Here is a 142,971-nt window from a genome sequence, read left to right on the forward strand (position 1 = left end):
CCCTTCCTGCCTGTCCTTCCTGATTGTTAAATAACCTGGTATGTTTAATTCCCAGTCATGGTCAACCTGCAGCCATGTTTCTGTAATGGCCACAAGATCATACCCATATGTCATTATTTGTGCCGTTAACTCATTCATTTTGTTACGAATGCTACGTGCATTCAGATAAAGAACTTTCAAATATTCAATATTCAGGAAAGATAGGCGAAAAGGAGGTGGGGTAGCATTGCTGGTTAAAGAGGGGATTAACACAATTGTAAGGAAAGATATTAGCTCTGATGACGTGGAATCTGTATGGGTAGAACTGAGAAATACCGAAGGGTAGAACTGAGAAATACCGAAGGGTAGAACTGAGAAATACTGAAGGGCAGAAAACATTCATGGGAGTGGTTTATAGACCCCCAAACAGTAATGCAGAGGTTGGGGATGGCATCAAAAGGGAAATTAGAGAAGTGTGCAATAAGGGCACAGCAGCCATCATGGGTGACTTTAATCTACATATAGATTGGGCTAACCAAATTAGTAACAATACTGTGGAGGAGCAATTCCTGGAGTGTATACGGGATGGTTTCCTGGACCAATATGTCGAGGAACCAACTAGAGATCAGGCCATCTTAGACTGGGTATTATGCAATGAGAAAGGATTAATTAGCAATCTTGTTGTGCAAGGCCGCTTGGGTCGGAGCGATCATAATATGATCAAATTCTTCATTAAGATGGAGAGGGAAGTAGTTGACTCAGAGACTAAGGTCCTGAATTTAAATAAAGGGAACTATGATGGTATGAGATGCGAGTTGGGTAGGATTGATTGGGTAATGTCACTCAAAGGGTTGACGGTGGATAGGCAATGGCAAACATTCAAAGATCACATGGATGAACTACAGAATTTGTTTATCCCAGTTTGGCATAAAAATAAATCAAAAAAGGTGACTCAACTGTGGCTAACAAGGGAAATTAGGGATAACATAAGATCCAAAGAGAGGGCATATAAATTGGCCAAAAAAAGCAGCAAACCTGAGGTTTGGGAGCAGTTTAGGATTCAGCAAAGGAGGACAAAGGGATTAATTAAGAGGGGGAAAATAGATTATGAAAGTAAGCTTGCAGGGAACATAAAAACTGACTGTAAAAGCTTTTCTGGATATGGGAAGAGAAAAAGATTGGTGAAGTCAAGCGTAGGTCCCTTGCAGTCAGATTCAGGGGAATTTATAATGGGGAACAAAGAAATGGCAGACCAATTAAATACATATTTTGGTTCTGTCTTCACAAAGGAGGACACAAATAACCTTCCAGAGATGTCGGGGAACATAGGGACTAATGAGGGGGAGGAACTGAAAGAAATCGGTATTTCTAGGGAAATGGTGTTGGGGAAGTTGACGGGATTGAAGGCCGATAAATCCCAAGGGCCTGATAATCTACATCCTAGGGTACTTAAGGAAGTGGCCCTGGAGATAGTGGATGCATTGCTGGTCATCTTCCAGAACTCGATAGACTCTGGAACAGTACCCATGGATTGGAGGGTAGCTAATGTTACCCCACTATTCAGAAAAGGTGGTCGAGAAAAAGCGGGGAATTATAGACCGGTAAGCCTGACATCGGTAGTGGGGAAAATGCTAGAGTCCATTATAAAAGATGTAATAGCAGAGCACTTGGAAAGCAGTGACAGGATCGGACAAAGTCAACATGGATTTACAAAAGGTAAATCGTGCTTGACTAATCTACTGGAATTTTTTGAGGATGTAACTGGTAAAATAGATAAGGGAGAACCAGTGGATGTGGTGTATTTGGACTTTCAGAAGGCTTTTGATAAGGCCCCGCATAAGAGATTAGCTTGTAAAATTAAGGCACATGGGATTGGGGGCAAGGTATTGACTTGGATAGAGAACTGGTTGGCAGATAGAAAGCAAAGAGTTGGAATAAACGGGTCGTTTTCCGAGTGACAGGCAGTGACTAGTAGGGTACCGCAAGGATCGGTCCGAGGACCCCAGCTGTTCACAATATATATCAATGATCTGGACGAGGGAATTGGATGTAGTATCTCCAAATTTGCAGATGACACAAAGCTGGGTGGGAGGGTATGCTGTGAGGAGGATGTTGTGAAACTCCAGTACGATTTGGACAGGTTGGGTGATTGGGCAGAAACATGGCAAATGCACTATAATGTGGCTAAATGTGAGGTTATCCACTTTGGTGGCAAAAACAGGAAGGCAGATATTATTTGAATGGCAATAGTGGCATAGTGGTTAGCACTGTTGCCTCACAGCGCCAGGGACCCGGGTTCAAATCCAGCTTCGGGTGACTGTCTGTGTGGAGTTTGCACATTCTCCCCATGTTTGCGTGGGTTTACTCCGGGTGCTCCGGTTTCCTCCCACAGTCCAAAAATGTGCGGGTTAGGTTGATTGGCCATGATAAAAATTGACCCTTAGTGTTAGGGGGGATTAAATACGTGGGGTTACGGGGATAGGGCTTGGGTGGGATGGCTGTCGGTGTAGGGACCGGGTGCTAGGGTTTGGATGATCAGCCATGATCTCGTTGAATGGCGGAGCAGGCTCGAAGGGCCGAATGGCCTACTCCTGCTCCTATCTTCTATGTTTCTATGTAATAGATTGGGAGAAGGGGAAGTGCAAAGAGACCTGGGTGTTCTTGTGCACCAGTCGCTGAAGGTAAGCATGCAGGTGCAGCAGGCGGTTAAGAAGGCAAATGGTATGTTGGCCTTCGTAGCAAGAGGGTTCGAGTACAGGAACAAGGATGTCTTGCTGCAGTTGTACAGGGCCTTGGTGAGACCGCACCTTGAGTATTGTGTGCAGGTTTGGTCACCTTATCTGAGGAAGGACGTTCTTGCCATGGAAGGAGTGCAGCGAAGATTCACCAGGCTAATACCTGGGATGGCAGGAATGATGTACGAGGAGAGATTGTGTCGATTGGGCTTGTACTCACTGGAGTTTAGAAGATTGAGAGCGGATCTCATCGAAACCTATAAAATTCTGACAGGCCTGAACAGACTAGATGCAGGAAGGATATTCCCAATGGCCGGGGAGTCCAGAACTAGGGGTCATAGTCTGAGGATAAGGGGTAAGCCATTTAGGACTGAGATGAGGAGGAATTTCTTCAGAGAGTGGTGAACCTGTGGAATTCTGTACCACAGAAGGCAGTGGAGGCCAATTCATTAAATATATTCAAGAAGGAGTTGGATATATTTCTTAAAGCTAAAGGGATCAAGGGATATGGGGAGAAGGCAGGGACAGGGTACTGAATTTGGATGATCAGCCATGATCTCATTGAATGGCGGAGCAGGCTTGAGGGGCCGAATGGCCTACTCCTGCTCCTAGCTCCTATCTTCTATGTTTCTATGTCCCACACTTCTGTTTCTGGTCAGTGTAGCTCAGTCCCACACTGCTTTGTCTGGCCAGTATAGCTCAGTTCCACACTGTTATATCTGGTCAGTATAGCTCAGTATCTGGTCAGCGTAGCTCAGTTCCACACTGCTGTATCTGGTCACTGTAGCTCAGTCCCACACTGCTGTATCTGGTCAGTATAGCTCAGTTCCACACTGTTGTATCTGGCCAGTATAGCTCAGTCCCACACTGCTGTATCTGGTCAGTATAGCTCAGTATCTGGTCAGCGTAGCTCAGTCCCACACTGCTGTATCTGGTCAGTATAGCTCAGTTCCACACTGCTGTATCTGGTCACTGTAGCTCAGTTCCACACTGCTGTATCTGGGCAGTATAGCTCAGTCCCACACTGCTGTATCTGGTCAGTATAGCTCAGTTCCACACTGCTGTATCTGGGCAGTATAGCTCAGTCCCACACTGCTGTATCTCTTTACTAAGTCAGCAGTTAGGTTGGTTTGTTGAAAAATAATGAAATAATCTGATCTGTGGAAGTTGCTGCCATCATTGTGTGATATCATTGCATCACTGATGTCGTACCACACCCTCTCCTCTTCAAAATCCAGCCAATCGTATCTCAATAATGCTGCCTCTATAACTGGCCTTTCTGAGTAATTGCAAACTATTCATTTTGAAACCTGACTATGAATTGTAGCAGCTCATTAATTTTGTCAATCTGATCGAAATGAGCTGCTACAATTCACACTCAGTGCTGACGCATTTCTGTTCCTTTGTGCTTACCCTGCACCCTGAGCTGGGCTTTTAGTTTTAAACATAGATTGGCAAAGCCAGGGATAAGCAAAGAACTGGGATGTTGCTGGAACAAGGAGGTGGGCCAGTCGTGTGCCCTGACACTCCACAGTCCTGTACGTTGGTGCTCCCACACACTGTTCCACAATGCCTCCCCAACAAAGCTTATCCTTGCGGCCATGATAAAGCTCAGGCTTCTGACAGAGAAGTTTATTTTTTAAAAGCATAGTTGCATTTAAGGGGAAAAGAATAGAAGTATATGCTGATAGGGTTAGATGAAGAGGGGTGGGAGGAGGCTCGTGTGAAGCATAAACATCGGCACAGACCAGTTGGGCCAAATGGCCTGTTTCTATTTAATTCTATGTGACTACTTTTCCCCAAACATCTATCCTGTTCTGCTGCCCTCTACTGAAGGCACTAACTTATACAGCCTGCACCAGGTATCACAGCTATTTCATGTGACTCTAAACCGAACCAGGGATAGTCCTGTCTGATCCTGTCCGCACCCAGTGTCCACTCACGGTCATCCTGGTCTGATCCTGTCCCCACCCAGTGTCCACTCAGGGTTACCCTGGTCTGATCCTGCCCCCACCCAGTTTCCACTCACGGTCACCTTGGTCTGATCCTGTCCCCACCCAGTGTCCACTCAAGGGACAGCTGGCACCAGTGTGTTGTGGGGTTGTAAACATTGGTGAGATACGGTTTGCCAATCACTTTTCATGAAGACAGCGAGACTTTAATGACATGGTTAAAAAAAGGAACTTGTATTGTGATTATACAGAGTGGCAGGGCCTGCAACCCTGAGAGGGGACATTACAGCCATGTGTGATCCTGTCCTCTTGCCCAACACCTGGCCAGGTATACTTTACAACTTGGGTAGCAATAAGCAGCTGCCTTTTCATTCCCTCCTTTGCCCAGAGGTACAAAAGCCAATTGTAATCCTCTGAGAGAAATGCCTGATGAAGACGCACTTCTTGGAGGAACAGTGATGCTTTAATTCATTTTGATATGACTTCTGGAGTAACCGAAACAAACGTGAGCCTGTGTTGTCTGCCAACATCCCATAGGCAGGCTGTCAAGTGGGGTCCCTGGGCTGCCAGGGGACAGGAGCACCCAGTTCTTTCTGCTCAGTCCCAATCACATGGAAGAAATAGCCCTGGCAAGGCATCATGGTTATGACTCTGCTTTGCATTGTATGGAATATTGTATTGATTTCTGTAAGAATGAATGACTTGGAAATTACAATACGTGAACAGGCTGTTCGGCCCAACCAGTCCATGGTGGAGTGTATCCTCCACAGAAGCAGTACCCTAATCCCGTCAGTTTCCCATATCGCTGTATCCTCTTTCATTCACCTACCTCTCTAACCTATTCTTAAATGTTGACATAGTCTCTGCTTCAATCACTAATTAACATAACAAAATATGAATTCACAAAAGGCCCTTGGACCCATCAAGCCACATGCCATGTACAGTCTGCCCCACCCATTAATCTCCTGAGGATAGGTTTTCCCCGTGCCCTCAAAGATTAATCAAACTATAGTCCAGAATCCATACCTAACTGCCAGTACACTTCACACCTAATCTCAGCTGCCTTTTGTCTCCACGGGCCTATTGCCATCTCGTCTGGCTTCGAATACCTTTTATTGTCTCTTTGGCTGCAGGGTGACCATGACTGGGAATTAAACATACCAGGTTGTTTAACAATCAGGAAGGACAGGCAGGAAGGGAGAGGAGGTGGGGTGGCTATGTTAATAAAGGAAGGAATCACTATAATACAGAGAAATGATATTGGGTCAAAGGAGCAGGATAGTGAAACAGTTTGGGTGGAGGTAAGGAATAATAAGGGGAAAAAAACACTAGTGGGTGTAGTCTATAGGCCTCCGAACAGTTGCAACTCTGTTGGACGGAGTATTAATCAGGAAATAGTTGAGGCTTGTAATAAGGGAACAGCTATAATTATGAGGGATTTTAATTATCATATTAACTGGACAAATCAAATTGGGCAGAGCAGCCTTGAGGAAGAGTTCATTGAGTGTATTAGGGATGGGTTTCTTGAGCAGTATGTAACTGAACCGACCAGGGGGCAAGCAACCTTAGATTTGGTCCTGTGTAATGAGACAGGATTAATTAAAAATGTCCTAGTAAAGGATCCCCTTGGAATGAGTGACCATAACATGGTTGAGTTCCATATTCAATTAGAGGGTGAGAAGGTTGGATCTCAAACAAGCGTGCTGAGCTTGAATAAAGGAGACTATGAAGGTATGAGAGCGGAATTAATTAGAGTGGACTGGGAAAATAGATTAAAGGGTAAGACGGTACATGACCAGTGGTGTACATTTAAGGAGTTATTTTACAACTTCCAAAAAATATATATTCCACTGAGGAAAAAAGGGTGTAAAAGAAAAGATAGCCATCCGTGGCTAAGTAAAGTAATTAAGGATAGTATCCGACTAAAAACAAGGGCATATAAGGTAGCCAAATCTAGTGGGAGGATGGAAGATTGGGAAGTCTCTAAAAGACAGCAAAAAATAACAAAAAGATTGATTAAGAAAGGGAAGATAGATTATGAAAGTAAATTAGCAAAAAATATAAAAACAGACAGTAAAAGTTTCTATAGTTATATAAAAAGAAAAAGGGTGGCTAAAGTAAATGTTGGTCCCTTAGAGGATGAGACCGGGAAATTAATGGTGGGAAACATGGAGATGGCAAAAACACTGAACAATTATTTTGTATCAGTCTTTACAGTAGAGGACACTAAGAATATCCCAACACTGGACAAACAGGGGGCTCTAGGGGGGGAGGAACTAAATACAATTAAAATCACTAAGGAAGTGGTACTTGGTAAAATAATGGGACTCAAGGCGGATAAATCCCCTGGACCTGATGGCTTGCATCCTAGGGTCTTGAGGGAAGTAGCGGTAGGGATTGTGGATGCATTGGTAATAATTTTCCAAAACTCACTGGACTCAGCAAAGGTCCCGGCAGATTGGAAAACTGCTAATGTAACACCCTTATTTAAAAAGGGTAGTAGGCAGAAGGCTGGAAACTATAGACCTGTTAGCCTAACATCTGTGGTTGGTAAAATGTTAGAGTCCATTATTAAGGAGACAGTAACGGGACATTTGGATAAACATAATTTAATAGGGCAAACTCAGCATGGTTTCATGAAGGGGAAGTCATGTTTAACAAATTTGCTTGAGTTTTTTGAGGAAGTAACATACAGGGTGGATAAAGGGGAACCAGTGGACGTAGTGTATTTAGACTTCCAAAAGGCATTTGACAAGGTGCCACACAAAAGATTATTGCTCAAGATAAAAAATCACGGGATTGGGGGTAATATTCTGGCGTGGGTGGAGGATTGGCTCTCTAACAGAAAGCAGAGAGTTGGGATAAATGGTTCGTTCTCAGATTGGCAACCAGTAACTAGTGGTGTTCCGCAGGGGTCAGTGCTGGGTCCCCAACTCTTTACAATCTATATTAATGATTTGGAGGAGGGGACCGAGTGTAACATATCAAAGTTTGCAGATGATACAAAGATGGGACGGAAAGTAGTGAGTGAGGAGGACATAAAAAACCTGCAAAGGGACATAGACAGGCTAAGTAAGTGGGCAGAGATTTGGCAGATGGAATACAATACTGGAAAGTGTGAGGTTATGCACTTTGGCAGGAAAAATCATAGAGCAAGTTATTATCTTAATGGCAAGAAACTGGAAAGTACTGTAGTACAAAGGGATCTGGGGGTCCTGGTGCACGAAACTCAAAAAGTTAGTATGCAGGTGCAGCAAGTGATTAAGAAGGCCAATGGAATGTTGGCTTTTATTGCTAGGGGGTTGGAATATAAAAACAGGGAGGTATTGCTGCAGTTGTACAAGGTATTGGTGAGGCCGCACCTGGAATACTGCATACAGTTTTGGTGTCCATACTTAAGAAAAGACATACTTGCTCTCGAGTCAGTACAAAGAAGGTTCACTCGGTTAATCCCGGGGATGAGGGGGTGGTCATATGAGGAGAGGTTGAGTAGATTGGGACTCTACTCATTGGAGTTCAGAAGAATGAGAGGCGATCTTATTGAAACATATAAGATTGTGAAGGGGCTTGATCGGGTGGATGCGGTGAGGATGTTCCCAATGATGGGTGAAACTAGAACTAGGGGGCATAATCTTAAAATAAGGGGCTGCTCATTCAAAACTGAGATGAGGAGAAACTTCTTCACTCAGAGGGTGGTAGGTTTGTGGAATTTGCTGCCCCAGAAAGCTGTGGAAGCTACATCATTAAATAAATTTAAAACAGAAATAGATAGTTTCCTAGAAGTAAAGGGAATTAAGGGTTACGGGGAGCGGGCAGGAAATTGGACATGAGTCTAGGCTCGGAATGGTCATGGCCCTGTGGGTAGTGGAGTGGGCCCAGGGGCCGTGTAGCCTTGTTCTGCTCTGACTGTGTTCTAATTCTGTTAGATTTCAGGAGATGGTTTAATTCCTGTTCCTGGCTGGGGTGGAGATCGCCTTTACAGAAGGTAAGTACTGTAGAAAATATAGGGACAGAGTGATCTCCTGGAAGAATTTCGATCGCCTAGATGGGTCGGAGAGGAATTTCCCAGATTTTTTTCTCCCAAATTGGCCATTGGGTCTTTATCTGGTTTTTCGCCTCTCCCGGGAGATCACATGGGTTCGGGTGGATGCAGAGTGATAGAAGATTTGAGGTTAGGATCAGATCAGCCATGATCTTATTGAATGGTGGAGCAGGCTCGAGGGGCCGATTGGCCTACTCCTGCTCCTATTTCTTATGTTCTTATGTTCGATCGCAGCCTTGCCTTCGATCTATTTTCTTTTCTTTCCAGTTTTGAAGAAGGGTTTCGACCCGAAACGTCAACTCAAATTTCTCTCCACAGATGTTGCCTGACCTGCTGAGTTTTTCCAGCATTTTCTGTTGTTATCTCTGAATCAGAAGGTCGTGGATACAAGTCCCACTCCAGAGATTTGAGCACATAATCTAGGCTTACACTTCAGTGCAGTGCTGAGAGAGTGCTGCACTGTCGGAGGTGGTGTCTTTTGGATGATATGTGAAACCGAGGTCCCATCTGCCCTTTCAGGTGGTCATAAACGATCCCAAGGCAGTTTTCGAAGAACTGCAGGGGAGCTCCCTTGGACAATATTTATCCCTCAACCAATACTTATAATATAATCTGTTCATTTATTTCATTGCTGTGTGTGGGACCTTGCTTTGCACAAATTGGCTGTCGCATTTCCTACATTACAACAGTGATCACATATCAAAAGTACTTCATTGGCTGTAAAGTGCTCTGGGGCGCCCTGACTGTGTGAAAGGCGCTATATAAATGCAAGTATTTCTTTTATGAATTTGTGCGGAAAATTCTATCTTGTCTGACTTCTATCTTGAGACTTGTTAGTTTTATACTCCTGGCTTTTAGTCTTGCACTAAAATATCCTCCTTGCGTCTACATTATCCAATTCTCTTGGCATTCAAAGAACTTGGACCATGTTCCCTCTCAATCTTTATCTCTCTAATGAAAACAAGTTCAGTTCTATGAGATTGCAGTCTTAAGACCGCGAGTCATTCTTGTTGCTCTTTTCTGAACTATCGCCAAAGCGTTAATGTCCTTTTTGAAGGTAAAGTGCCAAAACAGTACACAAAACATGAGAGTTTCCGCTTTGGGCGCAATCGGCAATCCGCGCGCAAACTGCGCTCAAAATTGCACCAGTTTTCTGAATTGGTTTTATGGTTCAAGTTCCCGGTCAAACTTATTAGCATAATCACAAACGGAAAATCTTCCATGAACCAGCACAATCGGGCAGTGTTTTAGAATGTCATTGTTTATTTTTACTTGCATTAAAAATATTCTGTGATATTTTGAAGAGTGGTAACCTGGTTTATCACAAAAAAATAAGCATTTTTACTCAGTGTCTGGTTCACCACCTGTGAGTAACGCGATTTTAAATAACTGAAAATGACTAAAAAAAACTATACAGAAGCATTTACTAGTTTCATTGGTGTACAGTGGTCACTTCCTTAGCAAAATAAATATTTTTTAAAAGGTGCTTATTAGTGCTCTTGCGCCTAAAAAAAAGCTTCATTTTAAGAGCCGCCCCAAAGGCCCGCAAACGGGCGCCGTTAGCGGAAACTCGTCAAGGTGATTAATTCAGTCTGGGGGCGTGGCCAGTTTTGTAGGCAGGACCCACTTCCAGTGCGATGGTTTTTAAACCACCATAAAAGAGCGCGGAAACTCGAGTTGCGCTGGACATAGCGTGCTCTTGAAATTCCTCGGACTTTTGCACTGGTTTGGCCAATTTCGGGTGTATTGCACCTGAAAAATCAGCGCAACCTCGCGGAAACTCTACCCCAATATTCTAAATACTGTTCGGTCTCCTGTGGCACGATTTTGAATACATAATTCAACAAGTGGAATTCATTCGCAAAAGGCTGTGGATGCTTTGTCAACTGAAATTTTCAAGACTGATATTGATAGGTTTTTGTTAGGTCGGTATCAAAGGATATGAAGCAAAGGTGGGGAAATGGTGTTGCAGTAGAGATCAGTGGTGATCTAATAGAATGGCTGAGTAGGCGCAAGGGGCTGAATGGCCTACTCCTGTTCCTATGTTTGGAATGCAGTTACGTGGAAAGGCTAGAGAAGCTGGGATTGTTCTTCTTGGAGCAGAGAAGGCTACCAGGAGATTTGTTAGAGGTGATTAAAATCATGAAGGATTTAGATAAAGTAAATAAAGAGAAACTGTTTCCAATGGCTGGAGGGTCGATAACGAGAGGACACAGATTTAAGGTGATTGGCAAAAGAACCAGAGGTGACATGAGGAAAAACTTTTTTTTAACGCAACGAGTGGTTAGGATTTGGAATGCTCTGCCTGATAGGGTGGTGGATACAGATTCAATAGTAGCCTTCAAAAGGGAATTGGATAAATACTTGAAGGAGAAAAAATTGCAGGAATATGGGAAAAGAGCTGGGGAGTGGGACTAACTGGATTGCTCTTCGAAAGAGCCGGCACAGACTCGATGGGCTGAATGGCCTCCTTCTGTGCTGTACGATTCTATGGCACTGCACATGAGCAGTCAAGACCAAGTGCAGTTTTCACATGAAATCGATTTGGCGGGTTTACATAGGCAATTTCCATTAAAAATGGGAACATAGGAATGTATAATGAAAAAGGTCGGCAGGACGTGCATGCAGACGTAAGCTTCTTGATATATTAGAGATGGCCTCCCTAACCATCTACAGTAATTGGAATCACATAATCAGTGATTGCTATATTCCTTCAAAGTCAATTTGTACTGATTTCCACTGATAAATTTCCAGACTTAATTGGGTGGCGAATCGGTTGAAAGAAAATGAGTTCCTCAAAATTTGAGAAGACCCCTAAAATTTCTTTACCAAAATATCAGGTCCAGAGATGCACATGTGTCGCATCTATACGTGCCGCGCTGAGGTCACTGGTGCAATGCGTGTGTATCTTGGGACCTGATTCGCAGTGGGAAATGAAACAAAGGCTGTGCCAGGGGACATCGATCATTGTCACACACTGATTTGACAACGATAACCTTTACACTACTGAAAGTGTCGGTCTTTCATTCCCAGGTAAGTCAGAGCAAGGACAGCAGTGCACTGACGCAGTGACCACACTGGTGGTCCGCTGAAGACCAAGCTCATTAATCAAGGTGGACTAAGGAACATCGGAACAGGAGGAGGCCATTCAGCCCCTCAAGCTTATTCTGCTGTTCAATCAAATCATGGCTGACCTGTATCTTAACTCCATTTCTCGTGAGACTTGTTAGTCTTATACTCATGTCTTCTCAAATATCCTCCTTGCATCTACATTAGCCAATTCTCTTGGCATTCATAGAACCTGGTCCATGTTCCAATACTCTGGTGAGTATTGTACTCTGCAATATTTGCTCACTGTTTATATTTGCAAATAAGATGAGAGATTAATGTTACTCCATGGGGTTGCGCATGTTCATTTTGTGTGTGGGGAGTGAACATCTTGTCGGCAGGTCATGTCCTCACTGGTTCCCTTGACATGAGTGCAGAGACCAGGCACAGGCTGCTGCTCCAAAGTTGATAGATGCAGCAGCTAGGGTTTGCCAACTCTGCTTGGACATATTGCTGTAGGTTTCATCGCATGACCTCCCACATCCGACCACCTCTTCCGCCACCCCACCGCCAACCTCCCGCCATTGGTCGCCTGACCCATCCATCCTTGCAGCGCACGGTCTTCCCCCACCAATTGGAAAGGGAACAGACTCTTCATTACCCAGTTGGATGACTCTTGACTGTCAATACACCTTTCTCCCCCTCTCTCCGCATCGCCAATTCTTTTATAACTAATACGTGTTCAAAGAAAATGGAAAAAAAACATTATTTTTCCAAAGCCCCTATGATTTTTCTCCCAATCTCTTGTCGCTTACAGCAGTGTCCAGGAGATCAATCTTTAATTCCTGGAGACTCCAAGACAATCCAAGAGGCTTGGAAACCCTACCAGCAACGGTGCGAATCCATTCCAGTTGTGCTGCTTGAGCACTGTGATAGTTGGAAGGTCAAGGATCATCCTCCCAACTTTGGTCTTGCCTCCTTGACTTCTCAATGGGCGTAGAGTGACGGGCAGCGGGCCCATGATTGCCTGATACACGCTGAGCACTGCTGAGGCCCAGGGCAGGGATGTCATGCTTTAAAGCAGAAACTGTGAGCCTGGACTGCGGTCATGGGCAGCACTGCCATTCAAATACCTGACGGGGATGTGCTTCTCCACATGAGAGAGAAAGTGTATTAGTGGCCAAATACACACATTTAGGTGGGCAAAGAGCTTTGGCTTCACAAAGAACTTGCTTTCTGCAAAATATGGATGCTGGGGGTCAATTGAAATGATCAAGACTGCGATTGCTGGATTTTTGTTGGTTAAGAGTATTAAGGGATGTGGAGCTAAGGCGGGTAAATAGAGTTGAGGTGCAGATCAGCCGTGATCTAATTAAACTCACGTGTGCTTGCCCATGAATGGGTTGGGCACATTTTAGGCTGCCAGTTCTACCCACTGGGACATGGAAGGACGCGTCACCAAGCAAGTGTCCACCCGCTCCTGCCCCTGATCAGCTGATAAATCAGCGGGGCTAGGGATTGGAAAGTCTAGCACGATGTATCGTACATGCATCAGTATTAGAACCTGATCAGTCTTAAAAAAAAAGCTTTTGTAATGTTGGCCTTTGTCTCATATATAGGCCATGAATTTTGAAGGGGTGGGGGTGGTAGGTTTGATTGGAATTTGGGGGTGTTTGTCTTCTGCGTACGGAAACAAAGGAAATTCTTTGATCTGCCATCGAGAGAGGGCTCAAGTGATGCCAGGAACAAATGTCAACCTTTGGTGGTTTTTCATAAGCAGCTTACAGAAACTTACCAATCCACACACAAATCCTGGGCAAACTAGTTTTTCTGGATTTCACATCTATGCTCCAATCCAGCCCAGAATGAGTCCTCTCTGGGCAGGCTGTAAGTATCATTCGTGGAAAAGGAAAAAATATTGCACTGTGGATCCCATTCCCATTGAATGCGGTTCCACAACCTGCCCACAATTCACCACTTGATTGGTGCTAAACTTGATATTCAATGACATTACCATTGCCGAATCCCCCACCATCAACATCCTAGGGTCACCATTGACCAGAAACTTAACTGGACCAGCCACACACATACTGTGGCAACAAGAGCAGGTCAGAGGCTGGGTATTCTGCAGCGAGTGTCTCACCTCCTGACTCCCCAAAGCCTTTCCACCATCTACAAGGCACAAGTAAGGAGTGTGATGGAATACTTTCCACTTGCCGGGATGAGTGCAGCTCCAACAACTCTCAAGAAGCTCGACACCATTCAGGACAAAGCAGCCCGCTTGATTGGCATTCCCTCCACCACCGGCGTACCGTGGCTGCGGTATCTACAAGATGCACTGCAGCAACTCGCCAAGGCTGCTTCAACAGCACCTCCTAAGCCTTTACTACATAGAAGGACAAAGGCAGCAGGCGCATAGGAACACCACCACCTCCAAGTTCCCCTCCAAGTCACGCACCATCCTGACCTGGAAATATATCGTCGATCCTTCATTGTCGCTGGTTTGTGCATCATCGGGTTGAGCTTGAACCAACATTCGAATGGGTGGTGGGATCATGGGGTACGGCATGGTGGTAGAATATGGTGGTTTTGGTTTTGGTTTTGCAAGAAGTTCAGGCTCAACCATGACTGGACAACATGGGGACAGTTGTGGAACCGAGAGTGGTAATGGAGATGTAACGCTGGGTCTCATCAGCGTAGATATGATTATGGGTAATGTGGCCAAGGGGGCAACATATAGATGAGGAACAAGGTGGAATCTTGGCACACGCTGAGCATCTGAGCACCACAGGTGAAGCTATCGTGCCATTGCAGGAGATGTGCTGGCAAAGTTTGGATAAGTAGGACTGGACCCATGAGGAGCCAGTGTCAGAGTTGGACTACAGAGGAGGGGTAGCAGCAAAGAATGGTATGATCAACCATGTCAAAATCAGAGCATGGGAAGTTTACTCTGCAGACAACCTGATCTGTAACGGCACTTGCAGACACTGTATTAAACGTAGAGAAAGTATCCACTCTACACTGGCATCCTTCACCTTGATGAGCATCCAGGCAGTGGATACACTACTGTTTTGGACTTTCATAATGGGTCATTTGGCTCAGAGTGAAACAGACTAAACGAGCGAGGAAGGACCTGGGTTCACTCCCCAATCTTCAGTGAGGGAGTGCTGCATTGTCAGCTGAAATGTTAAACCGAGGCCCCATCTGCCCTGTCAGGTGGACATAAAAGATCCCATGGCACTATTCGAAGAAGAGCAGGGAAGTTTATAACCAACATTTATCCCTCAACCAGCACTTGAAAACAGCTTATCTGGTGATTATCACATTTCTGGGTGTGGGAGCTGGCTGTGTGCAAAATGGCTGCTGTGTTTCCTACATTACAACAGTGACTACACTTCAAAAGTGCTTCATTGGCTGTAAATCATTTGGGACGTCCTGAGGTCATGAGCCCCATGCATGAGCAGCAGTCAGCTGTGTTAGGGGCCCTGTGGAATCATTCCCCAGCAAGGGTCAGTTGGCTTGCGGGAGAGGTAGACGGGAGCAAATATGCAAAATGGCTTATAAAGAGTGGAGAGATTAGAGAAGCTGGGATTTTTCTCCTTTAGAGTAGAGAAGGTTATGGGGCGACTTAATAGAGGCGTTCAAAATTATGAAGGGTTTTGACAGAATAAATAATGAGAAGCTGTTTCCATTGGCGGGAGGGTCAGTAACCTGAGGACACAGATTTAAGGTAATTGGCAAAAGAACCAGAGGGGAAATGAAGAGTATTTTATTTACTCAGCGAGTTGTTATGATCTGGAATACACTGCCTGAAAGGGTGGTGGAAACAGATTCAATAGTAACTTTGAAAAGGAAATTGGACATAATCTTGAAATGAATAATTTACAGAACTGTGGGGAAAGAGCAGGGGAGTGGAACCAACTGGATAGCTCTTTCAAAAGAGCCAGCACAAGCATGATGGGTCGAATGGCCTCCTTCTGAACATAAAAACATAAGAAGTAGGAGCAGGAGCCTGCTCCTCCATTCAATAAGATCATGGCTGATCATCCACCTCAACTCCACTTTCCCGCCCGATCTCCATATCCCTCGATTCCCCTAGAGCCTAAAAATCTATTGATCTCAGCCTTGAATAAACTCAAAGACTCAGCATTCACAGCCCTCTGGGGCAGAGAATTCCAAAGATTCACAACCCTCTGAGTGAAGAAATTCCTCCTCATCTCAGCCTTAAATAGCCGACCCCTTATCCTGAGACTATGCCCCCTAATTCTAGACTCTGCAGTCAGGGGAAACAATCTCTCAGCATCTATCCTATCAATACCCTTCAGAATCTTGAATCACCTCTCATTCTTCTAAACTCCAGAGAGTATAGGCCCATTCTACACAATCTCTCATCATAGGACAGCCCTGTCATCCCAGGAATCAATCTAGTTAACCTTTGTTGCACCGCCTCCAAGGCAAGTATATCCTTCCTTCGATAAGGAGACCAAAACTGTGCACAGTACTCCAGGTGTGGTCTCACCAAGGCCCTGTACAATTGTAGCAAGACTTCCTTACTCTTATACTCCAACCCCCTTGCAATAAAGGCCAACATGCCATTTGCCTTCCTTATTGCTTGCTGTACCTGCATGCTAGCTTTCTGTGTTTCTTGCACGAGGACACCCAAATCTCTCAGAACACCAACATTTTAAAGTTTCTCACCATTTAAAAAATATTCTGTTTTTCTATTCTTCCTACCAAAGTGAATAACCTCACATTTCCCTACATTATACTCCATCTGTCACCTTACTGCCCACACACTTAGTCTATCTATATCCCTTTGCAGACTCTGTTCTCCTCACAGCTTACTGTCTCACCTAGCTTTGTATCATCAGCAAATTTGGATACATTACACTCGGTTCCTTCATCTAGGTCATTAATATAGATTGTAAATAGCTGAGGCCCCAGCACTGATCCTTGTGGCACCCCACTAGTTACAGTCTGCCAACCTAAAAAAGATCTGTTTATCCCTACTCTGCTTTCTGTCCGTTAACCAATCCTCTATCCATGCTACTATATTACCCCCCAATCCCATGAGCCCTAATCTTGTGTAATAACCTTTTATGTGGAGTGGGCCTTTGGCGTAGCGGTAGCATCCCCGCCGCTGGGCCAGAAGGCGTAGGGTTTCGAACCCCGCTCCGGACAGTCCCGGCAAGTGGAGTCGGAGCTCCGGCTCTAAATTCTGGGTTGACATCCAGCGGGATACTTGCGTCCGTGGGTGTGGGTGCCGTGCCCTGCCCCCCCCCCCCCGTATGGGTTGTGGGAGCCCGTAAAACCTTCCTGCCATAGGACTAACCATCCTAATGGCTGGTACGAAGATGGTTACGGTCACGGAAGGAGCGTTAATCACGGCCAGAAATCCTTCCACCACTTCATACAGTTCCCCAAAGGGAACAGTATGAAGACACGTACGACGATGACCTTTTATGTGGCACCGTATCAAATGCCTTTTGGAAATCCAAATATACTACATCCACTGGTTCCCCTTTATCTACCCTGCTAGTTACATCCTCAAAAAACTCTAATAAATTTGTTAAACATGATTTCCCTTTCCTAAAACCATGTTGACTCTGCCTAATCACGTTATGATTTTCTAAGTGCCCTGATACCACTTCCTTAACAATGGATTCCAACATTTTCCCGACGACTGATGTCAGGTAACTGGCCTGTAGTTCCCGGTTTTCTCTCTCCCTCCTTTTGTGCATAGTGGTGTTACATTTGCGACCTGTGCTGTAAGATTCTACGAAAAAGAAACCATAGAGGATGGACCGAAGAGGAGAGGCTGTGGAGAGTTTGTGCAAAAACAGAGAATGTGAAAAAAAATCAATGACGATCTTAAAAAGACTTGGAAGTGTTGTTGGCCACCTTTAAACATTGCTGTAAGTGCTGTATCTCCATGAACCATGCTTCATACTTCACACAAAGGCCATTGCAGTTGAGAACAGATGTCAGTGTGAAAATAAACCGTGCCAACGATGTGACCACCGTGCAACCTGCGGCATCCACTTCAAATAAAACTTTGAGCGAGTATTTGCGGCTCTAGTTACCTGCTGAGTGTGCAGCACAAAGAGGAATAGTGAAGACGAATGGTCCGCCACAAACTCCCACTGTCAGCTGGCCACAACCATTCTGCCATTACTTGCGAATTATTCTGTCAGCTCTCTCAGGCTATAGTTCGTATTCCCTGGATGCTTGTCGGGTCCCCTATTGCATTTGTAATCTTGTAGTGTTCCCTTGTCTTTTCTATAGTACTATTTTTTTTGTCTGATAACGCTCCTGTAAAGCACCTTAGGGTGATTTGCTACATTAAGGTGCGATATAAATGCAATTTTTTGTTGTATTCCCTCCCCCCACTACCCCTCCCCTCCCCATAAAAAAATCTGCCTGTCCATTGTCGATGGCCCTTAATCCCTTTTAACCTTTGTGCTCATTGCGTCACGTGTCTGTCCTGCATGAGTTGTCATTTTCAGGTCCTTTTTCTCTGAATGCTAACTTTTACAGACGCTCCCTAACTGTTCTGCAGTTCTGAGAATGATCCCATTGGTTGACACTCCCTAAACCACAACTCTTGTGGAATTAAAAACAGAAATTGCTGCAAATTCACCGCATGTTAACGATTGGGGTACAGAACCATTTTATATTTTTATTTTAGATTTTCAGCATATACTTTCCCCCCCTTTATTTCTCGTGCATTTTTCACTGTGTTATCCTTCGCAGATGCCCCTAAGCACATGACTTTTCGTTAGAGTCATCTCTTGGAGACTCTCCCTGAAACAGCTGCGTTTCCTCCAGCGCCGCCTTTTTGCAGATGCTCCCTGAATTAGCCGGGCCGCTGCTGCGTGTCGTTGGGTGCGCGTTGATTTTCACAGACGCTCCCTAAACCAGCAGCGACTGCCCTTTGCGGACGCCCCCTCGCCGGACCGGGCTGCTGTTTGCTCTTAGTTCAAATCAGTCCCGGCGTGCTGCGCGCTGCTAACGGCTACGGACTGTGTGTGAGAGCGAGAGGAAAAAAAACAGAGAGGAGGAAAAAGATGGCCGAGTCTCTGCCGCAGACTCCGAGCAGACACGAGAAAAGCCTGGGACTCCTGACCACCAAGTTCGTGTCCCTGCTGCAGGAGGCCAAGGACGGCGTGCTCGACCTGAAAGTGGTGAGAAATCCAAGGGAAGGAACAGCGAAAGTGGAAGGAGGGAAGGGTCCGATCGGAGGAGGTGGGGTGGTGTGGCGGGTGAAACTCGCCAGTAGAGTGAGTGTGTGGGAAGGAGCCGGGTGAAAGTGACAGGGCCGGCGCGGCTGGTGCAGCTTCAGCAGCATGCGGGAGAGTTTGGAACACGGAGACACTGAGCACCGAAAGGATACACTCGCCGCGTTCCAAATCCGAACCTTGTGTGGGGGAAACTAACACGTGCGCACCTCCTGCTGCAACGCAGCCGGGCCGGGCACTTTCCCCCCCTGCCTGCCTGCAACGGCACTCCACTTGCTGCAACCCCGGGCACTTTCCCCCTGCCTCCAGCGGCACTCCACTTGCTGCAACCCCGGGCACTTTCCCCCTGCCTCCAGCGGCACTCCACTCGCTGCAACCCGGGACACTTGCCCCCTGCCTCCAGCGGCACTCCACTTGCTGCAACCCCGGGCACTTTCCCCCTGCCTCCAGCGGCACTCCACTCGCTGCAACCCGGGACACTTGCCCCCTGCCTCCAGCGGCACTCCACTCGCTGCAACCCGGGACACTTGCCCCCTGCCTCCAGCGGCACTCCACTTGTTGCAACCCCGGGCACTTTCCCCCTGCCTCCAGCGGCACTCCACTCGCTGCAACCCGGGACACTTGCCCCCTGCCTCCAGCGGCACTCCACTCGCTGCAACCCCGGGCACTTGCCCCCTGCCTCCAGCGGCACTCCACTCGCTGCAACCCCGGGCACTTGCCCCCTGCCTCCAGCGGCACTCCACTCGCTGCAATCCCGGGCACTTGCCCCCCTGCCCTTGCCTGCAGCGGCACTCCACTCGCTGCAACACCGGACACTTGCCCCCTGCCTGCAGCGGCACTCCACTCGCTGCAACCCGGGACACTTGCCCCCTGCCTCCAGCGGCACTCCACTCGCTGCAACCCCGGGCGAGCCGGCCCTCCAACCAATCCCTTTAACTCGCCGCTCACTCTCCGCAATCAGCGTGCCTATTTAACGCACACAACAGCCCCGTTTCCTGGTCTATTTTGTATCTCGCACACAAGTTAGTGCAGTGGTTTGTGACAGTCCGGTGTGTGTATTGGAGGGTCGTTAGACGCAGCCCCTCAGTCTGCGGGACCCCTCACCCATCCGGCACTTGGCACCCTAGTTTTTTATTTTAAAAAAGCCATGGGTTATTAGGACTGCAGTTAGGGGGGGTTCTCTTAACTCGCCCCCCCCCCTCCCCCTCCCAAAAAAAAACGGGAATTAGATCTCTACACAGCCTCTGCCGGCACCTCATCACTTGTCATGCCTCTTGGTTGATTTTCCATTCCGCGTTTGCTAAATATTTATGACATCCGTTGATTTTAAAGGCACGGTGTGCAGGCAGGAAGGTTATTTCTTGAAACCCAAAGATCAGGGCAATCCAGTACAAGGTTTTGGAGAAAGTTGAAGTGCCTATTTGCCATGGTCTCTCTCTCTCCCTATTATTTTCAGAGGGGTAAATGATATCTTTTACTGGCTATTTTGCATTAAACTGGAAGAAAAAGGAGCCTGATCCATTCATGTGAATCGGTACATGGTTGCCTGTTGCTAGATTCATTGCTACTGCTGCTGTGCTCATTCACACTCAGACACTGCTTGATTGGCTCGGTAATGCCTGTTTCCAGAGTTGGACAGGTAGACCTTCACTTTGCTGCACGGTTTGGAAAGGCCTGAAACAATGCTGGAGTCTGTTCAACAACAAACACGCACACACAGTTGCCCTGATGGTTCAGTGGATCGTTGCATTGTTCAGTGCCACACACAGTTTGCAAAAGGTCAAGGGTTCAGCCCCTGAACTGTGCTGAGTTACTCTATCTCAGCCAAGACAGAAGTGCTTCTATCACTGCTCAGCGTGTCCTGCGAGAGAGGACACATGTGGAGGCCCAATGAAGATGTTCATACTTAATGCGTCTCTCACACAGTCGAATAGCCTGGTGACTTTCTGGGCTCACAGATAAGGATTACCCCCCTGTGTTATGTTATGGAGGGTGGTTGCTACTGTGGACCTGTATCTCAGGTGGAGTTCAGGAAAGGGGAAAGAAGTGGGGGAACTCCAGATCAAGTGGGGGTCATACCCCGGGTCGAGTTAGGGAGGGGGGTTGTACCCCGGGTTGAGTCCGGGGGGTGGGTCGTACCCCGGGTCGAGTTAGGGAGAGGGGGTCATACCCCGGGTCGAGTTAGGGAGGGGGGTTGTACCCCGGGTTGAGTCCGGGGGGTGGGTTGTACCCCGGGTCGAGTTAGGGAGGGGGGTCGTACCCCGGGTCGAGTCCGGGGGGGGGTCGTACCCCGGGTCGAGTCCGGGGGGGGGGGTCGTACCCCGGGCCGAGTTAGGGAGGGGGGGCCGTACCCCGGGTCGAGTTAGGGAGGGGGGGGTTGTACCCCGGGTCGAGTCAGGAAGGGGGGGGGGGTCGTACCCCGGGTCGAGTCGGGGGGGGGGGGTCGTACCCCAGGTCGAGTCAGGGAGGGGGGTGGGGGTCGTACCCCGGGTCGAGTCAGGGAGGGGGGTGGGGGTCGTACCCCGGGTCGAGTCAGGAAGGGGGGTGGGGGTCGTACCCCGGGTCGAGTCAGGGAGTGGGGGTCGTACCCCGGGTCGAGTTAGGGAGGGGGGGTCGTACCCTGGGTCGAGTCGGGGGGGGGGTCGTACCCCGGGTCGAGTCAGGGAGGGGGATGGGGGTCGTACCCCGGGTCGAGTCAGGGAGTGGGGGTCGTACCCCGGGTCGAGTTAGGGAGGGGGGGTCGTACCCCGGGTCGAGTCAGGGGGGGGGTCGTACCCCGGGTCGAGTCAGGGAGGGGGGTGGGGGTCGTACCCCGGGTCGAGTCAGGGAGGGGGTCGTACCCCGGGTCGAGTTAGGGAGGGGGGGGTCGTACCCCGGGTCGAGTTAGGGAGGGGGGGGGTCGTACCCCGGGTCGAGTTAGGGAGGGGGGGTCGTACCCCGGGTCGAGTTAGGGAGGGGGGGTCGTACCCCGGGTCGAGTTAGGGAGGGGGGGGTCGTACCCCGGGTCGAGTTAGGATGGGGGGGTCGTACCTCGGGTCGAGTCAGGGAGGGGGGGGTCGTACCCAGGGTCGAGTCGGGGAGGGGTGGTCGTACCCCGGGTCGAGTCGGGGAGGGGGGGTCGTACCCCGGGTTGAGTCAGGGAGTGGGGGTCGTACCCCGGGTCGGGTTAGGGAGGGGGGGTCGTACCCCGGGTCGAGTCAGGGGGGGGGGTCGTACCCCGGGTCGAGTCAGGGAGGGGGATGGGGGTCGTACCCCGGGTCGAGTCAGGGAGTGGGGGTCGTACCCCGGGTCGAGTTAGGGAGGGGGGGTCGTACCCCGGGTCGAGTCAGGGGGGGGGGTCGTACCCCGGGTCGAGTCAGGGAGGGGGGTGGGGGTCGTACCCCGGGTCGAGTCAGGGAGGGGGTCGTACCCCGGGTCGAGTTAGGGAGGGGGTCGTACCCCGGGTCGAGGAGGGGAGGGTCGTACCCCGGGTCGAGTTAGGGAGGGGGGGGTCGTACCCCGGGTCGAGTTAGGGAGGGGGGGGGGTCGTACCCCGGGTCGAGTTAGGGAGGGGGGGGGTCGTACCCCGGGTCGAGTTAGGGAGGGGGGGTCGTACCCCGGGTCGAGTTAGGGAGGGGGGGGTCGTACCCCGGGTCGAGTTAGGATGGGGGGGTCGTACCTCGGGTCGAGTCAGGGAGGGGGGGGTCGTACCCAGGGTCGAGTCGGGGAGGGGTGGTCGTACCCCGGGTCGAGTCGGGGAGGGGGGGTCGTACCCCGGGTCGAGTCGGGGAGGGGGGGGTCGTACCCCGGGTCGAGTCGGGGAGGGGGGGGTCGTACCCCGGGTCGAGTCGGGGAGGGGGGGGTCGTACCCCGGGTCGAGTCGGGGAGGGGGGGTCGTACCCCGGGTCGAGTCGGGGAGGGGGGGGTCGTACCCCGGGTCGAGTCGGGGAGGGGGGGGTCGTACCCCGGGTCGAGTCGGGGAGGGGGGGTCGTACCCCGGGTCGAGTCGGGGAGGGGGGGGTCGTACCCCGAGTCGGGGAGGGGGGGGTCGTACCCCGGGTCGAGTCGGGGAGGGGGGGTGGTACCCCGGGTCGAGTCGGAGGGGAGGCCGTATCCCGGGTCGAGTCGGGGAGCGGGGGGGTCGTACCCCGGGTCGAGTTAGGATGGGGGGGTCGTACCCCGGGTCGAGTCGGGGAGAGGGGGTCGTACCCCGGGTCGAGTTAGGGAGTGGGGGCCGTACTCCAGGTCGAGTCAGGGAGTGGGGGCCGTACTCCAGGTCGAGTCAGGGAGGGGGGGGCCGTACCCCGGGTCGAGTCGGGGGGGGGGGGTCGTACCCCGGGTCGAGTTCGGGGGAGGGGCGAAATCGTACCCTGGATATTCAACAGTACTGGTCTGGGGCCCAGGCCTTTTGGCTGGGTTACTTAGTTAAAGGAACTGTCACTGAGCTGGTCCGCTGACATCTATAAACTGGTTCGTGTTGTCCTGACCTTCGGCCTGGGCTCTGCAGTTGGATATTTTGAGAGTTCCAAGTGTTTGCTGCTCTGCCCCACAACCGTTAAACGCTTCAACTCCTGCTCGGTGCTGATCCCAGCTGGGCAGCTGTCAGGGTGATGTTGTTGTCCTCAGCACCCCAGGCTGGGGGTTGGAGGTTGGGGGAATCACCCAGGGTTCCTACTCTTAGGTGCGCATGTCAGCATCAGGCTGGGGCGTGATTCCTCTCATCGTTGAATAGTCTGCCGTTGTTCCCTGTCCAGACTGGGTGAATGACTCATGGCATTTATAATCGGGGAATAATTTGGAGCAGGTCGCGGAAAGATTCTCTACTGTATGTAACCGAGGGCTCAAACTACGCAGCTGCATAGAGTGGCACCACTATTCCCGGCCAGAATGGAGATGATTGGTTAATTCCCCCGTCAATCATGCCTGGAGACCGCACTGCTGTAAGTGACTGGAATTGATTTTACGCACATAATCTGCCTTATGTAACTATCCTCCACTCACTGCATTCTGCTGGACAAATAATCCTGCTGTAGTTGGGAGACATTGTTTGCTGTCGTTTCGGCCATGAGTTCGGAGACTGTAAATTAAATCTACAAGTCCCGCCCCACCTCCAACTCACCTGTGGTGTCAATAATCACTCCAAAACAAAAGTGGGATCTCACTTGCGAGCTAGTGCCCTGCAGCTCGAATTGTTTTATCATATATCCAAAAAGCTCTGCTTGCCGCTCACGGCCTCCCTGTGTTAGCCTTGGAATCGCAGGAGTGTGGTTTACCAAGACTTTGAGATTCCAGCCCGGTATTCTGGGGTATATTGGCTCCGTGTGCCACCCCCAGAGTGCCAGGGAACGGGGGCAGTTCCATTGCATGCGGCTGTGTCTCTGCGTGCTTTGTACTGAACGGTGGAGCATGACAAAGATGTATCCTTGGTCTTCTGCAGTCCTGCTTCCCCCTGTCACCAGCAAGGGAGCTTTGTTCCATTCATGATCTCCCGACAGGAAGTTAAAATGGCCTTGGAGGGTCAAAGGTGAAGGAATGCTTAGGGTGTCATGAATGGAGCTAGCTATTCCACTCCCCTGGAACCCATGACACCCCCTTAATGATCCTTCACCTTTGACCCTTAGAAGCCATTGTAACTTCTGTTAACGTTGCGAACACCCATAATTAAAAGTGAATTATCTGCAGTTTAGAATTTTCGTAATTGCTTCAACACGGCATTTTTCTCCTTGAAGAGGTGGAATTTATTTGAATAAGCTGCTTACTGATGGCCGAACTTCTTGCAATATTCACTTCCCCGGCTTCCCTCCCCTGTAGGTCCTCTTGTGCCCTGGGCCGTGCCCTGGGTGAAGTTGATAGGAAGTCTGGCCTGCTCTCGGGCCTGTTGCTCAGAAGTATGCCAGGGCAGTTTGTTCAGCTTTTGATATTTCCTTTTATTTTTCCCCAGTCTAACTTTGCCCATTTTATCCCCCCTCCCCCCTTGTCTCTTTCCTCCAACTGATGTTTGGGTTAAGGTTCAAAGGGCAGAGATAGCCCACCAATACATCGCCATTTAGCAGCCGCCCTTGACGTGTGAACAATGCGCGTTGTGGACTACATGGCTGCGTAGAGATTTTCAGCGGAGCTCAGTTCTGGTGTAGACTGTTGTATACTCAAGGCTAGGAGTCTGGGCTAGCAGGGGTCGCTGGACAGTGGAGCAGGAACCCTGGCTGAGTTGATCAGTTTTTTTTCCCCTCTCCCTAGCCCAGGGAATCAGATACATCTGCAGCACCCACATTGTCATGTCTTCTCCAACCCCCACCGAAAGGTGGGAACATAGGTACATAGAAGATAGGAGCAGGAGTAGGCCATTCGGCTCCTCGAGCCTTCTCCGCCATTCAATGAGATCATGGCTGATCATCCAAATTCAGAACCCTGTTCCTGCCTTCTCTCCATATCCCTTGATCCCTTTAAAGCCTTAAGAAATATATCTAACTCCTTCTTGAATATATTTAATGAATTGGCCTCCACTGCCTTCTGTGGTAGAGAATTCCACAGGTTCACCACTCTCTGGGTGAAGAAATTCCTCCTCATCTCTGTCCTAAATGGCTTACCCCTTATCGTTAGACTGTGACCCCTGGTTCTGGACTCCCTGACCATCGGGAACATCCTTCCTGCATCTAGTCTGTCTAGTCCTGTTAGAATTTTATAAGTTTCAATGAGATCCCCTCTCATTCTTCTAAACTCCAGCGAGTATAAGCCCAATCGACCCAATCTCTCCTCGTACGTCATTCCTGCCATCCCAGGTATCAGCTTGGTGAATCTTCGCTGCACTCCTTCCATGACAAGAACATCCTTCCTCAGATAAGGCGACCAAAACTGCACACAATACTCAAGATGTGGTCTCACCAAGGCCCTGTACAACTGCAGCAAGACATCCTTGTTCCTGTACTCAAACCCTCTCGCTACGAAGGCCAACATACCATTTGCCTTATTAACCATCTGCTGCACCTGCATGCTTACCTTCAGCGACTGGTGCACAAGGACGCCCAGGTCTCGTTGCACTTCCCCTTCTCCCAATCTATTGCCATTCAGATAATCTGCCTGCCTGTTTTTGACACCAAAGTGGATAACCTCGCATTTATCCACATTATATTGCATCTGCCATGCTTCCGCCCAATCACCCAACCTGTCCAAATCATACTGGAGTTTCTCGGCATCCTCCTCACAGCACACACGCCCACCCAGCTTTGTGTCGTCTGCAAACTTGGAGATATTACATCTAGTTCCCTCGTCTAGATCATTAATATATATTGTGAGTAGCTGGGGTCCAAGGACTGATCCCTGCGGTACCCCACTAGTCACTGCCTGCCACTCGGAAAAAGAGCCGTTAATTCCTACTCTTTGCTTTCTGTCTGCCAACCAGTTCTCTATCCAAGTCAATACCTTGCCCCCAATCCCATGTGCCTTAACTTTAAACGCTAATCTCTTATGCGGGACCTTATCGAAAGCCTTCTGAAAGTCCAAATACACCACATCCACTGGTTCTCCCTTATCTATTTTACCAGTTACATCCTCAAATTTTTTTTATTCAGAGTCAAAGTGACCCCATGAAGTGATTGTCATAAAAACCCACTCGGTTCAATAATGTCCTTTAGGGAAGGAAACCTGTCTTCTTTACCCATTCTGGTCGATATGTGACTCCAGTCTCACACCAACGTGGTTGACTCTTACTTGCCCTCTGAAGTGGCCTAGCAAGCCGCACAGAACTGCTACAAAGAATAAACCCCCTCCCTAACAGCACTGTGGGAGTATCTTCACCACACTGACTGCAGCGGTTCAAGATGGCGGCTCACCACCACCTTCTCGGAGCAACTGGGGCTGGGCGATAAATGCTGGCCTTACCAGTGACACCCATACCCTGAAAATTAATTTCAATAAAAAGTGCCAGGGATTGACAAGCAGTTGGAGTGGGAATGTTTGGTTGCTCCTGTGTTGACTTTAGGTGGCCTGGTCATGGACAAGGCAGAGCGTCAGACTACAAGGTGGGGAGTGGGGGGCTGTCTGCTGTTTCTAAGTTCAGCGTTTTTCCTCACCAGTGTCCCCCCCCCCCCCCCGGTTGATGTGATGAGTCTCATTGGGGTACAGTTGGTGCTGCCTTGGCAGCCTTCCACCATCCCATCCCAGTTGGCCACTCTTCGCTCAGGCGGTGAACGGCAGGGGGCTATTCCACTCTGGAGAAGCGCCATGATTGAGCAGGAGCCTGTCCTTGCCTGTAATCGTCACACTCCAGCCGCTGCCACACCCGAGATCACCCACCTCTGAGCGGGAGCAGGAAACCGAACCGCCACCTTGTGATCCACATGATTCCGTGCCACACTGCATTCTAGGTTTTAGTCACGCCCCATCCCAGAGGCTTGAGCTGTAGGCTGACATTCCTGTGCAGTACTAAGGGAGTGCTGCACTGTCCGGTGCCGTCTTGCGGATGAGCCGTTATTCCGAGGCCCTGTCTACCTGTTCCAGCGGTTCGGGTGGATGTGCGAGATCTCCTGCCACTATTCGGAGATGGGCAGGGTGTCTTGGCTGCCATTCCTCCTTCCAACCAACACTGCCCGCCAAAACAGACCAACAGCTCACTCCTCTCTGTTTGTCTTTACACGCAAAATGGTGGCCATGCTTGCCTGCGTAAGTCACTCCACGAAAAAAAAAAAAAAAAAAATTCCTTGTGTTTAAGTCGTGCTTTGGGATGTTCGCGAGAGATTGCACAAGTGGTTATTTAATACTAGCAGGAGGCTGGTGTTTGGCCAGTCAGAGGTTCGTGCCTCTGCCGATGTGCAGTTCTCCCTGCTCTCATTGGGTGGAAGTTGCCGATTTATATGCATGGTTACCAGATGGAGATCTGCAGTGGCAGCTACTCGTGGCTCACTGGCTGGATTTGGGAGGTGGGTGGGGAGGGGGGGAGATTTCAACACGTGCTAGATCTGGCCTAGTCTGGCTCGGAGAAGAGTGGCAATGGAGGAGTCTGGCCCAGTCCAATGCTGCTGTAGTAGCTGAAGTAGTATGTGCAGATCTTCTGACTCAGCAGATAGATTCGTGTCAAGGTAGAAGAACTAGGAACTTGTAGTTACTTTACAGGAATAATACTCGATGGTAGAGCTGTTCCTGGAATGATCTCTGGGGAAATGCGCTCAGTGATTTGTTGGCGATGTTGTTTTGTGTTTTTTAAGTTTAAAAAAACCCAAAGGTTCAAATTATGAAAGCTGTCCTGAAAGTAAGCTGGCAGGTGGTGACCTTTCACCTGTGGGACCAGAGTTGAGGTCCAGCCCAGTGCTGGGATGACCCTCCTGTCTGTAGGGTGATGGGGTCCTCTCTGAAACGAGGTTGGGCAGTCTGTGTCCAGTTTCAGTGGGCACGGGTACAAAACTGCCCACAGCTGAGCACCAAGCTGGCAGTGTCGTTTGGACTGTCAAGGTGGCTGTTGTGGGAAATGGAATCCGTCTCGTTGTGTTTTCAACCTCTTCCAGCTTCATGCCCCTGAACGGTGACTCCTGATTGGTGGGAAATTGCTGCTCCTTGATTGGTTTAAATGCACCAATCAGGAAGCAGCTTTTTAAATTTCCCACGGTCCAGGGGACGAGAACTAGTCAGTGAAGAACCACAGGGCTGGTCAAAGTTGGGGTGGGTGGGGGTCGCGGGGCCATTGGGCCGTGTACTGGACACCACTGCTGTAGGGGGTGCTCTGCTGAACGGCACCTTGCTGGCAGGGTGCAGGGTGGGCAATGCTAAAACAACCTGCCTACACCACAGGCGCGATGGGCCGAATTGCCGCCTCCTGCACTGTATCATTTCATACACCACACTTGTGCACTGTAGCCGGTGTCACTGCTCCGACTAATGTCCCAATTGGAGTCTGGTTTAATGAGACCTAGCACTCTGCACGTGCCTGCGATTTATCACCGCTGCTCCGTCAGGATGGGCAGCCTCGATTTTGGGTGTGCGCACTGGGACGGTTTCCTAATCTTTTGGGGGGGATGGTCGTTTTCTGTTTGAAACGGCACGGGAACACCACTACTTTTTGTTGTGACTGGTGTCAAATGCAGGTGATGCCAGTCGGAGGAGTGCTCACACCATGTGTGCGTCGGCGGTGGCGCCAGCGGTCTGGGGGGTCACCAGCGGTGGATTCGGACCCAGTGTCCAAATCTCTCTGTCTCTGAGTCAGCTGGCTGCCTATCATTGACCTCGGGCCGTGCACAGACCACGGAATACGGTGAATACTTCGTTCAGAAGAGCTGTTAGAAATTCAGATTTTAAATATCGTTACTTCAAAGCACCATCATCTCGCCAGTTAACTAACTGAATCATCAGTGCTAATTTGCTGCATTTTTGCATGTTAATATCATATTATTGCTAGCAGATCACCTGTGGCATTGCTCGCTGTCAAATAGGCAAAACTGTGACGTCTGATGTGTGATGGGAGATAACAGATGTGTGCCAATGCGCAAGGCTTTTAGTATGTTACAGCACTGGGCTGGATAGGCAGCGTCCTGGGTGTGGGTGGCCATGCCTTGGACTCCTAGTGTACTGTTGTCGGTGGGGAGCTGTGCTTCTGTCACGAGTTGTGCTTCTGTCACAAGCAGCTCTCTGTTCAGCGAAAGATGCCGGGTGACTGAGCTGAAGTTAATTAACTGGATGCCTGAAGGGTGTATTCCATCCTCCCAACGCCCCTCGCCTCAACTGAGCGCAAAAGATTCACCGAACGCTCCGTCGGCACTGAGTGGTGTGCGGTGCTGCATTACCGTAGTGACAGAGATGTGCTGTCGGGACTGGCTGTTCCACAATACGATCCAAGGGTGACGCTATCCCTGGCACGGATTGGCTCGCTTCAACTGCTCGCTCTGCGGTGGGCTATCGGCCCTCTAGCCGCCTCCGGGGTGGAGGTGGAGAGGAGGGGTGTTGCTCCTCGCAGTGATGCCCGTTTGCCCTCGGCCTTTCCTTCTCTCCGTGGCATAACTGGCTGCGCATTGGGATCTATCATTTCCCCCCCCCCACCCCCCTTTCGCGGGAGCGAGTCACGGTGCCTGCCAGTTAATGGCTGTAAGCTGGCGGAGCCCCACCGTGGGTCGTGGACACCCAGCGTTCAGATGTGACGCCGCTTTCCCCTACCCCCCCCACCACGCGGGCCAAATCTCTGCCACTGACCTGTGGGGGCCAGGACGATGCCGACTTTGACCCTTGGTCTGTGCTGAGTTAGCTGATCGCAGTGGGCTAACACCCTTGGTTTTGGGAGTGGTTGGTGTGGGGGTGGGGGGAAGAGAATCAGCTGCGCTCCCAGTCCTTACTGCCAGCGATCCCGATTGGAAGTTGAAACACTCGTGCCCGTTGTCCAAGTGTCCAGTGGCTGGTGCCCTGGCAGGTGAGTGTGATGTTGTGCCCTGGGGTGAGGTGCTGAGGGCACAGACGAGGGAGGTCCCCGGTTCGGATCCTGCCATTGCACTTGGTGCCCCCTGAGCAGGTGAGGGCGGATAATAATGCCTCGGGGTCCAAATGAGGATGCCTCATACAGTTGAATAACCTGGCCGATCTTGGTTCATAAATGAAGGATGGTCATTAGGGCCATTGTGGGAACGATGGCCCGACAGGAGCCGGTGCCATTGGGAATGGAGGTGGGGGTAGAGAGGAGAAAACTGGCAGGAGGGTGGGCGGGGGAATGGGTGGAATGGGCCCAGCGAGCGGATCCGCTGTGTTTTGTAGAAATGTTTTGTTAACCTGCGATCTGACCTCGGACAACTCGCTGGGACGGTATTGGGGGATTCCGGTCGGACAGGTTGTATTCGGGGGGGGGAGCGCTCTGAATTGGTCAAGGGGTATACCCACCCCCGCAATGTGATCCCCCTCCTCCCCGGTACTGGCGCTGTCTTGAGGGCCGCACAGTGCCTCTGATTGCGATACAGCAGGGCCCTCCGCTCTGCGGTTTCTTCTCAGGGGTGGCGGGGGCGACAGTGCGAGGTTTGTATGTGGGGGGGTGGGTGTAGCAGTCTGAGGGTTGTATCTGTGGCTCCAACGTTCCTGATATCCACACGCGTTCAGCAGGAGTTGCTGGGCATCCAGTGGGAACTGGAATCCTGGCTGAGGGCACCCTCTGAACCGCTTGCACTGAGGGCAACCGTAGGCCCCTGATGCTGCCTCTGAGCTACGATCAGCTAATCCAGCACAGACCAGGGGTGGGATCTGGAACCTTGCTGGTCTGGATAAACCCGCCAAGGCTCCATCCCAGAAATCTTAAAAGTAGCAAACTGTTCCACTTGTACAGGCTGTTTAAAAAAAGCATACGGGATCCTTGGCTTTATTAATAGAGTACAACAGCAAGGAAGTTATGCTAAACCTTTAAACAACACTGGTTAGGTCCCAGCTGGAGTATTGTGTTCAAATCTGGGCACCACACTTTAGGAAGGATGTCAAGACCTTAGAGGGGGTGCAGAGGAGGTACCAGGGATGAGGGACTTTAGTTATGTGGAGGGACTGGAGAAGCTGGGGTTGTTCTTCTTGGAGCAGAGAAGGTTAAGGGGAGATTTGATAGAGGTGTTCAAAATTCTGAGAAGTTTTGATAGAGTAAATAAGGAGAAAGAGTTTCCAGCAGCAGGAGGGTCAGTAACCAGAGGACACCGATTTACGATCATTGGCAGAAGAACCAGGGGGGAGATGAGAGTTTTTTCTACGCAGTGAGTTGTTGTGATCAGGAATGCACTGCCTGAAAGGGTGGATGAAGCAGGTTTAGTACTAACTTTCAAATAGGAATTGGATATAAACTGGAAAAGGAAATGTGTAGGACTGTGGGGAAAGAGCCAGGGTAGTGGGAATAATTGGACAGCTCTTTCAAAGAGCCGGCACAGGCACGATGGGCCGAATGGCGGCCTCCTGTGCTGTATGATTCTACAGATTGGTCGGAACTTGGAAAGGTGTGTTGTTGAGGAGTGAGTAATTATTGTGCTGAAACCCGGCGATTCAGTGGTTGAGCCGGGAGTTTCTCGACGAAACGGTGAGTCCGGGCAGGAGGAGGTTATTATTGGAAATCCTGCTGCCTGGGGCAAGGGTTTCCTCACCTGTGGAGAGTGAAGTTAGGGAGTGTCCACAAACCTTCCAAAGCCAGTTGCACTTCTGAAAGTAAAGGAGAGCTGGTCTGCTTTGTGGGACAGTGAGTGACGTGGAATTGAACTATGCAAAACAAAGAAGAAAGACTTGCATTTATATAGCGCCTTTCACCACCTCAGGACGTCCCAAAGCTCTTTACAGCCAATGAAGTACTTTTGAAGTGTAGTTACTGTTGTAATGTAGGAGACGCAGCAGCCAATTTGTGCACAGCAAGCTCCCACGCACAGCAATGTGATAACAACCAGATCACCTGTTTTAAGGCGTTGGTTGAGGGATAAATGTTGGCCAGGACACCGGGGAGAACTCCCCTGCTGTTCTTCAAAATAGTGACAGTGCAATCTTTTACGTCCACCTGAGAGAGCAGCTGGGTCCTCGGTTTAACGTCTCATTCAAAAGACGTCTCCTCTGATAGTGCAGCACTCCCTCAGTATTGTACTGGAGTGTCGGCCTAGATTATGGGCTAAGTTCTCTTGAGTGAGACTTGAACTCGTGCCCACCTGACTACGGTCAGGGGTTTGCAGCATCCTCTGTGTCGAGTTGGCCAATCCCAGCCGAGTTGGCAATGCCGTCACCAGGCAGCGACCAGCATTCACTCTCCTGGTAGCCATCAGTCTGGATGGCGCCTCAGGTGCTGACTACAGCTGCGATCCCTCCGTGGTCAAATTGCTTGCCTTCGACTGCTCCAACCTAGTTCTGGTGCCTGCGGGACCGTACGCCAGACAGTGTCAGGAGAAGAAGGGAGAACATTGGACTTGGGGGAGGGGGGGCAGCGAAGAGCCGAGGCCTAGCTGCTGTCGGACTTTTCCCATCTTCATCGCGGGGCATACCCGTTTCTGAGGACGATTGGGCTCACGTGCGTCTGCCAGTCTGAGGCGTCCAGCTGCCATTTTGCCCCTGTTCCCTGCCCCACCCGTCTCATTGATCAACAGCCCACAAGACACGCCAGATGAAGCGTGTGAATGTGTCAGTGGCTCATTGGACAGTAACACTGAGCGGGCTCACAGTCATTTCACTCCTTCAACGGCCCAGATGTTTATGTCTGGGATTTTCCCCGGTCGGGGGGGTTGGGTGATGTGAGCTCGCTTTCTGCTTTTCGCTGTTTTGTTTTTTGTAAGTTTTTGATGCTTATTTGAGCCTTTTATTTTTAGGCTGTGCTATTTGCAACCGGTGTTTTCCGTCCACAAAACAAACCCATTGGAGCAAATACTTTAAGGTCCGTCAGCGCACTGGCGTGGCTATGTTCAATCTCAGTTCACGGGGGCTGGTGGCTCTTGGTCTTAGAGTCAGGAACATCTCCCAGCAGTCATCGTTTAGTTAGGAAGCTCAAACATGACCTGGCCTTGTTATGAAGGAAAACTGGCAAAGAATTTGAAAAAAGTCAAATTTGCGGAGTATATTTGAATTTTATTTTGGTATATTTTCCTTTCGTGGGTCTTACCATTTTAACCCGACACCCAGAAAGCTTAATAAAAAAAAAAGACCTGCGTTAATATGACAACCTCAGGATGTCCCAAAGTACTTTTGAAGTCACTTGTAATGTAGGAAACAAGGCAACTAATTTGCGCACAGCAAGATCATAAACAGCAGTGTGATAATGACCAGAGAATCTGTTTTAATGATGTTGGTTGAGGGATAAATATTGGCCAGGACACCAGAGAGAACTCCCCTGCTCTTCTTTGAATAGTGCTGTGGGATGTTTTACATCCACCTGAGAAGACAGAAATGTAGGTAATGCAGCAGCCAATTTGTGCACAGCAAAGTACTACAAAGAGCAATGTGATAATGACCAGAGAATCTGTTTTATAGTGATGTTGATTGTTGGATAAATACTGGCCAGGACACCGGGGAGAACTCCCCTGCTCTTCTTCGAACAGTGCAACCCACTGAGCCACGACCGACACTACTCGTTACCTAGCAACCTCTTCTGGGGGTGCAGTGGGAGCCTTGAATCTCAGGCCTGTGGCCCAGCCTGTCCTGGAGCACAGCCGTCTCGAGATCCCATTACACGTGGCCACATTTTACATGGTGTATTTTTTTGGCTCTGCATTTCTCCCCATCTCTTGTGAAGGCCTCCGAGAGCTGGGCTGGGGTTCCCACGGGCACCGGCTGTCCTCCCACACCCCAGCCAAGTGGCCATTCTTGACGTGTGAGTGACGATTGGCAGGCTGCTCACCTACAGAGGGCAGGGATGAGCACCAGGGATGCCCACTAGTCTGGGGGACTGAAGCCAACTGCAGCACTGCCCCTGCTGTCCAGGCTGACACCAATTAACTCTGCCCGGACCAGGAACCTGCCCTGCAACCTTCTTGTCTGCATGGCCACACTGGGCAGCCCATTTACGCACATTTTTGTGAGCTTGGGGTTGATGCAAATGGTTGGTTCAGAGCAGCCGGAGCTTCACTCGGCGTCTAGCCGTACTGCTCCTGATCGGGGTGCTGGCACTGGGGGCCTGAAATGGGAAGTGTTCCAGTCTCTCCAACACCTAACCTCCTTCCTCTTACTGAGCACAGAAATTAAAGGAATGAGCGGACTTCATGACTAAGGTGGAGTCGGGACAAGTAGCAGAATGGATAGCAAGCTGAGTAGTTACTCAGACTGGCGGAAGGTGGGAAGTGGTGTTCCACAAGGATTGGTGTTGGGACCACTGTTGTTCACCATTTACATAAACAATTTGGACTCTGGGGAATCCGAAGTAAAATTTCAAAATTTGCAGATGACACCAAAATGGGGGGGCATAGTTAATAGAGAGGAAGATTGTGACAAAATACAAGAAAGTGTTAACTTGTAGAATGGGCGTGTAATTGGCAAATAAAATTCAATATAGACAAGTGTGAGGTGGTGTATTTTGGTAGGAAGAATAAGGAGGCCACATACTGCTTGGAAAACAAGAGTCTAAATGGGGTAGAGGGGCAAAGGGATCTGGGGGTACAGGTACACTATGCAGGTTACCAAAGCCATAAAAAAAAAGCAAACAAAGCACTGGGGTTCATTTCTAGAGGGATAGAATTGAAAAACAGAGAATTGTTGAACGTATATATAACTTTGGTTGGACCACACTTGGGGTACTATGCACAGTTCTGGTCCCCATATTCTAAAAAGGATACAGAGGCACTGGAGAAAGTAAAATAGATTTACAAGAATGATACCAGAACTACAAGGTTATACCTATCAGGAAGAATTGAACAGGCTGGGGCTCTTTTCTCTAGAAAAGAGAAGACTGAGGGGTGACCTGATGGAGGTCTTTAAAATTATGAAAGGGTATGATAAGGTAGACGTAGAGAAAATTCTTTCACTTGTGGGGGAGCCCAGAACTAGGGGTCATAAATATAAAATAATCACTAAGAAATCCAGTAAAGAATTCAGGAGAAGCTTCTTTACCCAGAGAGTGGTGAGAATGTGGAGCTCGCTACCACATGGAATAGTTGAGGCGAATAGTATAGATGCATTTAAGAGAAAGCTAGATAAACACACGAGGGAGAAAGGAATAGGAGGATCTGTTAATAGGGTTCGATGAGGAGGCTCGTGTGGAGCATAAACACCGGCATGGACCAGTTGGGCATAATGGCCCGTTTCTGGGCTGCACATTCTATGTAATTTTCGTTTTCTTTTCAGGCAGCAGACACTCTGGCCGTGCGACAGAAGAGGCGGATTTACGACATCACCAACGTCTTGGAGGGGATCGGGCTGATTGAGAAGAAATCGAAAAACAGCATTCAGTGGAAGTGAGTGTGTCTGAGAAAGTGAGGGGTGGGGCAAGCATTTAAAAATACAGTCGATCGATATCTTTCTCTGTCTTCCTCTTTCTCTCTAACTTTCTCTTTCATGCTCTTTTTCTCTCTCTTTCTCTCCCTCCCCACCGTGCCGGGCAGCTGTATCGATTCCCCCTGAGTTTATCACACACCTGTTCAGGCCACAAAACTCTCAAATTATTCTTTGTAAAAAGTTGTGTCTGAAGCTGAAAGATTTGTTCGGTGAGACGGGTGATAAACAATCTACAGAAGTGTTTGAGGGCAGGTGCTACTCTTCTGGTCGTGAGTCTGTTTTGTGATGAGTTGAACCGAACAGGTTGTGTAAACTCAGTGTAAGAGTGCTGGATCACACGTCCACCCAGTGGGACTGGGATCGCTGGGGCCCACCCAGTGGGACTGGGATCGCTGGGGCCCACCCAGTGGGACTGGGATCGCTGGGGCCCACCCAGTGGGACTGGGATCGCAAGAACATAAGAAATAGGAGCAGGAGTAGGCCAATCGGCCCCTCGAGCCTGCTCTGCCATTCAATAAGATCATGGCTGATCTGATCCTAACCGCCAATATACTATCACTGAACCATCTCCTGAATCTAACAGAATTAGACACACGAAATAGGAGCAGGATCAGGCTACACGGCCCCTGGGCCCACTCCGCTACCCACAGGGCCATGACCGATCCGAACCTAGACTCATGTCCAAATTCCTGCCCGTTCCCCATAACCCTTTATTCCCTTTACTTCTAGGAAACTGTCTATTTCTGTTTTAAATTTATGTAATGATGTAGGTTCTACAGCTTTTTGGGGCAGCATATTCCATGGACCTACCACCCTCTGAGTGAAGTAGTTCCTCCTCATCTCAGTTTTGAAAGAGCAGCCCCTAATTCTAAGACTATGCCCCCTAGTTCTAGTTTCACCCATCATCGGGAACATCCTCCCCGCATCCACCTGATCCAACCCCTTCACAATCTTATATGTTTCAATAAGATCGCCTCTCATTCTTCTGAACTCCAATGAGTAGAGTCCCAATCTACTCAACCTCTCCTCATATGTCCATCCCCTCATCCCCGGGATTAACCGAGTGAACCTTCTTTGTACTGACTCGAGAGCAAGTATGTCTTTTCTTAAGTATGGACACCAAAACTGTATGCAGTATTCCAGGTGCGGTCTCACCAATACCTTGTACAACTGAAGCAATACCTCCCTATTTTTATATTCTATCCCCCTAGCAATGAAAGCCAACATTCCATTGGCCTTCTTAATCACTTGCTGCACCTGCATACTAACCTTTTGAGTTTCGTGCACCAGGATCCCCAGATCCCTTTGTACTTCAGTACTTTCCAGTTTCTTGCCATTAAGATAATAACTTGCTCTACGATTTTTCCTGCCAAAGTGCATAACCTCACACTTTCCAGTATTGTATTCCATCTGCCAAATCTCTGTCCACTTACTTAGCCTGTCGATGTCCCCTTGCAGGTTTTTTATGTCCTCCTCACTCACTACTTTCCCTCCCATCTTAGTATCATCAGCAAACTTTGATATGTTACACTCGGACCCCTCCTCCAAATCGTTAATATAGATTGTAAAGAGTTGGGGACCCAGCACTGACCCCTGTGGAACACCACTAGTTACTGATTGCCAGTCCGAGAATGAACCATTTATCCCAACTCTCTGCTTTCTGTTAGATAGCCAATCCTCTATCCATGCCAGAATATTACCCCCAATCCCGTGATTTTTTATCTTAAGCAATAATCTTTTGTGTGGCACCTTGTCAAATGCCTTTTGGAAGTCTAAATACACTACGTCCACTGGTTCCCCTTTATCCACCCTATATGTTACTTCCTCAAAGAACTCCAGCAAATTTGTCAAACATGACTTCCCCTTCATAAAACCATGCTGACTTTGTCCTATTAAATTATGATTATCCAAATGTCCTGTTACTGTCTCCTTAATAATGGACTCCAATATTTTACCTACCACAGATGTTAGGCTAACCGGCCTATAGTTTCCAGCCTTCTGTCTACTGCCCTTTTTAAATAAGGGCGTTACATTAGCAGTTTTCCAGTCTGCCGGGACCTTTGCTGATTCCAGGGAGTTTTGGAAAATTATTACCAATGCATCCACAATCCCTACCGCCACTTCCCTCAAGACCCTAGGATGTAAGCCATCAGGTCCAGGTGATTTATCTGCCTTGAGTCCCATTATTTTACTGAGTACCACTTCCTTAGTGATTTTGATCGTGTTTAGCTCCTCCTCCCCTATAGACCCCTGTTTGTCCAGTGTTGGGATATTCTTAGTGTCTTCTACTGTACAGACTGATGTAAAATATGCATTCAGTGTTTTTGCCATCTCCATATTTCTCACCATTAATTTCCCGGTCTCATCCTCTAAGGGACCAACATAAACTCTTACTATCTGTTTTTATATTTTTTGCTAATTTACTTTCATAATCTATCTTCCCTTTCTTAATCAATCTTTTTGTTACTTTTTGCTGTCTTTTAAAGTTTTCCCAATCCTCTATCCTCCCACTAGATTTGGCTACCTTATATGCCCTTGTTTTTAGTCGAATACTATCCTTAATTTCTTTACTTAGCCACGGATGGCTGTCTTTTCTTTTACACCCTTTTCTTCTCAGTGGAATATATATTTTTTGGAAGTTGTAAAATAATTCCTTAAATGTACACCACTGATCATGTATCGTCTTACACTTTAATCTATTTTCTCAATCCACTCTACTCAATTCCGCTCTCATACCTTCATAGTCTCCTTTATTCAAGCTCAGCACGCTTGTTTGAGATCCAACCTTCTCACCCTCTAATTGAATATGGAATTCAACCATGTTATGGTCACTCATTCCAAGAGGATCCTTTACTAGGACATTTTTAATTAATCCTGTCTCGTTACACAGGACCAGATCTAAGGTTGCTTGCCCCCTGGTCGGTTCAGTTACATACTGCTCAAGAAACCCATCCCTAATACACTCGATGAACTCATCCTCAAGGCAGCCCTGCCCAATTTGATTTGTCCAATTAATATGATCGTTAAAATCCCCCATAATTATAGATGTTCCCTTATTACAAGCCTCAACTATTTCCTGATTGATACTCCGTCCAACAGAGTTGCAACTGTTCGGAGGCCTATAGACTACGCCCACTAGTGTTTTTTTCCCCTTATTATTCCTTACCTCCACCCAAACTGTTTCATTCTCCTGATCTTTTGACCCAGTATCATTTCTCTGTATTACAGTGATTCCTTCCTTTATTAACATAGCCACCCCACCTCCCCTTCCTTCCTGCCTGTCCTTCCTGATCGTTAAATAACCTGGTATGTTTAATTCCCAGGCATTGTCACCCTGCAGCCATGTTTCAGTAATGGCCACAAGATCATACCCATATGTAGTTATTTGTGCCATTAACTCGTCTATTTTGTTACGAATGCTACGTGCATTCAGATAGAGAACTTTCAAATATGTTTTGTGACACTTAGTTCCTGCTTTTGCCCTTTTTATTACTTTACCTTTTACTCCATACCTTCTGCCCCTTCCTGACACACTCTGGTTTTTAATTTCCCCACTGCTACCTAAGTCTATGACCTTCTCTGTTGTCATTTTTATTATTTGCTCTCTAGGAACCTTCCCCCCCCCCCCCCCCCCCCCCCCACTAGTTAGTTTAAAGCCCTCTCTACAGCCCTAGTTATATGATCCGCCAGGACTCTAGTCCCAGCACTGGCCAAGTGAAGCCCGTCCCAACGGAACAGCTCCCTCCTGCCCCAGTACTGGTGCCAGTGTCCCAGGAAGCAAAACCCATTTCTCCCACACCAGTCTTTGAGCCACGCATTTAACTCTCTAATTTTATTTGTCCTAGCCAAATTCGCTCGTGGCTCAGGTAATAATCCAGAGATTATTACCCTTGAGGTTCTGTTTTTTAATTTGGCCCCTAGCTGCTCATACTCCTTTAACAGAACCGGCTTCCTAGTCCTATCTACGTCGTTTGTACCAACATGGACCACGACAACTGGATCCACCCCCTCCCACTGCAAGTTTCTTTCCAGCCCAGAGGAGATGTCCTTAACCCTGGCACCGGGTAGGCAACACAGCCTTCGGGACTCTCGCTCTCGGCTGCAGAGAACTCTATCTATCCCCCTAATAATACTATCCCCTACCACTACAACATTTCTATTTACTCCCCCCTCTTGAATGGCCCCCCGTTCCACGGTGCTGTGGCCAGGTTGCTCATCCTCCCTGCAGTCCCTGTTCCTGTCCCCACAGGGAGTAAGAACCTCGAACCTGTTGGTCAAGAGCAAGGGCTGCGGCTCCTCCAGCTCTACCTCCTGGATCCCCATACCTGCCTCACTCGTAGTCACACCGTCCTGTCCCTGACCATGGGCTACATCTGAATTACTTAACTTCATAGGTGTGACCACCTCCTGATACACAGAGTCCAGGTACTTCTCCCCCTCCCTGATGTGTCGCAGTGTCTGAAGCTCAGACTCCAGCTCATCAACACGGAGCTGGAGTTCCTGCAGCAGCAGACACTTGTCACAGACGTAATCACCGTGAGCCTCAATGGGGTTCACCGGCTCCCACATCTCGCAACAGTAACACATCACCTGCTCCATTCTATTTAATTAATTAAATTTTTTATTGTTAGTTATGGACACCCTCTGCCCGATTTTAGATGCTAGTATCCCCTTTAATTAATTGGATTTAAATTAAATCAATCCCTCTAGTTACACCAGTTAAATGGTTTACCAACAGTCACTCTGCACCAGAAAGGCCTTGGTACACCACAGCAACCTTAAAAACTATAAACCACAGTTTTAAAACGAGAGAAATACTCCAACCAATCACCTACCTGTTTTGTGGTGACGTCACACCTTGAATACTTTTTACCTCTCTCCTTGCCTGAGATTGGAGATTGGTGAGGCCTACCTGAGCCTCTGGGGCCTCTTGTAGTCGCTCTGCCGCGCTGCTCCGCCTCCACCTGCTGCCGATGCCGCACGGGGGCCTACCTGAGCCTCTGGGGCCTCTTGTAGTCGCTCTGCCGCGCTGCTCCGCCTCCACCCGCTGCCAATGCCGCACGGAGGCCTACCTGAGCCTTTGGGGCCTCTTGTAGTCGCTCTGCCACGCTGCTCCGCCTCCACCCGCTGCCGATGCCGCACGGAGGCCTACCTGAGCCTCTGGGGCCTCTTGTAGTCGCGCTGCTCCGCCTCCACCTGCTGCCGATGCCGCACTGAGGCCTACCTGAGCCTCTGGGGCCTCTTGTAGTCGCTCTGCCGCGCTGCTCCGCCTCCACCCGCTGCCGATGCCGCACTGAGGCCTACCTGAGCCTCTGGGGCCTCTTGTAGTTGCGCTGCTCCGCCGCCACCCGCTGCCGATCGCTGGGGCCCACCCAGTGGGACTGGGATCGCTGGGGCCCACCCAGTGTGTTGACTTAAAACTGACTTCTGTTTGTTCACCTTGAGTAGTAACGAGTTCAGTCTTCTAGTTATAATCATTTTATTCTTCAACTTCAGCATAGAAAGCACTTTACAAGCAGAGTATATTCACAGATGGAGCACGCAAACCTAGGCATGGGTCCTTTCGTGCTGCTTGAACAAAGGAAAAAGCTTATATTTATACACTTAAAAACACTCTGGCATTGCTGTGGTAAGCATAACCCTTCTAGTCTCTATCCTACCATAACATTTCTAATCTAAACATTCTATTATGAAAATGTCCACGGCTGGTAGGTTGCGAACACTGGCTGTTGCTAAGTGAAATCTGTATCTCTCTCTCTCTCTCTCTCTCTCCAATGATACCAACTACATTTTCTCCCTCTATCGAATGAGCTAAGCATGAACTTTCAGAAGCTGAATTAACAGCATTCCATATGCCAACATGTCCTTTTTTTAAAAAAAACATTTGGGTTAGCAAAGTCTTTTATATCCTTCTTTGTCTTTAATAAGCCTGGCTTCCTCTTAGTGCCCTTGCTATCTCCTTGCCTTTCTTTATATTTTTTTTGACCCTTATCGACTTCCTTACACAGCATAACACAATGACCAGAATCCCTAAAGCTATTATCTGTGCTATCACCAATCCCATCTGGAACAGTCTAGCCCAAGGATGTAGTTCCACACTTGATACTACTTCCCACCATTCATGTCTCTCTATTTGTCTGTACCATTTGCACTGTATGTTTCTGGGATGTCCTAGTTCACTCAATTATGACCTTTAAAGCCAGAGACAGGGGAGGTATCTAGTGTCCTATATGCTCGAATGGCTTCATCCTCCAGAGGCAGTCTCATCTGCAGATAAGTGGCGTTATGATGATGTGCTGGTAACAACGTTTTAGCACGAGTGTTTCTCGTTGGAGTCAAACAAAACTGGTGGTCTAGCATGGGGCATCGGGGTGAACCCACAGTCACATCAGTGGCAGTAGTAGTCACACAATACTGTCCTTTTCCTTTATACACGGTATTAGTTTGGTCTTCGCCCCATTTACTTATTCCAATCTGGCATTGTGGTGATTCTTTGTTGAGGGTGAACCCATAAGCTGGAACAGTCTGTTGATGGACTACGTCACATCTACAGGAAACTTTGGTTTATCCGGAGGTTAACTGTCCGGAATGCTCGAGCCACTGGCAAAAATCAGGAGCCGTTTCATTAGGTTTTTTCTCTTTTTGTTGCTTTTTTTTTCACCAGCCAGGCTCTGCAATGTCTCGCTGAAGCTGTTGCTAAGCTACAGAGACGCTTGCAAGGTACGGCCGACTGTTTAGAAGCTGTTGACAGGGTTTGTTGCCAGATACGGAGCTCAAAATCTCCATATGTTTCAACATTAGCGCTGGTTTGTCCGGCAGTTTTGATGGGACGGCAACAGCTCGGTCCCGTCGGTGCCGGATAGCACAAAGTTTCCTGTACAAACCCACGTTGTCCCTTTCAGAGTACATCACTCCATCTCTGGTGCTATCCAAGTTCCTCCCTTCTTAATCAGATATCTTGGATATTTCTCATCTTGTTTATGGATCGGCCTTAACTCAGAGTCTTCCACCATTCCAATCGATTCTACCCTACACACCTTCCAAGGTTTCGTTTCATTTCCATTTTTCCTTAACAAAGGCAAGACCAATCTAAGGTCCAATATCTTCATTTCTTTCCCCTTCCCCAGAGGCCAAAAACGCCATTCCCATTTGCTGCATCAAATCATAGTCCCATTCATTCCCTGAATTCTTTGAGAAGTTAAACCACCTTCTCATTTTTTTCTCATGAATAAACAGAGGCTCCTCACGTCCCTTTTATTTGGTCCATTCCTTTCTGAATTATGTTCATCACAAACGCCGCACACAGGCCACACATAATACCTCTCGTCTCCTGCATTTCATTGGCCTCATTGTTATTATCTATTAACTGATTAATTCTCTTCTGCACTTTGCTCAATTCTCTCACTAACTCCTTAATAGATAATATGGTGTTCTGTTCCACTAAATCATCTCTCTTCTCCCCCCCCCCCCCCCCCCCCGCCAACCTTGGTTCATTTGGATAAAATGTCTTTCAATTGCTTTCTCATCATGTTCCCACATCCCCTCTAAATCGGCTGGGTTCATCCCAGACAAACCTGCAGTTGCTCCTATACCCATCCATTCCATTAGCCCCCTTGTCCTTCGTTTCTTACCCTCCTTGTGCCTATTTTCCCACCAATCTGACTCTTCTAATCACTTACACTTCTCTCCCTCCTTCTCCACTAAGGCTTGCAACATATCTGTATAATTACAATGACAAGAGTTTATTGGATATGTCCAATTTCAGGCAGTGAGTTCCAGACCCCCACAACCCTCTGGGTGAAGAAATTTCCCCTCTAAACCTTCCACCAATTACTTTAAATCTGTGCCCCCTGGTTTTTGACCCCCCTGCTAAGGGAAATAAGTCCTTTCTATCCACTTTATCTAGGCCCCTCATAATTTTATACACCTCAATAAGTTCTCCCCTCAGCCTCCTCTGTTCCAAGAAAACAAACCCAGCCTGTCCAGTCTTTCCTCATAGCTAAGATTCTCTACTCCCGGCAACATCCTTGTAAATCTCCTCTGTACTCTCTCTAGTGCAATCACATCTTTCTTGTAATGTGGTGACCAGTACTGCACGCAGTACTCTAGCTGAGGCCTAACTAGTGTTTTATACCGTTGAAGCCTAACCTCACCTGCTCTTGTATTCTGTGCCACGGCTAATAAAGGCAAGCATTCCGTATACCTTCGTAACCACCTTATCTACTTGGCCTGCTACCTTCAGAGATCTGTGGACATGCACTCCAAGGTCCCTTTGTTCCTCTACACTACTCGGTGTCCTACCATTTAATGTATATTCCCTTTCCTTGTTAGCCCTCCCTAAATGCATTACCTCACACTTCTCCGGATTGAATTCCATTTGCCACTGTTCTGCCCACCTGACCAATTTATTGATATCTTCCTGCAGTCTACAGCTTCCTTCTTCAGTATCAAACACACAGCCGATTTTAGTATCATCTACAAACTTCTTAATCATACCCCCTATATTCAAGTCTAGATCATTGATATATACCACAAAAAGCAAGGGGCCTAGTACTGAGCCCTGCGGAACCCCACTGGAAACAGCCTTCCAGTCACAAAAACACCCATCAACCATTGCCCTCTGCTTCCTGCCTCTGAACCAGTTTTGAATCCAACTTGACACTTTGCCCTGGATCCCATGGGCTTTTAACTTCGTGACCAGCCTGCCATGTGGAACCTTATCAAAAGCCTTGCTAAAATCCATATACACTACATCAAACGCACTACCCTCACCTACCCTCCTTGTTGCCTCCTCAAAAAGTTCAATCAAGTTTGTCAGACACGACCTTCCCTTAACAATTCCGTGCTGACTATCCTTGATTAATCCATGTCTTTCTAAATGAAGATTTATCCTGTCCTTCAGAATTCTTTCCAATAATTTTCCCACCACCGAGGTCAGGTTGACTGGCCTGTAATTACTCGGTCTATCCCTTTTCTCCCTTTTTAAACAAGGGTACCACATTAGCAGTCCTCTGGCACCACACCTGAAGCCAGAGAGGATTGGAAAATGATGGTCAGGGCCTCTGCTATTTCCTCTTTTGCTTCGCTTAACAGCCTGGGATACATTTCATCCGGGCCTGGGGATTTATCCACTTGTAAAGCTACTAAACCCCTTAATACATCCTCTCTCACTGTTTATTTCATCTAATATTTCACACTCCTCCTCCCTGATAGCAATGTCTGCTTCGCCCCTCCTTTGTGAAAACAGACGCAAAGTTTTCATTAAGAACCCATCATGGAGCGTCCCACTCCTAGCGCGTCTTTGGGAAAGCTGTGTTTCCAGATTCTCGGCCAGTTCAATGTTTGTTTCAACTCACTAATTAGCATTAATTATTAAGGCTCCTTTATGCGGGATCCCTAAGTCCCCTATTTTGCTGCTGATAGGTCCTTGAGTTTGGATCCACTTAAAAGTGAGCTTAGTTACACGGAAAGTATTATTTCCCATACACCGACATCTTATTTGTAACCCATCCCCTTCTGGTACTTTCATCACTGGATCCTTCCGGGCCGACCGGGCTTGTTACACAATTCCATCTTCTCTCCAGTTGTTGTTTTGAGCTGCTTGAAGTCAGCAGTCGTACAATGACTCTCCACATCCTGTTCCTGTTAAAATAAAATCAAATGCAGCTCCATCTAGTTATTTGACCACTTGTTCTTGAACAGTTTACACTGATCTCCATGATTCCACACACATTGTGGTTTCTTCCCTCGTTTCCGAATGGCCAATATAAGGTTTGTTTCTTCCAATTTGTCCATGACTTCATAGGGACCTTCCCAATTAGCCTCCCAGGCTCCCCCTTTTTAAAAAAATTTTAAGCATGACTTGATCCCCAATCAAGTAGTTATTGCAATGGGTGGGGTGGTCGTCCCTGGTGGTGTTGAAATGGGTGGCACCCATTTCTCCGCTGCACGGAGCAGAGTGGACTCTGGAGATTGTTGGAGGCTCTGGAGGAACTGGTTCTGGATCTGGCGAGTAGCAGTGGGGAGTCTGTCGCACTGGTGCCAGTGGTTGTGAGGTAGATGGTTTCCATGGGACCCCTTCTTTAGCTGCTTCTCTGGCCAATTGATCAGCCACATTATTATGGGCGCCTTCGTAGCTAATTCCCTCCTGCTGATGGGCTTTCACTTTACAAACGGCAATTTGCCCCGGTCGCTCACTGGCGATATCCCAAATCATTTGGAGTTCCAAATGATGGCCGAGTGGTTTACCTTCCTCAGTGCAGAAGCCAGATTTTTGCCAGATAGGCAAATACTCTGTGAGGGAATTGCACACAAATGAATTGCCAGCGTATATAGTGACCTTCCCCCATAATGTTCTGGAGAGCTGTAACTACAGCAATAACTTCGGCCTTCTGGGCAGAGTGTTGGGGTGAACAGAACACTTCGGGTGTCCTGTGGAATCCAGCATGCAGCACCTGTATGGTATTGTCCCTGTTCATAAAACCTGGAGCCATCCACGTAAACACTAGTGGAGCCCACCAGTGGTATGGTTTTAATAGGCCCACTAGATTCGACCTCTTCCACTTTACAGGCATGGGGTGCTCCCTCATACTGCAACATATGAGCCGATTGGTAGATGTGGGAGTGTCGGACCGTAATATCTTTACTGCCCAATTCCAAGATCCATCTTCCCCACCGCGCCGAGGGACACTCCTTCCACCTGGCCCTTCACTAATAACGCCACAGGCATTTGAGAGTGTGCAAGATTAACTGATTAAATCCTACCAAATACTCCGTGTGCTTGACTAGCCAGTGGACCCCCACCCCCGGGGATCTGCTTCGTACATTGGCCGTGCGATCTCTCCACAGGGGTGAGTGTACGTGAGAAATATCCTACTGGGATGCACCTTCCTTGCACCTCTTGCATTCTCACGGCAGATATATAATGCTCTGAAACTGCAACTTCCATAATGAAGGGCTGAGTGGGATCCGGGCTCCGCAAGGCTGGAGCTCGTGTGAGTGCCTCTTAAGATTTTTGAATGCTTGATGTGATTCCCAGTTGCAATCCTCTTTACCAGGGTTGCCCTGTGGATGGCGATACTACAGAGCTGCTATCTCACTGAATCCTTCGATAAACTCCCTGCAAAATCCCACAATACCCAGGAATGACTGCAAAGCCGTAACCGCGTGTGGTGGTGATAGTTCTGCTACCAGTCGTATCTTGGCTGGATCTGGAGGTTTTCCTCCTTGTTCAACTTTCCCAAAAAAGTTAGTTTTCTGCGCAAGTGCAGCTTTTCTCGGATTAATTTTAAATCCAGCCTCTTCTTAGAGGCTCAAGACTTCCTCCAAGAGGAGGTAATGCTTCTCCATTGACTGACTGACTGCAACAATAAATCATCAATGTACTGAATTAAATTGTCGGATCGTGAACGTGACTGTAATACAGTAAACATTTTATGGGTCTGCCACACGCTGGTGAAACAAAGTAGGCGAGTTGTGGAATCCCTGGGGTAGCCCTGCCCAAGTGTACTGTTGTCCCCCGGGGTAGCCCTGCCCAAGTGTACTGTTGTCCCCTGGGCTAGCCCTGCCCAAATGTACTGTTGTCCCCCGGGGTAGCCCTGCCCAAATGTACTGTTGTCCCCCGGGGTAGCCCTGCCCAAGTGTACTGTTGTCCCCCGGGGTAGCCCTGCCCAAGTGTACTGTTGTCCCCTGGGGTAGCCCTGCCCAAGTGTACTGTTGTCCCCTGGGGTAGCCCTGCCCAAGTGTACTGTTGTCCCCCGGGGTAGCCCTGCCCAAATGTACTGTTGTCCCCCGGGGTAGCCCTGCCCAAGTGTACTGTTGTCCCCCGGGGTAGCCCTGCCCAAGTGTACTGTTGTCCCCTGGGGTAGCCCTGCCCAAGTGTACTGTTGTCCCCCCGGGGTAGCCCTGCCCAAGTGTACTGTTGTCCCCCGGGGTAGCCCTGCCCAAATGTACTGTTGTCCCCCGGGGTAGCCCTGCCCAAGTGTACTGTTGTCCCCCCGGGGTAGCCCTGCCCAAGTGTACTGTTGTCCCCCCGGGGTAGCCCTGCCCAAGTGTACTGTTGTCCCCCCGGGGTAGCCCTGCCCAAGTGTACTGTTGTCCTCCCGGGGTAGCCCTGCCCAAGTGTACTGCTGTCCCCTGAAGGTGAATGCAAATTTGTACTGACCGTCTGGGTGCACTGGAATGCTCCAGAATCCATTTGAGATATCCAAGGTTGAATAGACGGTGGCAGTGTCCCGTAACTTGGACATCACAGCGTGACTGGCTACTAACGGGGCGGCAGACGGAGTATGTTTAATTAGCGGACGGTAATCGATAGTCATTCTCCACGAGCCATCAGGCTTTGTTGCAGGCCATACGGGGGTATTGTTGTAGTATCCCCTGGCCTAAAAGGGACTTAATGATGTCCCCAGTTGCCTGTTCCGCATCGTTTGGAGACGGGTACTGCTTCTGGGGCGGAGGGTCCTCACCGTCTACTGCTACCACCATATTCGTCACCCTCCCACTATCAAGATTATGCTGTGCCCATACTTGCTGATGTTTCCAAATTATATCTGCCAAACACTGATCGGATGTCTGTATTTGTAGGTGACCATCATAAACCCCTATCCCTTTTACTGTACACACTGAGTGTACGTCATGTAATACAGTTGGCACATGCGTGTCACAGGGTGGATCGGGTCCCTGCCAAATCCTATGGTTTGCAATAATCAGTTTCCCTTTTGCGATCCCGTCTGACCTTAAAATTGACCCTTTGTGTGTGGAGGCCATACCCAGTGATAATTCAAACTTAATGCTGCCAATTTGTAATTGAAAAGGAACGGTCATCTCCGACAAGATGCCTCCTCCTCCTCCCAATAACTGCAGGCAACGCCCGCTAGAGGGGAAATCTTCATGGTGAGTGATGGATGAGGACACCCCCGTGTCCACTAGAAAATGGCCTCAGCAGCCTCTTACCAAGACTGAGACCCAAGGTCTGCCCTCTGCATCGTAGCGGAGCTGACTGACCGCAGCTACTGTAGGCCTGTCCCCGTCACTCCTTTTTAAAAGGATTTGGATTTGTGGTTTTACCCTGATTCTTTTTCTTCCCCCAATCTCTGTAGGACCCAGAATGCTTCCAAGTACACATTCTGTTCGCCCGGAAGAGTTTGAACTGAGACTCTCTGTCCCCCTTTCTGTTAGGGTCCCTGCCCATGAGCTCCTCCTCCCTCAGACCAACGCTGTCCTTTAGTGTGTCCTGACTTGCCACAGTTACCACGGGTGTTTTGTGTACGACACTCCTTGGCAAAGTGTCCCTGTCTTCCACAGTTAAAGCAAGGTCTCCCTCCCTTTACCCCCTTCATTAGTCACAACTGGTGCAGCTTGTTTAGTTTTTGGGATTGTCGGGGTTTTATGCTGGAGTCGGGATTCAGTTTCCCCTGCATCTTAGTTATTGTTTGTGAAGAACCCTGCAGCTGGGCGTGTAATTGGTGCATCTCCAACTGTTGGCTGGCGGCTACCTGTGTTCTGCCTGTACAGCACCGTTCTCATTTTCCAATCTCTCTACTTCTGCCTGTAGAGCCTGAACCTGGCTACTCTGCTTCGTAAATTTCTCATTCAAACTACAGTAGTTATTATTTGCACCATTGCCATTATGCAATTGGCCTTTCTTGCTTATTTTTTTCCATTTACATTCTGATTCTCACACTTCTTTGAAAGGTCCCCCATAAGGGTCATTGGTGTTGCTCTCCTCAAAAGATGCTTCTCTAGTGTGCTTTTTGACATAATTCTCTGCCCACGCATTCCACGATAATATGCCTTTATCATCGCCATCCATTTTTATTTTTACAGCTGTTTTCTGTTCGGCCCTCTCCTTCTTGGACTCGGCCTTTAATGGAGGTGATTAGTCTCCAATCCCCTCTCATACAACAACCTTGTCCTTTCTGTGATGCCTATAAGAGATTGAGGACTATATGATTAGTGCAGCCACTGTCGCGTTAAAACACCATATAACTTTTTATCTGCTACACCCCCATAAAATGTTTACTAATCACATGTATAGGTTCTTTATCCTGTGCCCCGCAGCGTAATTGTCACTGTAAGTTGCCGATGGTGGAGGTAGCCTACTTTCTGTCCCAGAGCTTGTCCAGATCGAGTTCTTGCTGGTCCAGTTCTCACTTCAGTCCGATATCGACGCCTCCCCGGTTATCAGAACAAAAAGCTGCAGGTTCAGACCGTGCCTGAGTAGTAACGAGTTCAGTCTTCTAGTTATAATCATTTTATTCTTCAACTTCAGCATAGAAAGCAATTTACAAGCACAGTATAATCACAGATGGAGCACGCGAACCTTGGCATGGGTCCTTTCGTGCTGCTTGAACAAAGGGAAAAGCTTATATTTATACACTATCTTCTTATCAAACGTGGCGGTGTGGGCGCGGTGGCTCGGGGGAGCAGGGGCCTGGGTGGGTAAATAGCTGATTCCCGTTAACAGTGCAGCAGAGAGCTGCTGCCTTCACTCACACATTGAGAGATGTGAAATAAGCAAACAATTAACTTCTCAATCTAAAAATCTGGATTCAGAAGAACAGCGCATCCCAGGATTACTTGGATGGGGTGGGGTGGTAGGGGGTGAGTTGTGATTGCTGGGTTTCGGGGATGGGGGGGCGTTCCTGTGATTATTGGGCCCTGGTTGCGGGGGGGGGGGGGCGGAGTTCCTGCGATTATTGGGACGGGGGGGGGTTCCTGTGATTATTGCGGGGTGGGGTGTGTGAGTTGCTGTGATTATTGGAGGGGGAGTTCCTGTGATTATTGGGGGGGGGTGGGGGGGTTCCTATGATTATTGGGTGACGGGGGGTGGAGTTGCTGTGATTATTGGGGGGGAAGTTGCTGTGATTATTGGGGGGGGAAGTTGCTGTGATTATTGGGGGGGGTGGGGGGGGTTCCTATGATTATTGGGTGACGGGGGGTGGAGTTGCTGTGATTATTGGGGGGGAAGTTGCTGTGATTATTGGGGGGGAAGTTGCTGTGATTATTGGAAGGGGGAGGTTCCTGTGATTATTGGAAGGGGGAGGTTCCTGTGATTATTGGGAGGGGGGAGTTCCTGTGATTATTGGAAGGGGGAGGTTCCTGTGATTATTGGAAGGGGGAAGTTCCTGTGATTATTGGAAGGGGGAGGTTCCTGTGATTATTGGGAGGGGGGAGTTCCTGTGATTATTGGAAGGGGGAGGTTCCTGTGATTATTGGGAGGGGGGAGTTCCTGTGATTATTGGGGGGGTGGGGTGAGTTGCTGTGATTATTGGGGGGGGGAGTTGCTGTAATTATTGGGGGGGGGTTGCTGTGATTATTGCGGGGGTGGAGTTTGTGATTATTTGGGGGGGTGGAGTTTCTGTGATTATTGGGGGGGAGTTCCTGTGATTATTGTGGGGGGGGGGTTCCTGTGATTATTGGGGGGGGGGTTCCTGTGATTGGGGGGGCGGGGGGAGTTCCTGTGATTATTTGGGGGGGGGGGAGAGTTCCTGTGATTATTGGGGGGGCAGTTCCTGTGCTTATTTGGGGGGGAGTTCCTGTGATTATTGGGGGGGGGGGGGAAGTTGCTGTGATTATTTGGGGGGGGGGGTTCCTGTGATTATTGGGGGGGGGGGGGGTTCCTGTGATTATTGGGGGGGGGGTTCCTGTGATTATTGTGGGGGGCGTTCCTGTGATTATTGTTTTGGGGGGGGGGGGTTCCTGTGATTATTTGGGGGGGATTTCCTGTGATTATTGGGGGGGGGATTTCCTGTGATTATTGGGGGGGGGGTTCCTGTGATTATTGGGGGGGGGGATTTCCTGTTACTGTTGGTGGGTGGGGGGGGGGAGTTCCTGTGATTATTGGGGGGGGGTTTCCTGTGATTATTGGTGTTGTGTCTGGGTATAATAAGACACAGACTGCAGGAGAACGGTACAACAGGTGTTTACTCAACGTGGCTCACACTGGAACTGATCTGTACAGATTACTAATCAGTGCTATATACAGGTGTGGTCACTGCCGGTACTGCAGTATACATGAGCTGTAAAAGATAGTTCCCCCCTTAAAGGTATATACATTACAATTCCTCCCCTTTTAGATTAACAGTACCATAACACTCATTTAACAATTAAATATCAAACTAATTACAATTAACACTTTTAACATGCAACATTAGCTGAAAATAAATAGTCTATTTATATATTCAGTCTCTGGGGAGGCTTCCTGATCCTTTCTGGATAGCACCTTTCCCGAGTGTCTTGCTCTTGGTGCGGAGGCGATTCTGGCCCCCTGCCGTCGGTTGGTTCATCAGCTTCCGATGCTACTGTTTCTGGGGTAGATGCGACCTGTACGTCGGGTTCATCACCTGGTACGTATGGGCGAGGCATGGGGTTGACTTGTTCCTGTGACTCTAGGATCTGGTCAGCATGGCGTCTCACGATGCTCTCCCCAACGTCCACTGTGTACATTAGTGGTCCCTGCCGTGTGCATATCGTTCCTGGCTGCCATTTTTCTGTTCGGTAGTCACGGGCCAAGACTGGTTGCCCTATATTGAAGCTCCTTGTTGGCTTCTCATGGATGTGCTGGAATTGCTTACTCTCAACATATCTTCGTACGTTTGGTCTGAGCAAATCCAGGCAAGATCTTAACCTTCGGTTAAAGAACATCATGGCTGGGGCCTGGTTGGTGACTGCATGTGTCGCATTCCGGTAGGCGAACAGGAAATTGTCCACCTTGTGCTGCAGCGGAATGTTGTCATTGTACATAGCCTTTATTGCCTTCTTAAAGTTTTGTACGAACCTCTCAGCCAATCCATTTGTGGCTGGATGATACGGGGCGGATGTGTAATGCCGTACCCCATTCTTTTTCAAGAACCTCCGGAACTCTTCGGACACAAACTGTGGTCCGTTGTCGGAGCAAATCTGTTCTGGCAAGCCATTCCTGGCAAAAATGGTCCGTAGGACTGCAATAGTTTTCTCTGTGGTGGTAGAGGACATTTTGATGACCTCAGGCCATTTCGAGTGCGCATCCATGGCTATTAAAAACATTGAGTCCATGAATGGACCAGCAAAATCAATATGCACCCGTTGCCATGGAGATGAGGGCCACTCCCATGGGTGTAGAGGGGCCTGTGGTGGTGCATTTTGGACTTTCTGGCATCCTGAGCAGCTCTTGGTCAGGTCCTCGATTTGTTTATCGATTCCCGGCCACCACACATAAGCCCTGGCTAGGCTTTTCATTTTTACCCCTCCCAGATGACCCTCATGAAGCTCATTGAGCACTCTATCCCTTAACTTGGGTGGAATTACCACTCGGGATCCACACATCAAGGTCCCCCGGCACACTGACAGCTGTTCTCTCCTTGTCGAGAATGCTGGCAACAGTGAGTCGCCATGTGCTGGCCACCCCTTCACCGTCCAATCATATACCCGAGACAGTGTCGGGTCATTTCGGGTTTCCTTTTCGATACAAGCGTTAGTTACCGGTAGGTATTCAACTATAGTCGAATGGAATATTTCGACAGGATCCACTGCTGGTGCTTCCTCCGCAATAGGCAGCGGCAGGCGTGATAGCCCATCAGCATTTCCATGCTGTTTCGTGCCCTTATATTCAATCTCATAGTGGTGCGCCCCTAGAAAAAGTGACCATTTTTATAGTCGTTGCGCAGTCATCACCGGAACGCCCTTCTTCGGATTAAAAATGGAGACAAGAGGCTGGTGATCAGTCAGCAAGGTGAATTTCTGCCCGTGCAGATAGTGATTGAACTTTTTCACTCCCCACACTCGGCTGAGGGCCTCCCTGTCAATCTGGGCGTAGTTACGCTCGGCTGAGGTTAGTGATCATGACGCAAAGGCTATTGGCCTCTCTGAGCTGTCCGAGAATTTGTGCGACAGCACCGCTCCAATGCCGTAGGGTGACGCATCACATGCCAACCGAATTGGTAATGCCGGGTTGTAATGGGCCAATACCTCTTTCGATGTGATTAGTGTTTTGCTCTTCTGGAAAGCTCGTCTACATTCGTCATTCCACTTCCATGGCACCCCAGTTTGCAGTAGGGTGTTCAGTGGGTGTAGTATTGTAGACAAATTTGGCAAGAACTTATGGTAGTAGTTTACCAGCCCGAGGAACGACCTCAGTTGTGACACATTTTCCGGTGCTGGAGCCTTGACTACTGCCTCAATCTTCTCTGGGGACTTATGTAACCCCTCTTTATCGATAACGTGGCCACAATACGAGATCTGTTTTCTAAAAAACTCGCATTTGGGGCGGTTAGCTCGGAGCCCATATTCCTGCAATCTAGTGAGCACCTGCTCCAGGTTGGCAAGGTGATCACTGTCATTTTCGCCCGTGACCAGGATGTCGTCCAAATAACACTGGGTCCCTGGGATCCCTTGCAGGACTTGTTCCATTGCCCTCTGCCAAATAGCCGGAGCTGATCCTACCCCGAATACCAGCCGGTTGTATTGGTAGAGACCTTTATGGGTGTTGATTGTGAGGTATTTTTTTGATGCTTCTTCTACCTCCATTTGCAGATACGCCTGGGCCAGATCAATCTTAGTGAAGCGTTTCCCTCCAGATAGCAAGGCGAAAATATCTTCAATCCGCGGAAGTGGATATTGTACGGTGTGAAGGACCGGGTTCACTGTTACCTTAAAGTCCCCACGGATGCGAACCTTCCTTGGTTCCCCAGGCGTGCTGCTCAACGACTTTTTCATCACAGGGACGATGGGTGTAGCCCATTCGCTCCAGTCTACCTTGGACAGTACACCTGAATGTTCCAGACTCTCCAGCTCTGCTTTGACGGCTGGGCGGATCGCATAAGGTCTGGCCTTAAAAAAAAAAAAAAAAAAAAAAAACTTGGGGCTTGCGTTTTCTTCAATTTTAGTAGTCGCTGTCATGCCTTTTAGTGTTCCGAGTCCTTGCTGGAACACTTCTTTTGCATCAGTTAGGATCTTTGACAGTCGCCCAGGTGTGACGTCGTCATCCTTTTTGTCAACCACAGTCAGTGCCTGTATGGAATGCCAATCCAGTTGTATTTTCCGGATCCATTCACGTCCCAGTAATGGTGGTCCTCCATCTTGCAATACATACAGGTCTAGTTTTGGTGTTTCCTCACTGTTATATATAACGGTCACCCTTATTTTTCCTTTGGGGTAGACTTTTTGCCCCGTGTACGTCTTCAAAATAATTTTTGTGTCTCTCAAGGGTATGTGTGAGAATAGCCGCTCGTAGTACCGTCGGTTTATGACTGTTAGGGCTGATCCTGTGTCCAATTCCATCTTTACCTGGACTCCTGCTATCTTGAGAGTGACCCAAATGGTTCGGTGATCCTCCGTTGTGATCACATTATGTAGTTTCAGACAACTCAGTTCCCTGCCTTCGGAGTCGTTATCACTCTTTTGTTCGTCTGAACTATTCTCCGTCATCTTATGTACCTTCTTGTACTTTTCTTTGGTAGGTTTCTTATTGCTGGTTTTCTTTCCCGACCTGCAGACTCGTGCTATGTGTCCTACTTTTCCACACTGTCTGCACACTTTGTCTTTAAACCAGCAATCATTCTGGTCGTGTGTTGTTCTGCCGCAGCGATAGCACTTCTCTGTTCTATATGACATTTCGTTTGTGCCATATTCTTGCGGTCTCTGTTGTATCTCTGCCGCGCCCCGTGCTGCTGTTTCATATGATACCGCAATGCTGAAAGCCTTTTCCAGCGTAAGGTCCTTTTCAGATAAAAGCCGTTTCTGGGTTCCTTCACTTTGAAGCCCACACACAAACTTGTCCCTTAGGTATCTACCAGCCCTGCTCCAAACTGGCAGTGTTACGATAGTTTGCGCAGTTCTGTTAAATAATCAGCATTGCTTTCATCCTTATGCTGGTTCCGTTTGTGAAACTTGAATCTTTCTGCTATCAGCAGCGGTGTGGGGTTTAAATGTTCCTGTAGTATCGTTACTATGTCTTCAAAACTCTTTTCCATTGGCTTCGTTGGGGTTACTAGATTTCGTAATAAACCATACGTCTTTGCACCCATTAAATTTAACAATACCGACGCTTTCTTGTCATCTGACACCTCATTTGCCTTGCAGTATACATCTATTCGTTCGACATATGTAGTCCAATCTTCGACTTCATTGTCAAATGCGGTGATACTGCCACTCTTCGGCATTTTGGGTGTGGTTTAAAATGGCATCTCCCAATGGCTTAAAATGGCGTCTCCCGCGCTTTCCTTCCTCCCCCGCTGCTGCCAACACTGCTCCCGGCGGTTCTCATGGCAAAGGCGGCGCCTCGCGGGTTTCTGCGCGTCTCTCTCTCCCTCTCTTCGACGCTGCTCGGCCCCTGAACACCGGCTGCACCCTGTGCGCTCTGCCCTCTCTCTCTCCCTCGTCAACGCTGCTCGGCCCTTTGCTGTGCCACTCGGTCGGGCTCTAGCCCGCCGCTGTCCGGGAAGGGTCTGCGCACTACCTGTTGCCAGCCCGTTTCGCTGGACCACCTCGACTGTTGCACGCGTGGGCTCGAATCCCATCCTCGTCGCCAATGTTGTGTCTGTGTCTAATAAGACACAGACTGCAGGAGAACGGTACAACAGGTGTTTACTCAACGTGGCTCACACTGGAACTGATCTGTACAGATTACTACTCAGTGCTATATACAGGTGTGGTCACTGCCGGTACTGCAGTATACATGAGCTGTAAAAGATAGTTCCCCCCTTAAAGGTATATACATTAGAATTGGGGGGGGGGGATTTCCTATGATTATTGGGGGGGGGGGGAGTTCTTGTGATTATTGGCGGGGGAGTTCTTGTGATTATTGGTGGGGGAGTTCTTGTGATTATTGCCGGGGGTGTTCTTGTGATTATTGCGGGGAGGGGAGTTCCTGTGATTATTGCAAGGGTGAGTTCCTGTGATTATTGCAAGGGGGAGTTCCTGTGATTATTGGGTTTGGGGGGGGGGGGGGGAGTTCCTGTGATTATTGGGGTGGGGGGAGTTCCTGTGATTATTCGGGGGGGCGGGGGATTTCCTGTGATTATTGGGGGGAGTTCCTGTGATTATTGGGTGGGAGGGTTCCTGTGATTATTGGGAGGGGAGGTCCTGTGATTATTGTGGGGGGAGTTCCTGTGATTATTGGGGGAGGGGGGGGGTAGTTCCTGTGATTATTGTGGGGGAAGTACCTGTGATTATTGGGGGGGGGGATTTCCTGTGATTATTGGGGGGGGGATTTCCTGTGATTATTGGGGGGGGGGATTTCCTGTGATTATTGGGGGGGGGATTTCCTGTGATTATTGGGGGGGGATTTCCTGTGATTATTGGGGGGAGGGGATTTCCTGTGATTATTGGGGGGAGGGGATTTCCTGTGATTATTGGGGGGAGGTGAGTTCCTGTGATTATTGGGGGGGGGGATTTCCTGTGATTATTGGGGGGGCTTTCCTGTGATTATTGGGGGAGGGATTTCCTGTGATTATTTGGGGGGGGGTTTCCTGTGATTATTGGGGGGGCTTTCCTGTGATTATTGGGGGGGGATTTCCTGTGATTATTGGTGGGGGGGGGGGGTCCCTGTGATTATTTGGGGGGCAGTTCCTGTGATTATTAGGGGGGAGTTCCTGTGGTTATTGGGAGGAGTTCCTGTGATTATTGGGGGGGGGTTCCTGTGATTATTGTGGTGGGGGGGGGGGGAGTTGCTCTGATTATTGTGGGGTGACTTCCTGTGATTATTGGGGGGGGACTTCCTGTGATTATTGGGGGGGGGATTTCCTGTGATTATTGGGGGGGGGGATTTCCTGTGATTATTGCGGGGGGAGTTGCTGTGATTATTGGGGTAGTTCCTGTGATTATTGGGGGGGGGGGGTTCCTGTGATTATTGAGGGGGGAGTTCCTGTGATTATTGGGGGGGGATTTCCTGTGATTATTGGGGTGGGAGTTCCCGTGATTATTCGGGGGGGGGGTTTCTATGATTATTGGGAGTGGGGGGGAAGATGCTGTAATTATTTGGGGGGGGGGAGTTCCTGTGATTATTGGGAGGTACTGAGTTCCTGTGATTATTGTGGGGGGGGGGTTCCTGTGATTATTGGTGGGGGAGTTGCTGTGATTATTGGGGTGGGGGGAGGTGAGTTCCTGTGATTATTGGTGGGGGAGTTCCTGTGATTATTGGTGGGGGAGTTGCTGTGATTATTGGGGTGGGGGGAGTTGCTGTGATTATTGGGGGGGAGTTGCTGTGACGATTGGGGGGGAGTTCCTGTGATTATTGGGCGGGGGGAGTTCCTGTGATTATTGGGGGTGTGTGCTGTGATTATGGGGCGGGGGGGAGTTACTGTGATTATTGGGGTGGGTGAGTTCCTGTGATTATTGGGGGGGGGGGGCGGGGGGAGTTCATGTGATTATTTAGGGGTGGGTTCCTGTGATTATTGGGGGGGGGGGGTGGAGTCCCTGTGATTATTGGGGTGCGGGACTTCCTGTGATTATTGTGGGGGTGGATTCCTGTGATTATTGCGGGGGGGGGCAGTTCCTGTGATTATTGCGGGGGGGGTGGGGGAGTTCCTGTGATTATTGGGGGGGGTGGTGGGGGAGTTCCTGTGATTATTGGGGGGGTGGAGTCCCTGTGATTATTGGGGTGCGGGAGTTCCTGTGATTACTCGGGGGAGGGGGGGAGTTCCTGTGATTATTGGGTGGGGGGGGGGGGGGGAGTTCCTGTGATTATTAGGGGGGTGAGTTCCTGTGATTATTGGGGGGGAGGTTTCTGTGATTATTGGGAGGGGGTGGGGTGAGCTCCTGTGATTATTTGGGGGGGGAGTTGCTTTGATTATTTGGGGCGTTGCTGTGATTATTGGGGGGGAGTTTCTGCGATTATTGGGGGAGGGGAGTTCCTGTGATTATTGGGGGTGGAGTTCCTGTGATTATTGGGAGGGGGGAATTCCTGTGATTATTGGGGGGGGGTTTCCTGTGATTATTTTGGGGGGGCGTATTTCCTGTGATTATTGCGGGGTGGGATTTCCTGTGATTATTGGGTCGGGGATTTCCTGTGATTATTGGGGGGCAGTTCCTGTGATTATTGGGGGGGGGATTTCCTGTGATTATTGGTGGGGGAGTTCCTGTAATTATTTGGGGGGGGGGTTCCTGTGATTATTGGGGGGGCAGTTTCCTGTGATTATTGGGGGTGCTTTCCTGTGATTATTGGTGGGGGAGTTCCTGTAATTATTGGAGTGGGGGGGAGTTCCTGTGATTATTGCAGGGGGGGAGTTGCCGTGATTATTGGGGGGTAGTTGCTCTGATTATTGGGGGGGGGGGGGGGAGTTCCTGTGCTTATTCGGGGGGGGCGGGGGAGTCCCTGTGATTATTGGGGGCGGGGTTCCTGTGATTATTGGGGGGGGGTTCCTGTGATTATTGGGGAGTTCCTGTGACTATTGGGGAGTTCCTGTGATTATTCAGGGGGGAGTTCCTGTGATTATTGGGGGGGTGTGCTGTGATTATGGGGCGGGGGGAGTTCCTGTGATTATTGGGGTGGGTGAGTTCCTGTGATTATTGGGGGGGGCGGGGGGAGTTCCTGTGATTATTGGGGTGGAGTTCCTGTGATTATTGGGGGGGGGGGACTTCGTGTGATTATTGGGGGGGGGGGGGAGTTCCTGTGATTATTTGGGGGTGGGTTCCTGTGTGGAGTTTGCACATTCTCCCCGTGTTTGCGTGGGTTTCCTCCGGGTGCTCCGGTTTCCTCCCACAGTCCAAAGATGTGCGGGTTAGGATGATTGGCCAGGATAAAAAATTGGCCCTTAATGTTAGTGGGGATTAAATATGTGGGGTTACGGGGATAGGGCTTGGGTGGGATGGCTGTCGGTGTAGGGACCGGGTGCTAGGGTTTGGATGATCAGCCATGATCTCGTTGAATGGCGGAGCAGGCTCGAAGGGCCGAATGGCCTACTCCTGCTCCTATCTTCTATGTTTCTATTATTGGCGGGGGGGTGGAGTTCCTGTGATTATTGGGGGGGTGGAGTCCTTGTGATTATTGGGGTGCGGGAGTTCCTGTGATTATTCGGGGGGGGGGGGAGTTCCTGTGATTATTGGGGGGGGGAGTTCCTGTGATTATTGGGGGGGGTGGAGTTCCTGTGATTATTCGGGGGGGGAGTTCCTGTGATTATTGGGGGGGTGGGGGGGGAGTTCCTGTGATTATTGGGCGGGGGTGAGTTCCTGTGATTATTGGGCGGGGGGGAGTTCCTGTGATTATTGGCGGGGAGGTTCCTGTGATTGGGTGGGGGGGGGGATTTCCTTTGATTATTGGGGGGGGGGGATTTCCTGTGATTATTGGGGGGGGCATTTCCTGTGATTATTGGGGGGGCATTTCCTGTGATTATTTGGGGGGGGGGGAGAGTTCCTTTGATTATTGGGGGGGGGGGAGTTGCTGTGATTATTGGGGGAGGGGAGTTCCTGTGATGATGGGGGGAGAGTTCCTGTGATTATTTGGGGGGGTTGGGGGGAGTTCCTGTGATTATTGGTGGGGGGGGGGGGGTGGAGTTCCTGTGATTATTTGGGGGGGAGGTTCCTGTGATTATTGGGAGGGGGTGGGGTGAGCTCCTGTGATTATTTGCGGGGGGAGTTGCTTTGATTATTGGGGGGGAGTTCCTTTGATTATTGGGGATGGGGAGTTCCTGTGATTATTGGGGGTGGGTTCCTGTGTGGAGTTTGCACATTCTCCCCATGTTTGCGTGGGTTTACTCCGGGTGCTCCGGTTTCCTCCCACAGTCCAAAAATGTGCGGGTTAGGTTGATTGGCCATGATAAAAATTGACCCTTAGTGTTAGGGGGGATTAAATATGTGGGGTTACGGGGATAGGGCTTGGGTGGGATGGCTGTCGGTGTAGGGACCGGGTGCTAGGGTTTGGATGATCAGCCATGATCTCGTTGAATGGCGGAGCAGGCTCGAAGGGCCGAATGGCCTACTCCTGCTCCTAGTTTCTATGTTTCTATTATTGGTGGGGGGGTGGAGTTCCTGTGATTATTTGGGGGGGTGGAGTCCTTGTGATTATTGGGGTGCGGGAGTTCCTGTGATTATTCGGGGGGGGGGGGAGTTCCTGTGATTATTGGGGGGGGGTGTTCCTGTGATTATTGGGGTGGAGTTCCTGTGATTATTGGGAGGGGGTGGGGTGAGCTCCTGTGATTATTTGGGGGTGGGTTCCTGTGATTATTGGGGGGGGCAGTTCCTGTGATTATTCGGGGGGGAGTTCCTGTGATTATTGGGGGGCGGGGGGGGGGGGGAGTTCCTGTGATTATTGGGCGGGGTGAGTTCCTGTGATTATTGGGCGGGGGTGAGTTCCTGTGATTATTGGGCGGGGGGGAGTTCCTGTGATTATTGGGGTGGAGTTCCTGTGATTATTGGGAGGGGGGAATTCCTGTGATTATTGGGGGGGGTTTCCTGTGATTATTTTGGGGGGGCGTATTTCCTGTGATTATTGCGGGGTGGGATTTCCTGTGATTATTGGGTCGGGGATTTCCTGTGATTATTGGGGGGCAGTTCCTGTGATTATTGGGGGGGGATTTCCTGTGATTATTGGTGGGGGAGTTCCTGTAATTATTGGGGGGGGGTTCCTGTGATTATTGGGGGGGCAGATTCCTGTGATTATTGGGGGTGCTTTCCTGTGATTATTGGTGGGGGAGTTCCTGTAATTATTGGAGTGGGGGGGAGTTCCTGTGATTATTGCAGGGGGGGAGTTGCCGTGATTATTGGGGGGTAGTTGCTCTGATTATTGGGGGGGGGGGGGGGGGAGTTCCTGTGCTTATTCGGGGGGGGGGCGGGGGAGTCCCTGTGATTATTGGGGGCGGGGTTCCTGTGATTATTGGGGGGGGTTCCTGTGATTATTGGGGAGTTCCTGTGATTATTCAGGGGGGAGTTCCTGTGATTATTGGGGGGGGGCGGAGTTCCTGTGATTATTGGGGGTGTGTGCTGTGATTATGGGGCGGGGGGAGTTCCTGTGATTATTGCGGGGGGCGGGGGGAGTTCCTGTGATTATTGGGGTGGAGTTCCTGTGATTATTGCGGGGGGGACTTCGTGTGATTATTGGGGGGGGGGGTTCCTGTGATTATTTGGGGGTGGGTTCCTGTGATTATTGGGGGGGGGGGGGACTTCGTGTGATTATTGGGGGGGGGGGGGAGTTCCTGTGATTATTTGGGGGTGGGTTCCTGTGTGGAGTTTGCACATTCTCCCCGTGTTTGCGTGGGTTTCCTCCGGGTGCTCCGGTTTCCTCCCACAGTCCAAAGATGTGCGGGTTAGGATGATTGGCCAGGATAAAAAATTGGCCCTTAGTGTTAGGGGGGATTAAATATGTGGGGTTACGGGGATAGGGCTTGGGTGGGATGGCTGTCGGTGTAGGGACCGGGTGCTAGGGTTTGGATGATCAGCCATGATCTCGTTGAATGGCGGAGCAGGCTCGAAGGGCCGAATGGCCTACTCCTGCTCCTATCTTCTATGTTTCTATTATTGGCGGGGGAGTGGAGTTCCTGTGATTATTGGGGGGGGTGGAGTCCTTGTGATTATTGGGGTGCGGGAGTTCCTGTGATTATTCGGGGGGTGGCGGCGGGGGGAGTTCCTGTGATTATTGGGGGTGGGGGTGTTCCTGTGATTATTGGGCGGGGGTGAGTTCCTGTGATTATTGGGCGGGGGTGAGTTCCTGTGATTATTGGGCGGGGGGGAGTTCCTGTGATTATTGGGGGGGAGGTTCCTGTGATTGGGTGGGGGGGGGGATTTCCTTTGATTATTGGGGGGGGGATTTCCTGTGATTATTGGGGGGGCATTTCCTGTGATTATTGGGGGGGCATTTCCTGTGATTATTTGAGGGGTGGGGGGGGAGTTCCTTTGATTATTGGGGGGGGGGGGAGTTGCTGTGATTATTGGGGGAGGGGAGTTCCTGTGATGATGGGGGGAGAGTTCCTGTGATTATTTGGGGGGGTTGGGGGGGAGTTCCTGTGATTATTGGGGGGGAGTTCTTGTGATTATTCGGGGGGGAGTTCCTGTGATTATTGGGGGGGAGTTGCTCTGATTATTGTGGGGTGACTTCCTGTGATTATTGGGGGGGGGACTTCCTGTGATTATTGGGGGTAGTTCCTGTGATTTTTTGGGGGGGGGGGGGAGTTTCTGTGATTATTGGGGGGGGGGGGAGTTCCTGTGATTATTGGGAGTGGGGGGGAAGATGCTGTGATTATGGGGGGGGGGAGTTCCTGTGATTATTGGGGGGGGGGAGTTCCTGTGATTATTGGGGGGGGGGAGTTCCTGTGATTATTTGGGGGGGGGGTTCCTGTGATTATTGTGGCGGGGGGGAGTTGCTCTGATTATTGTGGGGTGACTTCCTGTGATTATTGTGGGGGGGACTTCCTGTGATTATTGGGGGGAGTTCCTGTGGTTATTGCGGGGGGGAGTTGCTGTGATTATTGGGGGGGTAGTTCCTGTGATTATTGGGGGTGAGTTCTTGTGATTATTGGGGGGGGCGGGGGGAGTTCCTGTGATTATTGCAGGGGTGGAGTTGCTGTGATTATTGAGGGGGGGAGTTCCTGTGCTTATTCGGGGGGGGAGTTCCTGTGATTATTGGGGGGGGTGGAGTTCCTGTGATTATTGGGGGTGTGTGCTGTGATTATGGGGCGGGGGGAGTTCCTGTGATTATTGGGGTGGAGCTCCTGTGATTATTGGGGGGGGGACTTCGTGTGATTATTGCGGGGGGGGTGGGGGACTTCCTGTGATTATTGGGGGGGGGTGGAGTCCCTGTGATTATTGGGGTGCGGGAGTTCCTGTGATTACTCGGGGGAGGGGGGGAGTTCCTGTGATTATTGGGGGGGGGTAGTTCCTGTGATTATTGGGGGGGGGGCAGTTCCTGTGATTATTGGGGGGGGGGGGAGAGTTCCTGTGATTATTGGGGGGGAGGTTCCTGTGATTATTGGGGGGGGGGGGGAGGGGAGAGTTCCTGTGATTATTGGGGGGGAGGTTCCTGTGATTATTTGGGGGGGGGTGGGGTGAGCTCCTGTGATTATTGTTGGGGGGGAGTCCCTGTGATTATTGGGGTGCGGGAGTTCCTGTGATTACTCGGTTGGGGGGGGTGGGGGGAGTTCCTGTGATTATTTGGGGGGGGGGGGCGGAGTTCCTGTGATTATTGGGGGGGGTGAGTTCCTGTGATTATTGGGAGGGGGTGGGGTGAGCTCCTGTGATTATTTGCGGGGGGAGTTGCTTTGATTATTGGGGATGGGGAGTTCCTGTGATTATTGGGGGTGGAGTTCCTGTGATTATTGGGAGGGGGGAATTCCTGTGATTATTGCGGGGGGTTTCCTGTGATTATTTTGGGGGGGCGTATTTCCTGTGATTATTGCGGGGTGGGATTTCCTGTGATTATTGGGTCGGGGATTTCCTCTGATTATTGGGGGGGAGTTCCTGTGATTATTGGGGGGGGATTTCCTGTGATTATTGGTGCGGGAGTTCCAGTGATTATTGGGGTGGGGGTGTTCCTGTGATTATTGCAGGGGGGGAGTTGCTGTGATTATTGGGGGGGGGAGCGGGGGGGGAAGTTGCTGTGATTATTGTGGGGGGGGGCGGGGGGAGTTCCTGTGCCTATTCGGGGGGGAGTCCCTGTGATTATTGGGGGGGGGTTTCCTGTGATTATTGGGGAGTTCCTGTGATTATTCAGGGGGGAGTTCCTGTGATTATTTGGGGGGGGTGGAGTTCCTGTGATTATTGGGGGTGTGTGCTGTGATTATGGGGCGGGGGGAGTTCCTGTGATTATTGGGGGGCTGCGGGGGGAGTTCCTGTGATTATTGGGGTGGAGTTCCTGTGATTATTGGGGGGGCATTTCCTGTGATTATTGGGGGGGGGGATTTCCTGTGATTATTGGGGGGGGATTTCCTGTGATTATTGGGGGGGGATTTCCTGTGATTATTGGTGGGGGGGGGGGAGTTGCTGTGATTATTTGGGGGGGGGGGGTTTCCTGTGATTATTGGGGGGGATGTTTCTGTGATTATTGGGGGAGGGGAGTTCCTGTGATTATTGGGGGTGGAGTTCCTGTGGTTATTGGGGGGGAGTTCCTGTGATTATTGGGGTGCGGGAGTTCCTGTGATTACTCGGGGGGGGGGGGGGAGTTCCTGTGATTATTGCGGGGGGGGGTGGAGTTCCTGTGATTATTGGGGGGGGTGGTGGAGTCCCTGTGATTATTGGGGTGCGGGAGTTCCTGTGATTACTCGGGGGGGGAGTTCCTGTGATTATTGGGGGGGGGGTTCCTGTGATTATTGGGGGGGAGGTTCCTGTGATTATTGGGAGGGGGTGGGGTGAGCTCCTGTGATTATTTGCAGGGGGGGGTTGCTTTGATTATTTGGGGGGGTTGCTGTGATTATTGGGGGGGAGTTCCTGTGATTATTGGGGGGGTGGAGTTCCTGTGATTATTCGGGGGGGGGAAGTTTCTGTGATTATTGGGGGAGGGGAGTTCCTGTGATTATTGGGGGTCGAGTTCCTGTGATTATTGGGAGGGGGGAATTCCTGTGATTATTGGGGGGGGGGCGTATTTCCTGTGATTATTGCGGGGTGGGATTTCCTGTGATTATTGGGGGGAGGATTTCGTGTGATTATTGGGGGGAGGTGAGTTCCTGTGATTATTGGGGGGGGGGGGATTTCCTGTGATTATTGGGGGGGGGCGGTTTCCTGTGATTATTGGGGGGGCTTTCCTGTGATTATTGGTGGGGGGTGTTCCTGTGATTATTGCAGGGGGGGAGTTGCTGTGATTATTGGGGGTGTGTGCTGTGATTATGGGGCGGGGGGAGTTCCTCTGATTATTGGGGTGGGTGAGTTCCTGTGTTTATTGGGGGGGGCGGGGGGAGTTCCTGTGATTATTGGGGTGGAGTTCCTGTGATTATTGGGGTGGGGGGGGGGGGGGGAGTTCCTGTGATTATTTGGGGGTGGGTTTCTGTGTGGAGTTTGCACATTCTCCCCGTGTTTGCGTGGGTTTCCTCCGGGTGCTCCGGTTTCCTCCCACAGTCCAAAGATGTGCGGGTTAGGTTGATTGGCCAGGATAAAAAATTGGCCCTTAGTGTTAGGGGGGATTAAATATGTGGGGTTACGGGGATAGGGCTTGGGTGGGATGGCTGTCGGTGTAGGGACCGGATGCTAGGGTTTGGATGATCAGCCATGACCTCGTTGAATGGTGGAGCAGGCTCGAAGGGCCGAATGGCCTACTCCTGCTCCTAATTTCTATGTTTCTATTATTGGCGGGGGGGTGGCGTTCCTGTGATTATTTGGGGGGGTGGAGTCCTTGTGATTATTGGGGTGCGGGAGTTCCTGTGATTATTCGGGGGGGGGGGGGGGGGGGAGTTCCTGTGATTATTGGGGGGGGGGTGTTCCTGTGATTATTGGGGTGGAGTTCCTGTGATTATTGGGAGGGGGTGGGGTGAGCTCCTGTGATTATTTGGGGGTGGGTTCCTGTGATTATTGGGGGGGGCAGTTCCTGTGATTATTGGGGGGGTGTGGAGCCCCTGTGATTATTGGGGTGCGTGAGTTCCTGTCATTATTCGGGGGGGAGTTCCTGTGATTATTTGGGGGGGGGGGGGGAAGTTCCTGTGTTTATTGGGCGGGGTGAGTTCCTGTGATTATTGGGCGGTGGTGAGTTCCTGTGATTATTGGGCGGGGGGGAGTTCCTGTGATTATTGGGGGGGGACGTTCCTGTGATTATTGGGGGGGAGTTTCCTGTGATTATTGGGGGGGGAGGTTCCTGTGATTATTGGGAGGGGGTGGGGTGAGCTCCTGTGATTATTTGGGGGGGTTTGCTGTGATTATTGGGGAGTTCCTGCGATTATTGGGGGGGCGGGGGGAGTTTCTGTGATTATTGGGGGAGGGGAGTTCCTGTGATTATTGGGGGTGGAGTTCCTGTGATTATTGGGAGGGGGGAATTCCTGTGATTATTGGGGGGGGGTTCCTGTGATTATTTTGGGGGGGCGTATTTCCTGTGATTATTGCGGGGTGGGATTTCCTGTGATTATTGGGTTGGGGATTTCCTGTGATTATTGGGGCTGGAGTTCCTGTGATTATTTGGGGGGGGGGATTTCCTGTGATTATTGGGGGGGGGATTTCCTGTGATTATTGGGAGGGAATTTCCTGTGATTATTGGGGGGGAATTTCCTGTGATTATTGGAGGTCTTTCCTGTGATTATTGGCGGGGGTTTCCTGTGATTATTGGGGGAGCTTTCCTGTGATTATTGGCGGGGGGGGGGTTTCCTTTTAATTATTGGGGGGGGATTTCCTGTGATTATTGCGGGGGGGGATTTCCTGTGATTATTGGGGGGGGGATTTCCTGTGATTATTGGGGGGGAATTTCCTGTGATTATTGGGGGGGAATTTCCTGTGATTATTGGAGGTCTTTCCTGTGATTATTGGCGGGGGTTTCCTGTGATTATTGGGGGAGCTTTCCTGTGATTATTGGCGGGGGGGGGGTTTCCTTTTAATTATTGGGGGGGGATTTCCTGTGATTATTGGGGGGGGGATTTCCTGTGATTATTGGGGTGGCTTTCCTGTGATTATTGGGGGGGGATTTCCTGTGATTATTTGGGGGGGGGAATTTCCTGTGATTATTGGGGGGGGGAGTTGCTGTGATTATTTGGGGGGGGGGGTTTCCTGTGATTATTGTGGGGGGAGTTCCTGTGATTATTGTGGGGGGGGGGGAGTTCCTTTGATTATTGTGGGGGGGGGGGGGAGTTCCTGTGATTATTGGGGGGGTGTTCTTGTGATTATTGGGGGGGAGTTCTTGTGATTATTCGGGGGGGGTTCCTGTGATTATTTGGGGGGGACTTCCTGTGATTATCCGGGGGTGGGGGAGTTCCTGTGATTATTGGGGGGGGTTCCTGTGATTATTGGGGGCTGGGGGGGGTGTTCCTGTGATTATTGGGGGGGGTGTTCTTGTGATTATTGGGTGGCGGGTGTTGGGGGGGGGTGGAGTTCCTGTGATTATTGCAGGGGGGCGTTCCTGTGATTGGCGGAAGTTCCTGTGATTATTGGGGGGGGTGGAGTCCCTGTGATTATTGGGGTGCGGGAGTTCCTGTGATTATTGAGGGGGGAGTTCCTGTGATGATGGGGGGAGAGTTCCTGTGATTATTGGGGGAGGAAGTTCCTGTGATTATTTGGGGGTGGGAAGTTTCTGTGATTATTGGGGGAGGGGAGTTCCTGTGATTATTGGGAGGGGGTAATTCCTGTGATTATTTTGGGGGGGCGTATTTCCTGTGATTATTGTGGGGTGGGATTTCCTGTGATTATTGGGTAGGGGATTTCCTGTGATTATTTGCGGGGGGGAGTTCCTGTGATTATTGGGGGGGGGTTTCCCTGTGGTTATTGGGGGGGGGATTTCCTGTGATTATTGGGGTGGAGTTCCTGTGATTATTGTGGGGTGGGGGGGGGGGGAGGTTCCTGTGATTATTGGGGGGGAGGTTCCTGTGATTATTGGGAGGGGGTGGGGTGAGCTCCTGTGATTATTTGGGGGGATGTTGCTGTGATTATTGGGGGGGAGGTTCCTTTGATTATTTGGGGGGGGTTTGCTGTGATTATTGGGGAGTTCCTGCGATTATTGGGGGGGGGATTTCCTGTGATTATTGGGGGGGAATTTCCTGTGATTATTGGGGGTCTTTCCTGTGATTATTGGCGGGGGTTTCCTGTGATTATGGGGGGGGGGGTTCCTGTGATTATTGGGGGAGCTTTCCTGTGATTATTGGGGGGGGGGGTTCCTTTTGATTATTGGTGGGGGAGTTCCTGTGATTATTGGGGGGGGGTTTCCTGTGATTATTGGGGGGGGAGTTGATGTGATTATTGCGGGGGGGGGCTTCCTGTGATTATTGTGGGGGGAAAACTCCTGTGATTATTAGGGGGGGGGGAGTTCCTGTGGTTATTGGGAGGAGTTCCTGTGATTATTGGGGGGGGGGATTTCCTGTGGTTATTGGGAGGGGGGAGTTCCTGTGATTATTGGGGGGGTGTTTTTGTGATTATTCGGGGGGGGTTCCTGTGATTATTTGGGGGGGGTTCCTGTGATTATTTGGGGGGGGACTTCCTGTGATTATTGGGGGGGGGGGGAGTTCCTGTGATTATTGGGGGGGTTCCTGTGATTATTGGGGGCTGGGGGGTGTTCCTGTGATTATTGGGGTGGGGGTGTTCTTGTGATTATTGGGTGGCGGGTGTTGCGGGGGGGGGTGGAGTTCCTGTGATTATTGCAGGGGGGAGTTCCTGGGATTAGCGGAAGTTCCTGTGATTATTGGGGGGGGGTGGAGTCCCTGTGATTATTGGGGTGCGGGAGTTCCTGTGATTATTGGGGGGGGGGGGAGTTCCTGTGATGATGGGGGGAAGAGTTCCTGTGATTATTGCGGGGGGGTGAGTTCCTGTGATTACTGGGGTGCGGGGAGTTCCTGTGATTATTGGTGGGGGGACTTCCTGTGATGATGGGGGGAGAGTTCCTGTGATTATTGGGGGAGGAAGTTCCTGTGATTATTTGGGGGTGGGAAGTTTCTGTGATTATTGGGAGGGGGTAATTCCTGTGATTATTTTGGGGGGGGCGTAATTCCTGTGATTATTGCGGGGTGGGATTTCCTGTGATTATTGGGTAGGGGATTTCCTGTGATTATTGGGGGGGAGTTCCTGTGATTTTTGCGGGGGGGGGGATTTCCTGTGATTACTGGGGGGGGATTTCCTGTGATTATTGGGGGGAGGTGAGTTCCTGTGATTATTGGAGGGGGATTTCCTGTGATTATTGGGGGGGGGCTTTCCTGTGATTATTGGGGGGGTGTTCCTGTGATTATTGGGGGGGGGATTTCCTGTGATTATTGGGGGGGGGATTTCCTGTGACTATTGGGGGGAGGTGAGTTCCTGTGATAAATTGGTGGGGGGGGGGATTTCCTGTGATTATTGGGGGGAGGTGAGTTCCTGTGATCATTTGGTGGGGTGGGGGGTGAGTTCCTGTGATTATTTGGGGAGGGTTCTTGTGATTATTGGGTTGCGGGGGGGGGTGGAGTTCCTGTGATTATTGCAGGGGGGAGTTCCTGTGATTAGCGGAAGTTCCTGTGATTATTGGGGTGCGGAAGTTCCTGTGATTATTGGGGTGCGGGAGTTCCTGTGATTATTCGGGGCGGAGTTTCTGTGATTATTGGGGAGGAGTTCCTGTGATTATTGGGGGGGGGTGGTGGGGGGGGGAGTTCCTGTGATTATTATGGGGGGTGTGTTCCTGTGATTATTGGGGGGGGGGTGGAGTTCCTGTGATTATTGGGGGGGGGGGTGTTCCTGTGATTATTGGGGGGGAGGTTGCTGTGATTATTGGGGGGGGGGGCGGTTCCTGTGATTATTGGGGGGGGGGGCGGTTCCTGTGATTATTGGGAGGGGGTGGGGTGAGCTCCTGTGATTATTTGGGGGGGTTGCTGTGATTATTGGGGGGGGAGTTCCTGCGATTATTGGGGGAGAGTTCCTGCGATTATTGGCGGGGGGGGGGTGGGGGGAGTTCCTGTGATTATTGGGGGGGGAAATTTCTGTGATTATTGGGGGGGGTTTCCTGTGATTATTTTCGGGGGGTGGATTTCCTGTGATTATTGTGGTGGTGGGGGGGCGGGGGAGGAGTTGCTGTGATTATTGGGGGGGAAGTTCCTGTGATTATTGTGGGGGGGATTTCCTGTGATTATTGGGGGGGATAGTTCCTGTGATTATTGGGGGGGCTTTCCTGTGATTATTGGGGGGGATTTCCTGTGATTATTGACGGGGGGGGGGTGGGGGAGTTCCTGTGATTATTGGGGGGGGGGATTTCCTGTGATTATTGGGGGGGAGTTGATGTGATTATTGCGGGGGGGGGGCTTCCTGTGATTATTGTGGGGGAAAACTCCTGTGATTATTAGGGGGGGGATTTCCTGTGGTTATTGGGAGGGGGGAGTTCCTGTGATTATTGGGGGTGCAGGTGAGTTCCTGTGATTATTGGGGGCGAGTTCCTGTGATTATTGGCGGGGGGGGGGCTTCCTGTGATTTTTGTGGGGGGGGTGTTCCTGTGATTTTTTGGGGGGAGTTCCTGTGACTCTGGGCCTTGCTGCTCGCTGCCTCGGAGCTGCTCCTTATGTACCGCCACCGCCTCTGGTGCTCCATCGCAGGTCCGCCGCCTCTCCGCTCTCTCGGGGTTGGGGGGGGGGATTTCCTATGATTATTGGGGGGGGTAGTTCCTGTGTTTATTGGGGGGGGTAGATTTCCTGTGATTATTGGGGGGGAGTTGCTGTGATTATTGGCGGGGGGGAGTTCCTGTGATTATTGGGGGGGGGAGTTGCTGTGATTATTGGGTGGGGGGGAAGTTGCTGTGATTATTGGGGGGTGTTCCTGTGATTATTGAGGGGTGCCATTTCCTGTGATTATTGTGGGGGGGGGGGTTTATGTGATTATTGGGGGCTAGTTGCTGTGATTATTTGGGGGGGGTTGATGTGATTATTTGGGGGGGTTGATGTGATTATTTGGGTGGGAGTTGCTGTGATGATTAGGGGGGGGAGTTCCTGTGATGATTAGGTGGGGGGGGGGGGGGAGTGCCTGTGGTAATTGGGGGGGTGGGGGGAGTTCCTGTGATTATTGGGGGGGGGGGAAGTTCCTGTGATTATTGGGGGGGGAGTTCTTGTGATTATTGGGGGGTGTTCCTGTGATTATTGGGAGGGGGTGGGGTGAATTCCTGTGATTATTGGGCTGTGATTATTGGGGGGGGGGGGTGCTGTGATCATTGGGGGGGAGTTCCTGTGATTATTGCGGTGGGGGGGGAGTTCCTGTTATTATTGGGGTTGGGGGAAGTTCCTGTGATTATTGGGGTGGGAGGGAGTTCCTGTGATTATTGGGGGGTGCCATTTCCTGTGATTATTGCAGTGGGGGGGATTCTGTGATTATTGGGGGCTAGTTGCTGTGATTATTTGGGGGGGTTGATGTGATTATTTGGGTGGGAGTTGCTGTGATGATTAGGGGGACGTTCCTGTGATGATTGGGGGGGGTTGGGGTGAGTTCCTGTGATTATTAGGTGGGGGGGGGGGGGGGGGGAGTTCCTGTGGTAATTGGGTGGGGGGGGGGAGGAGTTCCTGTGATTATTGGGGGGGGAGGGGGGAGTTCTTGTGATTATTTGGGGGGAGTTCTTATGATTATTGGGGGGGGGGGGTGAGTTCCTGTGATTATTGGGGGGTGGGAGTTCCTGTGATTATTTGGGTGGTGTGTGAGTTCCTGTGATTATTTGGGTGGTGGAGTTCCTGTGATTTTTCGGGGGGTGAGTGTTCCTGTGATTATTAGGTGGCGGGGGGTGGTGGAGTTCCTGTGGTTATTGGGGTGTGGGGGGAGTTCCTGTGATTATTGGGGCGGGGTGAGTTGTGAATTGTCGAGATTTGCTCAGACCGGGAGCTCTGTTGTCTTATTTGACTTTCCTTCGGTGTGGTACCTCTGTGTTGCCAGGTTATCGCACGCATTTTATGTCACATTAACCATGGCCTCCTCTCTGTGCCGTGGGCTTTGGGCTCACAGAATCACAGAAACCCCACAGTGCAGATAGAGGCCATTTCGGCCCATCGAGCCTGCACCGACACATATCCCACCCGATCCCCGTAACCCCTAGACCAACACATATCCCTCCCTATCCCCGTAACCCCACGTATTTAATCCCCCTAACACTAAGGGTCAATTTATCATAGCCAATCAACCTAACCCACACATCTTTGGACTGTGGGAGGAAACCGGAGCACCCGGAAGAAACCCACGCAAACACGGGGAGAATGTGCAAACTCCACACAGACAGTCACCCGAGGCCGGATTTGAACCCGGGTCCCTGGCGCTGTGAGGCAACAGTGCTAACCACTGGCACAAGTGACACTGGACCGTATTTTGTGAATCCCTACAGGTGCGTATGAGGTGTGTACACTCCCGTCGGGGCCGCACAAGTTCCGGGTTTAGGCAGGCGAAGCGCATGCGCTGAAACCCAGCACTTGCGATTTGTCAAGAATCCTCTTGACGGATTCTCCGCATCCCCAGGAGAAGGGCCTGTGCGGGTGGAGAGTTGCGCTATTTGCCCAACTTCTGCTCGCTGAATGCCTGGGAAATTTTGCTTTTTACCAGCATAAGAGTTTTAAAAAAAATAGAAAAATGAAATTTTAGCACTCATTTATACATTTAAAAACCCTGTCCAATAAGGTAAGTTTATTTTTAGCCCCGTTAAAACATACTTAAAAAAATATATTTTTAATTAAATTTTCGTTTAAAATATTAAATTACTGTAAATGGCATTTTAATGAATTTTAAATATGTATTGTTTTAAAAATTTTATTTCATGTGTTGGTGTATTTTTTAAGTCGTCATCGTATGTGTCTTCACACTGTTCCCTTTGGGGAACTGTATAAAGTGGTGGAAGGGTTTCTGGCCGCGATTAACGCTCCTTCTGTGACCGTAACCATCTTCGTACCAGCCATTGGGGTGGTTAGTCCTATGACGGGAGGGTTTTACGGGCTCCCACACCCATACGAGGGGGGCGCGGCCACCCACACCCACGGACGCAAGTATCCTGCTGGATGTCAACCCAGAATTTAGAGCCGGAGCTCCGACTCCACTTGCCGGGACTGTCTGGAGCGGGGTTCGAAACCCTACGTCTTCTGGCCCAGCGGCGGGGATGCTACCGCTACGCCAAAGGCCCACTCCATTTTTTAAGTGATCCCCATTAACACTTACTGGAGTTTCCGTACGTACGGAACTCCCATGTGTATGAATGGGGAATCCCTTTTATTGGTTGAACCGGCCCACGTGATCCCAGGGGCGTCTACGAACCGCCTGCATCCCTGGGATACGTGGGCCTCTGCTCGCATGTACCCGTAGAGGCCCAGGTTCGTAATTTTCCATACCCCTCGGGCCACCAGGTAAATGCGTAGATTTCTTACAGGTCAGAGGCGTCTGCCCGCGGGAACCAACGATTGCAAATTTTGGGCCATTATCATGGTTACTCTGCCTGTCTCCACCCTTGAGATCCCCGATTGGCCACTTGGTTCACGAAGCGGGAATTTCAGGCTTGCAAAGCACAGATTCCTTCCGACATCCAATCTTCAGGATAACTTGTCAGCTCACTGAGTTTATGAGGTTTCCTCGGGTCTTAGCGCTGGAATGCTAAGATTGTAAAGGACAGCTCTTGCCTCTGCTAGCTTCCCGTGATCCTCAGTGTTGCTGCTCCCTCAGGCTCAATCAGGTGGCTCGGTCAGTTAAGCCTCGAAGCCTGTTTCTTTCCACAGACTGGCCCTGTGCTTTAATTGGTTGGTTGATCTTCGATCCTGAAGGAGGGGAGGCAGCTTCTACTGACAACAGCTGGCCAGCTTATCCAGCTGTGGTTCTTGCAGGCCCCAGTAATCGCAGCTCACCCAGACGCCACTTGACTCACAACATCTGCCTTTCTTGGGTTTAGAGTGTTTGGGTTGGCACGGTGTGAAGGTGACAACATTCAGTCCAATTCAGAGTAGTTGATTTTGCCACAACTGGTGCAGCAGGATGTCCCAGACCCTATCGGAGTCGGGAAGCACACTATACATCCTCCATATTGGTTTGTTGGCTGTCGGCCACGATAGTTCCCAGTTTGTTACTAAACCAGATCCCAAATTGAGGAATAATCCCATCATAGGAACAGGAGTAAGACATTTAGCCCCTCAGGCCTGTTCCGCCATTCAGTGAGACCATGGCTGATCAGCCGAATTCCATATACCCGCCTTTGGCCCATATTCCTTAATACCTTTGGTTAACAAAACATCTATCAATCTCAGATTTAAAATTAACAATTGATCTAGCATCAATTGCCATTTACAGAAGAGAGTTCCAAACATCTACCACCCTTGCGTGGAGCAGTGTTTCCTAACTTCACTCCTGAAAGGTCTGGCTCTAATTTTTAGACTATGCCCCCTTGTCTTAGAATCCCCAACCAGTGGAAATAGTTTCTCTCTATCTACCCTATCTGTTCCCCTTAATATCTTGAACATACTACAATCAAATCTTAACCTTCGGCCAGACAGAGGGCGAACGGGACGGCGAGACAGAGGGCGCTGTCCCCTTCACCCTCTGTCTGGCCATCCCCTTCACCCTCTGTCTGGCCATCCCCTTCGCCCACTGTCTGGCCGTCCCCATCGCCCTCTGTCTGGCCGTCCCCATCGCCCACTGTCTGGCCGTCCCCTTCGCCCTCTGTCTGGCTGTCCCCTTCACCCTCTGTCTGGCTGTCCCCTTCGCCCTCTGTCTGGCCGTCCCCTTCGCCCACTGTCTGGCCGTCCCCATCGCCCACTGTCAGGCCGTCCCCATCGCCCACTGTCTGGCCGTCCCCATCGCCCACTGTCTGGCCGTCCCCATCGCCCACTGTCTGGCCGTCCCCATCGCCCACTGTCTGGCCGTCCCCTTCGCCCTCTGTCTGGCCGTCCCCTTCGCCCTCTGTCTGGCCGTCCCCTTCGCCCTCTGTCTGGCCGTCCCCTTCGCCCTCTGTCTGGCCGTCCCCTTCGCCCTCTGTCTGGCCGTCCCCTTCGCCCCTCTGTCTGGCCGTCCCCTAAATTCCAGGGACTACAACCCTAGTTTGTGTAAAATCTCCTTGTAATTTAACCTTTGGAGTCCGGGTATCATTCTGGTAAGTCTGCGCTGCACTCCCTCCAAGGCCAATATATCCTTCCTAAGTTGTGGACATTATTGGTGAGTTGGCTGGTTCTCAGTCTCCCTTCCCCCCTGTGTGAGCCTCAGTTGCGTCGTTGATGATGTAAATAGGTGCAGGTTCATCGTGACTTTAAAAGGATTTTTTATTATTAACTTTCTCTTTTCCTTCCAGTTTTGTCTCCTCCTCTCGCACAGGCCCCGACACCAGCTGGGGTTTTTTTTAGAAACAGCTGTATTCATTTGGAGGACAACCTGCCCATTTTATTGCTCCCCGTCCAAAGGATGTCGGGGGAATGACCGTCTCTTAACTCCTGGGGAACAGGGGAAGACATGTCTCAGGGGCGGGGTCTGTGTGGGGTGACGCTCCCTAATCTCCCTATTGGCCAGTTGTAGGATGGTGTAGGATTAGCTGCCTCCCGATGGATGTGGCTGACCTCTTGGCCAGTCTTTTCTCTGCCCCTGCCACTTGCTCCCCTTTCCTGAGGGCATTGCCACCTCGCCCAAGTGGCCATTCTCCACGCGGGAGACCAGACTCTGAGTATTCAGCCACAGAGAGCATCGGTGCAGAGCTGGGGTCTCTCCCGATGTTCACACCTGCAGGGGTCATACGTGGTGATTACGAGTCGGAGCCCTGGCCACTTGTGTAGCCCCTCCCCCCAAGGACTGACGCCCAAATGGTAGCTAACTCCACCAGGTTGAAATGCTGCGGCCCACAGCGGGCAGTGTTTCACTCACTGAGCGACGGGGCAAGGGCCCTCCTTTGGTCTGATTCTGCGCTCCCGTCGTTTTGTTTCCAGTCCAGTGCAGGCAGTAATTTGCACCTGGTGTCTTTGTTTTGGGTCACAGAGGGGTGGGCCCAGGATGCAACACGCGGGAGATCGCGGACAAACTCATCGACCTGAAGGCGGAGATCGAGGACCTGGATCGACGAGAGCAGGAGCTGGACCAGCAGCGAGTCTGGGTACAGCAGAGCATTCAGAACGTGACAGACGACATAGAGAACAGCAGATATCCTTTGGCACACCCCTTCGCCCGCCGTCTGGCCGTCCCCTTCGCCCGCCGTCTGGCCGTCCCCCTCGCCCCTCACCTTTCCTTCCCCCTCCATTTTCTTCTAGTTGCTCCCCTCCTCACACTAGGGTAAGATTCCATGGTTCCTACCTGGGACCTTGCCCAAGTGGCCATCCTTCATATGTGATCAGAGGCGGGGAGTCTTGGAGGGCTATTTGGCTGTGTGTGGGCATCAAGCCAGGTGGCATCCTGTTGCTGTCCACCAACGGTCACTCGATAGCATTCAGGAGCATGAGCCCTGGCTGACTTTTCCCCCAGACCAGGGACAAATAATTGTCTTTCTCTTTCTCTCTCTCTCTCTCTCTCTCTCTCTCCACCACCATGCCCCCCCCTCGGACTGTCACCCTGGCTGTTGTATGTTTAAAATCGGAAATGCAGGGCTGACACGTGGCCAGTGGGAGATACTGCAGCCGGTCCCCAATTTACAGCCGGTTTTACTCGGACCTCGCTCCCGGTATGTGGGCGAGGTAATGGAACAGCCGGTTCGAATCAGCCGGTCCTCTTGGTCTTGTGTGTCCTTAACTGTTTTTTACGTTAGCATACGTGACACACGAAGATATGTGCCGATGTTTCAAAGGTAAGAAATGCTGGTCCGTGTCCAGCGGGAACGGTTTCTGGGATCCGGGGGAAAAATCCTGGGAGGCAGGGAAGTGGGTGTGAGACAAATGCAAGGATGGGGGGAGGTTTAATGCAGGGGTACTATTGAACAAATGGTCTCATTGTGCAGGGTCCCCCAATAAATAACCCCCCCCCCCCCCCCGGCCCATCAGTTATTCTCCTCTCTGGGCTGAGTTTCTGTATTTACGATGGGAGGGGCTGCTGGTGCAGGGCCTGTGATTTATTTATCAGTTTATTTATACTTCTTCACACAAAGGCTTGCTGCTCCTGCCCCCTCAAGGCCGGTGTCTCCTGGTGGTACCGAGCACAGTGTGGGAATGATTGGTGATTGACCCGGATTCCTGCCTGTGCGGTGACGTGTTCTTTCTTTCCCTGTGTCCAGGTGATACTCTGTTAGCAATCCAGGCGCCCTCGGGCACACAGCTGGAGGTTCCCATTCCTGAAGGGGTGAGTACTTCACGACATCACACTGTCCCGCTGATGCACCATCAATTACTCAAAAGACTGAGGTTGAGCGAGTAACAATCAGGCTTTTATTAACTAAAGAATGAAGGTCTTGTCTCGAGTGGTCGACCCGTCCAGAATACTAAGGGACTGGGAGGTAGTCACTTATATACCTGGAATAGTGGGAGGAGTCAGCCGAGGCATGTCCAGACCTGTACCTAGTGGAATACACATACAGACACAGACAGGTTATAACAGTGGTTTACCACCCTTTGAAATCGACGCTCAGGCGTTCGAAAGGGCGAGTGGCTTTTATCAGGTGGGCCCTGTCTGGTCTATAAAAGTGCGGTTTGCACTCAGCGCAGACTTGGCAGTTCTTGGTCATGGTCCTGACCTCCTCGATGGAGTAAGGCAGGTTGCGGGCCTTGATGAAGTGGAAGAACCTGGTGACCCCCGGGTGGCAGAGGTCATTGTGGAGGGCCCTCAGCCTATCGATCTGCGCGCTGGTGCAGGTGCCACGCGATAGGGCATCTGGGGGTTCATTGAGCTTCCCAGGCCGGTACAAGATCTCGTAATTGTAGGTGGAAAGTTCGATTCTCCACCTCAAGATCTTGTCATTTTTGATTTTGCCCCTCTGCTTGTTGTTGAACATAAAAGCAACTGAACGCTGGTCAGTGAGCAGGGTAAATTGTTTTCCGGCCAGGTAGTGCCTCCAATGACGCACAGCCTCCACGATAGCCTGGGCCTCCTTCTCGACTGCGGAGTGTCTGGTCTCTGGGCCCTGGAGGGTTCGTGAGAAGAATGCCACAGGTCTCCCCGCCTGATTAAGGGTGGCGGCCAGAGCGAAGTCGGACGCATCGCTTTCCACCTGGAAGGGGATGGATTCGTCCACTGCGTGCATGGTGGCTTTGGCAATGTCTTCCTTGATACGGTGGAAGGCTAAGCGGGCCTCTGCCGTCACGGGAAAAGAGGTGGACTTGATCAGCGGACGGGCTTTGTCTGCATAGTAGGGGACCCACTGAGCGTAGTAGGAAAAAAACCCTAGGCACCCCTTCAGAGCTTTTAGGCAGTGGGGCAGTGGGAGTTCCATAAGGGGACGCATCCGGTCCGGGTCGGGGCCGGTGACCTCGTGTTCCACAACACAGCCAAGGATGGCGAGGCGGTCTGTGCGGAATATGCACTTCTCCTTGTTATATGTCAGGTTCAGGAGTTGGGCGGTGCGGAGGAATTTCTCGAGGTTTGCGTCATGGTCCTGCAAGTCATGGCCGCAGATGGTCACATTTTCTAGGTAAGGGAAAGTGGCCTGCAGCTCGTTTTGATCGACCATCCGGTCCATCTCCCTTTGGAAGACGGAGACCCCGTTAGTAACGCCGAAGGGAACCCTAAGGAAGTGATAGAGGTGGCCGTTTGCCTCAAAAGCAGTATACTGGCGGTCTTCAGGGCTGATGGGGAGCTGGTGGTACGCTGATTTCAGGTCAATGGTCGAAAAGGCGCGGTACTGCGCGATCTGGTTGACCATGTCAGCTATGCGGGGGAGTGGGTAGGCGTCCAGCAGGGTGTAGCGGTTTATTGTTTGGCTGTAGTCGATGACCAGGCGTTGTTTCTCGCCGGTCTTAACGACCACAACCTGGGCTCGCCAGGGGCTGGTGCTGCCCTCAATAATCCCCTCCTTCAGGAGCCGTTCCACTTCGGTTTTGATGAAAACCCTGTCCCCGGCACTGTATCGCCTGCTCTTTGTGGCGATGGGCTTACAGTCGGGGGTGAGGTTAGCAAACAGTGGGGGGGGGGGGTGGGACTCTGAGTGTGGAGAGGTTGCATCTGGTGCGCGGCGGGCAATTTGGAGGCTGCTGGCTGCGGACTGTGAGTGGGGGGAGGGGGCCACCGTACGCCATCGTAACGCTTTTGAGGTGGCACTGGAAATCCAACCCCAGTAGAACGGCAGCGCAGAGGTCGGGCAGGACCAGGAGTTTAAAATTATTGAACACAGTCCCGTCTACTACTAGTGTCACCACGCAGTAGCCGCCGATGTCCGCTGACTGGGACTCGGAGGCCATAGAAATCCGCTGGTGCGCAGGCAGGACTGGGAGAGAGCAACACCGCACCGTGTCGGGGTGGATGAAGCTCTCTGTGCTCCCGGAGTCAAAAAGGCAGTTTATTGCATGGCCGTTTACCTTAACGTCCATTTTGGACCGAGCTAGCTGGTGCGGTCTCGTTTGGTCCAGCGTCACAGAGGCCAGCATAGGGGTCGGTGTGTCGCTGCGAGTATCAGATGGGGGGGGTTGGCGATCTGCTGCGTCCCGGCTGGTGTCCAAGATGGCGGCGTCCATGATTCCCATGTGGCTGGAGTCGTCCAAGATGGCTGCTGCTGCGGTGGCTCGCACATGGCTGGGGAGGCCCAAGATGGCGGCCCGCACGGCCCACACGCGGCGCTGTTGGGGGCCCAAGATGGCGGCTCGCACGGCCCACACGCGGCGCTGCTGGCGTTCGGGGTGGCTTTGGCCTTGCAGACGCTGGCGTAGTGTCCCTTTTTCCTGCAGCCCGAGCAGGTTGCATTCTTCGCCGGGCAGCGCGCTCTGGGGTGTTTGGCCTGGCCACAGAAGTAGCATTTCTGGCCTTGGGATACTGCTGTCTGGCCTTGGGACACTGCTGCGGTAGTTGGGCCATTGTTGGGCTGTGGCTGGGGTGGCACGGTGCTATGGGGCTGTCCTACCGTGTCCCAGGTTGTCGTTCCCCGCGGCGTCCACGGTGCAGAGGAGTAGGCATCCATGCCCCGGAAGGCTGCGTCCAGCGTTAGTGCGATGTCGGAGGCTTTGTCGAGGGTGAGGTCACTCTGCTCCAGCAGTCGCTGTCGGGTGTAGTTGGACCTGTGGCCCGCTACGAAGGCATCCCGGATCAGTTCCTCCGTGTACTTAGTGGGCGTTACCGCCTTACACCCACAGGCCCGGCCAAGCACGGACAGTGCTTGGAGGTATTCCTCAGTCGATTCCCCAGGTTGTTGCTTGCGACTCCCCAGAAGGTGCCTAGCGTATACTTCGTTCACAGGGCGCGTGTACTGGGTCTTGAGGAGCTGGAGGGCGGCTGTGTACGAGGTCGCGTCCCGGATGACAGGACAGACAGTTTGTCCGCATCCGTTTCGACTGCAGTGGAGGCAGTCAGGAATGTCTCGAAGCACGTGAGCCAGTGAGCAAACTTGGTGGAAGCGTCCACTTCCCGACTGTCCAGGTCCAGGCATGCTGGTGTGAGGATCTTCTCCATTATAAAAAATTTAGTTAATAAAATTGATGCGCCATCAATTACTCAAAAGACTGAGGTTGAGCGAGTAACAATCAGGCTTTTATTAACTAAAGAATGAAGGTCTTGTCTCGAGTGGTCGACCCGTCCAGAATACTAAGGGACTGGGAGGTAGTCACTTATATACCTGGAATAGTGGGAGGAGTCAGCCGAGGCATGTCCAGACCTGTACCTAGTGGAATACACATACACATACAGACAGGTATAACAGTGGTTTACCACACCCGCTTCCCTCTCCCTCTTCCCCCTGCACTTTCGGAGCTCTCCTCTCTCAACCACCCCCCCCCCCTCTTTTCCCCCCCCCCTCTTTTCCCCCCTCTTTCTCTTCCCCCCCCCCCCTCTTTCCCCCCCCCTCTTTCCCCCCCCCTCTTTCCCCCCCCCTCTTTCCCCCCCCCTCTTTCCCCCCCTCTTTCCCCCCCCCCTCTTTCCCCCCCCCTCTTTCCCCCCCCCTCTTTCCCCCCCCCTCTTTCCCCCCCCCTCTTTCCCCCCCCCTCTTTCCCCCCCCCTCTTTCCCCCCCCTCTTTCCCCCCCCTCTTTTCTCCCCCCCTCTTCCCCCCCATCTTTTTCCCCCCCCACCCTGCTCTCCCCCTCTCCCTCCCCCCTCTCTCCTCGCGCACTCTCTCTCTCCCCCTCTGTCCCACCCCCTCTCCCCCTCTCTTCCTCCCTCTCTTTCCCCCTCTTCTCCGCCTCTCTCTCTCTCTCTCTCTCTCTCTCTCTCTCTCCTCCCCCGCCCACCCCCCCCCCTTCCCCTTTCCCATGGTTGGTTGCTGATGTGCTGTTTGTGTTACAGGGCCCGAATGGACAGAAGAAATACCAGATCCACCTGAAGAGCACAACCGGTCCCATCAACGTGTTGCTGGTGAACAAGGACACGTCGTCCTCATCCCCGGTGGTGGTGCCGGTGCCCCCGCCCGAAGACCTGATCCAGTTCCCGCCCACGGTGCCCACCACCCCACAGAGGCCCGCCCTAGCCAGCCACCAGGAGGCCGAGGCGCGGTCTCCAGCCCGGCCTGCCTCGCCGTCCACTGCCCCACAGATACCTCCGTTCCGGCCCACAGCGGCAGTGCCTACAGGTGAGTACTGTCCACTGCTGCACGGTGAACTTTATTTCCAGGGGTCAGAGGTCAAACGATAGACGGGGAAAGGGTGGGTGGGAGTGCTAGAGGCTTGATCAGGTGCACTGAGCAGGTCAGTTTTAGTCCAAGTCTGGTGTTCAGCTTTTGCGTCTCAAATGTGCATTCCCACTTACTACCCCGTGCATCGCCGTAACTTCCGAGCACATCGCGATGACTAGCCGTGCCTATCACACATGACACTATGGCTGCCAAGTGACACACTCCTGCATTGGACCATTAGAGTTTTAATTTATTTTGAATTAAATAAACATCTCACCAATGAAATCTGGTGGCTGCAGAAAGCTTGGAGAGAGTGTCAAATGTGATTCACCATTCCAATGATTCAAATGGTGTTCTCCCCCCGCAGTGTCTCTGTCTGTCTCTCACTCACTCGCTCTCTCTGTCTGTCTGTCTCTCACTCGCTCTGACTCTGCCTGTCCCTACCTTGACTTGGGTTTTTCCGACTGGGAGAAACAGGTTTTGGGGAATTCGTTAAAATATAAACTGAACAGGAAGCCTAGTTGTCAGTGGTATGTGTGGAATGAGGGCGGTGGTGCCCTTTGAACTCCCTATGACCTACAGTCCGATATCTGGCAGGTGGTTGGCCCTCCTTCAGGCAGTGACTTGTACAGAAGGCCTGGTCACAGTGCACTGAACGCCATGGGCAGGAGCTGCCAACTGGTATTCCGTTGGGCTTGGAAAGATTTGTTTTGCCGTGACTTCTAATGCTGTTGATTTCCTCTTTTTCTCAGTGCCAAGTGCATCAGTGCCAGAGTCCCACAGCAACACCAGCAGTGTCTTAAGCCTGGAACCCCTCAACCTGGTGCCGACGGCCGGCAGTCAGGCTGTAACCTTGGAAACGCAGCCGCTGGAATCTTCGGCCTCATTGGACAGCAGCATATCTTTATCCAACCCCACTACCTCCTTTGTACCAATCAAATCTGAGTGCTCAGTGGGTGAGTTGGTTTTTACTGCTCTCTGCTCCCGTCTGTTTTGTGAGGGCTGAAGCAGTTGGGAGATTTTGTTTTAACTCTGTTCCGCTGGAACTTGAAGTCATGAGCACATTAGCTAACTTTGCAGATGATACAAAGCTAATGAAGGTGGTCGCTCCAAAGCAGAACAGGATAAGCTACACAGCGCATTTGTTAGCTGATATTGTTAATGGGTTGCCTCTCCACAGGTACTTCCCCCCCTCCCCCATCAAATCTGCCGTAATCACCCCTTCCCAAAAAAAACCACTCTTGACCCCTCCGTCCTTGCAAACTACTGCCCCATCTCACCTTCCTTTCCGCTAAGTCCTTGAACCTGTTGTCGCCTCCCAAATCCGTGCCCATCTTTCCTGGAACTCCATGTTTGAATCCCTCCAATCAGGTTTATCCCACACACCCCACCACCACAGTACTGAAATGGCTCTTATCAAAGTGACTAATGACATCCTTTGTGACGGTGACAAAGGTAAATTATCCCTCCTCGTTCTTCTCAACCTGTCAGCAGCCTTTGATATGGTTGACTACATCCTCCTCCTCCAACGCCTCTCCACTGTTGTCCAGCTGGGTGGGACTGCACTCGCCTGATTCTTTTATCTATCCAGTCGTAGTCAGAGAACGGCTTCTCTTCCCGCTCCCGCACCATTACCTCTGGTGTCCCCCAAGGATCTATCCTTGGCCGTCCTCCTATTTCTCATCAACATGCTGCCCTTCAATTGTCAACAACTCCATTGTTGTACCATGTGACTACAACAACAACTTGTATTTATATAGTGTGGCAGAGCCACCAAGGGACTCTTATATCGATGTACATAATTATCTGTAACAGAATGAATCTGTACCTGTATTTGTTTTACTGCATGTAAATAGCGCGGTCTCTGTAGGATTAAGACCGAACGCGATGACGTCATCATGTGGGTCATGTGACGTTCCCAACGGCGGGAAACGTCATGACGTCAGACTGAGGAGCGTCTTCCCTCAGTCCTCGTGCAACCAGCATTGAGCATAGACCTGTTAGTTCTCCTGCGTTTTGATTACCATTTCTGCAAAACAGTATTAAACTTCGTTTGGTTGACAGACTGACTCGATCTCAGTCCTTTGGTTAGGAATCTAGCAATACCTACAGTGGTGACCCCGAACTTTCGCGAACTATCTTCGCGGAGGAAGCGCAACGCAACGAAATGATGGAAGCGAACGCGGTGGCTTTGAAGCTCCCTCAGTTTTGGGAACAGGCGGCCTCCTGGTTCGTGCAAGCGGAATCTCAGTTTGACCTTCGAAACATCGTGGCGGATGAGACCCGTTACCTCTACGCGTGGTCTCCGCACTCGACGGCTCCACAGCTTTGAGGATCATCAACCTGCTTGAAACCCCCCCCCCCCCCCCCCCAGTCGACGGCAAGTACAGCACGCTAAAAGCGCGGTTAATTCAGGTTTTCGGCCTCACGAAGGCGGAGCGCGTACGCCGCTTACTGACGCTGCCCGGGTTAGGCGACTCCAAGCCGTCGGAGTTAATGTGCCAGATGCTCACACTCCTTGGCTCCGAACCGCAATGTTTCCTCTTTCGAGAATTGTTCTTGAGTCAATTGCCCGAGCAGATACAGGCAGCCCTCGCAAGATCGGATACTACGGATTGCGTAGCGCTTGCTGCCGAAGCAGACACCATTTATGCGGCCACACAGCAATTCTGCGCCGCCACGAGGCGCCCCTCCCTCGAGGACTCCGCCCCGACGCCTCCATCGCCCGGCTTGTGTTTTTACCACGTCCATTTCGGCGCGAGAGCCAGATGCTGCCGGCCTCCCTGCAATTTCACGCCTCAAACAAAGAAAAACCGCCAGCACCAAATACAGGAAAGGAAGACCGAGCCTGAGGGATGTCCCACGGCCACGATGGCGGTTGGCGATTCTGGGAAGCTCCTTTACATTACCAATTCCATCTCGGGCCGACGGTTTTTATGCGACACGGGCGCAGTGTAGCATCCTTCACGCCTCCTTCCTCGACATCCGGACAGGGAGGCGTGGTTTTCCCCTCCAGGCCGCCAACGGCGGTGCCATCCGTACCTTTGGTAAACGGCGGGCCCAGGTGTGTTTTGGCAGACAGCGTTTTCAATGGGACTTTATCACTGCCAAAATCTCGCAAGCCATCCTCGGCGCAGATTTTTTATGCGCCAACAGCCTTTTGGTGGATGTGAGAAATCGTCGACTGATTAACGCGGCCACTTTCAACTCCATCCCTTGCTTCCGCAGTGCAGTTGTGTCACACGCGGTCTCCTGCGCCTAATGAATTCACTCGCCTGCTCGGGGAATTCCCGGAACTAAACAAGCCCACTTTCTCCTCCTCGACCGCCGAACACGGTGTGGAGCATCACATCGCTACGACCGGTCCTCCAGTTTATGCACGGGCTCGACGCTTAGAACCCAGCAAACTCACGGCCGCAAAGGCAGAGTTTGCTGCGATGGAGCGGCTGGGGATTATTCGCCGGTCGAATAGTCCCTGGTCCTCGCCTCTCCATATCATCCCGAAACCCGGTGGCGGATGGCGGCCATGCGGTGACTACCGACGCCTTAATGACATCACAACTCCCGATCGGTATCCAATACCGCATATCCAGGATTTCTCCGCGCATTTGGCGGGAAAGTCAATATTCTCCAAAGTCGACCTCGTACGTGGATACCATCAAGTGCCTGTACACCCCCAAGACATCCCAAAGATGGCGGTCATTACTCCCTTTGGCCTGAGGAAAGCCGGGAAAAGGGCCCGTGGTTTGGACGCCCGAGATGGACTGCGCCTTCAGCGACACAATGACCGCTCTAGCAAATGCAACTATGTTGGCACACCCACTGCCTGGTGCCACCATCGCTCTAGCGACCGACGCTTCTGACTACGCCATAGGCGCCGTGCAACAACAGTGGGTCAGCGGCACGTGGCAGCCACTGGTGTTTTTTAGTCGGCAACTACGACGTAATGAACGCAAATACAGCACGTTCGACAGGGAGTTGTTGGCACTGTTTCTGGCTATCCGCCATTTTTGATTTTTATTAGAGGGACGCCAATTCACCGCGTTCGTGGATCACAAACCACTGACGTTTGCTATGGCCAAGACCGCCGAACCGTGGTTGGCTCGACAGCAGCGACAACTTACCTTTATCTCGGAGTTTACGACCGACATGCAACACGTGGCCGGCAAGGACATCGTGGTGGCTGATTGTCTTTCGTGTGCGACCGTCCAAGCCGTTCAGCTGGGAATAGACTATTCCCACATGGCTGCCGACCAAGCAACTGATCCGGAAACACAGGCGTTCCGCACTGACTCCTCCTGCCTCCAGCCAGTAGATGTGCAATTCCATTCAGCAGGCACCTCCATGCTCTGCGACGTCTCCTTGGGAGATCCCCGCCCGATCGTTCCGACTTCCTGGCGTCGCAAAGTTTTTGATGCCATACACGGACTTTCGCATCCTGGCATGAAGGCGTCGCAAAGATTATTGGCATCTAAATTCGTCTGGAGAGGAATGCATAAGGATGTCCGCGACTGGGCTAGCACCTGCGTCGTTTGTCAAAAATCTGAAGTGCAATGGCATGTAAAAGCCCCCTTGGCCACTTTCGAAGTGCCAGAACGCCGTTTCAACCATGTCCACGTAGACCTCGTTGGGCCACTTCCGCCGTCACAAGGTTTCACACACCTCCTGACCATGGTCGACCGCACTACAAGATGGCCAGAGGCAGTTCCTTTGGCATCTACTACCTCCGCTGATGTCGCCAGGGCTTTTATCTCCTTGTGGGTCGCACGTTTCGGTGTCCCGGCAGATATTTCGTCCGACCGCGGTCCACAGTTTTCGCCCGAACTTTGGAACGCTGTAGCCTTAGGTTTGGGCACCAAGCTCCATCGCACCACAGCTTACCACCCGCAGGCGAACGGGTTGTGCGAACGTTTCCATCGGTTATTAAAGGCATCGCTAAGGGCCAGCCTGCAGGGCACCACATGGGTGGATCGGCTCCCGTGGGTTATGCTTGGTTTGCGCACGGCGCCTAAAGAAGACCTGCGGTCATCTTCTGCGGAGCTGGTGTACGGCCAGCCACTCCGGGTGCCAGGTGATTTCCTGCCATCGCCAACTAAGCCGTGGTCTGCAGCCGACCAACTCAGCACCCACCGGGAAACAGCCGACTCCTTTAAGCCAATTCCAGCGTCGCACCAGAGCCTTCCTTCCTCTCACATACCAACAGAGTTAATGCAGGCTGAGTTTGTCTTCGTTCGCCATGATGCCCATCGCGGTCCACTCAAGCCTCCTTATACGGGCCCCTTCCAAGTACTGGAGGCAGGCGACGAGGTTTTGATTGACATCGGTGGCAAACCCGACTACATTTCAATTGACCGCCTCAAGCCCGCGCACCTGGACCTCGACCGGTCGGTCGAAACTGCACAGCCACCACGTCGTGGTCGACCGCCCGCCGCTACTATGTCCGACCGGATTGCTCCACCTGTCAGCCCATCCACTGCTCGGCAAATTCCTCTCCGGGAATATAGGAGTCGTTCGAACAGGCTTGTCCGACCTCCTCTTCGATTGACTTTCACTGTTAAAGACAATTCTGCGGGGGGGCGCATGTGGCAGAGCCACCAAGGGACTCTTATATCGATGTACATAATTATCTGTAACAGAATGAATCTGTACCTGTATTCATTTTGCTGCATGTAAATAGCGCGGTCTCTGTAGGATTAAGACCGAACGCGATGACGTCATCATGTGGGTCATGTGACGTTCCCAGCGGCGGGAAATGTCATGACGTCAGACTGAGGAGCGTCTTCCCTCAGTCCTCGTGCAGCCAGCATTGAGCATAGACCTGTTAGTTAGTTCTCCTGCGTTTTGATTGCCATTTCTGCAAAACAGTATTAAACTTCGTTTGGTTGACAGACTGACTCGATCTCAGTCCTTTGGTTAGGAATCTAGCAATTCCTACAATAGCAACTTTATTGTAAAATGTCCCACGGCACTTCGCAGGAGCGAGCCACGCAAGGAGATGTTAGGGCAGGTGACCAAAAGCTTGGACAAAGAGGTAGGTTTTAAGGAGCATCTTAAAGGAGGAAGAGGTTTAGGCAGGTAATTCCAGAGATTAGGGCCGAGGCAACAGGAGGCACGGCCACCAAAGGTTGGGCGATTCTAATCAGGGAAGCTCAAGAGAGCAGAATTAGAGGAGCGTAGATATCTCGGGCGTGGGTGGGGGGGGGTTTGTGGGGCTGAAGGAGATTACAGAGGTAGGGAGGGGCGAGGCCATGGACGTATTTGAAAACAAGGATGAAAATTTTTAAATCGAGGTGTTGGGCATTGCTTAACCGTGAGCCAATGTAGGTCAGCGAGCACAGGACTTGGTGCGAGTTCGGACACGAGCAGCCGAGTTTTGGATGACCTCAAGTTTATGGAGGGTAGAACGTGGGAGGCCAGCCAGGAGTGTGTTGGAATAGTCAAGTCTAGAGGTAGCAAAGGCATGGATGAGGGTTTCAGCACAAGGTGAGCTGAGGCAGGGGTGGAGACGGGCAATGTTCCAGAGGTGAAAGTAGGCGGTCTTAGTGATGGGGCAGATACGCGGCCAGAAGCTCAACTCTGGGTCAAACGTGACACCAAGCTTGTTGACTAATCACAGCAATCAATGAGTCAACAACACAGATCTAGATGAGGTGAGGGAAATCCCAGTGGTGGAGAGCTTTGGAAACCGTGGGTCCGAAGTCACATGTTCCTCCCAAGCTTGCTACGCTACCGGGATGGTAGGAGGTGAACTAGAACCTTGGTCTTTTTTCCTTGAGCAATTCCTATGTTTCACTTCACTTGAACACTGATTGACCAGTTTGAACAAATGAGCCTTTCAGATTAGCTCAGGTATTGGTTCTGGTTTCTCGTGGGGGCGCTGCTTCCCTTCCCTTTCTTTATTCCTTCTCCTGCCTGCCTATGTGCCTGGCGCCTATGAAGCGCACGGGGCAGTTTAGTGACTTCCCTCTGCCCGCGGATTGCCCCATTGACACGTGTCCCTTCCGGTTAAACAGTCCATGTCCTCTCTGGTGAAGGTGCCGACTCTCGCTGGGTGCCGCAGGTGTCAGTTAGCGTCTTCATGTGCTGCCCACAGATTGTTGACTGCAGAGGGCATCGCACTCGAGCCAGCTCTTGTTCCCAACTGCCGCGTGTGCTCGTGCGTACACACACGCATTTTCCTCGCCTTTGTTTTTCTGTTGGCACCCGCCATCCTGCGGCCCGGCTCCGGTTCCCTAGGCAACGCCCAGTCATGCGACCATAACTGACCCATCATCATGTTTTGTTACTCCAGCTGACAGACGGTTGGGACTGAGCTTGTCTTGGTGACGGCCTGCTGGCAGCCTGTCATCATGACATTGTCCTCTGAGATGGGGGATGGGAGGCGGGGGGGGTGGCAGTCCCCGTGACGGCCATCTGGCACAGCGTGCAGGCTATCCTGGTAGATCGACCTGGTGCGGGGGAGAGGGCCTGTCCGGGCAGCAGTGCCTGGGTCATAGGTCGCAGTGTATCCGAACCCAAACCACAGGGCAACGTTTCTCTCCCGTGACTCCGGCCCTTTCCCACCCTGTCTGTCTCAGACCCGGAGTCAGACTGCTTGCTGGGTCCAAGTCCGAGTGGGTCGGCTGGAGATCATTGCTGAGACTTCCCTTAGCCTGGCAGACTTTCCGACAGTCTGGTCCACGTCTTTGAATGGGCAGATTGGGTTTCTGAGGAGGAAAGCACCAAGTTTCTCAGTAACAGTGATTATCTGACGGCTCCCACTGGGGAAGGAGAACTCCAACCAAGACTTTATTTAATTTATTATTCGTTCTCAGGATGTGGGCATCGCTGGCAAGGCCGGCATTTATTGCCCATCCTTTGTTGCCCTGAGAAAGTTCTATACAACACTCTGTCTTGCTAGGCCCCTTCAGAGAGGAATTAAGTGTCTCCCACGTCGGTATAGACCTGACCGAGTTGGGATGGCAGGTTTCCTTCCCTAAAGGACATCAGTGAACCAGTTGGGTTTTTTACAACAATCCAACAGCTTCATGGTCACTTTTACTGATCCCAGCTTTTTTATTTCCAGATTTTTTAAAACTAGATTCAAATTCTCAAACTGCCATAGTGAGATCTGAACTCTCATTCTTTGGATTTTTATCCATGCCTTTGTTACCTCGAGACCTGACTATTCCAACGCACTCCTGGCTGACCTCCCACGTTCCACCCTACGTAAACTTGAGGTCATCCAAAACTCGGCTGCCTAACTCACACCAAGTCCCGATCGCCCATCACCCCTGTGCTCGCTGACCTACATTGGCTCCCGGTTAAACAGCGCCTCGATTTCAAAATTCTCATCCTTGTTTTCAAATCCTTCCATGTCCTCGCTCCTCCCTATCTCTGTAATCTCCTTCAGCCCACAACCCCCCCGAGATATCTACGCTCCTCTAATTCTGCCCTCTTGAGCATCCCTGATTATAATCGCTCCATCATTGGTGGCCGTGCCTTTTGTTGCCTAGGCCCTCCGCTCTGGAATTCCCTGCCTAAACCTCTCCGCCTCACTACCTCTCTTTCCTCCTTTTAAGATGCTTCTTAAAACCTACCTCTTTGACCAAGCATTTGGTCACCTGCCCTAATTTATCCTTATGTGGCTCGGTGTCAAATTTTTTGTCTTGTAACACTCCTGTGCAGCGCCTTTGGGTGTTTTACTATGTTAAAGGCTCTATAAAAGGCTCTATATAAATACAAGTTGTTGTTGTTATTAGTGCAGTAATATAACCACGACACTACTTGCTCCCTCCGCCCTCCCGGTGTGAAGGAGCAGTGAGGGCAGGGTTCAGGATGGCTGGCTTTCCTGCCTTTGCTTTGGAAAGGTGAGCCTGAGGTGCGGAGAGGAGGCCAGGGAGGAGGCCGAGGCTTTCTCCAAAGCCTTCCACAGTAGTTTGATGTTGAGTTGTACAAGCAGGAGGTGTGTGCTCTCTATCCCTGGCTTCAGTGGCACTGAACAGCAACACACTTTGCCCTGCAGATAGGCAGCCTGCAGCAAAGCAGTGGGCCTCTCGCTCAGAGTCCAGCAGATGTGCTGAGAGATACAGGAAGGGAGTTGTATCTCCCACTCCAGGAATCTGCGACTCACTCAGCTGAACTGGCCAGGACCAGAACCGTGCCAGGTTCTGCTGAGTTAGCTGCCCTGGGCTGGAGTGGGGGTGGGGTTGCTGCAGGCCCAGGGGGTGCCTGCCCCGATCACCCAGCAGCCCCGCACAGTGTGTGGGAGACACTCTGTCTTTTGGGCTTACAGTCCGAGAGCAAGGCCCGTATAACCAAGTACAGAAAGGAGTCACTGCCTTAATGGGGGATGGGGAGGGTGAAAGAAACTTCTAAATGGTACAGTTTAAATCAACTGATTATATTTGGCAGTTAAGTGTCACAGCCTATTCCAATTCTGTCCTTGATCGTGGGTCACTCATCGTCTTCTCTCTCTCTCTCTCTCTCTCTCTCTCTCGTGCTCTTTCTCAATCTCACTCGTGCTCTCTCTCTGTCTCCTCTTGGTATCTCCTTTCTCACGTGTTCTCTCCCCTTCCCTCTCTCCCCTTCCCTCTCTCCTTTCTCGTGCTCTCTCTCCTCTCCTTCCTTTCTCGTGCTTTCCCTTCTCCTGTCTCGTGCTCTCCTTTCTCGTGCTCACTCCTCCTTCTCTCCTTTCTTGTGCTCTCTTCCTTCTCCTTTCTTGTGCTCTCTCTCATCCTTCTCTGCTTTCCCGTGCTCTCTTTGTCCACCCCCTGAAACCTCCTACACTTACACATTATGTGGTAGAGTTGGCAGCCCTCTCTGTGTTGAGGACATTGGGAATATCAGGCAGATATTGGACTGTGAGGGGCGTCACAGCCAAACCAGATCTGCCCTCACCCAACACCGATGCAGGTGAACTTTGCTGCAGTCAGGAGCCCAGAGTTCCATTGCAATGCCCTCGGTGTCGCCCTTTAGATCAGCCAATCCAGCGCCTGAGCAGGGGGCTATCCCGGCCTGCATGGATCAGCACTGCCCCAGGAGAGCCAGTTACCAACCAAACCATCGGGTAAAGCTCAAAGCTGCCAATCCTGCCGTCAACATCGTGACACGGCCTGTCTCTTTAAAACCCCCGCACTAAGGCGACTAACTCCTGCCTGAGATGCTGGAGGCAGGGCTAGGTGGGAGAGGAAGGGGCATGAAAGACCCACAGCAGGTGCTGAGCTTGTATTTGTGTTAAAGAGCCGTTGCACCCAGCAGGCAGTATGTGGCGGGTGATCGGGCAGCATATGTGGGTCCTGCGCTTGCAGAGCTAATGTTCAACCACTTCCTAATTTGAACAAAGATGCTGCAGTAACAGCAGCAGGTGTTCACTGGGCGAGAGGAGGACCAGAAACACACCATCTCTTCGACAGGTGGGGCGTGACCCTGGTCTGCCCTTCACTGACCCACCCTCCCAAAAAAAGGCAAGATTACCCCTTTATTTTCAGAGTTGCTGAACAGGAAGGATCTTCTCCTGGATTGTTTGGTAATCCGAAGCACTAAGCAGAAGGTGTTCAGCCATTCTGGCTCTGCCAGACTCGATTTTAAACCAGAGACTGCGCCAGGAGCCCCTCTGCAGTGTCCTGCCCGTCCAGTCCAGTGCTGGTTAAAGGGCCAGCCCTCCCCGACTTGCCCCTGTTGCTCTCTGTCTCTCCGCATTTCTTCCTCGCTCCCGCCCCCCCTTCATCGCTCCCGCCCCCCCTTCCTCGCTCCCGCCCCCCCTTCCTCGCTCCCGCCCCACCCCTTCCTCGCTCCCACCCCCCCTTCCTCGCTCCCGCCCCCCCTTCCTCGCTCCCGCCCCCCCTTCCTCGCTCCCGCCCCCCTTCCTCGCTCCCGCCCCCCCTTCCTCGCTCCCGCCCCCCTTCCTCGCTCCCGCCCCCCCTTCCTCGCTCCCGCCCCCCCTTCCTCGCTCCCGCCCCCCCTTCCTCGCTCCCGCCCCCCCTTCCTCGCTCCCGCCCCCCCTTCCTCGCTCCCGCCCCCCCTTCCTCGCTCCCGCCCCCCCTTCCTCGCTCCCGCCCCCCCCTTCCTCGCTCCCGCCCCCCCCCTTCCTCGCTCCCGCCCCCCCCCCCTTCCTCGCTCCCGCCCTCCCCTTCCTCGCTCTCCATGTAACTCTCTATTGTGGTTTTTCCTTCACAGAATTGGAATTTCCTAAAGAATTGACAGAGATGTTTGACCCCACTAAAGGTAGGTGTGACTGAGTGCAGCTTTCACTGTGATTGGGGAGTTGTGCCCCTCCAGATGGGTTCACACTTGCCTTACTGGTTCACTTAGTTCAGCTAGTCCTGGACCTGGGCCCTCGCTGTTCTGGAAGTCTCCCTTTTCATTCAGATGCAGGAAGGCTGTTCCCGATGGCTGGGGAGTCCAGAACCAGGGGTCACAGTCTAAGGATAAGGGGTAAGCCATTTAGGACAGAGATGAGGAATTTCTTCACCCAGAGAGTAGTGAACCTGTGGAATTCTCTACCACAGAAGGCAGTTGAGGCCAATTCATTAAATATATTCAAGAAGGAGTTAGATATATTTCTTCAGACTAAAGGGATCAAGGGATATGGGGAGAAAGCAGGGACAGGGTACTGAATTTGGATGATCAGCCATGATCTCATTAAATGGCGGAGCAGGCTCGAGAGGCCGAATGGCCTACTCCTATCTTGTATGTTCTCCCCTCCTCTCCTGAAGGCATTTATATCACTGCCTGGAATGCAATTTCACAAGCACTGGGTTCCCTCCCACACCTCAGCCGAGTGCCCATTTGTTACATGAGCCTTGTCAGTGGGCTATTTGACTATGGGCGGCGGCAGGGGCGGAGCCTGATTCCTGGTTCTGCCCTCGCAGGGGCCGCTCAACACTCAGTGAGTGGAGCCCAGGCTAATTTCCAGCATCCCTGCCCAGGAATGCCAAGGGCTGTTAAAGCCTAGAGCTACCTCAGCACTGACATTCTGGGGCCTCTTTCCCCCCCCCCCCCCCCCCCTTGTGCAGCCTGGGTTTAAAATACCTTTTTGTTCCGCCTCCTCTCCTCTCCGTTTCAGCTCCGAGTGATTGCAATCAGTTGTCGCCCTCTGCTGTTCAGTCGCACAACTGCAACTTGGCCAGCGGAACTCATGAGTTTGGTTCTGATGAACGAGGAGGCCCTGTGGCCCATTCAAAGTCATCCATCCTGAATACCAACCCCGCCATCTCCCATCACAACATCTGGCTGTCTCTTCAATGACACCAGTCTCCTGGCTCCAGCCGGTCTTGCTGCCCGCTTGTGCCAGCACTTGATCTGTGTGAAGGAATACTTCCGGCCCTTTGTGCTGCACTCGCCCTTTCCAGTCCCAACCCTCCGCACCCTTGTCCCGCTGACCCCCAGCCTGTCTGAAAGCCTCGTTCTGGGTGCTGGGAGAACTGAGGTTCAACGAGTGAATGGCGTCTGCAGTCATGTGACCACCTACAATGTGGTACGGTGAGACGAAGTCTAAAATAAATTGGTTGTCGAACACAGTGTCTCACCTGGAGTGTCCCCTAAAGCCAACCTGGCAACTGGAAGTGGAGTCTCGGGTGGGTCCCATTCACTTTAGACGCACTAAGCCACATTAAACCGCAGTGTGTTGGGCTGCTCCTGCCCGGAGATGGGGAGTCGTTGCCAGTGCTTGGATGGCCAACATCTGCAAGACACATTGAAGGAACAAAGAAAAAACCTTTTTTACTGAGAACCAATGTCATCTTTCTTGTCGATGATTCCCTAGTTACCTTGTTTGTGGGATCTTTCTGTGCACGAATTGGCAGCCACGTTTCCCACATTGCAACAGTGACGACAATTCAGAAGTACTTCATTGGCTGTAAAGCGCTTTAGGATGTCCCGAGGGCGTGAAAGGAGCTATATAAATGCGAGTTCTTTCTTTACACTGGTGAATTAACGGCTTGCAGACTGAGAATTCCCAACTGTGGCCCAAGGCAGCCACCCTGGATTAACATTTCATTCGAGAAGCCGTGTTCACAAGTTCTAAAAACTTAAGACTGCCTTCCATTTATTGTCAATGACTTGTGTTCATTCCCCCTCTACTCCCAATGGATTGTGCCACTGACCTCGTCAATTAAGTCTTGATATCTCCTTCCATTGGCTGCTCAACATATGACCTCATCAAATGGAGCAGTCCATTTCAAGGCAGGGGGTGGGGGCATTATAAAACCTAGTCAATTTTAAACCTAGTCAGTTTTGAAGAAGGGTCAAACCCGAAACGTCAACTCAAATTTCTCTCCACGGATGTTGCCTGACTTGCTGAGTTTTTCCAGCATTTTCTGTTATAGTCAATTTTAAGGTTGAGACCAGGCTTTTTTGTTTTCAGTTTTATTTTCTCCAGATAATTGGGGAGAATTTATGGCACAAGGTTGAGTTGCAGGAGTGGGAACTGTGCCGGCATTAAGTGCTGCTATGCCAGGTACAGCCTGGGGTGGAGGCAGAGTGAAGCCCCCTGCACCAGTGTGACCCTTCCATTTCCCAAGCCAGCCATTCCCATGGCCTCTTGATGTGAAGGCCGATGGTATTGGATCGTGTACAGCTCAGGATCACTGGGAGCCGGGTTCAAACTGTCCCCCATCAGTATGAGGAGAGAGTGAGGCCTTCACCACATGTGTCTGGGCTGGCTGCAAGCAGAGGTGAAAGGTCGCTGCACCAGCTAAGCCAGCCCCTCCCGACTAGACGTGTCACAGCGCTCTGGCTGTACGTCCAGCTGTTGTTTTCTTCAAAGGTTCGCACTCTCCAGCTGTCCTGTTTCGCCTCGTAGTTTCTGTTTGTTTTTCTTTCATGGTGGGGTAATGCGCTTTTGTGTACAGTGGTTTATTAACTGTCAGGTCTAATCTGGAAAGTCCCCGCTGCTAAACTGAGGCTGAGCATGTGTGTTTTTTCCTGTCCAGTTCCAGCCTGCAGCACCCGCCCCCCCCCCCCCCCCCCCCCAAACCCCCGACAGCCTGCTGGTGTTCAGTCAGGTGGCTGTTGGCTCTGTGACACCCAGCTACCCCATTTCAAACCATTCTCATTCCCTTCCAAGGGGGAAGTCTCGTCCTTGGTTCTAAATCTCGCAAATTCCCCCAGCCCAAGCCCAGGTTTCGCGCTTTCCACATGGCGGGGGTGGGGCTACGCTGAGGGATCGTCGCCCTGCTTTTGTTTATATCTCACCTTTCACAATCTCAGGACGTCCCGAAGTGCTTCACAGCCAATGAAGTACTTTTGAAGCATAGTCACTGTTGTAATATAGGAACTGCTGCAGCCGATTTGCGCACCGCAAGATCCAACAAACAGCAATGTGATAATGACCAGGTAATCTGTTTTAATGATGTTGGTTGAGGGATAAACATTGACTAGGAGAACTCCCCTGCTCTACTTCGAAATAGTACCATGGGATCTTTTATGTCTCAGACTGGGCCTCGGTTTAACGTCTCATCCAAAAGACGACACCTCTGACAGTGCAGCACTCCCTCAGTACTGCGCTGGAGCCTCAGCCTGGATTATGTGTTCAGGTCTCTGGCGTGGGACTTGAATCCACAACCCTCTGACTCCGAGGCTATCACTGAGGCAATGCTGGCCTCTAAGGATGTGGTAATGGGAAGTGAGCAATGGCTGTGGAATGTACCCCAGCAAGGTGTCGATGTCTTTTGGGAGAAGCGAGGGGAAGGCCCTCAATAAAAGAGCAAAGGGGGCAGGAAATGGGTGGCGACTGAGGTTGTAGCACCGTTTATTTGAGTTGGGAATGATTGGACAAGGTGGTGGCTCCATCGCATGCGCGATGTAGATGCAGGAACAACTTGTTCTTTCATGCATACTATACAGCACTCTAGTGATAAGTTTCTGGAGCTGGCATAAAGTGGAAAGTGGTGTTGCCTTGTTTCTGTGCTGTAGATTGCATACAATAAATGAATTTGTACCCCTGCAGTACGTTGGGACATGCTTTGTCTTTGTTTTGCAGAATGTATGGATTCCGACCTCATAGATGAGCTGATGTCTTCAGAAGGTGAGACTTTTAGACTGGGGAGTGCTGGACCGAGGGGGGGGAAAAAGAGACTCCCTATGGGGGCAGAGCCCTTTAGAAACTTAGAAACATAGAAACTAGGAGCAGGAGCAGGCCATTCGGCCCCTGGAGCCGGTTCCACCATTTAATGAGATCATGGCTGATCATCCAAATTCAGTACCCTGTCCCTGCCTTCTCCCCATATCCCTTGATCCCTTTAGCCTTATTTAAATATATATTCAAGAAGGAGTTAGATATATTTTTTAAGTTGGCCTCAATTGCCTTCTGTGGTAGAGAATTCCACAGGTTCACCACTCTCTGGGTGAAGAAATTCCTCCTCATCTCTGTCCTAAATGGCTTACCCCTTATCCTTAGACTCTGGCCCCTGGTTCTGGACTCCCTGACCATCGGGAACATCCTTCCTGCATCTAGTCTGTCTAGTCCTGTTAGAATTTTATAAGTTTCAATGAGATCCCCTCTCATTCTTCTAAACTCCAGCGAATACAAGCCCAATCGACCCAATCTCTCTTCATACGTCATGCCTGCCATCCCAGGTATCAGTCTGGTGAATCTTCACTGCACTCCCTCAATGGCAAGAACATCCTTCTTCAGATAAGGTGACCAAAACTGCACACAATACTCAAGATGTGGTCTCACCAAGGCCCTGTACAACTGCAGCAAGACATCCTTGCTCCTGTACTCGGACCCTCTCGCTATGAAGGCCAACATACCATTTGTCTTCTTAACCGCCTGCTGCACCTGCATGCTTACCTTCAGCGGCTGGTGCACAAGGACACCCAGGTCTCCTTGCACTTCCCCCTTTCCCAATCTATTGCTGTTGAGATGATAATCTGTCTTCCTGAGGGAAGGTTGGATCCAACCACGTTTTGGGAGGGGTTGGGGGGATACCCTATGAGGGAAGGTTGGATTGGATCGAACCACTTTTGGGGGCTGGGGGGGCACGATACATAGAAACATAGAAGATAGGAGCAGGAGTAGGCCTTTCGGCCCCTCGAGCCTGCTCCGCCATTCAATGCCATCATGGCTGATACCCTATGAGGGAAGGCTGGATTGGAACCCTGTGTGGGACAGGTGGACAGACCCGTCTACATGACCTCCCTTTTAGAGTGTCGTTGCCCGTGAGGTCTGACGTTGGGTGTAATCTGGGCTGCCTTGTCCTGTAAATGTTTGTGTAACCGCCTCGCCCGCTCTGTTTCCCTCGCAGTTTTTGCTCCGCTGTTGAGGCTCTCTCCGCCGCCAGGAGACCACGACTATTACTTCAACCTCGACGACAGCGAAGGCGTTTGCGACCTGTTTGACGTCCCGATACTTAACCTTTGACCTCTCTCCGGACTTTGTCACCAGGCAGCTGTGTGTAGAACTTTTAAAACTTTTTTTTAACGAAACAAATAAGAGAAAAAAGATTTTTTTTTCTCTTTTTAAAAAAAAAAAATGGCATCTTTTGCAATTCTAAATGGCTCTCCCTGGAGTGAGACGAACTCTTGACATGACTGCAGCAGAATATAATGGGGGAAAAAAACAATGGAAGGGAAAGGTTGTCGATGGGCGGAGCCGGAATGATTGGCGGTTTCAAGTTACTAGCCATTTTCTTCTTTGTCTTCGCGTCCTCAAAAGAGATTGATGGGATCGTTCTTCAGTCCACGGCCAAGCACAACTTTGGTCCCATCTCCTTCATCGGCCTCGCTGCATGCGACCCCTGGAGTCAGCAGCTGGCCGCCGCCGCAGTGGTGGTCCAGTTGCCTGGGTAAGGGAAACGCTGGGGTTTGTGCAAGATATCGGCGTGGAGCCAGGTGCCGAAAGCCAACCTGCTTGGCTCGGGGCAGCCACCTTGGATTAACATTTCATTCAAGAAGCCGCGTTCACAAGTTTTAAAAACCCAAGACTTGCCTTCCATTTATTGTCAAAGACTTGTGTTCCTTCCCCCTCTACTCCCAATGGATTGTGCCACTGACCTCATCAATTAAGTCTTGATATCTCCTTCCATTGGCCGTTCAACATATGACCTCATCAAGTGGAATAGTCCATTTCAAGGCAGTGGGGTGGGAGGGGGGCATTATAAAACTCAGTCAATTTTAAGGTTGAGACAAGGTTTTTTTTTTGTTTTTAGTGGGGTTTTTTCTCCTGCACCTGCTTAGACCCAAAGAACATTGCAGCGAGCTCTCGGGTACAAAGGTCAGAATCCTTGAGTGTAGATCTTGGGTTTCCATTGGCGTTGAGAGAGCTAATTTTCAAGTTGCTTTTTGGGGTTTTCTCGGGCTCCACCGCTAACCATGAGTGAACCTTTCTCCACCCTGAGTGACCTTTTCACCTTGGATGTGTGACTGGCGCTGGTAAGTTTTTTTTTAAAAAGCCCCCTCCTTCTGCCCATTTGTCCTAAAGGAGCAGTCTTGTCTCCTGGTGGGTGTCCCCTCTGTATAAGGGTACCACTGTCTGGCTGCTGCTGTGTCCATCCTGCACAAAATAGGTCATGGGTCACACTGTGACCGGTTGTCATGACAAGTTGCTTTTCCTTGTTGATGTCTTCCAATTTGCAGGTGGGGGGAAATGAGCAGCCCAGTTACTGGTAGGCAAGGTGACCCATGGTATTGGCTACTAAGCAAATAATATCAAAATAGATCCTCTTAAACAAAAACAGAAACACTGCTTTCCTACATCACACACATAAGTCAAGGTCTCCTTGCTAAAGTTCAAACTTGATTCCATTTGTTTAAAAAAAATAAATGTATATTTTAAATGTCTTGATCATCGATGCATTGGGGCAGCCTCGGGGAGATTCCCATCGTCTTTAACCCTTGTAGATTTGTACGCACAGATCAGGGGTGAAGAGGAGCATTGCTTTTTTTAAAGAAGTAATGTGGGGGGTGGGTGGGGGTGGGGGTGAGGTGGAGGTAGAGGCTTTTACTGGGCCTACCTCACAATGGGGGGTGGGACACTTGGAGCCCAACTGTGTGACACTGTTATGATGGGTCCCATCAAAATGGTAGCACACTTACAGAGAGAGCTTAGCTTCCTCATTGCCACATGTTCAGGGGAGGAGAGGGAGCTGTAATGGGAAAAGAAATCGTTAACCTCTCTAATATTGCACCGTGTGGGAAATGGTTTGACAGCTTGTCACTGCCCAACCCCGGCACGCTTCTAACAGCGCTCTTAATGTGTTGTGAAGGAGACCTTGTTCCACTGCTATATTTTTTTTTTTGCTGCTCCCCACCCCCCCCCCCCCCCCCCCCCCGAGATGCGGTTTAACTGAAACATCGATCAAGCTGCGCTGTAGACAGCCTGGCCCCCGTTACTCTGCGCTTGTAAATTCAGTTGCTGCCTTGAAGGGAAACAAACAAGCAAAAACAGGAGTTAGTCGTGGCCGAGCTGGTTTTGCAGATGTGTGAAAAGATTCCGAGCTTTTCTTGTGCAGGGATATATCAGGCGGATCTCTGTTCCTTACTCTAAAACGTTCGGATTCAGTCACTCAGTGTCCAGCCAGGTGGCGGAGGCCGGTAAATGCATCCTGGCGAGGATTTTATTCTAGCTTGGCTGGGTGCCCGATGTGCAGGTGCCCACGATGCAGCGGTCTGCTGCAAAGCCCAGGCAGGCAGAGTGTGTCCGATGCACCGAGCATGCCCACTGCACCCCTGGCAACACACCCCAGTTACCAAGGTCCAGCTCTCTCTCTCTCCACCAGCTCAGCCTGAGATCGGGACCTCCTGGGGCGCGGTGAAGCACTGTACTCTGGCAGGCTGCAGGTACAGCCTGGCACTGGACCCAGTCCCTGCTGCGGTCAGTTCTGTATTCTTCCACACGCTGTTGTTAGCTTGAGCTGAATCCAACAGTAACAAACGTAGCAGTCAAGAGTACACACTGCGCTCTGATCTTTGTGTATGGACACTGGGGACAATCCAGGGTGGTGAACCCACCAACCTGCCCCTGGCAGGAGTGCAGTTCGAGGACAGGGAATCGCTGCTCGTGATGTTAACGGGGATGGAAAATGTGCTGGATTACCCACAGCTTGTAATTGTTACACTGAGGTCCTGATGCCCCTTCGTTGCCTGTTTTCGTACTTTACACTTTAGACTGGCTGGATATTTAGTACAGAACTACCTCCCTGTGATGGGCCGGGTCATCATCTACATTTGAAAACTCACCCACTGCTTTCCCTGCCAGATATCCACCCAGTGTCCCCTTGACTTAACCGACACTGACCACGGGCACTGCCTTCTCCAGGAGTTGCTTATATTGGCTGACCCCTATGGACTAGGTAAATCTAAAATGTTCACCTATCATGACGTCGTGGGCCGTGTCCTGTGGTCAAGTCAGTCACTGGTCCCGTCTCCTCTTGCCGCAGTGTGCCATTGGTGACTGGGGTTTGTTCTGGTTCAACAGGGTCCAGCTCCTTGCGCTCGCAACCCGGTTGCTATCACGATCCGAAGTGATCGCTTGATTTTCCCAGAAGCGGCATTAAGGGTGTTCAGCACACAGTTTGATGTTGGGCTGAGGGACTAAGGATGACCTTGATGGCCCCTGAATGTTCCTGTGCTCCTTCTCAGATTCTCTCTCCCACCAAAGCCACAGCCTCTCCACTGAAACTCTTGTTTTTCTGCGTTATTCGATGATGAACACGGCACATTCCTATAACATCCCCCCCCCCGTCCCCGTTTACCGACGCATTGATCCATTTAAAATCAGTGGGTTCTAGCGCGTGTTAAAAATTGCAGAGTAGAATGTTCTACAAACACAATGTGGGTGATGCGAGGAATGAACAGTCATTTTGGCCTCTAGTTGAAAATCTCGCATTCCACCTCCAGTGCTCCTTCCCTATCCTTTCGTCCTTTCATAGAACCATAGACCACAGAAGGAGGCCATTCGGCCCATCGTGCCTGTGCTGGCTCTTTGAAAGAGCTATCCAATTAGTCCCACTCCCCTGCTCTTTCCCCATAGCCCTGTAATGTTTTCCCTTCACGTATTTATCCAGTTGTATTTTTGAAAGTTATTGAATCTGTTTCCACCACCCTTTCAGGCAACGCATTCCAGATCACAACTCAGAGTAAAACAAATTCTCATCTCCCCTTTGGTTCTTTTGCCAGTTACCTTAAATCTGTGTCCTCTGGTTACCGACCCCCCTGCCAGTGGAAACAGTTTCACCTCATATACTCTATCAAAATCCCTCAATTTTGAACACCTCTATTAAATCTCCCTTATCCTTCTCTGTTCGAAGGAGAACACCCCAGCTTCTCCAGTCTCCCCACATAACTGAAGTCCCTCATCACTGGTACCATTCCAGCAAATCTCTGCATCCTCGCCAAGGCCATAACATCCTTCCTAAAGTGTGGTGCCCAGAAATGTCCACAATGCTCCAGCTGATCTTCCACGTCTCCTCCACTGGTTAAGCTCCTTCCAGGTTAGCTCAGGTTGCTCCTGCTCAGTTTCAACTCCTAAGAGCTGATGTCCACCCAAGACTTGAGCACCGTACCCAGATTGGAGAGACTCTTTGAACCTATCCCTCACATCCCTGGGAGAGACACACGACATCTTTCTTGCCTGTAGCCTCTAACCTCTATCTCTGCCACAACCTTTCTCATTTCTTACTTTCTCCCTCCTCCCTATAATCTCGCTGTGTTGAAATCAAGTCTTGCTGCTCCCTCGCCTGCTCCAATTCAGTCTTTCCCTGCAGTCCAAAACCATGGAGCAGCTTACTTCTGTCAATAATTCCTTCCTCTTCCTCCAACTAATCACTGCCCTTGTTTACCTCATCTCTTTCAATCTTTTGAACCATGCTGCTCTCCTGGCCCTGGGGCCTTGGCCATTCCCCTCCGTTTCTCAATAAAAGGTTATGTTTTTCCCCCCACTCCGAGCTGTAGAGATACAGCAATATTACAGGAAACTCTTTTTTTTAATCCGGCACCAACGGGACTGGCATGGTGCCGGTTTATCAAAAAGTCTGGATTACAGAGAGGTATAGTAAAAGGTACGAGAGCTCCGTACACAGCAACAAATCCAGGCTTCCCTGTTGCTTAGCAACAGGTGCAGGAACTCCGGCCACAAGATCCAAGCATCCCTGTTGCTTAGCAACAGGTGCAGGAACCCAGCCACAAGATCCAGGAACGGCCACTAATATGAATTAAAACTTAACTGAACCTACTCCTGAATTTTTCCGGTTAACAGATTTCCGGTTATTTAGGTGCCGGTAAATCGAGAGTTTCCTGTACTTTTCCAGTTTGGGGTCTGTGATTCACTCGTCGCAATCTGATGCCTGATGTAACCGCAATGCAGATATAGAAACTAAGCATCCTGCAATCATCACAAGACCACCACTATCAGCAGCGCTTCGAAGTGAACTTTAGGAAAACTGCCCAGATCGCAGACCTCTCATTGACCTTATCCCAGATGTTCTGTTTTTTAAAAAAAAAACAGACTCTTAAAGTATCGCAGAATAATGACATCTTGGAAACTGGACTGCCAATTAAATCAGAATAATAACCCGAGACTTGTTCCTTGCAGGAAAGGCCATTTATATCTGAAATGCTACTGGATCCTCACTCACTGGTGGTGCTATTGTATTTGTTTTGAGGGTGCTTACCTTCTAAGGTTTAGAAACAGGATGTGTGGGAGAAAGGCCGTCTTAAGAATTAGGAGTAGGTCATATGGCCCCTCGAGCCTGCTCCGCCATGCAATAATATGGCTGAGCTTCCTTCAGGGAAAGAAAATAATGAGGTAAATAGTTTCTTAGATTTGTTAGTTTTTTTAATTTAAAAAATATATATTTTAAAAGGGATGAGAAAAAAATAACCCCGTTTCATTTGTAGGGTAGTTTGCATCTCTTTGAGGCCTAACAGTGAAGGCTTCACAGGAGATTGATTTGATACAAGGCTGAATTTCACTTGAATGTAAAAGGCTTTACACTATGTCAAACCCAGGCCTTTCCAGCCTGAGGGATATCCTATAAAGGATTAAGAACCGAGGGGGGAAGGTATGTCCAAATCGGCACAAGTTCAACGCCTGCTTTAGGCTTCTGGAGGCCTTGACTTGTCACAGGCCCCCCTCATTGTTCATTGTTTATTGTTTGATTTTTTTTAAATCCCAGTTAAATGAAGCGATGAGGTAAGTGTGTGTGTGTATAAATAAAATGAGGTTGATTGCTCAGCAGCAGAGGGTACTTCCCTGCAAATGAGTGAGTGAGCGAGCGGCATTGCCATCACTCGTTGGCATCATGAGTATAAAGGTCCCACCGGGTTGGGATCCCTCCTTCCTTTTCCCCCCAACCCCCTCCGTCTCGAGAAACATTCCCACCTTTGCCTGGTGCCCACGTCACACATTTTGCATCCACTGCCTGACCGTTTCTGTGAGCTCCCACCGACTAGTGCCCGATCCCGCCTCTTTGCTAAAGATAGTCGGATTGTTTTAATGGTTGCTTCAGTTAGTTAGAGTTTTATGGACAACGTTTGACTATGACTATTTCAGGATGTAAGATAACACTTTTCTTGGTTCTCAAAATAAAAATTATTTTTGTACTTTTTTGTGTGGGGTTGGGTGGGGGAAAGTTTGAAATCTCAACACGCCAGTTATTGTACAATTTACACACAGCCTTTCGTAGACCGACCTTCATCTCAACATAGCACTTTAGAGAAATCAGATGTTTATATTGTATCATAAGACAACAGATGGTCATTCCATTGTAGACAGTGGCTTTGCAAAGGAAGAATTTATATCTTATTTTTCTTCTTGTATTTTAACGGTGCCTGAATCAGTTGAAGAAAGTCACTTGCTGTTTGAAATACTGCAACTTTGTCACGTGTTTGCATACAGTGTGTTCCTCAGCTTAAGGAATTGTAATTGTGCTTATTCCCCCCTCCCCCCCTTATAATTTTTGTTTTAACAAGCTTTTTTATTTTATTGGTTGAGCTTTGTACTCCGATTGGCTGTTTTTGAACCAATGCATGTGTAGCCTCACCAATGCCCCACCTGTCGCAGCTCTTCCTTGTACTGTCGCTCTGTTAACTGCAATGTATTTGGGAATTGTACAGTATCTTAATAAAATTGCTTTTTTTTTCTCAAATTAATGGTTTCTCCCCGCTGTGTAGTTTAATTTTTTTTCCGGATCTCTGGTGACCTGTCATCCCCTGACCCATACCAGGCATTCTGTTTTAAGTGGGCGACGGGGCCTCGTGTGAAATGGGCCTGTTTGTGTTGGGGGCTTCGTGTGAGTGGGACTCATTTGCTGCACGCGCACAGGCTCTCTTTTACCTGAGTCCAGTGTTAATTTAAATAAATCATCGGCTGCACTTCCCCGAAAGTGGATCGATGAGCCCTCTTCCCGCCCCCCGGCCCCTCAAACTACAGGCCGCACCAGGCAACCTGGGCCTTTCATTGCAGTATTGATGTCCCATTGTAGGAGCTGACAATTTACAATCACAGAACCACTCCAATGTCGGCAGTAGATTTGTTCCTGTACAACATATTTTTAAATACAAATACTTCTATTTGTCCTGTCTTCACCCCTCACATTGTTCTATCTTCCAAGGGTCCTGCCATCTACTTTGAAACTGAGGCCTGCGACCTTCAAAATTGAGCTCTGGTTGGAACACAATTTGACGGGCTTGTTTTTCATCTATTTCATCTGACTCGGGGCACATCAGATTTGCGACGTAGTTATTCCTCCGTCGATTTGGTCGCATCAAGTGGTGCTTGGACTAACGCTGTGAAATTGCAGTAACAAGTTTCTTTCACAGTGCAGGGCGGGGGGCTAATCCATTCAATTCAAATACAAACATCTTTTTGTAAATATGCTTGATGGGTAGTACTTTTGCAGTTTGAAACACATAAGAACATAAGAAGTAGGAGCAGGAGTAGGCCATACGGCCCCTCGGGCTTGCTCCGCCATTCAATAGGATCGTGGCTGATCCGAACTTATACTCATGTCCACTTCCCTGCCCTCTCCCCGTAACCCCTTATTCCCTTATCAGCTAGGAAACTGTCTATCTCCGTTTTAAATTTATTTAATGTCGCAGCTTCCACAGCTCTCTGAGGTAGCAAATTCCATAGATTTACTACCCTCCTGAGTGAAGAGGTTTCTCCTCATCTTAGTGTTGAAAGGGCAGCCCCTTATTCAAAGATTATGCCCCCTAGTTCTAGTCTCACCCATCAGTGGAAACATCCTCACCGCATCCACCCGATCAAGCCCCCTCATAATCTTATATGTTTCGATAAGATCACCTCTCATTCTTCTGAATTCCAATGAGTAGAGGCCCAACCTACTCAACCTTTAAATTTCCTATGTCTACATTCTGGGTCATGTGGGGGGTGGGGGGACGCCTGTGGGACTGGTATGTGTGGATGTAAAATTCCATGGCACTTATTTTGAAGAGCAGGGGAGTTGTCCCAGTGTCCTGGGCAACATTTATCCCTCAATCACTGCTAAACAGATTACCTGGTCATTTATTACATTGCTGTCTGTGGGAGCTTGCTGTACACACATTGGCTGCTGATTTTCCTACATTACAACAGTGACTACACTTCAATAGTACTTCATTGGCTGTAAAATGCTTTGGGACATCCTGAGGTGGTGAAAGGTGCTATATAAATGCAAGTTCTTAAAGCAATCTGAATAAAATAAATCTCAGTTCTGTGTAAAGAGCCTCCTAGCTAACTGGTAGATAGGATGCTTCGTTACCATGGTTACACAGTAGGCCTGGATTCTGGATAGCCCTTTAGGCTGTTGAAGGCTGGAGCGAGACAGCCTTGGATCTTTATCCCGTAGCTGACGCAGGGTGGAGTTTGAATTGAGGTCCTGAATGACGCTCACATTTTAGCCTGGGAGCAGAGGCTGCTGTCCAATCCAGCAGGCTGATCACTCTGGCCAGCTCCTTGCATAGTAATAGGGCCATTACTGGGAAGTGCAGAAGTGCAAGGCAGCCCAGTAATGACAGCAACTGGACTCAATGGCTGCCCCATTAACTACCTTTTTTTAAATTTGTTTATGGGATGTGGTGTCGCTGGCAATGCCAGCATTTATTGCCCATCCCTAATTGCCCTTGAGCAGGTGGTGGTGAGCCACCTTCTTGAACCGCTGCAGTCCGTGTGGTGAAGGTACTCCCACAGTGCTGTTAGGGAGGGAGTTCCAGGATTTTGACCCAGCGACGATGAAGGATCGGCGATTTACTTCAAAGTTAGGATGGTGTGTGACTTGGAGGTGTGATGATCCCAAGAGCCTGCTGCCCTTGTCCTTCTAGGTGGAAGAAGTCGTGGGTTTGGGAGGTGCTGCCGAAGAAGCCTTGGCGAGTTGCTGCAGTGCATCTTGTAGATGGTACACACTGCAGCCATGGTACGCTGGTGGTGGAGGGAATTAATGTTTAAGGTGGTGGATGGGGTGCCAATCAAGCGGGCTGCTTTGTTCTGGATGGTGTCGAGCTTCTTGAGTGGTGTTGGAGCTGCACTCATCCAGGCAAGTGGAGAGTATTCCATCACACTCCTTGTGCCTTGTAGATGGTGGAAAGGCTTTGGGGAGTCAGGAGGTGAGACACTCGCCGCAGAATATCTAGCCTCTGACCTGCTCTCGTTGCCACAGTATTTATGTGGCTGGTCCAGTTAAGTTTCTGGTCAATGGTGACCCCCAGGATGTTGATGGTGGGGGATTCGGCGATGGTAATGCCATTGAATGTCATGGGGTGGGGGTTAGACTCTCGCTTGTTGGAGGTAGTCATTGCCTGGCACTTCTGCCACTTATCAGCCCAAGTCTGAACGTCGTCCAGGTCTTGTTGCATGCGGGCATGGACTGCTTCATTATCTGAGGAGTTGTGAATGGCGCTGAACACTGTGCAGTCATCAGCGAACATCCCCATTTCTGACCTTATGTTGGAGAAAAGGTCATTTTTGAAGCAGCTGAAGATGGTTGGGCCTAGGACACTGCCCTGAGGAACTCCTGCAGCGACGTCCTGGGGCTGTGACGATTGACCTTCAACCACCACAACCATCTTCCTTTGTGCTAGGTATGACTCCAGCCAATGGAGCGTTTCCCTCCCCCCCCCGATTCCCATTGACTTCAGTTTTACTAGGGCTCCTTGATGCCCCATTCGGTCAAATGCTGCCTTGATGTCAAGGACAGTCACTATCACCTCACCACTGGAATTCAGCTCCTTTGTCCATGTTTGGACCAAGGCTGTAATGAGTTCTGGAGCCGAGTGGTCCTGGCGGAACCCAAACTGGACATCAGTGAGCAGGTTATTGGTGAATAAGTGGTGGGTGGGAAGCGTTGAAGTGTCATGCGCCAAGGTACGAAGAGAACTCAGTGAGGAGGCAGAACACTAGTTCTGTGGCCAGGCAGAGGAGCAGCACGGCAGTTACTTCCCTTGTTTCGGGCTGACCAAACGGACAAGCAAGTGAATGAAGTAGCTGTGAGGAGCGGCCAGTCTGGCAGGCCAGGCCCACTCTTATAGAGGGCTGCACGGCACCAATTTTTGGCAGTGGTTATGAACCTGGAGTCACGCATGGCTCACTATCAGCATGATCTGTAAGAACTCCCACAAAAACTCCCCTGTCTGCTGGGGGAGGGAGGCCTCAGGTCTAAAGAGGGGAGAATGTGATCGAGGTCTACTGGGGGGAAAACGTGATCCCGCTCCCTGTCTTGATCACGTTCTCCCGCTCATCCGCCCCCTCCTCCCTCAGCTGCTTCTCCCCTCCCCTGCACTCGATGGAGCAGCTGGTCTTTTCCTGCCCGTCATTCTCAGTGAGGTTTGAGGTTCAACTCCCAAGCTCGGTGCTAGGGGGCGCTGCGATCACCCGCCTTATTGCCTCCCCAACACCCACCCCTCCTTAGGGACGGGCAAATTCTCCAGGGTTCCTACTTCTGATCGTAGTCTAATAATGCCCGCCCCTTCCCCTGGAGAGTCCATGTGTCCAGATATCAGGTCAGGTCAGGATTGGGGTAGGCTGTGATACCCTCCATGGTTGAATAGCCTGCCAACACACACTGGTATCCTAAACCATGTAGACAGAGGCTGCTGGCAGTTGTAGAGAGTGAGAGAGAGAAAGAGAACATCAGCAGGGAAGAAAAACCTTTCATAAAATGAGTAAATCAAATTTACCAAAAATGTTTATTCAAACACTGAAACTAGCCGAGATGTTGAATGATTGATTGTGAGCGAACAGTTGATGGGGTTTGTTTAGCTGACGTGTTTTTGTTAAGGCGGGACATGAATTGGACCGAAATAACAACAGAAAATGCTGGAAAAACTCAGGTGGTCAGGCAACATCCGTGGAGAGAAATTTGAGTTGACGTTTCGGGTTGGACCCTTCTTCAAAAATTTCGGATTTCCAACATCTGCAGTATTTTGCTATCGTACATGAATTGGACCGAATGCTTCAGTGTGTGGTGTTTGGAGCATTTGAAGTGAGTCATTGAGGGTGCAATCCATAAACTGGCCACCAGGTGGTGGTGGTGCTCAGTGTGCGGCTCCCTCATTCAGTTCAAGCAAGTCAACCTGGTGCAGGAGCAGGGCCCACCTGGTAGAGGCAGAGACTGGGGTCTGGGCCATGTGTCCTACTGCATCTTGGACCCTTCATCGGGAGACTGATGATTAAACCACCTTAGCTATCTATATTTCACAAGAAAGAAAGATCTTGCATTTATATAACTACAGCCAATGAGGTACTTTTGAAGTGGAGTCCCTGTTGTAACATAGGAAATGCAGCAGCCAGTTTTCACACAGCAAGCTCCCACAAACAGCAATGTGATAATGACCAGATCATGTGTTTTAGTGATGTTGGTTGAGGGATAATATTGGCTGGGACACTGGAGAGAACGCCCCTGCTCTTCTTCAAATAGTGTCATAGGATCTTTAAGTCCACCTGAGAGAGCAGACAGGGCCTTGGTTTAACGCCTCATCTGAAAGACGGCACCTCCGACAATCCAGCACTCCCTCAGCGCTGCACTGGAGTGTCAACCTAGCTTTATGTGCTCAAGTCTCTGGAGTGATTCTATTAACACATAATCATCTGATTCAGAGTCGAGAGTGCTACCCACTGAGCCACATCTGACACCTTATAGCCAATGCATATTCACTTTGAGCCTTTAGACCATAATTTCACCCCTAAGATTGGGATGTTTGTCAGACCAAAATAAGACTAAAGCTTGGTTCAAAGAATTGGATGGCAGTCTTTTTTTAAATTCGTTTTCTGGAGTGTGGGCGGCGCTGGCAAGGCCAGCATTTATTACCCATCCCTAGTTGCCCTCGAGAAGGTGGTGGTGAGCCGCCTTCTTGAACCGCTGCAGTCCGTGTGGTGATGGTACTCCCACAGTGCTGTTAGGGAGGGAGTTCCAGGATTTTGGCCCAGCGACGATGAAGGATCCATGATATACTTCTAAGTCAGGATGGTGTGTGACTTGGAGGGGGTGGTGTACCCATGCGCCTGCTGCCCTTTCCCTTCTAGGTGGAAGAGGTCGCAGGTTTGGGAGGTGCTGCCGAAGCACCCTTGGCGAGTTGCTGCAGTGCATCTTGTAGATGGTACACACGGCAGCCACGGTACGCCGGTGGTGGAGGGAGTGAATATTTAAGGTGGTGGATGGGGTGCCAATCAAGTGGGCTGCTTTGTCCTGGATGGTGTCGAGCTTCGAGTGTTGTTGGAGCTGCACTCATCCAGGCAAGTGAAGAGTATTCCATCACACTCCTTGTGCCTTGTAGATGGTGGAAAGGCTTTGGGGAGTCAGGAGGTGAGACACTCACCGCAGAATACCCAGCCACTGACCTGCTCTTGTTGCCACAGTATTTATGTGGCTGGTCCAGTTAAGTTTCTGGTCAATGGTGATCCCCAGGATGTTGATGGTGGGGGATTCGGCGATGGTAATGTCATTGAATGTCAAGGGGAGGTGTTTAGACTCTTGCTTGTTGGAGATAGTCATTGCCTGGCACTTCTGTGGCGCGAATGTTACCTGCCACTTATCAGCCCAAGCCTGAACGTCGTCCAGGTCTTGTTGCATGCGGGCATGGACTGCTTCATTATCTGAGGAGTTGTGAATGGCGCTGAACACTGTGCAGTCATCAGCGAACATCCCCATTTCTGACCTTATGTTGGAGGGAAGGTCATTGATGAACCAGCTGAAGATGGTTGGGCCTAGGACACTGCCCTGAGGAACTCCTGCAGCGATATCCTGGGGCTGTGATGATTGTCCTTCAACCACCACAACCATCTTCCTTTCTGCTAGCTATGACTCCAGCCAGTGGAGTGTTTTCCCCAATTCCCATTGACTTCAGTTTTATTAGGGCTCCTTGATGCCATACTCGGTCAAATGCTGCCTTGATGTCAAGGGCAGTCACTCTCGCCTCACCTCTGGAATTCAGCTCCGTTGTCCATGTTTGGACCAAGGCTGTAATTAGGTCGGGAGCTGCGTGGTCTTGGCGGAACCCAAACTGGGCATCAGTGAGCAGGATATTGGTGAATAAGTGCCGCTTGATAGCACTGTCGATGACACCTTCTATCACTTTGCTGATGATTGAGAGTAGACTGATGGGGCGGCAATTGGCTGGATTTGATTTGTCCTGCTTTTTGTGGACAGGACATACCTGGGCAGCTTTCCACATTGTCGAATAGATGCCAGTGTTGTAGCTGTACTGGAACAGCTTGGCTAGAGGCACAGCTAGTTCTGGAGCACAAGTCTTCAGCACGATAGCCGGGATGTTGTTGGGGCCCATAGCCTTTGCTGTATCCAGTGCGCTCAGCCGTTTCTTGATATCACGTGGTGTGAATCGAATTGGCTGAAGACTGGCTGGCAACAGGAGTCAAAGTTCGCACGCTAGCCCCCCCCCCCCACTGGGAGTGTGCCACTGCACCATTTAGAGCAGGAGAGCCTTGGGTTCAACAGCTGGCCTGTGCGGAGTTGGTTGATCTCAACCCACAGGCACTGAGGCCAACTGCTGCCCCCTGGCTAAGAAAGGGAAAAGGATCAGTTACAGGCACTAACCCGGATTGCTGTCCAGCGCCCCCCGCTGGAAAGTGTGCACGATGTCAGGTGAGGGTAGGATGCAGCTTGGCCACAAGGCCTTCCCAGGCTGAAGAGCTTGCTGTCTGGTTGAGATACCCTGAGGGCAACTACTGCCCATTGATCAGTGCCCAACAGTCCGAGGGGAGAAAGCTCATAAGGGCAGCTTATTTCAGGAACTCAAGTCTTTTTGACATTAAGGCTTGGTTTTTCCCAATCCCGCCACGACTGGGTTGACTTTGGAAGTCCTCCACCCACTGCTCCCCCCATCTGCTGCCTATAACACCCCACCCTCTCCCCAGACCCCACAACCACTGCCCAGATCCCCCTTCCACTCGCTGCCCTGTCAGCCCCCATTGCCCTGACCCACCCCCATGATCCCAGCCTAGTTTCCCAAGTTGGGGTCATTAGGTATTCATGATGTGCTCCTGGCATAAGTCCTGCCATCAGCCCCAGGAAATTCAATGCGGTGCTGTCAGGGGACTCCCACTGAAGGCCTCGGACGAGACTGACGAGACAGGAGGCCTCAACAAGGCCCACTGCCTCTGTTTGCCATCTATGGAGCCACTCTACCATGCTGCACCTGGCGCTCTTGGGGAGCAGCGGCAACAGGGGAAGATGGGAGGGAAATAGGTCAGATACCTGAGCCTTGCCAGGGGTACAGAGAAGGATCAGTGGGAGGGGGGTCAGTGGGGAGGAGGGTCAGTTGTGACAGGCTCCTGTTATTGGGGACAATTGTGTCCTGCATGTTCCTGTGCTCACCTGATAGGCTGAACCGAGGCAGCGACAAAAAGGCAGAGTGCGCCGGTATCCTTACCTGAAGTTGTCAGTTCTCTCCCTATGGAGCAGGCTGACTGCTGCTCTCTCTGTCTTACACAGAACAGGCCTACACATATCTGCCCCATATCCTGAGGCACCAGTTCTCCACAGCCAGGGACAGGTGTTTCAGCACCTGCAGACATAGCTGCTGGTATCAAGGTGGACGGGGCCTCCCTGGCACTGGTTCCTACTGATCTCCACGTTGCGCCTTCTTTTGTCTAAAAGCTTGAAATACTGCAACTGGGCTGTTTTCAAAGACCCCCTGCACTATGGGAACTGTGACCTGCCAAAGGGCCCTGTACTGGTGCGGAGCCAGGCTGCACCACGCCGTGGGATGAACAATGGGACTGTGGGCCCCATTTTGCAGATCCCGTCTTATGTAAGGATCCTCCTGTCCTGCAGATGCCTTGGGAAGAGTTTCTGTACAGTCAGGTATTCTGTGATATTAGTAACAACAATTCAGCTGCTCCTGTCACTGCAGAAACATTCCCGCCGTGATCTGATCCTGAAGTCACAGGAAAAACGCATGAAACGTCAGCTGGACCAAGTGGTATAGTCCGGCGTTAGCCCTGGCTCAGTGGTATAGTCTGGCGTTGGCCCTGGCTCAGTGGTATAGTCTGGCGTTGGCCCTGGCTCAGTGGTATAGTCCGGCGTTAGCCCTGGCTCAGTGGTATAGTCCGGCGTTAGACCTGGCTCAGTGGTATAGTCCGGCGTTGGCCCTGGCTCAGTGGTATAGTCTGGCGTTAGCCCTGGCTCAGTGGTATAGTCTGGCGTTAGCCCTGGCTCAGTGGTATAGTCTGGCGTTGGCCCTGGCTCAGTGGTATAGTCCGGCGTTAGCCCTGGCTCAGTGGTATAGTCCGGCGTTAGACCTGGCTCAGTGGTATAGTCCGGCGTTGGCCCTGGCTCAGTGGTATAGTCTGGCGTTAGCCCTGGCTCAGTGGTATAGTCCGGCGTTAGCCCTGGCTCAGTGGTATAGTCTGGCGTTAGCCCTGGCTCAGTGGTATAGTCCGGCGTTAGACCTGGCTCAGTGGTATAGTCTGGCGTTGGCCCTGGCTCAGTGGTATAGTCTGGCGTTAGCCCTGGCTCAGTGGTATAGTCCGGCGTTAGACCTGGCTCAGTGGTATAGTCTGGCGTTAGCTCTGGCTCAGTGGTATAGTCTGGCGTTAGCCCTGGCTCAGTGGTATAGTCCGGCGTTAGCCCTGGCTCAGTGGTAGAGTCCGGCGTTAGCCCTGGCTCAGTGGTAGAGTCCGGCGTTAGCCCTGGCTCAGTGGTAGAGTCTGGCGTTGGCCCTGGCTCTGTGGTATAGTCCGGCGTTAGCCCTGGCTCAGTGGTAGAGTCCGGCGTTAGCCCTGGCTCAGTGGTAGAGTCTGGCGTTGGCCCTGGCTCTGTGGTATAGTCTGGCGTTAGCCCTGGCTCAGTGGTAGAGTCCGGCGTTAGCCCTGGCTCAGTGGTCTAGTCTGGCGTTAGCCCTGGCTCAGTGGTAGAGTCCGGCGTTAGCCCTGGCTCAGTGGTATAGTCTGGCGTTGGCCCTGGCTCAGTGGTATAGTCTGGCGTTAGCCCTGGCTCAGTGGTATAGTCTGGCGTTAGCCCTGGCTCAGTGGTAGAGTCCGGCGTTAGCCCTGGCTCAGTGGTAGAGCCCGGCGTTAGCCCTGGCTCAGTGGTAGAGCCCGGCGTTGGCCCTGGCTCAGTGGTCTAGTCTGGCGTTAGCCCTGGCTCAGTGGTAGAGTCCGGCGTTAGCTCTGGCTCAGTGGTATAGTCCGGCGTTAGCCCTGGCTCAGTGGTAGAGTCCGGCGTTAGCCCTGGCTCAGTGGTATAGTCCGGCGTTAGCCCTGGCTCAGTGGTAGAGTCTGGCGTTAGCCCTGGCTCAGTGGTATAGTCCGGCGTTAGCCCTGGCTCAGTGGTAGAGTCCGGCGTTAGCCCTGGCTCAGTGGTATAGTCCGGCGTTGGCCCTGGCTCAGTGGTCTAGTCCGGCGTTAGCCCTGGCTCAGTGGTATAGTCCGGCGTTGGCCCTGGCTCAGTGGTCTAGTCCGGCGTTAGCCCTGGCTCAGTGGTAGAGTCCGGCGTTAGCCCTGGCTCAGTGGTATAGTCCGGCGTTAGCCCTGGCTCAGTGGTATAGTCCGGCGTTAGCCCTGGCTCAGTGGTATAGTCCGGCGTTAGCCCTGGCTCAGTGGTAGAGTCCGGCGTTAGCCCTGGCTCAGTGGTATAGTCCGGCGTTAGCCCTGGCTCAGTGGTATAGTCCGGCGTTAGCCCTGGCTCAGTGGTATAGTCCGGTGTTAGCCCTGGCTCAGTGGTAGAGTCCGGCGTTAGCCCTGGCTCAGTGGTTAGCACTCATCTCTGAGTCAGAAACCGGTCACAAGGGTCGGCTTTGAATCAATTCCACTCAACCTGCATCATTTTATATGGTTGTCCCAATTCTAGGGAACCAGGAACAAGGTTGTCCCCACTTCCTTGTGGCTGAGTCAGAGAAACACCCTCAGACTGAGGCAAACTTCCCCAAGAAATTACATCATTTGAAAATGAAACTTTTACTTGTAGTTACATTTTGCTGCATTGCATACATTCCTACGTGGATCCACACTGTCAGCCTGCAGCCCACATGGAGGAAGGAGGCATCAGCTGTCCAGAAATGTGGGCAGATTAGAGGGGACAAGCATCGACCTTTGAAAACACAGCCACTGATTTGCACAATACCCAGTGCGGTCCTGTTAGAAATAGATCCCAATTCCCAAACCAAAACGTTCTGATAAATGGGATATTCTTACATCACAGCTGAACTATTACATAGAATGGTTACAGCACAGAAGGAGGCCATTTGGCTCGTCGAGCCCGTGTCGGCTCTCTGCAAGAGCACTTCAGCTAGACCCACTCCCCCGTCCTTTCCCTGTAGCCCTGTAAATTTTTCTCCTTCAGGTACTTATCCAATTCCCTTTCGAAAGCCATGACTGAATCTGCCTCCACCACCCTTTCAGGCAGTGCTTTCCAGATCATAACCACTCGCTGCGTAAAAAAGTTTTTCCTCATGTCGCCTTTGGTTCTTCTGCCAATCACCTTAAATCTGTGTCCTCTGGTTTTCGACCCTTCTGCCAATGGGAACAGTTTCTCTCTACTCTGTCTAGACCCCTCATGATTTTGAACACCTCTACCAAATTGCCTCTCAACCTTCTCTGCTCTAAGGGGAACAACTCCAGCTTCTCCAGTCTATCAACGTAACTGAAGTCTAACATCCCTGGAACCATTCTCGTAAATCTTTTCTGCACCCTCTCTAAGGCCTTCACACCCTTCCTAAAGTGCAGTGCCCAAAATTGGACACAATACTCCAGTTGTGGCTGAACCGGTGTTTTATAAAGGTTCTTCATAACTTCCTTGCTTTTGTACTCTATGCCTCTATTTATGAAGCCCGGGATCACATGTTTTTTTAAATCGCTTTCTCAACATGGCCTGCCACCGTCAATGATTTGTGCACATATACCCCCAGGTCTCTCTGTTCATGCACCCCCTTTAGAATTGTACCCTTTCGTTTATATTGCCTCACCTCATTCTTCCTACCAAAATGTATCACTTCGCACTTTTCTGCGTTAAACATATCAACTACAATGGATATGTGGGAATTATTTATAGCCTGGAATATAATCAAAGAATTCGGATGGTTTGTTTATAGAATAATGGATACCCGGGAGTGAGTTTACAGGTCATAGAGTCATAGAGTTATACAGCACAGAAAGAGGCTCTTTGGCCCATCGTGTCTGCGCCGGCCATCAAGCCCTATCTAATCTAATCCCATTTTCCAGCACTTGGTCCGTAGCCTTGTATGCTATGGCGTTTCAAGTGCTCATCTAAATGCTTCTTGAATGTTGTGAGGGTTCCTGCCTCTACCACCCTTTCAAGCAGTGAGTTCCAGATTCCAACCACCCTCTGGGTGAAAAAGTTTCTCCTCAAATCCCCTCTAAACCTCCTGCCCCTTACCTTGAAACTATGCCCCCTGGTTATTGACCCCTCTACTAAGGGGAAAAGTTCCTTTCTATCTACCCTATCTATGCCCCTCATAATTTTGTACACCTCAATCAGGTCCCCCCTCAGCCTTCTCTGCTGTAAGGAAAACAACCCCAGCCTGTCCAGTCTTTCTTCATAGTTGAAGCGCTCCAGCCCAGGTAACATCCTGGTGAATCTCCTCTGCACCCTCTCCAATGCAATCACATCCTTCCTATAGTGTAGAGACCAAAACTGCACACAGTATTCCAGCTGTGGCCTAACTAGCGTTTTGTACAGCTCCATCATAACCTCCCTGCTCTTATATTCTATGCCTCGGCTAATGAAGGCAAATATCCCATATGCCTTTTTAACCACCTTATTTACCTGTCCTGCTGCCTTCAGGTATCTGTGTACATGCACACCAAGGTCCCTCTGATCCTCTGTCCTTCCAAGGGTCCTACCATTTATTGTGTATTCCCTTGCCTTGTTAGACCTCCCAAAATGCATCACCTCACACTTTTCAGGGTTAAATTCCATTTGCCACTGTTCTGCCCATCTAACCAATCCATCTATATCGTCCTGTAGCCTGAGGCTTCCCTCCTCGCTACTTACCACTCCATCAATTCTCATGTCATCTATGAACTTACTGATCATACCTCCTACATTCATATCTAAATCATTAATGTACACTACAAACAGCAAAGGACTCAGCACCGATCCCTGCGGTACACCACTGGACACAGGCTTCCAGTCACAAAAACAACCTTCGACCATCACCCTCTGCCTCCTGCCACTAAGCCAATTTTGGATCCAATGTGCCAAATTGCCCTGGATCCCATGGGCTCTTACCTTCTTGACCAGTCTCCCATGCGGGACTTTGTCAAAAGCCTTACTGAAGTCCATGTAGACTACATCAACTGTACTATCCTCATCCACACACCTAGTCACCCCCTCGAAAAATTCAATCAAATTGGTTAGATATGATCTCCCCTGACAAAGCCATGCTGACTATCCTTGATTAATCCTTGCCTCTCCAAGTGGAGGTTAATACTGTCCCTCAGAATTTTTTTCCAAAAATTTCCCTACTACTGATGTTAGGCTCACTGGCCTGTAATTCCCTGGTTTATCCCTACTACCCTTCTTGAATAATGGTACTACGTTAACTATTCGCCAGTCGTCTGGCACGTCCCCTGTGGCCAGAGTGGTTCTGAAAATCTGTGTCAGAGCCCCTGCAATCTCCTCCCTTGCCTCACACTGCAGCCTGGGATGCATCTCATCTGGGCCTGGGGATTTATCCACTTGTAAGCCCGCTAAAACCACTATTACCTCCTCCCTCTCAATACTAATTTGTTCAAGTATATCACAATCCCCCTGCCTGATTTCTATGCCTACATCGTCCTTCTCCATAGTGAACACAGATGCAAAATATTCATTTAAAACCTCACCTACATCTTCTGGCTCTACACACAGATTGCCACTTTGGTCCCTAATGGGCCCTACTCTTTCCCTGGTTATGCTCTTGCCCTTAATATACTTATATAAAACACCTTGGGATTTTCCTTTATTTTGCCCGCCAGTGTTTTTTCATGCCCCCTCTTCGCTCTCCTAATTTCTTTTTTAAGTACCCCCTTGCACTTTCTATACTCCTCTAGGGCTTCCACTGTTTTTAGTCCTTTGTATCTGCCAAAAGCCTCCCTTTTTTTCCTAATCCATTCTTGTATATCCCTTGACATCCAGGGTTCCCTGGGCTTGTTGGTCCCACCCTTGACCTTTACGGGAACATGTTGGTGTTGTACTCTCTCTATTTCCTTTCTGAAAGACTCCCACTGCTCTGATGTGGATTTTCTTACAAGTAGCTGATCCCAGTCCACTTTGGCCAGATCCTGCCTTATCATATTAAAATCGGCCTTCCCCCAATTTAGAACCTTTATTTCCGGTCCATCTTTGTCCTTTTCCATGACTACCTTAAATCTCACCAAATTATGGTCACGGTCACCAAAATGCTCTCCTACTGACACTTCTACCACTTGCCTGGCTACATTATCTAGAATTAGGTGCAGTACCGCCCCCCTCTCTTGTAGGACTTTCTACATGCTGGCTCAAAAAGCTCTCCTGGATGCACTTTAAGAATTCCGCACCCTCTAAGCCTTTCACACTCTGACTATCTCAGTTAATATTGGGGAAGTTGAAATCCCCTACTATTATTACCCTATTATTTCTACACTTCTGAGATTTGCCTACATATTTGTTCCTCTATCTCCCCCTATAGTACACTCCCAGTGTACTATAGTGTGGGCCTATAGTACACTTCCAGCAAAGTGCTTGCCCCCTTTTTGTTTTTAAGTTCTACCCATATGGCCTCATTAGAGGAACCTGCTAAGATATCATCCCTCCTTACAGCAGTAATTGACTCCTTGATTAATATTGTGACACCCCCTCCTCTTTTACACCCCCCTCCGTCTCGCCTGAAGATTCTATACCCCGGAATATTGAGCTGCCAGTCATGCCCCTCCCTCAACCATGTCTCTGTGACAGCAACAATATCATACACCCATGTGTTCATCAACACCTTCAATTCATCTGCCTTAATCGCAAGACTCCTTGCATTAAAATAAATGCCATCCAGCCTTGCCATACTCCCTTGTGCCGTTACATATTTGCTCTGCCTTCCAGGCTGACTTGTTTTTTCCTCTATATTTTACTGTGCATCACTACCTACTATAGCGCCACTCCATATCCCATCCCCCTGCCAAGTTAGTTTAAATCCCCCCCCCCAAACAGTACTAGCAAACCTCCCCGCAAGGATGTTGGTTCCGTTCCGGTTCAGGTGCAACCTGTCCGACTTGTACAGGTCCCACCTTCCCCAGAAGCAGACCCAGTGATCCAGGAAATTAAAGCCCTCCCTCCTGCACCAACTCTTTAGCCACGCAGTCACCTGCTGTATCCTCCTATTCCTATACTCACTAGCACGTGGCACCGGGAGTAATCCAGAGATTACAACCTTTGAGGTCCTGCTTTTTAATCTGCTACCTAGCTCCCTAAATTTTTGTTGCAGGACCTCATCCCTCTTTCTACCCATGTCATTGCTACCAATGTGAACCATGACCTCTGACTGTTCGCCCTCCCCCTTCAGAATGCCCTGCAGCCATTCAGTGACATCCTTGACCCTGGCACCAGGGAGGCAACATATACCATCCTGGAGTCACGTCTGCAGCCACAGAAACGTCTATCTGTTCCCCTTACGATAGAATCCCCTATCACTGTTGCTCTCCCACTCTTTTTCCTCCCCTCCTGTGCAGCTGAGCCACTCGTAGTGCCATGGACTTGGCTCTTGCTGCATTCCCCTGAGAAACCATCTCCCCCAGCAGTATCCAAAATGGAAAATCTGTTGGAGAGGGAGATGGACCCAGGGGATTCCTGCACTACCTTTCTAGTTCTTTTACTCTGTCTGGCAGTCACCCATTTCCTGTCTGCCTGTGCACTCTTTACCAGCGGTGTGACCACCTCATTAAACATGCTATCCACGAAGATCTCAGCTTCGCGGATGCTCCACAGTGACTCCAGCCGCAGCTCCAGCTCCGAAACGTAGATTTCAAGTAGCTGCAGCTGGAGACACTTCCTGCACGTGTGTTCGCCCTGGACACTGAAAGTGTCCCTGACTTCCTACATAGCACAGGAGGAGCACGTCACGCTGCTGAACTGCCCTGCCATGTCCTACCCTTAATTTATTCCCTTTACTTCCTTTAAATTAAAGAATATTAAATACACTAGGGACCTTACTTCCCTTTAAACACTACTTACTCTAAACTAGAGACTTTACTTTTACGACTGGACTGTAGAAATACTCACCAGGTCCTACTTACCAATCAGCTCCTTCCCTGGTTGTGACGTCACTTTAGCGGTTTCGCAGTTGTTGTTGTATGACTGCTCCCGCTCTCGGACTCTTTCCTTGGTGTAAAGTAAGAACCAATTCCTACAGGGTGAAAAGTTAGGAAAATCAAAGGCGAAGCAAGGGAGCTCCTCCTTCCACTCCTCAGCTATCTCCCTGACTTACCCAACTCGCAGCACGCTGTTCAAACCGCACTCAGTGCAAAATCACACTTCAAAGCCTGTTTTTATAGGGCCTGAAACAAAGGAGACTTGCTGAGCCCAGCTACAGGAGAACCAGTTTAATCTAGTTTCCCTAATTAACTGCCTTCAGCTGCTCTGAATTGTAGGCTTTGTATATCGCTTTATAACCCTGCTTAAAGCTGGAATCTAATCGAGGAGTTCAGATGGTTTATATATAGAGTAATGGATACCCGGGAGTGAGTTACAGGCTGGAATCTAATCTAATCACAAAGACACATGCACACATATATCATGCACATGTACACACACAGACACAAACAAAAGTACACAGACACACACACACACGCTTCTGTCTCGAGGGCCTCGATATTAACCCCGATGGTGGGCAGGAGAGGGGCTTTAAACTGTTAAATACACCACACGCTCGCACTGCCTTTTTTATGGTGGCGGATTTCGAGGTCTCCCGCCATGGAGAGGTGGGAAATTTCAGTAACACATTGAAATTGGGCTCACGGTGCAATTGGGAGCTCCATTTAAAATTGACTGTTGCTGCACGCTTTTCCCTGGCATTTGTGCATCTGCATGTCTGTGTATCTGTTTATGTATGTGTTTATATATGTCCATGCGTGTATGTGTATGTGTCTGATCATGTGTGTCCCCTCTCTCTCCCTCCCGCTCGCCCCCTCTACTCTCCCCTCTCAACCCCCTCCCCTCAGACACTGTTACCCATCTGCAGCAGAGAGCTCCTGTGTCGAGTTGACAGGGAGTTGGGGGTCATGCTGTGCTGAGGAGGTGAGGAGGGGGGGTGAGTGTGGGGTGGGGTGAGTGTCTGCTGGGGTGGGGTGAGTGTCTGCTGGGGTGGGGTGAGTGTCTGCTGGGGTGGGGTGAGTGTCTGCTGGGGTGGGGTGAGTGTCTGCTGGGGTGGGGTAAGTGTCGGGTGGGGTGAGTGTGTGCTGGGGTGGGGCGAGTGTGTGCTGGGGTGGGGCGAGTGTGTGCTGGGGTGGGGCGAGTGTGTGCTGGGGTGGGGTGAGTTGTCTGCCGTGGTGGGGTGAGTGTGTGCCGTGGTGGGGTGAGCGTGCGCCGTGGTGGGGTGAGCGTGCGCCGGGGTGGGGTGAGCGTGCGCCGGGGTGGGGTGAGCGTGCGCCGGGGTGGGGTGAGCGTGCGCCGGGGTGGGGTGAGCGTGCGCCGGGGTGGGGTGAGCGTGCGCCGGGGTGTGGTGAGCGTGCGCCGGGGTGTGGTGAGCGTGCGCCGGGATGTGGTGAGCGTGCGCCGGGGTGGGGTGAGCGTGCGCCGGGGTGGGGTGAGCGTGCGCCGGGGTGGGGTGAGCGTGCGCCGGGGTGGGGTGAGCGTGCGCCGGGGTGGGGTGAGCGTGCGCCGGGGTGGGGTGTGTGTGCGCCGGGGTGGGGTGAGTGTGTGCCGGGGTGGGGTGAGTGTGTGCCGGGGACGGAGTGAATACACATGCTGAAGATGGGCTGCTGAGATTTTAGTGTTTTTAGTGTCTAAAGTGGGGGAAAAAAAAGTTTCATTTCATTTCAATTTTTAAAAAGGTTTTAAAATTAAATTTAGTTCTAGTTAAGTTAGTTTAGTTTAGGTTAGTTTAAGTTTAGATTAGTCTAGACAAAGTAGAGAAGGAAAAGACCGCCAGAAAGACTACCAAAAAAAAAAAACCCAGAGGAAAATAGAGGAAAAAAAAAGCCAAAGCAAAAAAAAAAAGAAACAAGAGAAGAACTACACAAACCAGTGAACGGCAGCCACACGGGGCTTCAGCAGCGGTGGTTGAGTCGGCGGCATCGGGACCGAGTTCGAGGAGGCGAGGTGACTCGGGCCGCAGCCCAGCGGTCCAGCAACCGGCACAGCCGAGGGGACTCGGGCCGCATCCCAGAAATCGGAACGCAGCCCGGCAACGGGCACAGCGGAGAGGACTCGGGCCGCATCCCAGAAATCGGCACAGCCGAGGAGATCCGGAACGCAGCCCGGCAATCGGCACAGCGGAGAGGACTCGGGCCGCATCGCAGAAATCGGCACAGCCGAGGAGATTCGGAACGCAGCCCGGAAATCCAGCAATCAGCACAGCCGAGGGGACTCGGGCCACAGCCCAACAATCCAGCACGGGAAAGGCCCGAGGAGCCAGGCCAGCAGGCACAGAGACCTCTGAGGAGAAGGAGAGCAACCAGAAGGCTCGCAACCAAGACCGTGAGTACAGGGCCCAGGGAGGGAGGCCCAGGGAAAGGCCCGAGGAGCCAGGCCGAAACAGAGGCCCAGAGACCTCTGAGGGGGAGGGGAACAGCCCGAAGGCACCGGGAAACAGTGGCTCACAGACTCAGACCTGAGAAGGGTGAACCCAGGAGCCGAGGCCCAGGGACCATGGGGTCGGAGAGGGGGACCGGGAAAGTTCGCGAACAGGGAGAGGGTAACACCAAACCCGGGGCCCCAGAAAAGCTTATTCTAAGATCAACAATACTTTACCAAAAATGAGCGAATCAGAAGATCCACAACAGCCCCGCTTCCAGATTCCCCCCAACACCACAAAAAAAGCTATAAAAACGATCAAGCATGCTCAGATGAGAGAAAAACCAGAAACTCTCTTTACTGACTGTTACAACAATGGGACAAAAAGTAACCTCATATTCTACTCAGATCAGCCAGCGGCTTGGATCAGAGCAATAAAATCACACTATACCAGTGTTAAGCTAAAAAATACCGCAAATGGGTCCATAATGAAAATTAACACACCAGGAGACAGTTCAATCACGACTGTCAACGCGTACAATACCGGAACAATATTAGTGCAAGGCAACCTCGACAAATTTGCAACGGCCTTCAGGACACTGAAAAGATCAACTACGAGGGGAATGAACAGCCCCAGAGTGGCCCGCACTCCCCCCAACATTGACAACTTACCAGGAGAAAATCTGCATGGTCAAGGGATGAACGAGCCACACAGTTCAAACCAGACACTAACCCCGGGGAACCACAGCCACACGATACAACTGACAAACCCCAGCATAACTACCACGGAGGAAGCCACACATAGTTCCCCTACCATTCCCAGCCCACCAAGAGAAGAGCAGCATAGCCAGGAAGTGAGTGAGCCTTCCAGGGCCGACCAGCTTAGCCAGGAAGTGAGTGAGCCTTCCAGGGCCGACCAGACACATACCCCGGGATCACACAGCCAGATACAACCAAAAGATAAATTTTATCAATTAGAGATAGAGATGGTTAAACTTAGAGAGGAGGTCCTCAAATTGAATGACAAACAAAAGCAGGAGAGGGAGAGACACAAGAGAGAGCTGAATAGACTTGATAACCAGGTGAATCTACTTAAGAATCAGGTGAAAGAGCTGCAGGAAAAAGAAGAGAGCCATAGAGGAGAGAAAACACCATTAGACCAGCAACCAGAGACTAGAGATAAGACAAGACAGAGCCGGACGGAACGGCTGCACTCCCACACGGAACAAAAGCAACAGACACACAATACAAGGGGTGCCACACAGACCGACCAGCATGCTGACTCGCAATCTTCCCCCACCACCATGGAACCACAAGCGAGCCGCTCACAAGAGGTACGCACACACCAGACACCCCAGCCCAGCACACACACTATGAGTCCAGGCGAAAGCCACCAGACAGTAAACACAAACAAGGCTGACGTCGTAATACTCATAGACTCAAATGGGAAATTTCTATGGGAGAAAAAGCTCTTCCCTAGAAGTAAAGTAGAAAAGATTTGGTGCCCAACAACAGACAGAGCCATGGGATGGCTGACCAAAGCCAGATTAGGCTCCCCCCAACACATAATAATACACACGGGCACAAATGACCTAAAGGCCAAACAGAAAGAGGTAGCAACATCGCTCAGAGCAATGATTAGGAAGGCAAGCAGTACATTTCCAAACACTAGAATCACTGTTTCCACAATATTGCCGAGAACAGACTTCAACAACAACACAATTCATGAGATAAATGCCAGCATAGCAACAGAATGCGAATCAAACCACAACGTACACCTGGCCCAACACCCCACCCTCGATGAAGAATGTCTTTACGACCACGTCCACATCCAAAGGCAAAAAATATCGATCTTTGCTAAAGCCCTGAAGGACGTCGCTTTTAACCGGGTCCATACCCAGACTCCAAGAGGACCCCCCCCCCCGACCACCAGAGATCAGCGGGGTACATATCAGGAACACTACAAAGACCACCACCACACCAACCGAGACCGGAGAGGATCCCCATGCAAAACAACATTATCAGACCTGCACCACTCCTGTCCCACAGGGGAATAGGACCGCTACCAGCCAGACAGAGGGAGAGATGCACAGGACGTACGCAATACCTCAGACAGAAACAATCCATTAAGAGACAATAAGCAGATGTGCAGCAGCATCTACTTCCGCCTTATGGATCAAGGACTAATTAATAGAAAGAACTGTAACCAAATTGTATTAACTTTTGTAGACAACTGGGGTGATCTTTTTTTTCCCCACACTTAGACACGACAAACACGTACCACTCTTTAACCTATCATAGAAAAAGATAAAACTTAACATGAAATCCTTATATATTTCGACCTGGAATATCCAAGGTCTACGCTCTTCACTGCGAGAAGTGAAGAGTAGGACCCCAGAGTTCATAGAGGAAACTAAAGATCTAGATATTATCATTTTACAGGAAACTTGGTATAAAGGAAAAGGACACACCGGCTGTCCCCAAGGGTACACTGAGCTAGTGGTCCCCTCCAATAAATTACCAAGTGTAACCCAAGGCAGAGACTCCGGAGGCATACTGATCTGGTTTAAAACAGAACTTAAGAATTACATCAAATTTATAAAAAAGGGCGAAAACCATATGTGGCTCAAACTTGAGAGGGAGATTATCTCAAACACCCAAGATGTTTACATTTGCGCACTTTATATCCCTCCAATCGATTCCCCGTACTACAAAGAGGACACCTTCTCCAACATGGAGGGGGAAATTATCCAATACCAGGCCCAGGGGAACGTGTTGATCTGTGGGGACCTCAATTCAAGAACGGGCGAAGAACCAGACTTCACCAATAATCAGGGAAACAATTACGTATTCGGGAATAACCACTTTGACATCCCTTCCCTTCCATACAGGCATAACTGCGACAAGCAGTCAAATACCAACGGTAAACAGCTACTACAGCTCTGTCGAAACCTGGGTCTGTACATTGTCAATGGTAGGTTCATAGGAGACCTCCTAGGAAGATCGACCTACTGCTCACCTCTTGGCTGCAGCACAGTAGACTATATGATTACAGACTTGGACCCATCCTCTTTCAGAGCATTCACAGTCAAACCACAAACAACACTGTCAGATCACAGTCAAATTACTATGTTTCTCAAAAAGACAGAAACAAACAACATAGAAACACAACCCAGTAAACTGTACAACACCAAAAAATCGTACAGATGGGCCAAAAACGACACGGAAAAATACCAGAAAACAATTAGCAATGCATCAACTCAAGCTCTCTTAGACACCTTTCTGGATAACATATACACTCACAATAAAGAAGGCGTAAACCGGGCAGTTAGTAAACTAAACAATATTTTTGATAATTTGGCAACAAATGCAAACTTGAAAGCTCGCAAGAACAAACCCAAAACAAAAAACTATGAAAAATGGTTTGACCATGATTGCCATAACATGAGGAAAAAACTTAGAAAACTATCAAACCAAAAACACAGACATCCAGAAAACGAGGAATTACGCCTTACTTATTGTCAGACGCTAACACAATACAGAAACACACTCAGGACCAAAAAAGAGCAATTTATTAAGAATACACTCAGCTCCATGGAGGAATCCATTGAGTCGAATTGTTTCTGGGACAACTTGAAAACACTACACAAAAAACAACACGACGATTTGTCCATTCAAAATGGGGACACATGGGTAAACCACTTTGAAAAATTATACCAGAAAAACACACTAGGACCAGAGCAACACCAAATACGCAAAAAACTTGAAAAGCTTGAAATGGCCATAAAAGATAACCAAAACCCGCTAGACGCCATAATAACAGAAAAAGAACTTCTTGAAAAACTCAAGGACCTGCGACCAGGAAAAGCTTGCGGGACAGACGGCATACTAAACGAGATGATTAAACACGCAGACGACAAACTGAAACTGGCTATCCTAAAACTCTTCAACTTGGTTCTGAGTGTCGGTTATTTCCCTGACATCTGGAACAAAGGACTCATAACACCCATATACAAAAGTGGGGACAAAATCGACCCAAACAACTATCGAGGCATCTGTGTAAACAGTAACCTGGGGAAGGTATTCTGTAGCATCATAAACAAAAGACTTATAAACTTCCTTGAAGAGCACAATGTCTTGAGTAAAAGCCAAATTGGATTCCTGCCAAACTATAGAACATCCGATCATATCTTCACCCTACAGACCCTAATTGACAAACACGTTCACCATAACAAAAGCAAAATCTACGCATGCTTTGTAGATTTCCAGAAGGCTTTCGACTCCATCTGGCATGACGGTTTATTCCTGAAACTTATCGAAAGCGGGGTAGGAGGTAAAACATATGATGTAATTAAATCAATGTATACAAACAATAAATGTGCAGTTAAAATTGGAGACAAACAAACAAAATACTTCCCACAGGGGCGGGGGGTGATGCAGGGCTCGCCAATCTCACCAACACTCTTTAATATTTACATTAATGGATTGGCAAAACTACTTGAACAATCTACAGCACCCGGCCTCACCCTATATGAATCCAAGGTTAAATTCCTCCTCTATGCCGACGACCTGGTTCTGCTGTCACCAACTAAGGAGGGTCTACAGCAGAACCTGGACCTGCTGGAGTCGTACTGCCAGACTTGGGCCCTGACAATAAATCCCTAAAAAACCAAAGTCCTTGTGTTCCAGCAAAGATCCAAACAACATGGACCCACAATAAATTTCACAGTAGGAACAACCAAAATTGAACAAACCACTCACTACACATACTTGGGCTTAAAAATCAGTTCTACGGGAAACTTCAAACTGGCTGTGAATGAACTGAAAGAGAAAGCAAGAAGGGCTTTCTATGCCATCAAAAAATCAATCCAAATAGAAATCCCAATTAGCATTTGGCTCAAAATTTTCAAATCAGTAATTGAACCAATTGCACTCTATGGCAGTGAGGTCTGGGGACCACTAACACAACAAGATTTTGCAAAATGGGACAAACACCCAATTGAGATCCTACATGCGGAATTCTGTAAAAGTATCCTCCGGACTCAAAGGAAAACAGTAAACAACGCATGCAGGGCGGAACTAGGCCAATACCCATTAATAATCACTATCCAAAAAAGAGCCACCAAATTTTGGAATCACCTACAAATGAGCAACCCCCAATGCTATCACTACGACGCCCTGAAATGCCAAGAGCTGACCATAAAGAAGAATACCCTCAGTCAACTAGTCCTGGGACTCAATAAAGTAACTAATAACAATACTAACAATAACCAGCCCCAGGACAGTGACAGGGTAACACAAAGAATTCGACCCAACACAATCGTCGCTAAGCAAAAGGAAAAATATCTGTCATATTGGGCAGAAACAACAAAAACCCAAAGCAAACTCAATTGCTACTTGGCCCTAAACAGACAATACAACATAGCTGATTACCTGACCATGGTAAAGGATAACAAACTGAGAAGAACCTTGACAAGGTACAGACTTAGCGAACATAGCCTAGCGATCGAAAAAGGCAGACACAGGCAGACCAGGCTGCCAAGAGAAGACAGGATATGCTCTCACTGCAGTCAGGGAGTAGTTGAGACAGAGATGCACTTCCTCACAGCCTGTGGAAAATATCAGGGCATCAGAGAGAATTTCTATCAAAAATTCTCACAAATATGCCCTGAATTCAGAAATCTGACTGACAACCAAAAACTCCCATTCCTACTGGGGGAGGAGAGAAGCTGTGTAACACTGGCGGCACACTATGTTACAGCTTGCCATGAACAGAGGGACAACCAATAAACTAAGACAAGAGTATATATAAACAAGGCGAAAATATATTTATAAACTCAGGGATATACCTGTTTATACACTGTATGAATGGAACCGCGTTTATGTGTTCAACCATAAATGTATTTTGATGCTTTGGCAACATAAGATGTACCTTATCATGCCAATAAAGCGATTTGTATTGTATTGTATTGTGTGTCTGCTGGGGTGGGGTGAGTGTGTGCTGGGTGGGGTGAGTGTGTGCCGGGGTGAGTGTGTGCCGGGGTGGGGTGTGTCTGCTGGGGTGGGGTGAGTGTGTGCTGGGGTGGGGTGAGTGTGTGCTGGTTTCTGGTCTTCCCCTCACTCTCCAGTCTGTTGTGAGCTGCTCTCAGCGGGTGACAGTCAGTCAGTCTCCTGCAGGAGGAGTTGGCGTGTGTCAGTTTCTAACCCGGAAGCCGAGTCCCAGTCCCGGGAGGACTCATTCCCTGCCGCATCTGTTCTCCAAACTATTGACAAACTTTTTCTGCCTTTCCTCTACGGGCACCCAGGCTGCATTTCCCGCTCTCGTCCGTCCTGACACAGAGGGCTCGGAGCCCGGTAAGAAGCGGCAGTCCCGGGGACTGCAGGGGGTAAGCAAAGTTGAGTGGATCTTGAACCGGACCAGGAGGAGGTGAGGGAGGGACAGACATGGCCTGGGAGCTGGGTGGAGAGGGACTGTTCCTTGGGGCCGCGCACTGATTCCATTCCCCTTTACTTTCCCTGTTGTTTGAAGTTACTTTCTGGAACTGAAGGAGCCGGTTCAGAGAGAGTGACAGACACACTGGGTCAGGAAGGGAAGCGAGTGGGAATCGCCGACTGAAAGTTGGGAGTTCCGAGGTGGGGAGAGATACACTGGCCAAAAGATTTTTTTAAATCATAAATTTGGTTTAGTTTCGTGCGGCCTGTGTAACTTTTTACAAGTTTTAAAAAAAATTTTATTTCTCTCTGTGGGACTTATTCATTTTCCTATTGGTCCCCAATGTTTATGATTAAGTTTTGGTTTCACTGACTTAAGCAGTTGTGTGTCACCGAATGTGTGGACTGGGAGCAGACTGTGTCTGTGGGCTCACCTGGTTCTTGGGTCCAAGGTCTGGAATCTGGGAAGGGGTTAGGTCACCTTGTCAGGCAGAGTTTTATTCCTACAGTGGTTCCTTTTGTACTTATAAGTCAGTGATGATGTTTCGGGTGTTGGTCACTGGTTTCCTCTTTCTGTTGAGAATGTTCGCTAGCCTCAAGGAGTTTGTTTGCACAGGGTGAGCCAGTCTGGGTGTCTCCCTCGCTCCGCGACTGGCGGCTGCTCCAACAGGCTCTACAGTCCTGTTCTTTCTCCAGAACTCCAGTCCGAGCTCCCACCCCTCCACTCACCCCCCCCACTCAACACTACACCCACCACTTACCCCCACCCAGCACCCCCACCCCCCCCCATCCTGCCCCCCCCCCACTCACCCCCACATCCACCCTTTACCCTCACCGTGCCCCTGTACCCCTTGCCCCCCGTGCCCCCTCTGCCACCCCCTTGCTCCCTCTGCCACCCCCTCTTGCTCCCTCTGCACCCCCTTGCTCCCTCTGCCACCCCCTTTGCTCCCTCTGCCACCCCCCTTGCTCCCTCTGCCCTGCCCCCCCGCCCCCCCTTGCCTCCTCTGCCGCCCGCCCCCTTGCCTCCTCTGCCCCCCGCCCCCCTTGCCTCCTCTGCCCCCCGCCCCCGCCCCCCTTGCCTCCTCTGCCCCCTTGCCTCCTCTGCCCCCTTGCCTCCTCTGCCCCCTTGCCTCCTCTGCCCCCTTGCCTTCCTCTGCCCCTTGCCTCCTCTGCCCCCTTGCCTCCTCTGCCCCTTGCCTCCTCTGCCCCCTTTCCTCCTCTGCCCCCTTGCCTCCTCTGGCCCCTTGCCTCCTCTGCCCCCTTTCTCCCTCCTCTGCCCCCCTTGCCTCCTCTGCCCCCTTGCCCTCCTCTGCCCCTTGCCCCCCCTGCCCCTTGCCCCCTCTGCCCCTTGCCCCCTCTGCCCCTTGCCCCCCTCTGCCCCTTGCCCCCTCTGCCCCTTGCCCCCCTCTGCCCCTTGCCCCCTCTGCCCCTTGCCCCCTCTGCCCCTTGCCCCCTCTGCCCCTTGCCCCCTCTGCCCCTTGCCCCCTCTGCCCCTTGCCCCCTCTGCCCCTTGCCCCCTCTGCCCCTTGCCCCCTCTGCCCCTTGCCCCCTCTGCCCCTTGCCCCCTCTGCCCCTTGCCCCCTCACCCCCTCGCACCCCTCTCCCCCTCTCCCCCTCCTCGCCCCCTCTCGCCCCTCGCCCCCTCTCGCCCCTCGCCTCCTCTCGCCCCTCGCCCCCTCTCGCCCCTCGCCCCCTCTCGCCCCTCGCCTCCTCTCGCCCCTCGCCTCCTCTCGCCCCTCGCCTCCTCTCGCCCCTCGCCCCCTTGCTCCCTCTGCCCTTCTTGCCCCTCTCCCCCTTGCCCCCTCTCCCCCTTGCCCCCTCTCCCCCTTGCTCCCCCTGCCCCCTCTCCCCCTTGCCCCCTCTCCCCCTTGCTCCCCCTGCCCCCTTGCTCCCCCTGCCCCCTCTGCCCTCCTTGCCCCCTTGCCCCCTCTTGCCCTTTCTGCCCCCTTGCCCCTTCTGCCCCCTTGCCCCTTCTGCCCCCTTGCCCCCTCTGCCCCTTGCCCCCTCTGCCCCTTGCCCCCTCTCCCCCCTTGCCCCCTCTCCCCCCTCTCCCCCTCTGCCCCCCTCGCCCCCTTGCCCCCTCTGCCCCCCTCGCCCCCTCTCGCCCCTCGCCCCCTCTCGCCCCTCGCCCCCTCTCCCCCTTGCCTCCTCTCCCCCTGCCCCCTCTGCCCTCCTTGCCCCTCTCCCCCTTGCCCCCTCTCCCCCTTGCTCCCCCTGCCCCCTCTGCCCTCCTTGCCCCCTTCTGCCCCCTTGCCCCTTCTGCCCCCTTGCCCCTTCTGCCCCATGCCCCTTCTGCCCCCTTGCCCCCCCTGCCCCCCCACGCCCCCCCACGCCCCCTCTGCGGCCCTCTGCCCCCCTCTGCGCCTCTCTGCCCCCTCTGCGCCTCTCTGCCCCCTCTGCGCCCCTCTGCCCCCTTTCCCCCTCTGCCTTCCCTTTCCCCCTCTGCCCCCTTTCCCCCTCTGCCTTCCCTTTCCCCCTCTGCCTTCCCTTTCCCCCTCTGCCTTCCCTTTCCCCCTCTGCCTTCCCTTTCCCCCTCTGCCTTCCCTTTCCCCCTCTGCCTTCCCTTTCCCCCATCTTGCCCCCCTTGCCTCCCCTTGCCCCCCCCCTTGCCCCCCCTTGCTCCCTCTGGCTCCCCCTCGCTCCCCTTCCCCCCTCGCTCCCCTTCCCCCCTCGCTCCCCTTTCCCCCCTCTGCATCCCCTTTCCCCCCTCTGCATCCCCTTTCCCCCCTCTGCATCCCCTTTCCCCCCTCTGCATCCCCTTTCCCTATCTGCCCCCCCGACCCCTTTCCCCCACTGCCCCCCCCCCACCCCTAGCCTGATATCTCCCTGTGATTGTCCCATGGTGTGCGAGCAGTGCTGAGGGGTCACTGGGCTTCCTTCCAATACACGGCAGCTGGAAGCGGGATGGTGGCACAGCGGGTCGTAGTGCACACAGGACCCCCTCCATCTCAGTCAAGCCACCAGGTAAGGAGTTCCATTGGGCAAGAGACGGAGACAGGCCCCGAGCCCTCTTAGCAGGGACACAAGGAAAAATAGGAATGAGCGGTGGGAGGGTGTTAAAAATAAGTGTAAAGGGGTAAAAGTGTTTGTCGAAGAACTGAAATGTCGAAGGATAGCTTGAGAAACCAAAGTGCCGGGCAGGAAGCAACTGAAGTTAATGAAAGCAAAAGCAAAGATTAGATAAATAAGGAAGCAGTGACTAATAAAATCATGCTAATCTGCTGAGTGTTGAGCAAGAAGGCTGGAGTCAGAGTGAGCTCTGATTCTCCTCTTGGGCACTGCAGGAACCCACAAGGTAAAGTTACATAGAAACATAGAAGATAGGAGCAGGAGTAGGCCATTCGGCCCTTCGAGCCTGCTCCGCCATTCAACGAGATCATGGCTGATCATCCAAACCCTAGCACCCGGTCCCTACACCGACAGCCATCCCACCCAAGCCCTATCCCAGTAACCCCGTAACCCCACGTATTTAATCCCCCCTAACACTAAGGGCCAATTTTTATCATGGCCAATCAACCTAACCCGCACATCTTTGGACTTCATGAAGTTCCGATGACTTCAAGTGAATTTGAGGAGTTTGACTTGCTGCCCTATAGTAAATACTCAGCGGGGACTTTTACCCCTCTTTAAAATCAGGCCTCTGGTGAATCCTAGTGTTACAGCATGGGAACAGATCATTCGGCCCATCCAGTCTGTGCTCCTGTTTCTCTCCACTGGAGCAAGCTAGTGGAATCATACTCTCCTGCTCGCTCAAAAGAATTTGCATATTCTGCTCCAACAGTGGCTCCTGGCAGAGACTGACCCATCTTGCACTGCCCTCTTGTGTGAAGATGTTTATTCCCATCACCCTGGTTCCCGCTGAGCTCTGCTGAGCGTGCCTCCGTCTCCATATCAATGCTGCCAATTTGCCTCCACTCTCCGCTCATTAGGACAGGTGACCAAATGCTTGGTCAAAGGTAGGTTTTAAGGAGAGTTTTAATAGAGGTAGAGAGGGGGAGAGGTTTAGGGAGGGAATTCCAGAGCTTGAGGCCTGGACAGCTGAAGGTACGGCGGGGCGAAGGAAGTCGGGGATGCGCAAGAGGCCAGAATTGGAGGAACACAGAGATCTCAGAGGGTTGTAGGGCTGTAGCCAACTCGCCACAGATCAAGGACAGAACTGGGAACTGTCGTTGTGTGTGTGGTTCAGTACCAGAGCAGGCATGTTTCTTTTAAACATTATATGGCTCTGTTATTTTGTTTAAAAGAAAGGGAACTCAAGCCTGTGACCGTGATGGTCCCTGGTACTAAACGCTGCAGTAATTCTTGAGGTATTGGAAGCAGCTCCACAGCTGATCTGTTTGGCTGGGAGAGGCAAGCCTGGTTCACTGGCCAGTGATGAACATTTGGTCCCTTTAAAGCTATTTTTAAACTCGGTTCCATATTCAGCATGTGATGCTCTTCACGGTCGCATTCCCCAGCTGCACCACTGGTTCAAGTCCCACTCCAGAGACGTGAGCACCTGATCTAAAGCTGACACTCCAGTGCAGTGCTGAGGGAGTGCTGCGCTGTTGGAGGTGCCGTCCTTTGGTTGAGACGTTAAACCGAGGCTCCGTCTGCTCTCTCAGGTGAATGCAAAAGACCCCAGGGCATTATTTGAAGACGAGCAGGGAATTTTCCCGGAGACCTGGCCAATTTTTATCCCTCAACCGACAGTACTTAAAAAAAAAAACCCCCGATGATCTGGTCCTTCTCACATCGCTGTTTGTGGGAGCTTGCTGTGCTGCACACTTCTCACATTGCAGGCGTGACTACACTTCAGAAGTACTTCATTGGCTGTAAAATGCAATGAGACTTCATGAGGTCAGGAAAGGCGCTATATAAAAAGTAAGTTCCTTCTTTCTAAACAAGTGGTTCCCGTGCCCTCGCAAAGAATGAGAAATGGGGATCAAGAACGATGAGGCATTGACCAGATGTTGCACTGGAGCTGAGAATAGATCTATATCGCAGTTCAGGCTGTAAGACACGAGCCCAGCGTTGAACACATAGACACCAATCAATACCTTCAAAGCACTGCCAGCACTTTGAACCAGAACTTCATGCCCTGGGGCTACATGCGGCTCAGCTTACAGTGTCGGAGTGATGGATGAGGCCTAGTCAGAAGGGAAGGGCCTTGGTTGAAGAATCCACTGTCCGTGTTTCACCTGAGCCACTGTAGAAAAACACCTAGAAATGAGCATCACCCACGCCGATGGATTTATTTATTTCTGTTCATTCTCGGGATGTGACAGAGCAGCTAGAAACAGACTGTTTCCAGAGATTGAGGGGTCTAGAACAAGGGGACGTGTACATACGATTAAATGTAGAGAGAGCGGGAGAAATCTTTAAACACGGAGGGTTGTGAGACTGTGGAATGCATTACTGGAGTTAGTGATTGAAGCAGAGACCATGTTAACATTGTAGAATAGGTCTCTCTCTCGGTCTCTGTCTCTCTGTCTGTCTCTATCCCTCGGTCTCTGTCTCTCTCTCTCTCAATTTCAATTCAATTCAAATCGCTTTATTGGCATGATAAGGTACATCTTATGTTGCCAAAGCATCAAAATACATTTATGGTTGAACACATAAACGCAGATCTATTCATACAGTGTATAAACAGGTATATCCCTGAGTGTATAAATATACATTCGCATAATTTATATATACTCCTTTCTTAGGTTTACTGGTTGTCCCTCTGTTTATGGCAAGCTGTAACATAGTGTGCCGCTAGTGTTACACAGTTTCTCTCTTCCCCTAGTAGGTATGGGAGTTTTTGGTCGTCATTCAAATTTCTGAATTCAGGCCTCACACTCACAGCCCCGTCTCTCTCTCTCACACTCACAGCCCCCTCTCTCTCTCTCACACTCACAGCCCCCTCTCTCTCTCTCACACACTCACAGCCCCCTCTCTCTCACACTCACAGCCCCCTCTCTCTCTCTCTCTCACACTCACAGCCCCCCCTCTCTCTCTCTCTCTCACACTCACAGCCCCCTCTCTCTCTCTCTCTCTCACACTCACAGCCCCCTCTCTCTCTCTCTCTCACACTCACAGCCCCCCTCTCTCTCCCTCTCCCTCTTTCTGTCTCTCTCTCTGTGTCTCGCTCTCTCTCTCTCAATCTCTCTCTGTCTCCCTCTCTGTCTGTCTCTCTCAAATTTCAAATTCAAATTCAAATTCAAATGCTTTATTGGCATGAAAGTTTACAGAGAACCATATTGCCAAAGCTTACATAGCAAAAAGGTACATTTTCAAACATTCTGTAGGTGTCAATCGATTTGACATTTGTTGGGTACATACAATATTACTTTTAAACAATATTAATTTTAAACAGTCTTTGTACTTCATTTGGTACGTTCAATATTAATTTTAAACAGTCTTAATTTTAAACAGTCCTCAGGTTGTGACATGTTGTTACATATTTGGCCCCAAGGTATGGTCTGTCTCCTTCTCCCAGGACTAATCTCAATTTTGACAGGTCATCCAATTCCTTGAAATCTGGGGTTGTTTGGCTCTCTCTCTCTCTGTCTCCCTCTCGCTGTCTCTGTCTCTGTCTCTCTCCATCTCTCTCTCTCTGTCTCAGTCTCTGTCTCTCTCTCAGTCTCTGTCTCTCTCTCTCTCTCTCTCTCTCTCTCTCTCGGTCTCTCGGTCTCTGTCTCTCTCTCTGTCTCTGTCTGTTTCTCTCCCTCGGTCTCTGTCTCTCTCTCTCAGTCTCTGTCTCTCTCTCCCTGTCTCTCTCCCTGTCTCTCTCCCTGTCTCTCTCCCTGTCTCTCTCCCTGTCTCTCTCCCTGTCTCTCTCCCTGTCTCTCTCCCTGTCTCTCTCCCGGTCTCTCTCCCGGTCTCTCTCCCGGTCTCTCTCTCGGTCTCTCTCTCGGTCTCTCTCTTGGTGTCTCTCTCTCGGTCTCTCTCGGTCTCACTCTCTGTCTCTGTTTCTTTCTCGCTCTCGCTCTCGCTCTCTGTCTCTGTCTCTCTCTCTGTCTCTCTCTCTCTCTCTCTCGGTCTCTCTCTCGCTGTCACTCTCTCTGTCTCTCTCTCCCTGTCTCTCTCCCTGTCTCTCTCCCTGTCTCTCACTCGGTCTCTCTCTCTGTCTCTCTCTCTGTCTCTCTCTCTGTCTCTCTCTCTGTCTCGGTCTCTGTCTGTTTCTCTCCCTCGGTCTCTGTCTCTCTCTGTCTCCCTCTCTCTGTCTCGCTCTCTCAATCTCTCTCTGTCTCCCTCTCTCTCTGTCTCTGTCTCTCTCTCTCTCTCTCTCTCTCTCTCTCTCTCTGTCTCTCTCTCAGTCTCTGTCTCTCTCTCGGTCTCTGTCTGTTTCTCTCCCTCGGTCTCGGTCTCTGTCTCTCTCTCTCTCTCTCTGTCTCCCTCTCTCTGTCTCTCAATCTCTCTCTGTCTCTCTCTGTCTCCCTCTCTCTGTCTCTCAATCTCTCTCTGTCTCTCTCTCTCTCTCTCTCTCTCTCTCTCTCTCTCTCTGTCTCCCTCTCTCTTGGTCTCCCTCTCTCTTGGTCTCTCTCTCTCTGTCTCTCTCACTCTCTGTCGCTCTCTCTCTTGCTCTCTGTCTCTCTCTGTGTGTCTCTCTCTGTCTCATTCTCCCTCTCTCTCGGTCTCACTTTCTGTCTCTGTCTCTCTTTCTTTCTCTCAGACTCTGTCTCTCTCTCTCTGTCTCACTCTCTCTCTCTGTTTCTTTCTCTCTGTCTCTGTCTCTGTCTCTCTCTCTCTCTCTCTCTGTCTCTCTCTCTCGCTGTCACTCTCGCTGTCACTCTCTCTGTCTCTCTCTCCCTGTCTCTCACTCTGTCTCTCTCGGTCTCTCTCTCTCTCTGTCTCACTCTCTGTCTCTGTCTATTTCTCTCTGTCTCTCTCTCTCTCTGTCTCGGTCTCTCTCGCTGTCACTCTCTCTGTCTCTCTCTCTCTCTCTGTCTCTCTCTCTCTCTGTCTCTCTCGCTGTCTCTCTCTCTCGGTCTCTCTCAGTCTCTGTCTCTCTCTCAGTCTCTGTCTCTCTCTCTCTCGGTCTCTCTCTCGCTGTCACTCTCGCTGTCACTCTCTCCCTGTCTCTCACTCTGTCTCTCTCGGTCTCTCTCTCTCTCTCTCTGTCTCACTCTCTGTCTCTGTCTATTTCTCTCTGTCTCTCTCTGTCTCTGTCTCTGTCTCTCTCTCTCGCTGTCTCTCTCTCTCTCTGTCTCTCTCGCTGTCTCTCTCGGTCTCTCTCAGTCTCTGTCTCTCTCTCAGTCTCTGTCTCTCTCTCTCTCGGTCTCTGTCTGTTTCTCTCCCTCGGTCTCTGTCTCTCTCTGTCTCCGTCTCTCTCTGTCTCCCTCTCTCTCTGTCTCCCTCTCTCTCTCTGTCTCTCTCTCTCTCTCGGTCTCTCTCTCTCTCTCGGTCTCTCTCTCTCCGTCTCTCTCTCTCTCTCGGTCTCTCTCTCTCTCGGTCTCTCTCTCTCTCTCGGTCTCTGTCTGTTTCTCTCCCTCGGTCTCTGTCTCTCTCCCTCTCTCTGTCTCCCTCTCTCTGTCTCTCTCTCTCTCTCTCTCTCTGTCTCCCTCTCTCTTGGTCTCTCTCTCTCTGTCTCTCTCACTCTCTGTCACTCTCTCTCTCTCTCTCTGTGTCTCTCTCTCTCTCTCTGTCTCATTCTCCCTCTCTCTCGGTCTCACTTTCTGTCTCTGTCTCTCTTTCTTTCTCTCAGACTCTGTCTCTCTCTCGGTCTTTCTCTGTCTGTCTGTCTCTCTGTCTCTGTCTCTCTGTCTTCACCCAGAGAGTGGTGAACCTGTGGAATTCTCTACCACAGAAGGCAGTTGAGGCCAATTCATTAAATATATTCAAGAAGGAGTTAGATATATTTCTCAAGGCTAAATGGATCAAGGGATATGGGGAGAAGGCAGGGACAGGGTACTGAGTTTGGATGATCAGCCATGATCTCATTGAATGGCGGAGCAGGCTCGAGGGGCCGAATGGCCTACTCCAGGACCTATCTTCTATCTTTGAGAGGTGGATGAAGGAAACGGGAATAAAGGGATGTGGGTGTCGCTGGAAAGGCCAGCATTTATTGCCCATCCCTAATTGCCCTTGAGAAGGTGGTGCTGAGCCACCTTCTTGAACCGCTGCAGTCCGTGTGGTGAAGGTACTCCCATTGTGCTGTTAGGTAGGGAGTTCCAGGATTTTGGCCTAGTGACGATGAAGGATCGGCAAGATACTTCTAAGTCAAGATGGTGTGTGACTTGGAGGGGAACTTGGAGCTGATGGTGTTCTCATGCGCCTGCTGCCCTTGTCCTTCTAGGTGGAAGAGGTCGCGGGTTTGGGAGGTGCTGCTGAAGAAGCCTTGGTGAGTTGCTGCAGTGCATTTTGTAGATGGTACACACTGCAGCCACGGTATGCCGGTGGTGGAGGGAGTGAACGTTTAAGGTGGTGGATGGGGTGCCAATCAAGCGGGCAGCTTTGTTATACACCCTGCCCGATATTCCATTGACCTTAACTACAAGAGTGTAGTATTTAATCACAGCCTCTAGCTCCTCCTCTCAGTACCAGCTTGGCTAGTTGAAAACCCTCTTACCTCTGAGCCTGGAGGCTGTGGATTCAAGCTCCACTTCAGGAGTTATCAGAGGTGCTGTCTTTTGGAGGAGACATTGAGCCAAATTCTATCTGTCCCAATGGTTCTGGGTGTTCACCAAAGATGCAGTGGCATTATTGGAAGGAGAGCCAGGAGATCTCCCGGTGTCCTGGCCAACTTTCCTCCCTCAATCAACAACACCAAAAAAACAGATCAACCGGTCATCCAGCCAATTTATGGGATCTTATTATGTAGACAATGATTGCCACGTTTGCCTATGTAACACTTATTCCTTCTCGGTGATTAGTTGAAAGGGACTTCCTGCGAAATGTGATAAAGTGCAACAACAACCTGTATTTATACAGCGCCTTTAACGTAGTAAAACGTCCCAGGAGTGTTATAAAACAGAATTTGACACCGAGCTGCATAAAGAGAAATATGGGCAGGTGACCAAAAGCTTCGTCAAAGAGGTCGGTTTTAAGAAGCGTCTTAAAGGAGGAAAGAGAGGCGGAGAGGTTTGGGAGGGAATTCCAGAGCTTAGGGCCGAGGCAACAGAAGGCACAGCTGTTAAGTCTGTGTGTTATAATGAGAATTACTACACAGACCACAAGAGTAACTTTTAACAGGTCTTTACTAGTCGAAGGTCAGGGCGGAACTGCCCAATAAATCATTACACAGCACTTATATACCGGTGTGGTCACCACCGTATTACAGTATACAGCAGCCAAGATAAAGTAGTGCAACCCTTAAAATAGTTCTCTTAAAGGTGGAACGGTTACATACACTGCAATCCTCCCTTTTTAGCTTAACCGTATATATTCCCCATTAAACATAACATCATAACATATATACACAACTTCATGTAAAAACAGTTCACAGATTCAGTCTCTCTGGAGGCTTCCTGACTCAGTCCGGATAACGCCTCGGTGGTGTAGTAGTTTTTGATGGTGTAGTAGGTTCCCGTTGCTGGGGTGACTCATCTAATAGTCCTTCACTGGACTTAACAGCTTGAACTTTCGTAACTTCAGAACCAGCATTGCTGACTTCTAAAGGCTCGAGTACCTTGGGAAGTTTTTCTACTTCCAGACTGATTTGGCTCAGTTCGGAGGGACCACGTGCGTGACCTGGTAGGGGTGATAATGGTTCAGATGAGTCATCATCTTCTGCTTCTTCTCTATTGTCTTCTATTTCCTCCATCACCTCAGCTTTTGCCTCTGCCACCAATTCCCTGAGTGGCTTATTACTGCTGACACTGCTCACAAAAGGGTGCTCTTCCTTCTTAGCTTTCAACTGATCGATGAATTTGACATATTCCCTTTCTTGCTCAGCTTTGATTGATTCATTTGGCCTCATCGCGCAGACGGTTTGTGTGTTCCTGATCCATTTTCTCAATCAGCTGCTTCTGCTGTCTTCCCAGATTCTCCAACTCTGTGTCAAAGAACATTTTCTTTGCATTCATCTCCTGCTCAAAACGGCGAATCATTTGTTCTAATTGCTGTTGTAGTTTGAGATTGAGTTGAGTTCGAGCCCGGTGTTCCTCAGAAATGTGCATGTCTGTAGACTGGACAGACTCAGAATTCTCTGTCAAACTATGTTGTTGTTCAGTGGAATTCTGTTCTGATACTTTGTTCTCTTCTGAAGCATTTATGCACTCCTTCGTTTTTCCATCATTAGTCTGCAAGTCCATTTTAGACTTGTCTTTTGCACATGGGCTGGTCTTACCATCATCAGTTCCAGAGTCTGAGCTGATTGTCTTCACCGAGTTCTCACTCTCTGCTTTGTCACTGTCACTGCTGATTGCTTTTAGGGAGTGCCAGTCCATATTTATTTTCCTGATCCACTCCCGTCCCAGAAGTGGTGGACCTCCCTCAGGTAGTACATATATGTCCATTCCTTGGTGTTCTTTGCCCTTGTGTACCACCTTGACTTTTATCTTTCCGATGAGGTATACTTTTTGCCCCGTGTATGTCTGCAATACTATCTCCGTATCCCGTAGGGGAATATGTGTGAATAACCTTTTGTAATCTTGCTTATTCATGACCGTCAACGCCGATCCGGTGTCCAATTCCATCTTCACTTGGACTCCTGCTATCTGCAGTGTGGCCCAGATAGTTTGTAGGTCAGTTTCCTTACTCACATTGTGAATTCTCAGACTACCCAGTTCCTTGCTGTTGGAGTCTGAATCCAAATTCTGTTCATCCGAACTCTTCTCAGCCACCTTATATACCTTTCTGCACTTTTCCTGCGGTGACTTTTTGTTGCTGGTCTTCTTTCCTGACCGGCATACTTTAGCTATGTGACCAAGCTTGCCACATTTTCTACATTCCTGGTTTTTAAACCAGCATTGGTTCTGATCGTGTGTTGTCTTTCCACAACGATAACATTTCGTTGTACCCAAAGCCATTTGATCTACGCTGAGTACCGCTGCCTTCAGCTGCATTTCCGCAGTGCCTCTCGCTGCGGCTTCGTGCGATGCTGCAATAGTGACAGCCTTATCAAGTGTAAGATCATTCTCTTCAAGCAGCCGCTTTTGTGTTCCTTCTTTCGACAATCCACACACGAATTTGTCTCTCAGTGCCTCTGTCAGACTTTCCCCAAACTGACAGTATTTCGCTAGCTTATGCAGTTCAATTAAATACTCCGCGTTGCTTTCCTCTCTCAGTTGCGTTCTCGCATAAAATTTAAATCGTTCCGCTAACATCAGCGGTGTGGGATTCAAATGATTTCTCAGGACAGCAACAATATTAGCGAAAGTCTGATCCGCCGGTTTAGCTGGTGATAGAAGATGCTTCAATAGCCCGTATGTCTTCGCACCCATTGAGTTTAGTAAGGTTAGTGCTTTATCATTCTTTGATATTTTATTTGCCTTACGATAAATCTCTATGCGTTCTACATACGTGGCCCAATCTTCAACATCGGGATCGAAACCATTGATGTTACCATGCTTAGGCATCCTCGCAATCTTCTTGAGAAACAAAATAATTTTTTTTTTTCTTTTACAAAATGGCGGTTTCCCGCGCTCGTCTTCTTCCCCCGCCTACGAAAATGGCGGCTTCCCGCGTTTGCCTTTCTCCCCCGCTGGCTGTAATGGCGATTGCCGTATTGCTGCGTTCGCCCTCCCCAGTGGTTCTCAAATCGTGCCTCCCAGCCCCTCTTGCAGTCCGATCCTTTCCCCCCCCGGCTGCGGCTGAGTTCTCTGCGGGTTTTTTTTTTTAATTTTCTCCCGCGCCTTACGATCGTGCCTCCCAGCCCCTCTTGCAGTCCGGTCCTTTCCCCCCCGGCTGCGGCTGAGTTCTCTGCGTTTTTTTTAATTTTCTCCCGCGCCTTACGATCGTCCCGGTCGCTGCGCCTCGCGGCCTCGGTAGCTGCCCGGCCTTTTTCACCGGTCGCGGTCGAGCTCTCTCTCGACGCTGTTGTGTCTTCCAGCCCGCTTGCAGCCCGGTCTCTCTCACCGGCTGCGTTTGCATTCACCGCGGCTTCCGTGCCTTACGCTGCCCCAGTCTCAGCGCCTCTGGCCCCGACTTCTGTCCGGCTCTTTTCCCCGGCCGTGGTCGAGTTCTCCGCCCTTATATCCTCCGTTTTTCCCTCCCCTACTTCACAGTCAACGTGGCCAACTTGCTGCTCGTCGCTGATCGGCTTACCCACCACCGTGATAGAAGGGATGATCACTGCCTGTTGCTGATGGAAGGCTTCGTGTCAGGATTCTTCTTTTGCTCTGCAGACCTGAGTCTTCTCTCAGCAGAATGATGAGGGCGGATGCCTCTTCTCGACGCCCGTTAAACTGCCTTGGATGTATCTCTGCCGCAGGGTAAGATCGTACTCGTCGCCACTGTTAAGTCTGTGTGTTATAATGAGAATTACTACACAGACCACAAGAGTAACTTTTAACAGGTCTTTACTAGTCAAAGGTCAGGACGGAACTGCCCAATAAATCATTACACAGCACTTATA

General features: G+C 50.6%; 2 protein-coding genes across 4 annotated transcripts in view; both read left to right on the top strand.

Moving 5' to 3' along the window:
- Window positions 1-18,621: 18,621 nt before the first annotated feature.
- e2f4 (E2F transcription factor 4) lies at window positions 18,622-105,053 on the top strand. Its single transcript, XM_085991014.1, has 10 exons — window positions 18,622-18,940; window positions 35,708-35,817; window positions 76,295-76,456; window positions 77,050-77,093; window positions 77,517-77,581; window positions 81,660-81,942; window positions 82,737-82,940; window positions 93,142-93,189; window positions 96,947-96,991; window positions 98,214-105,053. The coding sequence occupies exons 1-10, from the start codon at window positions 18,824-18,826 to the stop codon at window positions 98,327-98,329; spliced, it is 1,194 nt and encodes a 397-aa protein (XP_085847140.1). The 5' UTR covers window positions 18,622-18,823; the 3' UTR covers window positions 98,330-105,053.
- Window positions 105,054-129,272: 24,219 nt separating this feature from the next.
- elmo3 (engulfment and cell motility 3) overlaps window positions 129,273-142,971 on the top strand; it is a 215,650-nt gene continuing 201,951 nt past the window's right edge. The window contains exon 1 of one of the 3 annotated variants that reach the window (XM_085991016.1): window positions 129,273-129,451. The gene's annotated coding sequence lies outside the window, so the exon portion shown is untranslated. The remainder of the gene's footprint in view (window positions 129,452-142,971) is intronic. The other 2 variants (XM_085991015.1, XM_085991017.1) reach the window with 2 other exon arrangements.

The sequence above is a fragment of the Somniosus microcephalus genome, chromosome 6, assembly GCF_052327205.1.
Source record: "Somniosus microcephalus isolate GS21.2 chromosome 6, FLI_Smic_1.0, whole genome shotgun sequence".
Classification (NCBI taxonomy): Eukaryota; Metazoa; Chordata; class Chondrichthyes; order Squaliformes; family Somniosidae; genus Somniosus; species Somniosus microcephalus.

Bases quoted from the DNA above. Each gene is read 5' to 3' on its own strand.
- e2f4 (XM_085991014.1), top strand. From the start codon at position 18,824: ATGGCCGAGTCTCTGCCGCAGACTCCGAGCAGACACGAGAAAAGCCTG. The intron at 77,094-77,516 runs GTAAGAAATGCT...CCCTGTGTCCAG, and splicing joins TATGTGCCGATGTTTCAAAG to GTGATACTCTGTTAGCAATC. The intron at 82,941-93,141 runs GTGAGTTGGTTT...TTTCCTTCACAG, and splicing joins CAAATCTGAGTGCTCAGTGG to AATTGGAATTTCCTAAAGAA.